Source organism: Myotis yumanensis, unplaced genomic scaffold (genome assembly GCF_028538775.1).
Source record: "Myotis yumanensis isolate MYYU_CA2020_CCGP unplaced genomic scaffold, mMyoYum1.0.hap1 SCAF_7, whole genome shotgun sequence".
In the NCBI taxonomy this organism is placed as follows: Eukaryota; Metazoa; Chordata; class Mammalia; order Chiroptera; family Vespertilionidae; genus Myotis; species Myotis yumanensis.
This window is the reverse complement of record NW_027223758.1, coordinates 21,936,668-22,080,846: the sequence shown is the minus strand read 5'-3', so window position 1 is coordinate 22,080,846 and position 144,179 is coordinate 21,936,668. Positions and strand designations below refer to the sequence as shown.

General features: G+C 40.1%; 3 protein-coding genes across 11 annotated transcripts in view; 1 reads left to right on the top strand and 2 right to left on the bottom strand.

Moving 5' to 3' along the window:
- Positions 1–6,292, bottom strand: part of ESF1 (ESF1 nucleolar pre-rRNA processing protein homolog) — a 69,387-nt gene extending 63,095 nt beyond the window's left edge. Inside the window, exons 1-2 of one of the 2 annotated variants that reach the window (XM_070419893.1) lie at positions 6,207–6,292; positions 3,974–4,649 (exon numbers count right to left, since the gene is read on the bottom strand). In XM_070419893.1, the coding sequence (XP_070275994.1) occupies positions 3,974–4,607 (634 nt within the window). In that variant the 5' untranslated portion in view covers positions 4,608–4,649; positions 6,207–6,292. Of the gene's footprint in view, positions 1–3,973; positions 4,650–6,206 lie in introns of those variants that run through there. The other variant, XM_070419894.1, reaches the window with a different exon arrangement.
- A 77-nt stretch (positions 6,293–6,369) lies between these two features.
- Positions 6,370–37,206, top strand: NDUFAF5 (NADH:ubiquinone oxidoreductase complex assembly factor 5). Of its 6 annotated transcripts, XM_070419890.1 has the most exons (11): positions 6,370–6,621; positions 9,328–9,368; positions 15,526–15,589; positions 18,296–18,343; positions 19,734–19,837; positions 22,295–22,334; positions 25,270–25,467; positions 30,404–30,464; positions 36,182–36,265; positions 36,841–36,923; positions 37,095–37,206. In XM_070419890.1, the coding sequence occupies exons 1-11, from the start codon at positions 6,382–6,384 to the stop codon at positions 37,185–37,187; spliced, it is 1,056 nt and encodes a 351-aa protein (XP_070275991.1). In that variant the 5' UTR covers positions 6,370–6,381; the 3' UTR covers positions 37,188–37,206. The 6 variants fall into 6 exon arrangements, 3 of the variants coding, with proteins under 3 accessions (XP_070275991.1, XP_070275992.1, XP_070275993.1); XR_011472105.1 differs by lacking the exons at positions 36,841–36,923; positions 37,095–37,206 and adding an exon at positions 33,677–33,772; XR_011472106.1 differs by lacking the exons at positions 36,841–36,923; positions 37,095–37,206 and adding an exon at positions 33,677–33,772 and having other exon boundaries at positions 36,171–36,258.
- Positions 37,207–48,585: 11,379 nt separating this feature from the next.
- Positions 48,586–113,740, bottom strand: SEL1L2 (SEL1L2 adaptor subunit of SYVN1 ubiquitin ligase). 3 transcript variants are annotated; one of them, XM_070421438.1, is made up of 17 exons: positions 113,676–113,740; positions 110,507–110,669; positions 90,517–90,570; positions 89,791–89,850; positions 89,619–89,700; positions 87,737–87,891; positions 87,037–87,093; positions 82,023–82,091; positions 81,096–81,173; positions 69,529–69,591; positions 68,879–68,966; positions 66,334–66,482; positions 65,034–65,199; positions 64,853–64,927; positions 57,615–57,787; positions 48,855–48,983; positions 48,586–48,705 (listed from the first exon to the last, which is right to left on the bottom strand). In XM_070421438.1, the coding sequence occupies exons 1-17, from the start codon at positions 113,723–113,725 to the stop codon at positions 48,586–48,588; spliced, it is 1,731 nt and encodes a 576-aa protein (XP_070277539.1). In that variant the 5' UTR covers positions 113,726–113,740. The 3 variants fall into 3 exon arrangements, with proteins under 3 accessions (XP_070277539.1, XP_070277540.1, XP_070277538.1); XM_070421439.1 differs by lacking the exons at positions 57,615–57,787; positions 65,034–65,199; XM_070421437.1 differs by lacking the exons at positions 57,615–57,787; positions 65,034–65,199; positions 87,037–87,093 and having other exon boundaries at positions 48,586–48,708; positions 113,676–113,725.
- Between the last annotated feature and the right edge of the window lie 30,439 nt (positions 113,741–144,179).

The following is a 144,179-nucleotide window of genomic DNA, read 5'->3' as shown; positions in this document are numbered from 1 at the left end:
ATATGATATTCAGGATGGTCTAAGGCGACCCCTGTGAAAGGGTTGTTTGACCACCAAAGGGGTCGCGACCCACAGGTTGAGAACCGCTGTTAAAGCATGTACTCATTTTTTGGGGACACCCTGTATATACCAGGTGATATAAGTAGATTCATAGATTCATTCAATATTTATGGAGTGCCTGCTATGTGGTAGGTGCTTCATATAGAATCATTGGCAAAAGAGAAGCAATCAAAGCCCTCAACGAACTTCCAGTTGAGTGAAGTAGATGGACAGATAAAATCAATCATATCAATACACATTTAGGCCCTGGCTGGGTAGCTCAATTGATTAGAGCGCTGTCCCAATACACTAAGGTTGCAAGTTCAAGCCCTGGTCAGGGCACCACACAAGAATCAACCAATAAGTGCATAACTAAGTGGAACAACAAATTGGTGTTTTTCTCTCTCTCAAATCAATCAATCAATGAAAATTTTAAACTACACATTAAAAAATATAATTACAACTAGGATAGGTACCAAGTAGGAATGTTATATAATGCTATGAGTTGCTACTTGAAGGATGAAGAGGGATTAAGTAAACAGCTTGACAAATAGATTAGGGATAGGTTCCACACAGCAAGAAAAGTATATGGAAAGATCCACTAATAGAAAAAAGCTGGAAAGCATGTCTAGATTGCAGATAGCTAGGAGCCAAGCAATAATTAAAGTGTTACACTATCCAAAAACCATGTAGAAGGTTTGACTTTGTTGTAAAGTAATGAGAAGCCACATGTTTTCAGAAGGAAAGACATCGTATTTGCATACTGAAAAGATTACCTTGACTGCGTTATAGAAAACTGACTGGAGGGAGTCCAGAGTAGATGTGAATAGAGAAGTGTAGTTCATACTCAAGGCAAGAAATGAAGACAGCACTAAGTTGGTGGAGGTAGAGATGTGGAGAAGAGAATGGAGTCACTTCTGACTTCAGAGTCAATTAGGAAGTAAAACTAATAGTGATCAGTGATGGGTTTAGTACGGGGCAAAGGAGTTTTGGAAGTGTGAAAGATGAGTCCTAGCTTTTTGGCTTGCAGACCTAGCTAGACAGATAAACAACCAATGTTGGAAAAGAACCAATTTGTTTGTTTGGTAGAAGCAGATTATGAGTTAACTCATAATGGATATGTTGAATTACAAGCACCTTTGAGTCATCTAAGAAGACATAGCAAGAAGACTGCTGGCTTGTAGCTGTAGACTAAATAAAATTTTTGACTTATTCATGTGCAGTGATAACAGGAATTGTGATGTGACTAACATCACCTCTGAAAAGAGGGAAATAATAATTTTAACTTTCCTGCTAAATCTTGAACTTTGTAACTAACTTAGTTACAAAGGGTGGTCCTATAGCAGTGATGGCGAACCTATGAAACGCATGTCAGAGGTGACACGCGAACTCATTTTTTTGGTTGATTTTTCTTTATTAAATGACATTAAATATATAAAATAAATATCAAAAATATAAATCTTTGTTTTACTATGGTTGCAAATATCAAAAAATTTCTATATGTGACACGGCACCAGAGTTAAGTTAGGGTTTTTCAAAATGCTGACACGCCGAGCTCAAAAGGTTTGCCATCACTGTTCTATAGTCTTAAAATAGTCATTCATTGACCAAATATTTATTAAGTATTTAAAAGCACTGAGCTAGGGAAAGGGAAAAGGGAGATGATTTGTAATGTGATCCCATGCTTTTGATGAGTTCATAACCAAAAAGAAATTGTTTGGTGATTTATGAAGCTATATTTTAAAGCACCACAGAGAGAGACACATCTAAATTTGCCTGCAGAGAGGTATTTATAATAAGGAAGGCTTCACAAAGATGCCATTTGATCTGAAACTAAATGGAAAGGATTTTTTAAAGAGAAAAAATAGGAAATAGGCTTTATTTTAGTACCAAAAAAGAATGGGAGTAATAAAAAATAACCAGGCAGTAGATATGAAAGAATAAAAAGAAGGCATTATTATAAGTTCTGTATATAGGATTAGAAAGACACCATCATAATGGTGAAATAATTTTACTGTAAGATAAGCATCAGAATTCTCTTTTAATCAACATGCTCAGAAATAACATCTTGGGGGCCTATGCCTAACAATTATAGCAATATTTATCAAGAATTAGTCATTTCATACCATTTTCATGGTTTTTGCATATCACCAATATTTTTCATTAAATTGAATTTTTTAAATTGAATTTTAAATATTAGCTTTGTTCTAAATAAAATCCCTGAAATGTGGTAGTTACATTTTTTCCTAAGATGCTGAAGTAAATACATAACTATTAACATAAAAAAAGTTTTGAATATCTCACATATGACATCTTTTCACATGATAGTAATACTACATATCACACTTTGGGTGTGATACATGGGAGATTTAAAGAGATGTAGTATTTTAATATTTTTGACAATATTAGATATATTTGGAGTATTCAATTTTTGCTCAGAGCCCACCACATACAAAGCCTTATGCTAGATAATGTGGGATTGCCTCTATTCTTAAATGGTACTGCTCTAGTAGAGATTGTAAACACTACTTATCCAGTTCCTTAAAAAACAGTTTTATCATTTTCCACCAAATTATAAAATTGTTCATTACAAAAAAATTAAGAAAATATAAAGAAAGAAAAGATGACTAGCAATTTTTCATTCAGAGATAATTGGATGGTTATTTTGGTACATAACTCCCTAAATTTGTTTTCTATGATATATCCACTAATTTATTTTTAAGTAGCTAATCATACCATTTATGCTATTTTGTAGCCTATTTTTAAAACTGCATATATCATAATCACACTTGGATGTACCATAACTTACTTATTAATCGATCCCCTTATGATTTGTTATCATTTAAAAAATATATATATTTTTATTGATTTCAGAGTTAAGGGAGGAGAGACAGAAATATCAATGAGATAGATACATCAATCGGCTGTCTCCTGTATGCCCCTACTGGGAATCGAACTCGCAATCTGGGCATGTGCCCTGCTCGGGAATGGAACCATGACCTCTTGGTTCCAGGTTGACACTCAACCACTGAGCCACATCAGCCTGGCTAAATTTTTTATATTGATTACACATTGAAATAATGTTTTATATACTGGGTTAAATATAATATATTAATATAATTAATTCCACCTGCTTTTTACTTTTTAACATATTTTATAGGAAATTCAAAATTAGATATTTCCATTGGACAGTGCTACTTTTAAAAAAATGTTTATTAAATTTATTGGGGTGACTGAAACGTACTGCTTTCAACCAGGGCTCCAGTTTAGAGAGCTGTCTTTTGCAATAGAGGATCTGCAAAAGGGCAAGATAAGCTGAAATCAAGGCAAACTCCACTCTCTAAGCAATGCACTGTGTAGAAAAGCTATGTCTACTCATGTTAAGAGAACCTGTTGCTTCACTTAAATATGCTGTCCCTCACCAAACTGTGAGTTCTGTGTGTTCAGAAGGGCATACCTTTTTCTAATTTTCACAGACATTATATAAGCTAACAGTAGCCCTGAGAGGGGAACCATGTCTTACTCATGGTTTATCTACTAAATGCTAATCACTTACAGTAGTTAAATGAAGAAATAAATGAGTACCCAATTCTATTATCTTCTTCAGGCACAACTCTTCTTATCATTTGATGAGAATATAACAATACTTTATCTGATTAGAGAATACAGCTCTTCCTAGTGCTCACCACAAATCCAATTTATTGTTTAACCCCAGGACTCAATTTTTTATATCTCTTCTAGCCATTATAGTACTAAATCAAATATTAATAATAATTATATGGTTTTTTCTTTCGTACCTTTATACTTTTAAATAAGCACTGGATACACCCCATTATACTGTAAAAATACGTATTGAATAGGCTTACATTTAAAAAAGATTAGAATAAATATAAATAATGTAATACCAAGGAATCCTTAATTTATTCCAACAAACCTGACTGCATTTCTCTTCTTGTCTTAGAATACTTGATCTTGGGAGATTTCACAATTTCAGAAGTGCCTGAGTCTACTGTCCTTAGACTTCCTTTGGGACACAAGTCTGTATTCTGTTGAACATTACTTTTTTCCCCTTTTGTACTTTTTGGCATAAATTCTTCACTATCTTTCTTGGGACTTATTTTTGAATCTACCTTCTTATATTTGCATGAGTTTTTCATTTTCTGAATTTTGTCAGAGTTATCCAAATCATTTTTATTTCCAGAATCCTTTTGGTTAATTTTCTTGGTTTCTTTCTTTTTCTCAACTAGATTTGATTCAATTTCATTTTTCTGGGGTTTTTTCTTCTTTATTTTCTTTTGGTTTAATGCTTTGTTATCTTCATCTGAGAGATCTGAATCAGAATCTGAAAGATCGTAAAAACGTTTCAAGTCCTCTGTGGTGCTGTGGGTGATGGGGCGTCCTCTTTTATCCACAGCATAATTCAACTTGAACTTTTTGTCATGAAACATTGCTCGAAATCTCTTGTCAATTTTGACTTTTCGATCCTTTTCTGGCATTTCCCAAAATCTTGGGTCCTTTGTAACCCGCTTAAACCGCGGGTCACTCATTATCTCTTGTTTGGATGACATTTTTCAATGTCTGACTGGACAAATGCTTGAAGAAACCAAATACTGAAAGATAAAACAAATGTTACAATAATGAATGCTTAGTAATATAATTAAATGAGATGTTTCAGGAAAAAAAATACTAATTCACAATATAATCTAAGTTAAATGCAAATAAAAGTAAAAAGTTTAATTTCATTTAGAAACTTAGTCTGAGTCACATGCAGAAAACCAAAAGCTATCAGAATATCCCTTTCAATCACAGAGTACTTGAAAAAATAAATTTAAGGCGAAAGCAAGCAGAATTCTGGGACAAATGCTTACTAACCAACTGTACTCACTTGGAATTTCTCTATTTCTGTTTGTATAACTGTATGCATTACAAGTTAAAAGCTAATGTAGTTAAGATTCCCAAGCTTCAACTGGTCTCATTTTTTTCTTCACATTCTGGTCCCACTCACTCTGTCAATCCTTGCCTCATGTTATGACAAACAGCCTTTAGTTCTACAAGGCTAATCTCCTAACAAAACAGACCAAAATCAAGTAGGGTTTAGCTCACAAAGCTCCCCTCTTTAGATCCGACCATCCTTCAAGAACCAGGCAGTCTCACTCTAGTTAATAAATATCATGTCTTTCTATGACTTCTTATTCTAGAAGTGACCAAGGCCCAAATGGGCTGATCCCGCTCCGCCCCCTAACATATTAGAATACGTGTGTATGTAATTAGCACTGTTTCCTGAAAATAGTCACTAATGGTTTAGTATCTCTCGATCTGAAATTTTGTAAAGAGTCCAAAGCCATTGGTTATTAAGAGCAAAAAGTAACTAACCAAACAGGATAGTGGTGCTTTGTTCCAAAAAAGCAAGGCTTGACGATACAGCTGTATTTTTACCCTAAAATTTTAAAACAATATTTATACGCCAAGAAAAATCATAGGTTTCAATAACCCTCGTGCACACTTAAAAGTAGTAAGAATGCCCTAACCGGTTTGGCTCAGCGGATAGAGCGTCGGCCTGAGGACTCAAGGGTCCCAGGTTCGATTCCCATCAAGGGCATGTACCTTGGTTGCTGGCACATCCCCAGTAGGGGGTGTGCAGGAGGCAGCTGATCGATGTTTCTCTCTCATCGATGTTTCTCTCTATCCCTCTCCCTTCCTCTCTATAAAAAATCAATAAGATATGTATATTTTTTAAAAAGTAGTATGACTAACAGCGTGCCAGGTGGTGGTCTGCGAGTTTTAGATGTGTTAAAGCATTGACCCCTTCCCTCTCATCCAAAGACCAGAGGTAATGCATGCACACGCTTAGAAGGAGAGCATTGGGCAAACTTCCGATATCCAGAGCGGGGAAGGCGGCCCGACCTCACCTCCGACGGACGCCCTCAGCTCTGTGTCCACCCTCTCCTGACACCCACCCTCTAACGCGGGGAACACCAGGGTGGCCCGGAACGAGGGTCTCCTTCCCAGCTCCCAAGCCTCAGGACGCTCCTACAGGACCTGCGAAGGACCAAGGGAGTCTGACAGATGAGGCCGGAAAGCAAGGAAGAAGGGAGCATCCCTCACGATTCCTGTCACAGACTGGTCCTGCCCCCTCCACAGTCGCGGTAGAACCCTATCCCACTCACCTCCTGGGAGCCTTCTCCAAGCCTCACGTGGGGCCGCACCCACAATCCTCTGCGTGACGCTCCGCCGTAATGGCAGGCGACCTGGGCCAAACTACCTCCGCTTTCCCTCCGCGAAGAGCTCTAGCGTAGTCGCCAAAGCTGCGGCGGCGCATGCGCGCGACAGGCGCGCCAGCGAATGGCACCATTCTGGGAGATGCTGCCGCTGACCCGGTTCTGGCTCCGGTGGCGGCGACCTTCGGTGGCGGGGGTCCCGGGGAAGAACCTTGGTGTCCGAAAGGTCGCCTCTGGCGTCTCTCCCCCGGGCAGCGCCTCGCCCAGAGCCCTAAATATCTTCGATCGGGATTTGAAGAGGAAACAGAAGAACTGGGCGGCCCGGCAGCCCGAGCCTATGAAGTTTGAGTACCTGAAGGAGGAGGTGAGTCCGCGGGGCGGGGGAGGGCGGCGTCGAGCCTGGGCTTTGGCCCGAAGTTCTGGCCGGGTCCCGACCGACCCCATCTCGCCGCGTGACCTTGAGCAGCGCCCTGCCTTTCTGGGCCTCTGCTCTAATCACGGAAGGGCTGGGCTCGGATATTTGCAAGATGCACATTCACTCATTCATTCATCCACTCATTCATATTGCTTGAATTATAGATATGTCCAGGGCAAAGTAGACCGCTGCCCTAAATAGATTTCATTCTTGTGGGAGGCGAGACAGTGAACAAAAAATTTATGTCAGCTAAGAAGGTGAGATAATAAAGTGAAGTGGTATAGTGGCTGCGATGGTCAGGGAAGGCCATCGACAGACGATCTGATGAGGCACTAGAATCCACCCTGAGCCTAGCTCGTTAGCTCAGTGGATGGAGCTTCGCTTTCGGACAGAAGGGTCCCAGGTTCCATTTCTGTCAAGAGCACATGCCTGTGTTGCGGGCTCGGTCCCCAGTAGGGGGCGTGCAGGAGGCAGCTGATCAATGATTCCCATCATTGATGTTTCTATCTATCCACTCTCCCTCTCTGAAATCAGTAAAAATATATTTTTTTTAAAAAAGAAAACCAATACTCTTAAAAATAATAATAATAATAATCCACCCTGAGATCTGGGGAGGAAGGCTTTGCAGGCAAAGGGAAAGACAAATGCAGAGCCCCTGAGGCCGAAAGGACCTCGTTGAGCCCCCTGGTGAGAGTGTGGGAGAGGAGGGCAGGGTGGGCCCAGGTTGTAAGAGCCAAAAGGGGTAAAGACTTCGGGTTTTCTTCTCTATCTCAGCTCCCCATTTAATATGGTAATCTCTGGCCACATGTGGCTACTGAACACTTCAGATATGGCTAGTCCATAAAGTGCACTAGATTTCAGTGACGTATGGAAAAGGATGTAAAATATTTCACTAATAACTTTTTATATTGATTCCATGTTGAAATTACATTGTTTATATATTGGGTTAAATAAATATGTTAATTTCTCCTGTTTCTTTTAATGTAAAGTGGCTACTAGGAAAATTTAAACTACACATGTGGCTCTTACGGTTTTCCATTGGCCAGCACTGCTGTAGAGGAATGTGAGGCGGTTGAATGGATTTTAGCAGTGGAGTGGTAGGATCTGATTTTTGTTTGGGGAAGATCAGATTAAGATACATTAAGATCTCTCGTTTGTCTGTGCTGGTTTGAGAGACCTCCTCTTCTCAGCCCAGGTAGACTAGAGACTGAGGGTTTTCTACTCTCTCAATAGACAGTACAAAGCTGAGGCCTATGTAGTTGGTTCTTTAGGGGTCGAGCAAAATAGAAGTCAAGTAACAAACACGGAGCTCCTACTTTGGTCAGAGCTCTGTGCAAGCCCTGGCCTGATCTGATCATTGATTATCTTCTCAGAGTTCATGATGACATGTATTTAGAAGATTGGCATTCCTAGCCAGTCTTCTCCACGAAAAGCTCCTGTATTACAATTAGACTGGGGCCTGGCCAATGTACAGGACTAGAATAAATGAAACAAAGTATATGAGAGTTCTTTTTATAATAAATACAAGGTATTCATTTTGGGCATAATGTCCAAAGTGGACTCTGGGAAAAGACTTCTGTTGTACCTCCTCCCTTCTCCACTCCTACCCCCCAAACAGATACACATATCTTCTAAACTTTCAGGTCCAACTAGAAACTCCGAGGTGTTTATGAGGGAATGAGTAGAATGTGGGGAATACTAGGCTCCTGCATTCATTTCTGCCAGGTGAAGCTATACCAGCAAAAGGAGGAACCTTTTGCCCTAACCGGTTTGGCTCAGTGGATAGAGCATCGGCCTGCAGACTGAAAGGTCCCAGGTTCGATTCCGGCCAAGGGCATGTACCTTGGTTGCGGGCACATCCCCAGTAGGAGGTGTGCAGGAGGAAGCTGATCGATGTTTCTCTCTCATCGATGTTTCTAACTCTCTATCCCTCTCCCTTCCTCTCTGTGAAAAATCAAAATATATTAAAAAAAAAAAAAAGGAGGCACCTTTTTTATGACCTCTTTTAAATTAGGGTGGGGTTGGGAAAGGCGTGGGAATTGCAGTTTCTTTCAGAATTGGCTGACTTTTTCTAATTGGAAAACATTGCACAGGGAAGTTGTTTATTCATTTAGGAGTACTACAGAATTTGTTAGTAGTCATCAAATGATAGAGTTTTTAATTGAGTGATTAAGTTTACATACTGATCTGTAATACACCCAGCTAATTTAATACTTTTTCACTTTTATATACAATATGCTATAATCTGTGGGTAATTAATGTTTCTATTATTTTCCTGTTGATTTTCATTCTTGTGCTCTTATACATATAGCCTTTATATAAAATATAAAATATAAAGGCTATATAGGTATATATGGCACACACACACACACAGAATATAGTATATGTAGAATATGTTTAGTCTTGATTTTCTTTAACTTGAATTCTGAAGTAATTTGCCTCAATTTGTTTCCTGGGATATTTTATTTCTTATGTTCCTATTTAGCATTTGAAAAGAAAGTTGCTATAGTCACATTGAAATGGGGATAAAGTACTTACAAACATGTTGAAATATAAATAACCTATGGATTGTTAAATACTAGAAAAAGAGTGTTACTTCTCTGTTAAACCTACTCATCTTAACTTGTGTACATCATTGTTTCTTCAATCCTTCAGGTTGGAAGTCGGATTGCGGACCGTGTATATGACATAGCCAGGTAGGTGATGATAAATACTTAACAAAATACAATCAACTTTGACTGGAGACTTGAGATATTAAATGATGAGAGTTTGATATCTGGAATGACAGAATCTGGACGAATTTATTAGAGGCCCGGTGCACAAAAATTTGTGCACTGGGGGGGGGGGGGGGGCGGTCCCTCAGCCCGGCCTGTGCCCCCTCACAGTCTGGGACCCCTCGGGGGATGACCATCTGCTGGCTGAGGCCTGCTCCCCAGCAGATTGGGCCTAAGCTGGCAATCAGAAATCCCTCTGGCAGCCCAGCAGCCCTTGGGGGATGTCCACTTGCCAGCGGGGAGCAGGCCTAAACTGCAGTTGGACATCCTTAGCGCTGCTGAGGAGGCAGGAGAGGCTCCCACCACCACGGCTGTACTGGCAGCCATCAGCCTGGCTTGTTGCTGAGCAGAGCTCCCCATGTGAGAGCACACTGACCACCAGAGGGCATCTCCTGCATTGAGCGTCTGCCCCCTGGTGGTCAGTGTGTGTCATAGTGACCAGTCATTCCCAGTCTTTCTGCTTTTAGGGTCAATTTGCATATTACCCTTTTACTATATAGGATAGAGGCCTGGTGCACAGGCGGGGCTGGCTGGTTTTTTCTGAAGGGTGTCCCGGATCAGGGTGGGGGTCCCGCTTGGGTGCCTGGCCAGCCTGGGTGAGGGGCTGATGGCTGTTTTCAGACTGCCCGCACTCCCTTCAGGGTGGGGGTCCCCACTGGGGTGACTGACCAGCCTGGATTAGGGGCTGATGGCTGTTTTCAGGCTGCCCGCACCCCCTTCAGGGTGGGGGTCCCCACTGGGGTGCCTAGCCAGCCTGGATGAGGGGCTGAGGGCTGTTTTCAGGCTGCCTGCACCCCCTTCAGGGTGGGGGGTCCCCACTGGGGTGGCTGGCCAGTCTGGATGAGGGGCTGAGGGCTGTTTTCAGACAGCCCAAGCCTGCAACTGAAGCTCCCAGTCTCTCCTTTTTTTCTTTTTCTTTTTTTTTTTTTTAATTCTGGGATTTATTTATCTTCTGTAATTGAAACTTTGTTGCGGCTCCAACTCAGAGGCCGGCTAGCTGAAAGCAGATATCTGGGGTTTGTTTAGCTTCTATAATTGCAACATTGTTGCATCCGGAGCTCAGAGCTGGGCTGTGGCAGGCGGGGAACGTTGGCTTCCTCCATCGTCAGGGCAACCAAGCCTCATGTTTGCTTCAGCTGCATGGCTGCCGGCCACCATCTTGGTTGGCAGTTAATTTGCATATCACCCTGATTAGCCAATGGGAAGCGTAGCGGAGGTATGGTTAATTACCATGTTTGTCTATTATTAGATAGGATTAGTGATTTTAATCCCTCTCTAAGTCTCTTCCTTTTCATGTGTAGATAGCAAGTGTTCTTCATTAAAGAAAGAATGAATGGGAAGCAAAAGGCTTAGCTTCCCTCTGAGCCTGAATGACTGATCCACTTGACTTAGCCAAAAGCCAGTAATGGAAAAATAGCTCCAAAAATGGAGATAAAGAATTGACTGCAGCCAGCTGGTGTGGCTCAGCAGTTGAGCCTCGACCTATGAACCAGGAGGTCGTGGTTCAATTCCCAATCAGGGCACATGCCTGGGTTTCGGGTTCAATATCCAGTAGGGGGTGGTACAGGAGGCAGCTGATCAGTGATTCTTATCATTGATGTTTCTATCTCTCTCCCTTCCTCTCTCTGAAATCAATAAAAAATATATTTTTTGAAAGAATTGATTGCATGTGAATTTTTAATATTTACTAAGCCTAGCTTTAAAAGTTTAACTAAAAATAGCAACAGAATCCTTTATCATCTAAGCAAAGGAGAGTCTACCTAGATTTGTTTCCCAATCAGGCTAGAAGAGAATTTGGCTATTTTATCTTAAGTATTCTTAATGGCAATAACTGTTCTATGATAATTATATAGAGGCAGATTTGAGAAAAGAACACTTTCTTTAAGTAATTATTAAAATCTCGGTGGATATTGCTCTATATTAGGCATAGTAAAAACTTTACAGATTCGAATTTATAACTACACTAGAGGCCCGGTGCATGAATTTGTGCACCATTAGGGTCCCTCAGCCTGGCCTGCAGGATTAGGCTGAAACCATCTCTACAACATCCCCCGAGGGGTCCCAGATTGTGAGAGGGCTCAGGCCAGGCCAGGGGATCCCACCGGTGCACAATCAGGGCTGGGGAGGGAGGCAGGAGGTTGGCCAGCGGGGGAGGGACCGCGGGAGGGCTCCAGGGCGTGTCTAGCCTGTTTCGCTCAGTCCGGATCGGTCGGACCCCAGCAGCAAGCTAACCTACCAGTTGGAGCATTTGCCCTCTGGTGGTCAGTGCGAGCAGTTGAGCGGCATGTCATTAGCATATTACTCTTTGATTAGTTAACAAATGACCGGACACTTAGCATATTAGGCTTTTATTGTTTAGGATGGTGGGAACCACATCTTTGCATAGAATTACTCTGTGATGTTAGTAAATCACTTTTTGTGCTTTTTTGTTTGTTTAAAAAACATCATTAAATCAGACCAATATGGGATGAATTTATTACATTTGTCTATAAAAAAGAGAATTTTGTAAAATCACAAACTCTTTTAGTCATATTTTAACTATATCCTTGCTACTTAATAGTGTGGGGATGATTTAATTTCGTAAGGTTAAAAAAAGCTTCATTGTTACAAATAATTGCCCCTATTTCATCTGTTTCATTAGTTCCATTATTTTAGAGATCTAAAAAATAGCTAATTCTCTATACTGTTGTCATTTTATTTACCTGAACTTTAGGCCATTTGTGATTTAATAAATTAAACAAATTTTCCAAATCTGTGAATTTAATAATTTTTTAAAGTCATACTATTGAAAAAAAGAAGTTTGTGTAAAGAACTATGATTATGGATAAAAGCATGTCTTAAACTAATAGTAACTCTTTGGAATTAAATTATCTATATATATAAAAAGCTAGTTGTCTGTCCATCTGACCAGTAGCTATGATGTGCACTGACCACCAGGGGGAAGACGCTCAACACAGGAGCTGCCATGACATGCACTGGCCATCCTATATAATAAAAGGCTAATATGCAAATTGTTCTTATGGCGGGAGTTCGACCGACCGGAAGTTAGACAGGCACTGACCACCAGGGGGTGGTGTGGAATGAAGGAAGGCCCTGGCTGGCAGCCGGCAGCTGGGGAAGGGAGGCCCCAGCCAGTAGTCGACAGCCAGCAGCCGCTAAGGGACCCTACCCATGCATGAATTTCATGCACTGGGCCTCTAGTTTAAAAATAAACTGCACCGCAGATCTGGCGCCGACAAACCAACACTCGGCTTTCCCCAAGTGGGACATGGCCCCGCCACCACACCAGAGCGACACCCCATCAAATCGCAGTCATTGCCGCCAAGACCCAATGACATAAAATGTGGCCCACAGCTCAGCCCAGCCTGGAAACAGTGGCTGTGGGTGCCAGGTAATGACATCACATAGCAACGCCCATCTTCCTCTCCCTAGCGACTAGCCTCCTTGGAGTTTAGTTCCTTTAGCCCAGGAACCCAACTTGCTTTATAGCCAGGTGCAAACATTTTACAGTTTAACCAAATGTTTGTGAAGCATTTTCCCATGCCTCATCTCTTTTGATCCTCACAGAAGTCCTGGAGTAGGTAGATAGGAGACTTGGTAGAATCCTATTTTCTTTTCATTAGCAAGACGCGAATAGCGATATTAAAGTATTTCTTCTAGTTAATTTCCTTTCAATGTGCATGAATACGTGCACCAGGACACTAGTTTAAAATACCAGTCTAAATGTCCTTATGCTAATGTTCTGGCATTAGAAAGAGTAGTTTATATTGTCAGCAATAATCTTGTGATGATTTTTAAAAACTAACCCACAGATTATTTTTTTAAATTTATCTTTATTGTTGAAAGTATTACAGATGTCCTCCTTTCATCACCTCCCGCCATTGACCCCCATCCTCTCCACTCCCTTCCCCTCCCCAGGTCTTCGCCCCACTACTGTCTGTGTCCACGAACCACACAGATTATTACTAGTAAAGGTCTTATTTGCATTATCTGAGGCTCACTTAATACTGTTTTAATTAGTGATAATCATAACTCATAACTAACTTCTGCTGAGCATTTGTACTGGCTTAAATACTTTATATGTACTGTTTACTAAAAATTTTACACCAACCCTGAGGGAGATAATAACTTTTCCATTTTATGCTTGGAGAAACTGAGATACAGCAAGATCAAATCACTTGTTTCTGGTCACAGAGCCAGTAAATTGCAGGCCCAGAATTGTAACTCATGTCTTTCTGGTTTCAAAGCCTGTGTACTTCTCAGTGCCACACTACCTGTGTTCATAATCAAGATAGAGGATATTAGGTAAATAAATGGTTCTCTTTCACCGGTGGTTCTCCTATTGTGTACTGGTGTTATATATTTTTGACATATGTTTCAACAGAACTTGAAAAGGGACTCTTTTGGTTCCAATAGGAAAAATGTTATTAGTGAGTAAAATTTTAAGTTTTCTTGTCACAAATTTTTCATAAGCCTATGGCCTACAATTAAATGTGTCCTGATTTAGTATGACATGGTATATTTTGAGAAGACAGCATAGTACAGGGGATAATGGTTCTGGTTAAGGATTCAAACTGACCAAATTCAAGTTTTGCTGCTTTTTAGTTGTATGACCTTGGGTTAACTTACTGAACTCTGAACAGTTAGCATACTTCTGAACCAGGTAAGACTGCAATAAAAGTGAGGTATTATTTAGTTGGTGTTTTTGTTTTTAGTTTAACATATGGTATTTCATGGTATTTCATATGATGATACCTAAGTCATGAGAAGTAGAAGTAATTAGTATGTTCCTGATAGGTATGTGTAATATTTTTGTGGGGTTTTAAAAATATATATATTTTTATTGATTTCAGAGAGAAAGGTAAAGGGAGAGATAGAAACATCCTATATAACAAAAGCCTAATATGCTAAGTGTGCAGTCGACCAGTCGGCCGTTCAACCAATCAAAGTGTAATATGCTAACGATATGCTAAGGCCACTCAACCGCTCCCTATGACGTGCAGTGACCACCAGGGGGCAAATGCTCCAACCAGTAGGTTAGCTTGCTGCTGGGGTCCAGCCAATCGGGACTGAGAGAGACGGGCTGGACACGCCCTAGAGCCCTCCCACAGTCCCTCCCTGGCTGGCCAACCTCCCGTGTCTCTCCCTGGCCCCGATTGTGCACCGGTGGGGTCCCTTGGCCTGGCCTGCACCCTCTCCCAATCTGGGACCCCTTGGGGGATGTTGGAGAGCCAGTTTCAGCCCAACCACGGAATGACCGGTCACTATGATGCTCACTGACCACCAGGGGGCAGACACTCAACGCAGGAGTTGCCCCCTGGTGGTCAGTGCGTTCCCACAGAGGGAGCACCGCTCAGCCAGAAGCTGGGCTCATGGCTGGTGAGTACAGTGGCAGTGGTGGGAGCCTCTCCTGCCTCCACAGCAATGCTAAGGAGTCCAACTGCTGGCTTAGGTCCGCACCCCGTGGGGAGCGGGCCTAAGCCATCAGTCGGACATCCCCTGAGGGCTTCTGAACTGTGAGAGCACGCAGGCTGGGCTGAGGATCCCCCCACCCCCCGCAAGTGCACGAAGTTCGTGCACCGGGCCTCTAGTCAATGATGAGAGAGAAGCATTGATTGGCTGCCTGCTGCATAGCCCATACTGGGGATTGAGCCCGCAACTTGGGAATTGAACCGTGACCTCCCATCCTGGTTCATATGTCGATGCTCAACCACTGAGCAACACCAGCTGGGCTCATGTTAATCTACATTAACTTCTTTTTACTCTTTATCTGCATATATTATCAAATTAAAACACACTCACTAAATCTGTTCTTTGAATCCATGTCATGGATTCCATATGGAAAACCAGTTGACTGTGAGATCCTGTGAATGGCTGGACCAGATAGACTTTCTCTGTCTGGTATGTTTTCTGGTACTTATAACTTGCAAGGCAGAAAAGAGAGATGATAATACTTTTTGAAAGTTGCATTCACTTACAAATTAGTTCTTAGTGAATTATAAGCAAAATTAGATCTTAATAATTATTTTATGGACTATATTATTACAGACAAAACATAACTTCTGTGTCTGTTTTTTAGAGATTTTCCCCTTGCTTTGGATGTTGGTTGTGGAAGAGGTTACATAGCACAAAATTTAAATAAGGTATATTTATTATTTAATTTACTTTGAGAAATAAAATTGGCTGATTTTAAGGAAAGAATTTCTTAATCAGTTATATGTGGATTATATCAGAATTGCTAATTTTTTTAAGTGGTTTAACTAATGGTTGTTTTGTGTCCCCTCTTAAGTATTTTTCCTTAAAGTTGTTTTTCTTTACTTTGAATCTATTTTATACAGTGCTCCCAATGACAGCTTTTTAAATGTATATAAGATATGTTGCTCTTTATTTCTACTTTGTGCATATGTTTTTAATAATTCTCAATAAAATCCAATTGACATTCATTTAAAGAATGTGATTAAGCTAATATTTTAGCTAGGAAAAATATTAATTTCATTGTGATAAGTATCCTTTATTAATGTTTATACCATTTTATTTTGCACTTTCTAATTCAACCATAAATACATTTATTTATTGGTTTAATCCCTATATATAAGCCACTGTTGGATACAGATTAAAGTGGGATTTTTATATAAAATCTACTTACAGTAGAAAAAAACATACACTTGAGTCAGGACACAGGTAGGGATATGTGTGAGGCTCCCCTGTTGTTGATAGTAGTAAATGCCACAGAAATGGTAGAATTATTACACTGCAACAGGAGTTAAGGGAAAGAAAATATCAGTAAGGGTTCATGTGGTCAAAGACTTCTAAAAGGGTACAGAATCTGATTTGGGATTTAAAAGAAACTGAACTGGTGTTTTATAGGCATTGGAAGTAAAGGCATGGCAGGAGGAAACGCACAGAGGTAGAATACTGTAGGGTGCGTTATAGGGATGTTTAAGGAAGGTTAATTTTAGGATGGTATGCAAGAAGGATTGAAGAAGGAAGATAATAAGAAATAGACCAGTTAGAGGGCTGTGTTAAAGGCAATGCAGACAGGAGAGTTAAAGACCTGCCACCTGTATGGAGGCTGCAAGATATAAAGGAAGGGTTGTATGAAAGAGACCTAGTAGAATCCACAAAACTTGATGACCGATTAGATATGGTGGGAATGTCAAATCAATTCTTCTAGTTGCTCAGACTAAAAGACTTATTCATTGATTCCTCTTTTTAAAATATCTTTAAAAAATCTTTATTGTTGAAAGTATTACTTATGCCTCCCATTCCCCCACATTGACCTCTTCTATCCCTGGTGTTCATCAGTGCATGTGGCCCTGATATGAGTAACCTACACCCAGTGGTGTACTGGAGTTAGCTCACACTTGCTCATGAGGGCTGATTGTTAGCATCTCTTCCCAACTCCGTGTTCAGTGACATCGTATTGATAGTTTGAAATCAGCCATTGTGGGAGTATTTGCACCATGTAAGTTGGCAAATGCTACTAAGCAGTCCCCAACCAACTGCCAGTTATTAAATATTTACCAGCACTCCATTGCTTCCACCCCAAGTCTACATGCTATTCCAACTCTGGGGACTTCTACGATGACTTCAATCTCTTAGTTTACATTTTTGAGTGAAAGGCAGGGATAGATAGTCTGGTTGGCCTAATTTTCACCCCTGGCATTAGTGTACTGGAGCTGGCTTGTGAAAGCCTATTGTGTAACATCTCTTCCCAATTCCACATTTAGCTCCATCATGTTGGAGGCATGAAATCCTCTATTGGAGTAGTTACACCATGGAAATTGGCAAACACTACAACTCAGGGCCCCCTTTTTTGGAGAGCTTGTAGTTAAACATTCACCTGCATACCAGTTGTCCTCAGGTGGCCAGGTAACTGTAGGCTGACCTTTCCAAGTTGTGGGAAGGGAAGTTCTTTATTTTTTTATTTTTTTCAGGGAAGTTCTTTAAGAAGGGGATGTGGGTGAAGTGGAAAGGATCAACATATCTAGCAGAGGAGGGGAACAAGAGTAGAAAGCAGTGATGTTTCTAGGAGACCATTAACAGGTAAAGTGAAGTAGGACTGAGAACAGACAGTTGGTGCTTAGGTTGTTAGTGAAATCGTCTTCATAGAGCAGTGAAAGTGGAAATTGAGGAGAAAGACATTAGTAAGAAGTGGGATTATGGATTACAAACAAAACAACTTTAAGGTGGTTAGAGGAGATTTTTTAAGATTGGGAGGCATCTGCTATTTCAAGAAGATAGAAATTGAAGATGGGTAGAGATAGTAATGGAGGGAGCTGGATCCTAGAGAAAAGAGAACATGGAGGTGTTAATTGGAAAGAAATATGGTATCCTTTCCTCTTTGAAGGAAGGGAAGATAAGTGAAACAGAGAAAAGAAAGGCACTTATTCTCTTCCCTCTCCCCCCTCAATATAAATCTTTCTTTACTCTGTAAGCTCCGAATGAACAACTAAAAGTCTGGAAAACCAATGCAAGCCTTTTGTGGCATAAGAAGAGTGGGGACTAGCTCAGGGCATATTATGCTTTGGAAAAGTTAATACATATGCCTAACCCAGTGGAGTAAATTAAGGATGTTGATTAGTTACACCTGTGTCCTTTATTTAATTAAATATAAATATATTAAGTTTAAGGTTGGGTGCATATATTTAAATCTTTGTAACTTAATATGTGTTATTTAGGTATTTGCACCATAATACTTTTATGCAGAAAAATATCCTTACACAGCTAAAAATAAATCTGTAACTATCACATTCTCCTTTAGAAATTTCAACATTTGTTTTATTGTTACTGGATTTTTGTTTGTTTGTTTTTGTAACATTGGATCAGCTTTAATTGTTTTATTGCAGGAAACAGTTGGAAAGTTTTTCCAAGCGGACATAGCAGAAAATGCTTTGGTAGGTAGCTTTTTAACACATTATTGGTTTTTGGTCTCCTGGTTTGATTTTTAGTTCTTTGTTTCTTTATTTTTATTTCCTTTGAGATGAAAATAACTCTTTTTTTCTGATTATAAATAATAACACAAAAAAGAACTAAATAATACAGGAACTATAAAGGAAAAAAGGAAAAAAATCACCCTAGATCCATCACTCAGAGGCATCTACTGGTGACATTTTGGTCTCCGTCTTTGTAGATGTTTAACTGTCCCCAGTACAGTTTTATACAAACGATATTATGCTAACATACTATGTTTTCACAGACTATCATTCTTTTATATCAGTGAATGACATACACATACTGTCTTTTAAATTGGCTATATAGTATTCCAATATATGAATATTCCATGGTTTATTTAGCTAAATTTGTATTGTAGTACAGTTATATTTCTAGTTTCTTAATAACCAACACTGTGATGAACGTAATCATATAAAGCAACTTGTGTGTTTTATTTATTTTCTCCCTGGCAATAAATTCCTAGTAATAGAATTTATGGATTCCAGATAGACCTTAGGAAGATTGAATAACCATTTAAGAGTACTTTATTTATTTATTTTTTTCATTTAAGAGTACTTTAAATGAAAGTACTCTTTTCTCCTCTTTGGCAACATTGGTCCAGTTGTTTTGTCTTTGTCAATCTGATAGACAGAAAGTAGAATCTTGTTATTTTTATTTGCGTTTCTTTGATGACTAGTACAACCAAATCACTGTTGATGTCTTTTGGCTACTGATATTTGGCTATTAGTATTTCTTAATTTGTAAATTTTATAATTTTGTGATGTGTCTGTACCTGTCCTTTATCTGCTTTACTCTTGACATGTTTTTATCCTAAGTGGTTTTTATTCTAGCTTATTTTTTAGGGATATTAATCGTTCATTATATATGTCATAAATATTTCCCCAAGTGTGTTGTTTACATTTTTTATTGCTTTTTAGAAGTTTTTGATTCATTTATCATCAAATATATCAGTCTTTTCCTTTTTAGTGTCTACCTTTTGAGTCATGTTTACTTATGCATTTTCATCAAAGAGTATAAAATGTTCACCAATATTTTCATGTAGTACTTCTGTGGCTTCAGTTATTCCACTTAAACTTTTAGCTTTCTGAGATTTGTTTTGGTGTGAGATAAGTGTCCTATTTATGTTTTGCCAACCAGCTAACCATTTTTTTGACTGGTCTTAAGTGTAATTTAAGAAATATTTTTTGAGTGCCTTCTTTGTAGCTCCCTTATTTCCCCCAGAAGGGATAGAAACTGACAAGAAATATAAAATGACTTAGGTTTAACAAACAGTGATTATATTAATTGAGATTTTATAAATGTGTTTTTGAATTTCTATTTTTTAACCATTAGAAAAATACCTTAGAAACGGAAATTCCTACTGTCACTGTTTTAGCTGATGAAGAATTCCTTCCTTTCAGAGAAAATACATTTGACCTGGTGGTTAGCAGTTTAAGGTTGGTAATCCATTTGTACTTTTAAAAAATAGATATTATAAGTAAAATAGATACGAGAGTAAATTCTTAATGCCTTTTATTTTTAAAGTCACAAACCTGGTTTTCTTTGTTTATAAACTGTATGATTTCTCTGGTAAAGGATTGTGGATATCGGCTCCCTAGTGGAGATAATATGATATAGTACCTCAACTTTCATAAACTCACTAGAGGCCCAGTGCATGGGTTCATGCACAGGTGGGGTCCCTTGGCCTGGCCTGTGGGGATTGGGTGATGCACCCCGGAATTGGACTCCCTCCTCTCTGGTTCTGGGTTCATCACCCGAGAACCACAGCTGCCAAGTCACCGCAGCTCAACAGCTCCTGCTGTGAGCGTCTGCCCCCTGGATCCTTGCGTGTCATAACTATTGGTTGGACAGTTGCTTAGCCTTTTATATATATAGATTCTGGTAAATAAGGAAAAGCTAGCATTTCCTTCTATTTTAATTCTTTTTCTACATAAAAATATAGTCCTCAGGATTACTTTTCCCCTTTGTTCTTTCTACCATGACTTTCCACACTTACTATACAAACATATATTATAAATATTTATTGAATCCTATATAATAAAGCGGAAATATGCGAATTGACCCTCACACCATCACAAAGATGGCGGCGCCCACAGCCAGTAAGGAGGGAATATGCTAATTGACTGCAACGCCCTCAAAGATGGCCCACAGCCACAGGATGGCGGCACCCATTCCCCTCAGCCCCCCAACCACCCAGGGCTGGCCTGAGGTGCAGGCAAGCCCTGGATGGTGGCTGCCCAGCTGCCCAGGGCCACCTGAGGCTCAGGTAACCAGGGCCAGCCGAGGCTTGTGCTGCCAGCAGTGGCAGCAGCAGAGGTGTGATGGGGGCGTTGCCTTCCCCTGAGGTTGTCTCCCGCCCCTGAGGGCTCCCGGACTATGAGAGGGGGCAGGCCGGACTGAGGGACCCCCCCTCCAGTGCATGAATTTTCATGCACCGGGCCTCTAGTAGATTATAATATGCAAGGCAGTGAGCTAGATGCTTTTGGGGGAATACCAAACTGAATTCAGACAGGGATCCTGTCCTTAGTGTCTAATAGAGAAAGTAAAATATTCTATGCGGTTCCTTATTTCTCCTGACTTATTATAGTCAGATTTTCTTTCAAAGATTCAACATGCTCAATACAACCCTTTTGATAGTTTTTTTTAAAATGGGTGGACAGTCATCACAGTTTGCTCATTCTTTGCCAGTGTTAGCACTAGAAAGCCTGTGTCTCTGAACACTCCTCAGTCCTAGGCAAACTGGGAGAGTTGTTTACCTTTGCTGTTTCCTTTCCTTTCCTTCCTTCCTTCCTTCCTTCCTTCCTTCCTTCCTTCCTTCCTTCCTTTCTCTTCTTTTCTTTTCTTTTCTTTTCTTTTCTTTTCTTTTCTTTCATTTTAAATATATGTTTATTGATTTCAGAGAGGAAAGGAGAGAGAGATAGAAACATCAATGATGAGAGAGAATCATTGATCTGCCACCTCCTGCATGCCCCCTACTGGGGATCAAGCCCACAACCTGGGCTTGATCATAAGTCCACACTCAAGTACTCCTTGTTCATAAGTCCACACTCAAGTACTGAGCCATACTGGCTGGGCACCTCTGCTGTTTTTTTCAGTCAGTTTGTAACTTCTTCCCTGTTTATTGAGGTGTGCTGAGCAAACTTAGAAAAGTATTCAGAATCTGTCATGAAATGAAAAACATTACAGAGGCTTGGTCTAAGGCAGGGGTGGGGAACCTTTTTTCTGCAAGACACTTATGTTGTTTCCACGTCTTGACTGTTGTGAATAATGCTGCACTGAACATGGACGTGCAGGTATCTCTTTGAAATAAAAAGTGTTTTTATTTCCTTCAGATATATACCTAGAATTCCTTTGGGTTATATGGTAGTTCAATTTTTAATTTTTTTGAGGAACCTCTATACTATTTCATGGTGGCTGTACCAGTTTACATTCCTACCAATAGTGTACAAGAGTTCCCTTTACTGCACATTTTTGCCAGCATTTGTTGTCTCTTGTTTTTTTCATAATGGCTATGCTAATAGATATAAGGTGTTGATAACTCAAATGATTTGCATTTCCCTAATGATTAGTGATGTTGAGCATCTTTTCAAATACCTGTTGGCCATTTGTATGTCTTATTTGAAAAATTTACTTTTACTTTATTCAGCGAAGAATAATTGCACATATAATCATATTGACAAAGTGAAATACTATCACATTTTCTAGTGTGACAGAAAGAAAGTTTTCCCTGGGCATATTTTTAAAAACCTGTATAAGATCAATCAGTAAATTTTGATATGCAATTTTAAACTTAAAATTAACTCTTTTTTTGTGGTTTGTCATTATATTAGTGATACTTATACTAATTAATTATATGAATTAAGCTAGAACAAATACGTGTTTTCATGTTTTAGTTTGCACTGGGTGAATGACCTTCCTCGAGCACTTGAACAGGTAAGAAATTTAATGTTGATTCCAGTAGCATGTGTTATTCTATTTATTATTAGAAACTTATAGATGTTTCTGTTTTCACATGGAAACTTATAAATGTTTTCCATTTTATACATCTGACAATTGGAAATTGAAGCAAATCAATTAAGTATTTATTATATTCTGTGGGCTGGATATGCTTGGTGCCCTTTGACATATTAAATGCATTGGATGGCCCTAGCTGGTTTGGCTCACTGGATGGAGCGTCGGACTGCGGACTGAATGGTCCCGGGTTCGATTCCGGTCAAGGGCATGTACCTTGGTTGCAGGCACATCCCCAGTGGGGGGTGTGCAGGAGGCAGCTGATCGATGCTTCTCTCTCATCGATGTTTCTAACTCTCTATCCCTCTCCCTTCCTCTCTGTAAAAAATCAATAAAATATATATATAAAAAAAAATGCATTGGATGATTTCCCTTCACCCTGCCAATTCAAAAAATCTAGTATGGAGATATTTAAATATTTATGAAGACTCTAGTAACTTGTGCAAGGTAATATTGATATTGCAAGACTTTTTCTGATTGGGGTTTTTTCCTCCTTAATTGCCTATAAATTTTTTGTTAGTATGAACTTATTTATTTATATTTGTATCTTCCTCATGCCTATACTTAGAGAGTTCTCGGTAGATGTTGGTTGGTTGATATTTATCAGCGAATAGCTGAGTGGTAGGTAAAAAGCAGATCACTCTGGCTTGGATCTGCCAAGAAAGCTTCAAGAGGAAGGAATTACTTGAACAGGTCCTTAGAGGGTAGGTTAGGTTTGGAGTGGGAAGACATTCCAGAAAGGCAGAATCAGGATAGGTGCCAGGTACAAGAGCCCAGGAGCATGAAAGGACCAAGAGGAAGCCTCTTTGGAGGATTAGCATAGTGCTTGGAGGTGAGGTATACTGGGACCAGATTTGGGAGGACTTGGGTGACAGAATAAGGAATTTGGAGTTTATACTTTAGGCAGTTCAGAGTCACTGGAGAATTTTGAAGAGGAAGGTGACATGATTAAACAACTGGATGGCAGGATAATAACTACCATATGTGAAGCACATCCCATTTGCCAATCATTGTATTCTTTTATATGTGTTAAATAACTGCAAGATGTCTTCCTTTTGTTGATTAGAAAGCTGATGCCAGAAGTTGGTTCAATTGAAGTGAGATTGTTTCAGTGTTCCTGGCATGAGATAAGCTAAACCTAGGTGGGAATGATAGGAGTGAAAAGGAAGAGAGAGGTATTTAGGACTCTGCAAAGGAAGAATCCACAGTTTAGTGGCTGGTTAGATCTGAAGATCTAATAGAGAGAGGAGTTAAAGTTTTGAGTCTGGATACCTGGGAGAATAATTAGTAAAAGTAGAAGGAAAAATGATAGTGATCGGATAAAGGGAATAGAAAATAATGAACAGAAATGTGGCAATTGTAAAGGGGAGTTGGTTTAAGAACTAATATGTGTTGGATGTGCTGGGGAGTGAGTTTGCCAGGAGACAAATGTTCATGGCACAGTAAGTTGAAGATGAATTTAGAGTTCTAAGAAGATCTACAAGCTAAACATAAGGTTTGGAAAATAATCCTTGTGAAATCCATGGGAATTGATAAGCCCTCTGAGGTAGAGAGAAGCTGCAGAAGCTCAGGACTGAATATTAGATACTTGCTATGTTAGAGTCTGGTGACTAGAGAAGGAAGTAACTCTAAAGGGACAAAAGGGAAGAAACCAAGGATTTTGCAGTTTGCTTATATACTAGTAGTGTTTTGTAATTGCTTCATGTTTTATAATAATTTTTTTTATATTTTATAATATAAAATATATAATTAAATAATATATTTAATATAAATTCAAGATGGATACTCTGATTAGAAGAGCCTGCTGTGATTTGGGTCCTGGTTTACTTCAGAATCTATCCTTTCCTGTGATGTTCCTCATTGTAGAGAATAAAGCTAGTTACCGATTGTAGGTCTAAGAGGGTCATGAGTAAACATTGGTGATTCTGGAATTCCTTCTAGCCACTACTTTGCTTAAGATACCAATTAAAATGTTTTTGTTCTCAAGCTAGAAAGAAAGTTAGTTACTTCTCCTGAAGGAAAGCTAATGTGTTTCCAGGTTAATGTTGTGAATCATAATGGTTTCTTTATAAATTAGCTTTTTCTGCATATCAAGCCACCCCAGTTTAGTGATTTAAAACAACAATTTATGTGTCTTGTGATTTTTGTGGGTTGGGAATTTGGGCTGGACTTAGGAATCTCTTCTGGTTCTGATGTGGCTCACCCATGTGTCTGTGCTCCGCTACTAGATTGTCTTGGATCTTGGTGGTCAAGAATGGCCTGAGCTGGGATGCCTGGCTTACCGCTGCTCCTCAGGCTAGCTTGTTCACCACATGGTAGCCACACGGGGCTCCAAGAGAGCAGATAGAAGCATGTAAGGCCATTTGAGACCTCAGTTTGACACTGACACACTGTCACTTGCCCTTGCTTTGGCCAAAGCAAGTCACAGGCCAGCCCGATTCAAGGAGTGGGGAAGTAGACTCCATCTCTTGATGGGAGCTGTTACAGAATGGCATTTCAGAGGACACAGACACAGAGGGAATTGTGACTTTTGCAATCTGCTACACTATATACTTTTTTCTTTTGTTATTTTTCTGAATATAAAAATAAGTTTTCTATTAGTAAAAAATTTGAAAACATAACATTTTACAGATACTAATACTATTAATACATGTATTGTCTATCTTTAGAACAATGTTAAGTATAATGCCTTTCTGGTAGTTGTTGCCTTAGGTGTTATTTATTAAATCATCTGATCATTAATTTGACAGAATAAGAATGTAATCACAAGATATTGATTTAGACACCATATATTTATTCTTTTACCATTTTTATATATAACATTTTGAAAAGTTTTGTTGTCTTGTATTTATTACAGATTCATTATGTTTTAAAACCAGATGGAGTTTTTATTGGTGCGATGTTTGGGGGCGACACCCTCTATGAACTTCGGTGTTCATTACAGTTAGCAGAAACAGAAAGGGAAGGAGGATTTTCTCCACACATTTCTCCTTTCACTGCTGTCAATGACCTGGGACATCTGCTCGGGAGAGCTGGCTTTAATACACTGACTGTGGTAACTATCCGGAGTCTCGAGTAACCCAGTAATTACATAGTTCAGAAATAGCTTCTCATTTTAAAGGTAGACAACTATAGGTATTAATAGCATTATTGGAAGGTTTTGGCACTTTTTCTATTGCTCTCTTCTGTTTTTAAATCCTCATCCAAGGATATGTTTGTTTGTTTATCTTAAAATTGACTTTAGAGAGAGAGGAAGGGGGAGAGAGAGAAGCATCGATAGGTTTCCTCCCAAATGTGCCCCATCTGAGGATTGAACCAGCAACCTAGGTATGTGCTCTGAATGGGAATCAAACCCACAGTCTTTTGGTGTACAAGACGATGCTCCAATCAACTGAGCCACTCAGTCAAGGCTATCTCTCTCTTTTTAAGTTTAGTGTGTATAAATACATATTGATTGACACAAGATAGGAATGTAAAATGTTTAGTATTTGTTATCTGAATAGTAGCTCAAAAACTATGTACCTCAGTTAACAAGGAGGTTATTTTCTTTTTAAAAAAAATCTTTACTGTTGAAAGTATTACATAGGTCCTCCTTTTCCCCCCATTAACCTCTTCTAGCCTGCTGCCTCCCTCCCCCGCCCTGGCCCTTACCACCCATTATCTGTGTCCACAAGTTATGCATATATGCATACAAGTTCATTGGTTGATCTCTTCCCACCCACCCTCTTTTGCCTTCCCTCTGAGGTTTGACAGTTTGTACATGTTTCTATGTCTCTGGGTCTATTTTTGATCATCAGTTTATTTGGTTCATTAAGGAGGCTATTTTCTAAGACATACTGCTCTATAGAATCTTCAAATGCAGAGGTCGGTGTAATGTGAGTATTAGAGCATTCCCAATGATAGGTGCCAGGGCTGACCAGCGGACCCTGAGCGATGGATGAATGATTACTCTGACACATGATTGCTGTGAAAGAGAGGGCTAAGGGACTGCCTGACTATAGGAACCAGACAGCCTCAATCGCCTGCCTCTTCAGATAAACACTTTTGAGATAAAGTTTATCTTTTAGATACAATCAGTAGGGTAAGTAATCTTGGGAGGACATATGTGTCTGCAGTGTCCTTTAAGCAAGGACACCTAAAGATTAAACATAAAGATTCCGGTAAACACCAAGGGTCTGCTCCTGAACAGACTTGTTTAGAAAGATCAAGGAACAATTAGGAGTGGCCACCTTCAGCAAACTTCCCTATGTCAGAATTCCGAGAAACAAGGGCGGGCCGCCTTCAGCTTCTGCCTTCCTCTTTCCCCCTCATCCTCCCTTGGCACTTTCCAGGCTAAGGCTTCCAACAGGGGGTCATCTGTAGAGAAAACGATTACCCCCTTCCAACTCCTTTCAATAACAGAGTAATTCTGAAAGACGCCATTACTGTCTTTTATATGCAGTTTTACATATTTCTTTAATGTACGGCATAATAAAATCTAGATTCTCATGTTTGCTCTGCATTTACATCAATTGCAATATCATGTCATGTAACTTCTGAAAAATCCCATTGTATTCTTATGAGAGAATGGAAGATGAAAAAGTCAGATGGCATTTTAGTATAATTATGAAAATAGTTTGACTTCATTGAAGCCTCGAAAGGGCCTTCAAACCACATTTGAGATCTAGAAGTAGCTATCGTCATCAGTTTTGTGTGTAAAGTTCCAGATTTTTAAAAATAATAAATACTCTACCATACTATATATAGACATACATACAAATATATGTATATATTTCTGAAACTTATTTTTCATTCTTAATGGAGTATTTTAAATTGTTTCCCAAATCAATACGAATATATTTGCTCTAACTTCTGCGCATTATTCTCTAGTACCGTGGTTCTCAACATTCCTAATGCCGAGACCCGTTAATACAGTTCCTCATGTTGTGGTGACCCCCAATTACATTGTTACAAATTGAACATAATTAAAGCATAGTGATTAATCACAAAAACAATATGTAGTTATATATATGTTTTCTGATGGTCTTAGGCAACCCCTGTGAAAGGGTCGTGACCCACAGGTTGAGAACCGCTGCTCTAGTATGACTACCAAAGTTTTATTTAACTATTTCCTTAATAGTTAAATTTAGGTTTGTTCCAGTTTTTTTAAAAAATATATTTTATTGATTTTTTACAGAGAGGAAGGGAGAGGGATAGAGAGTTAGAAACATCAGTGACAGAGAAACATCGATCAGCTGATCAGCTGCCTCCTGCACACCCCCTACTGGGGATGTGCCAGCAACCAAGGTACATGCCCTTGATCGGAATTGAACCTGGGACCCTTCAGTCTGCAGGCCGACGCTCTATCCACTGAGCCAAACCGGCTAGGGCTTGTTCCAGTTTTTTGTTATTGTTGGTTCTTTGGCCTATAGAAACAATTCTGAAATGAATGTTCTTGTATTGTGTTTTTATTTATTTATTCAATCTTATGACAAACATTTATTGAGTACTTTCTCTGTGCCAGGCACTATTCCAGATACTTTGGATGTAGCAGTAAGAAAAACAGAAATCGCCAAAACCGGTTTGGCTCAGTGGATAGAGCGTTGGCCTGCGGACTGAAAGGTCCCGGGTTCGATTCTGGTCAAGGGCATGTACCTGGGTTGCGGGCACATCCCCTGTGGGAGATGTGCAGGAGGCAGCTGGTCGATATTTCTCTCCCATCGATGTTTCTAACTCTCTATCTCTCTCCCTTCCTCTCTGTAAAAAATCAATAAAATATATTTAAAAAAAAAAAAAAAAAAGAAAAACAGAAATCCCTGCTTGATTTTCTTGGATTTATAGGGGACCTGTCGGTAAACTAGAGGATCCACGTTGTAAAGAAACATGGTTTTGTTGTTGTTTGTATGTAATTTCATCAGATCTTGAGAGAGGACTGTGACTGAAATAAGTCAGAGTCCACTGGTTTAAAGATTATCTTTATAGTTCACCCTCTTAAGAATTGCTTCCCATATTGTGTTACAATTCGGTTAGTCCACGTGGTTTTCCATGGTTGTCAAGTGGATTGTGCATTTTAGAAAGATTTCTAAAAAGGCTTAACCTGATATCATAGCATTTAAAAGCCTACATTTTTCTTAATTAGGAAATCTATTAATTCAGAATAATTTTCATGTTCTTCTCCAAACATGAACTGAATAACTTAAACATTAATATAATACAAAAATATTGGTGTAGAATCTTCTTTATAGTTTACAAAATTAGAGAGTTGCTGATTTAATAATAAATCTATAAATTTGTTCCTTGAGACATGTACACTGTCTCTAAAGTGCTGTATTAACATTGCACTCTAATTCATTTTCTAAAAAAACCCATCCAAAAAAGCTTTTATATAATCAATTATACAGGTTTATGTTGCATACAACATTAGATATATTGCTTTTATACTGCTATGGTTTCCTATTTTTAAATGAAATCAAGTTAAATTAAAGCCAAATAGTTATATTTACATTTATATGACCCTCTTAGTGAATTATTTTCAGAGTCATTTGGCATTCTAAATGAAGCTCATTTCCTTTTAGGTAGGACTGAGTGCCAGACTAGTATATGAGGAGAAAATGCAGGTGGTCCATCTTAATTTGAATGAGGCCTTTGACAAAGCTATTGTGGTACTCTTTGAGATGAAGATAGTGCTTTTAGATTGTTTCATTGAAGAAGGTTTTCAAAGGATATTGCTTAATGGCTGCATATCAGCTTGGAAGAAATTTTGTTTTTAATCTTAGGATCTCTTTTTAAAAATAGTTTCTTAATACAGAAAAAGATGTAGAAGAAATGAATTACCCGGGGACTGTCTTGTTAAAAGGTTCACAAACTGATTCATGCATTTCTTTAAAAAAAAAAAAAAGTAAGCCCTGGCTGGGGCCTCAGTTAGTTGGAGCGTCATCCCATACACCAAAAGTTTGCAGGTTTATTCTTGGTCAGAACACTTACCTAGGTTGCTGGATTGATCCCCAGTTGGGAAGCGTGTGGGAGGCAACCGGTTGATGTTTTTTTCTCACATGGATGTTTCTTGCCCTCCCTCCCTCCCTTTCTCTCTCTCTAAAATCAGTAATAAAAAAAAAAAAAATCCTCGGGTGAGGATTAGAAAGAAAAACTGAAACAATCCCAATGTCCATTAATAGAGAACTGGTTAAATAAATTAAAGCATATCTTTTTAATGAAATAGTACACAGCTGTTAAAAAGGAATGCAGTAGATATATGTCTATAGGGGAAGATCTCTAAGATGTTATTTTCTAAAAGATTCAAGAGTGCAATATAGAAAAAGAGGAAAAGAGTATGTACTAGTATGTATGTACACATAGTACATATATAGTTGCATATGTAGGTTTTAAGTGATATAATTGTATTTGAGTCTATGAGGAAAAATTGTTCTGAAAGGATGTATGACAATTAACAAAGGTTATCTTTGGGGAGAGGAACAGAGTATCAGAAGTAAGGAGGAGGAAACTTCTTTTCACTTGTGACCTGCTCTGTATTTATCTCATTCTTTCTATCTATACATTTTTTATTTCTTTTTAGGCAGTTAAGGTTAAAAGCTTTTCTGAAGCCTTTTGATTTTAAAAAAGAATCAACCTAACATAATCCAAAGAAACATATTTTGGGGTGAAATCCTGCTCCCCTACAGTCACCTGGCAGAATTTTTAGATGTGGAGAAGAGGGTAATGGTTTGCAGAGAGCACAGAACAGACCGATTCTGTGTTGTTCCCAGAGAAAGAACTAGAACCAGTTGATAGAGTTTTAGGATGTGTTCTCTTAAAATGGAAAATATTTATTCTGCAATTTGAAATCATCATAAATCAAACATAAGCCAGATGACATCTGTGAAGAAAGTTGTAACTTAGAGTCCTGCTAACCATGAGAGATTGGTCTGGGTAATCTCTGTGGCCTTTTGAATCTGGATTTTTTTTCTTTTATTTTTTTGTGATAAATGTCAAATGAATATTTTCTTTTTAAATAGGACACTGATGAAATTCAAGTTAACTATCCTGGAATGTTTGAATTGATGGAAGATTTACAAGGTAAGGCACTTTAAAGCATTTTCACACTTTCTCCAACAACACCAGGCACAGAACAGATAGTTAAATTTGTTTGGGTTGGGACTTTGCTAGTTGAGAGTGACATAAAGACAAATGGGTGCAAAAGGCGAAGGGATTAAGAAGAACAGATTGGTAGTTACAAAATAGTCGTGGGGTGTAAAGTATAACTTAGGGAATATAGTGAATAATACTGTAATAACTATGTATGATGCCAGGTGGGTACTAGAGTTATCGGCGGGATCACTTCTTAAACTATATAAATGTCTAATACACTTGAAACTAATATAATCTAATATTGAATGTTCACTGTAATTGAAAAATTTAAAAATAATTCCAAGAGTGTAATTGAAATAATCTAAGCTGGAAGGAACGGTACTTTGAAAGAAAAAAAGAACAAGCTAATGGATTGGCAAAAAGTAGAGGAGACGTGCACAAGTGATCCCAAGGTGGTCAGAGAGTGATTGTGGTTGAAATACCAAGAACACTGGAGCACAGGAGATGGTCAGCATACGGGATATTTGAATTAATGATCTTGAAACATGTTGTAGATGTGATGGAGAAGTCCATTGGTGGTGAGGAGACTAAGAAATCTTAGAGGCCATGGTACTTGACGGTTATTAACAGTGAAATCACCTGTGCTGGTGGCAGGACTTGTGCACAGAGGGAAATTGAACCAGGTGAATGACAGGAGGGCCTGGGAGCCTGATATCTGACAGCAGCAGGAGTGGTGCGGGTCAGCAGGGTAAGGGTTTTAATAGGCAGAGAAGTAATGGCTTGGAAGAGGCTTGGAGCAGCTACGAGGACACAGACCCTGCCCTTGGCCATGAAAGAGGTGAGGTATGCAAAAACACAGCTACCACTGAGGGCTACTGGAAAAGTGACTTTCTCTCTGGAGAGCCTTAACTTACCCGCAACCCCGTGAGCATCTGTGAGGTTGGATTCTTTTGTTACACAAATGGCATAAACACCTGTTTGATGAATGGGGAAGCTGTATGGATTAAAGGCGTGTTGTGTGAAACCAGGGAGCCTTCATCTGGATCCTGAAAACTTAAAGTGATTTAAAGCAAGAGGATTATAAAAAGAAATACTTTGTTTACAAACTTAGTTTTTTTGTAAGCGTTATTGCACTCGCTTCCCTCAACCACCCTCTGGTAATTACTACATCTCTGCATTACAAGTGAGAAAAAGGAGGCCTAAAAGACAACACTTACCTCCTAGTAGAAGAATTAGGTGCTAAACTCTTCCCTTCTTGACTCTTGCGCTGGAATGCTCTTACTTGATTCTACTGCTTCTTGTAGCTACCCGTTTGTAACAGATCCATTTGAGCCATTGTCCAGCCTCCTTTGAGAACCACAAGGGGAAAGACGTGTAGCGGAAAACTTACTATTATAGTCATTCTTTATTTATTATACTTCAGTACAGGGCCTGGCAGCCTTAGCGTGCAGCCCAACATGACAGGGAAGCAGTAATAACTCACACACTCCCTCCTGAGCCCTGCTCCGAACACTTGGCTCCCCCTGATCACTGAGCCCCTTTACTGGAAAGCTTGAGAGATGTTGGTATGCTGGTAATTTATCATTCACTGTTATGATAAGGGTACTTTTCAAATATAGCATTTATTTTTGTTCTGCTGCACAAAAAATGCTATGCTCATGATTCATTTCAAGAAAGGAAAGAGAGACTAGAAATTAGACCTATCAATTGAAAGAGGTTGTGACCCTCTGATTTGAAACTAGAGTACTTACTCTGTGCCAGGTGCAGTTCTTTGAGATTTCCTAGTATCCTAATTTTACACATGCGCACATTGAGACATCGGGAAGTTAAGTATCTTGTCTGTGATCACAGTAAGTCTGGGGTTATGATTTGAATCCAGAGTCCTATACTGGGTATTTGATCTATGTGGGGTTTTTTTCATTGAAGTTAGATGGACGTTCAGTAAAATGCACTAATCTTAAGTGTACAGCGGCTTTTATTTTTAACTATCATCCAAATGAAGCTATACACTAGAAGGTTGACTCATACCCGCTCCCAGTTGATAACCTGGGTTTTAAATTGGTCATTATTTGGGGGAACTGTTGCCTTTTATTTACCTTCAAGAGGCTTTGCCAATGCCCTATTTTTACTGTATAGTCTTTTACACAAATCATGTGTTTTAGTCTTAGATATTTCCTGTTCTTAGGAGGTTTAAGGGGAATTATTTCAAGATAACTTGTAAAAATGATATCTAACAAAGTAGATACAAACATTAACTGATTGAGTTTATATTCATTCACTTACCATTTATTGAGCATCTACCATGTGCCAACCACTGAGCCAATGATAGGAATACACAGTTCCTGATGTCAGGGAGCTTATGCTCTATGGACAGACAGACATCTGTATTTAGCTGTAAAATGAGATCAATACAGAGAGAAACGAGTAAAAGCCCCTAAACCTTCTTAGGGAGTCAGGGATGCTTTGCAGAAGAGGCAGCACCTCAGCTAAATGGGCTTGCCAGGAGAATGAAGGAGTGGGTGCAGGCTTGGGGCAGGGCGGGCATTGCATCCCAAGCCAAGAAAGTGGGCTGTGTAAAGGTATAGATGTAAGAGGGTGCACACTTCCCTAGTGAAGGAACTGTATAGTAATGCAGTACTGCCTGAACATGTAGAATGTGGGGATGATGGAAAATGATGCAGGAGAGGCCATCAGAGGCTTCTGGATTTTCTCATGTGAGCCTGGTAGTGTCTTGGAAGAATTTTGCACAGAGGAAAGACAATCAGGTTAGTGTGTCAGAGGGCTCACCCTGCAGCTATGTTTATGAACATATTTATGAGGAAGGTGAGACTAGAGCTACCATAGTTAACCTCTCTTGTTCTGCCTGAGGAAATTGAGGCACAAAGAGAAGTCACTTGTTCATGGTGATGTATTTAGTAAGTGGTTGAGCCAGGGTTTAAACCCAGTGTAGCAGCCTGATTCAGATCCTGAAGTCTTTACTACCCTCCTGATGAGAGGTCAGAAGCAGCTGAGACTGTAAGAGGTGGTCAGGGGATGAATGGAGGAGGGGGAAGCTTGGGAGAATTCCAGGTGTGCGGCTTTGCAGACTGGAAGATGGTGCTACCTTCAAATTGTTTTTTGGTATTTTACATTGGCTTATACATTTTTTCTTGGTGGTTGTGGCATTTCTCATTCAAGCTGCCATTATTATTAATTCACAGAAAAAAGTCAAGAATGTTGACCTAACTTTACAAAACAAGTTGTATATCAGCGATGAATGCATGAAAAGTTTTGGAGGCTATCACAGTAGTTTTAAGGTAAGTTCAGTTATTATTATTATTTTTTTTTAGACAGTTCTCAGTATTTTTCCTAGTAAACTGGAATAAATCAGATTTTTTTTTTAAACAGTTGAACTTAACCTTAAAAACACTGTGAAAGTCTTAATCAGTTACCTCCTTCCAGATTTTTCTGTTATGCCAAAGTGCAGAGCTGCTCAGGAGTCCCCACATGTGTTTCCCAGGAGGTCTTCAGTAAAGGCCCATCAGGATGCGTTAGGAAGTGTTATCATTCCACTTTGAAGATCACAAAACTGAGTTTAATAGAGATTAAATGACTTTGCTTCCGGTCACGGAAGGGTCAGAACTGGGATTCTGATCCCTCAGTCTTTGCGCCCATCACAGTGCTTCTGCAAGGAGGGAAGTTCAGGGTGGCCATGCATGTCCCTGTGAGGGAGTGGGCTGCCCTGGCAGCAGAGTTGCTGGCCATGCTGTATAGTAGTGCTCTTGAATTTCTGTATCAGAAAGAGCATTACGCCTAGGTCAGACCTTCAGGAAGAGCATTGTGCCTAGTAATCTCAATTTGCAGATCCCAATAACAGTTATTTAGAAGGCATTTCTTAGAAATGCATTAAATATTTACATTTAAAAAATGAAACCTGCGTGTCACGGGTGCTGCCTGTTATCTAATCGTCAGTCTTGGAAACCACAACCATTATCAGCAATAGACTCTTCCAGCATGAGCCCAGTTTACCTATAGTTGATACTCACTATGCAGGAGAATGTTTTAAAATTAGATTATGTAATGGGTCCAAAATGTCAGCAATGGAAGCCTGGGAGATCCTCTAGTCCAGTGGTTCTCAACCTTGGCTGCACATTAGAATCACCTGGGAATCTTTTTTAAATCCTGATTTCTGGGCCTCATCCTCTGGAAATTCTGTTTCTTTGTTACTAATGTTGTGGCCTCACCCCATAACAAAGAAACAGAATTTCAGGAGGATGGGGCCCAGAAATCAGGATTTTAAAAAGATTCCCAGGTGATTCTAATGTGCAGCCAAGGTTGAGAACCACTGCTCTAGTCTGACCCAGAGCCATTGCTCTGAGATCATTTATCTGCTTCATGACCGCAAGACTGAGATCCACCTTTTTCTTCCTAGTGATTAATCCACCTTTTTCTTCCTGGGTTTGTCTGTTGTTCTTCATGAATTGGGCTGTTATACTCACAGGATGCGGGGCATTGCTTTCAGTATTAGAGATTCATTTTTGGGGGGGAATAATAGGAGCCTTTTAGGATTGGAGAGAAGAAAAAGGTTTACTTAGTACAGCAAATTTGTTGGTTGTTTTCAATAAAGGCATGAAAACTTGGAATATTATTTCTAAACTAATAAAGAACATTAATGTTGAAAAGTTTATTGGTTTCTTTTGTGAAAGTAGAAAAACAAAACCAAGAAACTGATTTCTAGTCATGTAGTAGATAGACAATAAATACAAAGTATTTTGCTTTTGAAATCCTTTTAATATTGAGGACTAGTTTAAAATGTAGCCTTACAAAGTAATTTTATTTAAGTATATGCATTAGGAAAAATCAAATGTAGCTTTTAGCTATCAACTTGAAAGAAAGAAATCTAAAAATGAATTTTAAAACATTAAGGAAAGTGCCCCTGAAAAGAATGTACCTAATTTTTTTCCTAATCTGGGACTAGGAAAGACCTGACAACACATTAGCTTTGGTATTATCTAACAAGTCTCAGAGCCCTTTTCCCGGTTTCGTGATCATATTACATTTATGGCTTAGAAGGGGTGAGGCATTGTAACAGTGTCCTGTCCTCCTTTGAACAGCAGCTAAAAGGGGCATAAAATATGGCATCCTTCGAAAGGCACTTGGCAGCTCCTGATGACTCAATGGGAGGGCCACTCACTTTCCTTTTTGCCCAACTGGCTCACTTTGTTTGTTTGTTTGTTTGTTTATTTATTTATTTATCTATCTAATCCTCACCCTAAGATATGTTCATTTATTTTAGAGAGAGGAGGGTTAAAAGAGAGAGAGAGAAAAACATCAATTGCTTGCCTCCCATACATGCCCGGACCAGGGATTGAACCCACAACCCAAAACCTTTTGGTGTAAGGAACGACACTCCGACTGAGCCCCCCGGCCGGGGCCCTCCTGGCTCACTTTAGACCATTTCTGGCAAGTAAAGTGTGCTATGGGGCTAGCCTCCTGAAATTTGACTTCTCCACTGTCTTGATATCCAGACACTCCAGATAGTTCTGCCTTAGAGTCACTAAGAAGCCTTGCTGCATTCTGAAAGCAAAATGAGATTATTTAGGATGTTTTGCATGACTATTAGAGCATGGTATACTATTTAGGAGATAAAAGTAAATCTGTGGTATTTATTGAGCTGCTCAGGGTTTTTGCTGTATTATCTCCAACTGCCTGTAGTATATTTTTAGGAATGGGTGAGAGTAACTGTGCCTGGAATAGAAAAGCTCTCCTGCACCGAGACACGATGCTGGCGGCTGCGGCGGTGTACCAAGGTAAGGGAGCTGGCCCTTCCGCCACCCAGGACTCACTGAGAAATGTGTCCTGTCATGTTTATCCCTTAATGTTGCCAATGCTTTTTCCCTTTCCTCTTTAAGGCATCATCAGGTTTTTTTTTCTTTTAATATATTTTTATTGATTTCAGAGAGGAAGGGAGAAGGAGAGAGAAACAGAAACATCCATGATGAGAGAGAATCATTGATTGGCTGCCTCTTGCACACCCTACACTGGGGAGCAAGCCCACAACTCAGGCATGTGACCTGACCAGGAATCAACCGTGACTTTCTGGTCCGTAGGTCAATCCTCAACCACTGAACCACCCAGCCGGGCACCATCAGATTTCTTGTCCTCCCTTCCAAACTCAGATCCCGTGTCTCCATATCCCTTTCCAAACAATCCTTACTCCTTCCCTACTGTCAGCTTCTCAGGTGTCGAGGGTTTTTCATGGGAGGCATTTTCAGAATCCCACAAGTTCCTAATATCCATTCTCTTTGGAGGATACGACTTTTGTTGAGCAGATTATTTTTCCTACTGGCATTTTTCAGACTTTAACCATTGTTTGTCTTTATAGAAATGTACAGAAATGAGGATGGTTCAGTGCCTGCCACATATCAGATCTATTATATGATAGGATGGAAATACCATGATTCACAGGTAACAGTAAGACCAATCAGTTTTCTTAGTGGGCTTATGTTTCCATTTGCTGTTTATTGTTTATTTACTTAGGGTGGGGGGTGTTTTTCAATGCAAGACAGCATGCAAGGGTTCATTAGGACTACATATTTATCTATTTCTGATGTCTTTAATCTTTCTCATTAATTTCAGGCAAGACCAGCTGAAAGAGGTTCTGCAACTGTGTCATTTGGAGAGCTCGGAAAAATAAACAATCTTATATCACAGGGGAAAAAGTCACAATAAATATTCTATTCAATGTTAATGTGGTCCAGAATTTTCATCTGAGATGGGTAACTTTCACATCCAAAATTATTACATTTTGAAGCAAGAAGCAATATACTAGCTATTTACTAACAGACTTTTCAAATAATTAGAATAACCTAACACTATCTTTAGTAACCTTTTCAGTTTCACATGGTTTCTCTTTTCTAGTGATTTGAGTGCCTTATTTGCAGATTCAGCCTGAAAGCAAGAAGATATTTCTCCAAAAAAATACACAAATATGTTCACATAAAGATCGCTGACGATGAAAAAATATTACACATGCTGACATTTTGTACCTTTCTCCTGACCTGTTGTTTCTATAAGAGGACCATAGCAATGGAAATGAGGGAAGGACAAGTTGGTAATTTCTCTGGTGTTCTGGCTCATTTAGAATAAAAACAGACTTTTTATAATGACTATTGTAAGATACTTAAGCCAAAATTGTCACACCGTCGCTTTGTCATGAAGAGAACAGAGATTGATGTGTTCTCCAGAGCTATTAGGTAGTTTTTCACTTCAGAAGAGCGTGTTCTTTTATTGGATCCTTCCTCACTTGTTTAAAGCATCAGAACTCTAATCTTATTTCTTTTTTACCTCCAGGATCTGGGCAGGACCCCCATCACCCCCTTAGAATAATTAAGGAGTCAAAATCACACGTAAAAGTGTCTGCACAGTGATAAATAAGTGCTGTTTGTGATTGAACTTTCCTTTGTAGTTTCAGCCCTTAGGCACTGTTATTCTAATCCAAGTCCACTAGGAGCAATCACAATCATTTGGAAGCATTTAAGCTCAGACAGCATAGTGTGGGGGAAGAAGGTGGCCATAGCAGGAAGCAGGGAGGAAGCTGGGAAGCACACAGCAGTGCGAGTATGTTTCTACCAGTCAGTGGTGAGCACTTTGCTGTCCTTTTCACTTAACCGGGCCGGGTCCCAGCCTCTTCTTCAGCTTTTAGTAACTCATTTTACAGTATTTGCTCCTCTCCCGTCCACCTCCCTCCCTCCAACATACAAGCACTAAGCTCTTCCTGGTTAGGGGCTGGCTCTCACCCTGTACTCCTAGATATTCCATTACATTTGAATTAAATTATGCAGAAAACACATCCTTTGGAAGACTAAGTTAAAAAGCCAAAGTTTTGTAAGAGAAAAGAAATTATTGTTCTTGCTCTCTTCAGTTAGGAAACTCATCAATATTAGAAGCTGGGATACGCTTGGTAGCTTTTTTGTTTTGTTTTTGTTTTTAACAAAAAGGAAAAGAATACCGAGGAAGTAGAATTTGGGAAAGGCGGGTTTTTTTTAGCTTAATTTTCAGAATTTAAAGGGGGACGACAAAAACAAACAAATAAAAACACCCACAAAAACCCTGTGTATTAAAGTGCAAACTGGTGACTGAGGAACAGATAAATTCCACGTGTCTGTGTTCCCTAAAGGACATGTTTATAGGCATTCATGTTTGTTTTTGAAGAATGCTGACATGTGGTTCCTGCTGAGGAAAGGGACTGTCATCAGGTTTGAATGTCTGTCAGGGGTGCATTTGGTAGGCAGAAACCAGGAGGGAGACTTGTACTTTTTATCTTTATAAATCATAAAGTTTTTACTGAGGATATTACTTTTGTTTATTTCATGCCAATTGAACATGTGGATGGTGAGGTAGGGCTGGAGAGGAATCTACATTGACCTATTTCAAAAATAAACTCCATTGTTTTTTAAAAAATAAAGGAAAGCCCTGGCCAGATAGCTCAGTTGCTTAGAGTGTTGTCCCAGTTCACTAAAGTTGCAGGTTTGATCCCCAGTCAGGGCATGTATAAGAATCAACCAATGAATGCATAAATACATGGAACATCAAATTGATGTCTCTCTCTTTCTCTCTCTCTCTCTCTCTCTCTCTCTCTAAAATAAGTAAATACAATTAAATAAAGGAATGAAAAATAAACACAATTAATTGAGGACACATTATTTAACACTAGAGGCCCGGTGCATGAATTCGTGCACCAGTGGGGTCCCTCGGCCTGGCCTGCGGGATTAGGCTGAAACCAGCTCTCTGACATCCTCTGAGGGGTCCCAGATTGCGAGAGGGTGCAGGCCAGGCCAAGGGATCCCACTGGGTCAGAGAGGGAATGCGGGAGGTTGGCCAGCTGGGGAGGGACCGCAGGAGCGCTCCAGGGTATGTCCAGCCCATCTCTGTCCCAATCGGCTGGACCCCAGCAGCAAGCTAACCTATTGGTCAGAGTGTCTGCCCCCTGGTGGTCAGTGCACGTCATGGAGAGCACTTGAGCAGCCCTAGCATATCAGCATATTATGCTTTGACTAGAGGCCTGGTGCACAAAAATTTGTGCACTGGGCGGGGGGGGGGGGGGGGGTCCCTCAGTCCGGCCTGTGCCCTCTCACAATCTGGGACCCCTCGGGGGATATCCACCTGCTGGCTTAGGCCCGCTCCCCGGGGTGATCAGGCCTAAGCTGGCAGTCAGAAATCCCTCTGGCAGCCTGGGAGCCCTCTGGGGATGTCCACTTGCCAGTGGGGAGCAGGCCTAAGCTGCAGTCGGACATCCTTAGTGCTGCTGAGGAGGCCGGAGAGGCTCCTGCCACCACCGCTGTGCTGGTAGCCGTCAGCCTGGCTTGTGGCTGAGCAGAGTTCCCACTGTGGGCGCGCACTGACCACTAGGGGGCATCTCCTGCATTGAGCGTCTGCCCCCTGGTGGTCAGTGTGTGTCATAGTGACCAGTCATTCCCAGTCGTTCTACTGTTCGGGTCAATTTGCATATTACCCTTTTATTATATAGGATAGAGACCTGGTGCTCGGGTCGGGGCTGGCTGGTTTTTTCTGAAGGGTGTCCCGGATCCGGGTGGGAGTCCCGCTGGGGAGCCTGGCCAGCCTGGGTGAAGGGCTGATGGCTGTTTGCAGGCTGGTCAAGCCCCGCAGTGGGGACCCTCACACCATGGGGGTGTGGCCAGCCTGGGTGAGGGGCTGAGGGCTGTTTTCAGGCTACCCACAGCCCCTTCAGAGTGGGGGGGGGGGGGTCCCGCTGGGGTGCCTGGCCAGTCTGGGTGAGGGGCTGATGGTTGTTTTCAGGCTGGCCATTCCCCCCCCCCCCCCCCCCCCCCCCGCAACCCAAGCTCCCAGCCTCTCTTTTTTTTTTTTTTCAGCACCTCTTTGAGTGGAGGCCAGGGCAGGATGGAAGCAGGTATCTGGGATTTATTTATCTTCTATAATTGAAACTTTGTAGCCTTGAACGGAGCCCAGGGTGGGCCAGGGCAGGTGGGAAGCTTAGCTTCCTCCATTGCCGGGGGCAACCCAAGCCTCCTGCTCGCTCCAGCTCCGTGGCTGCCTCCATCTTAGTTGGGTTAATTTGCATACTCGCTCCTGATTGGCTGGTGGGCATGGCTTGTGGGTGTAGCAGAGTGGTGGAGTGATGGTTAATTAGCATCTTTCTCTTTTATTAGTGTAGATTGGTTGAATGGCCGACCGGTCAACTGGACACTTAGTGTATTAGGCTTTTATTATATAGGATGGGTGACAGTAGTAAAATTAAGTTAATGTCTGCTTGAAATATTAAGCTTTAATTGGAACCTTCAGGAAATTAATTTTTCTGAGCTTGTCTTTAAAAAAAATTTTTTTTTGGTATTGATTTCAGAGAGGAAGGGAGAGAGCAAGAGAGAAACATCAATGATGAGAGAGAATCATTAATCTGCTGCTTTCTGCATGCCCCCTACTGGGGATCGAGCCCACACTGGCTGACTTTAGCACCATTTTTATCCACTAGGTGGAATTGGTATGGCCTGTATTGTACAGTTTTTATATTCAGTATGTATCCCTTAAGTAAGGAGGGATAAAAGTATTTTACCATGGATTGGCTTCTGTATAAGGAATCTAATTGGAAAGAAATGAATATTAATTGATAACTGGGGAAAAGAAGGATACTTGGTGTAGTGTTTATTATTTCTTCACTAGAGGCTCGGTACATGGATTCCTGCACTGGTGGGGGGCGTGGCCTGTGGGGGATCAGCCTGCTGTGGGAGCGCTGATCATCCTGGTCAGCCAAGCGGCACTCCCACTATAGGAGCACACTGACCACCAAGGGGCAGCTCCTGCATTGAGTGTCTGCTCCCTTGTGGTCAGTGCATGTCATAGCGACTGGTAGACCAGTGGTTCTGGTTGTTCCGCTGTTCGGTCACTGGGCTTTTATATATGGATAAATTATTTTAGCCTCTCTTGCCAAAGAAGAGATGTTACGAACTTTTGGGAGGTGGGGGTGTTTTATTATTGTTTCATTAATAATATGAGGTTTACCTTCAGAAAACTTACAATAAGTGGATCTGCCCTTCCAGAAAATGATATACTTGAAATCTCTGTCTGGCTTCCTGACAGATTTTTATCTTATTGATTTAAAATATTAATTTGAAAATAATGGAAGGTATATTGAGCCCTGATAAGTTGTTAACAGATAAGGAAAGAATGTTTCTGGTGTCTATGGTGGTTTTAAAATCTATTCACAAATTTTTTGACATGGTTCTCTCTAAAAGGTGGAGCCCCAATAAATTCAATAAAAAGGAAAAAAGCAAATAAACTATTTCAAGCATAAAAATAAATTAATTAAAAGGTGGAGCTTCCATGCCCTCCTTTTGAGTATGGGTTGAATTTAGTGACACCCTTCCAACAAATAGAATATGGAAGTGGAAGTGTGTCACTTCTGTGAATAAGAGGCATTGCTGCCTCCTTGCTCTGTCTGGGGTTGCTTATTGGGAAAGCCAGCTGCCATTCTGAGAGGGCACTTGGGCAGCACAGTGGGGCGTACCTAGGGGTGAGGGCTGCCATGCTGTGGAATGAGCCATCTTGGACGCAGACCTTCCAACCCCGGTCTGTCAGGTGACTGATCCCTGCTGACACCTTAATGGCAACCTCAGGAGAGACCCTGAGCCAGAACCCCCAGATAAGCCTCCCAAATTTCTGATTCACAGAAACTGAGATAAGAAATGTTTGTATTTAAGCTGCTATGTTTGGAGTAATTTGTTATCACAGCAATAGATAACTAATTTGCTCTCTTTGGGAACAATTGGGTGCCTAGCATATATGAAGTTGGTATTTCAAGTATAGAACATAGCTTGCTTATTTGAAATTATGTAAAGCCCACATAACTACTATATTACATTTGTTTGCAGGGAATACTGGCCCTGAGATTCTCTTACCTTGAGGTTTGAGTCCATGGTATCTCAAAATAGAACCTCCCAAGGTATATTTAGTAAGCCTCAAATTTCACTTCCTAGGAATATTAGCATCAATTTTCTGGAAGCCTGATGGGACTTATCCAAAATGAAACCAGAGAATTTGAAAACATTCTGACCTTGAAAATTCAATAAGCTAAGCAACTGCATGGTTTCCTCAGTCACTTCCCTCTGCCTTAGCTTTGGGTGGCTGACCGCTGGTTATCAGGATGGACCATTGACATTGCACTTGTTACCAGACTCTCAGGTGTGCATGATGCTGTGGAAATGGGCTTTTGGCCTGGCTGGCATGGCTCAGTGGTTGAGTGTCAACCTATGAACCAGGAGGTCATGATTCTCAGTCAGGGCACATGTTTGGGTTATAGGCTCAATCCCCAGTGTGGGGCGTGCAGAAGGCAGTCGATCAATGATTCTTATTGATGTTTCCATTTCTCTCTCTCTCTCCCTCTCCCTTTCTCTCTGAAGTAAAAAAAAAAAATTGTTTTTAAAGAGGGGCTTTTTAAAAGCCAGAGTTGATCCTGTCTTGCTAGCCATGGATGACACAAGACAAAGGTAAACAGCCTTCACTTCCAAAGTGCAAATGTAGTCTGTTCAATCTCCAGACACCTCATACAAGAATCTCCCAGGACGTGGTTCCTGGTGTTTCAGAGCCAGCCCTGCAAACAAATAATCGGGAATAGCTCCAATCTAAACTGTGCCTATGCTTAGACTGAGAGTAGGAGATTGGAGAGGAAGTTTCCACAGGATCTGCCAGCACTTGCCAAAATAAACACTGGAGATAGAGGGCAGCACAGGGACTGGGAGTCAGGTGGTCTGGGTTTAGTCCTGGCCCTGCTGGTGCCCAAGGCTGAGTCCGGCTCCATCCTTCTGGCCTCAGGGTTTTCATCTAAAATTACAGGTTTGGTGCTCAGTCTCAAAGGAGACTACAGGCCTGCTTTCCAAGTCCCTAAGGGGCTTTTTCAAACAAAACGTTCCCACCTTCCTGCCGGAAGCCGGTCCATCCTTGCTGCTTGACACAGTCGCTGCAGGAAAGAAACATCTGCACAGCATATGTTTCAATGGACCTGGCATATATAGCATACTGTTCTTAATATGTTTGCTCCCTTTAGCGCCATGTGTTTTAACCAAGGTCACCTCTCCGAGAAAGGTTGTTTCCCCAGGTGGGGATCTTTCCCTGAGGTTAGGGAGGGGATACAACCCCTTAATTAAGTGCCAGGCGGGTAGTTAAGCTACATAATCTTTACTCCCTGGAATGGAGATAAGAAACGCCCTAACCTTTGTAATAGAAATTGACAGGATTAAAATCGGCTGGTATAAATACGGATGTAACAAGACAATAAACATCAGCTCCTCATCAGATCCTCATCAGATCCTCATCAGATCCTCATCAGATCCTCGTCAGATCCTAACCAGAACCTAGCCAGAGAACATGGCAAAAGATCATGGACAGAACCTGGCGACAGAACTTCACTGGAGAACCTAGACAGAACATGGCAAAAGAACCTGGATAGAACCTGGCTAAAGAACCTGGTGACTGAACCTGGCTGGAGAACCTGGAGAACCTAGCGAGAGAACATGGCACCAGAACTTGGTTGGAGATCCTGACCAGAACTTGGTTGGAGATCCTGACCAGAACTTCGCTGGAGATCCTGGAGGGAGAACCTCGCTATGCTGATGAACTGAAACCAGTTTCCATGTCATTCATTCTTCGCCGACTCCGTCCACACCTTTGGGGACCCCTGGACCTGCTGGGGTTGGACCCCAGCACCTTCCCATTTTGGTTAATAATCATGGCCTTTGGGAGGGAGTCCCTGTCACTGAGGGAAGCATGGGACACCCCTCTATCACGTTATGGTGTGAGCCGTTGGGCCGGATGATCTTGGCAGCGTTCAGTCTGATCCGAGGACTTGGGTCCTGGAACGGAAGGGACAGGGTTCCTTTCCCATCTTTACGTTTTTTCAGACTCCATATTGATGTTTTGGGGACTACTTTCCCCTTCAGAGTTCACTTGAATTTAATCTGAGGAGAAGGTTTGAGGTGAACACTGATGAGCCTTTGGTTCCCTAGTCCACAAACGTGGCACAGAATGCATTACTGCTGTAGGAATATGGGCCTTAGTGAAGGGCTCTAGAACCTAAAATATGCAGCGTGAACTGCCTTCTACATTTTCCATGGAAGATGACATTTTCTCCTAGGAACCAAGCATTTAGCATTTGGTACGCGTCCCTGAATTTTGCTGAAAGTTCCCAGTTATTCTGGGTGATGAGAGTCTGACTTTAAGTCCCACCTGAAAAGGAAATGTTCAGGCTTCAGGTGGCTGGAGGACCAAGTGGAGAAACAGGAAAGTCCTTTGGGATCTCTAAACAAGTTGTCTGCATAATTTCTCGAGAAGCCAGCTGTGCACTCATTGTTCTCAGAGGCAGCTTGCTTAACCTCTCCTAAGGTGTCACGAGTTGGTAAAGCCCTTCTTTGAAAGCTCATCGTGTTCTACACCCTTGCCAGGCAGTGTGCCAAGCCTTTGATATGCATTTTTGTCACATCCTCACAGCTCCCTCTAAGGTGGCTAACAGTACCATAATCCCCATTTTTCATGAGGAAACAGGCCTAGAGAGGTAAGTTCTCCAAGGTCACATAAATAAATGGCAGCCAGCAAGTGACTTCAGTCCTGTATGTGACAAAGCCAGTGCAATGAACAAATTTATTACAGTGCCTTCTTCTAGAGGCCAAAGCCTTCTATGAAGTACCAGTCTTTCCCTCTGTGTTCTCCCTCCTGCCACAACCTTTGTGTGTGGGAGCCAGACAGGTGACTCCATCCATGGTTTCTCACACACACTCAGCCCTGTGCTTGAATGTGTCCTTGTGCAGCTGCTCACCCTCCCAAGTCTTTGTCTCTTTTGCGCTAAGCTCAGGCATTCTCAAAGTCCAGCTCAAGTTCACCTGCTTTCTTGTCCCAGACCATCTTGAACTTTTTAGTTCCCCCTCCTTTAGCATTTTTTTACGTTTCCTGTCCATGAGTTCTTCCTCTTCAGCTAAATGATTGGCACTCATGTTGTGAACCTGCCAGAGGAGCCTATATTTTATGGCATCTTCCAGACCTAATGACCAGCAAGCTATCAGGAAGCACCTTGCAAGATCTTGAATCAGTCCTGGGAATCATTAGCTCTACACAATGCTAGGCATTGCAGAGATATTGAATAATTTGAACAGTTTCAGGAAAACCTACATCCAGTTAGAGGATCCACACACCTGCAAAGTTGTTTATGAACTTTGTCAAGGCAGTTCAGTGCAGTGGTCAACAAAACGGACTACGAACCAGTTATCTTGGCTGTGTGGTCTTGGGAAAGTTACTTGACCCAGTTTCAACATCTTCTGTAAAAGAGGGATGATGCTGCAGTATCTTCCCAGGAAGGCAGTTGTAAAGAACAAATGAGTTAATACATTTGGTTAGAACAGTGCCTGGCACATAATAAGCATGATATGTTAGCTGTTATTATTCCGAGAGAATGAATCTTAAAGAGGCTTTCAAGAATTAGGTACTGCTGTTGTGATGCTAGCTTATCATTTGTCCTATGTAAAAGTTGCTCTTTCTCACATGAGAAGATTGATTAGTAAACAGATACTGCTTTTAAAAGGAATAAATCACAAGACCTCAGATAGCTGTTTTACCTCTATGCCAAAATCCAAATAGCTCTCAAATGTAAGAGATTTGTTCTAATGCTCTTAGGTGAAGATTGAATGCTCCTTTTGTAAAAGGCACTTTATCTTTACCTAGACTTTATTTTTTGATGAATGAAATACAACTTAAGATAACTCATCCTATGCAAATTGACCAAACGGTGGAACGACTGGTGGCTATGACGTGCACTGACCACCAGGGGGCAGCCAGAAGCCGGGCTTACAGCTGGCAAGTGCAGTGGTGGGAGCCTCTCCTGCCTTCGCAGCAGTGCTAAGGAGCAGTGAGCCAAGTAGTAAGGAGCAGTGAGCAGGTGGCTGTAAGGAGCGAGTGGTCCCGGACTGCGAGAGGGATGTCCGACTGCTGGCTTAGGCCTGCCAGGGATAGGGCCTAAGCCGGCAGGTGGACATCCCCCGAGGGGTCCTGGATTGCAAGAGGGAGCAGGCTGGGCTGAGGGACCTCCCCCAGTGCACGAATTTTGTGCTCCGGGCCTCTAGTGATGTTATAAATATCCAAATGGCCGTTGGCAGAAGTAAGGTTCCTCACCCCTGACTTAATTGCTGCCCTGACAGAGCTCACAGCTGGGATCACTAGAGACCACAGTGAAGCTGACATTGGGTATTTTCTTAGAACAAAAGTACTTTGAGACTCCTAGTGAAGGTACTGTGCCAAATAGGGTACTATGATCCTCAGGTAAATAGGGCAGGGACCCTGCCTTCATTTCAATGGTGTTGGGTAACAGGCACTCAAATGTAGTTCAAGGTAGAACATGAGATACGCCAGAAAGGAGGTCTGACTGAAGGGCCTTGTGGGTTCAGAGGAGAGAGGTGACATGCAGTCTACGAGGTGGGGTGGGGCGCCCTTGGGAAAGGCTTCTTTCCTTTTTGCAATCATTCCACCAATTCACTGGGCACTACGAGGTCCCAGCCATGGTGCTAGGTGCTGGGGTGCTAGGGTTTAAGGGTGAAAGAGCCTCAGCCATTCAGGGGCTTCCTGTTAAATGGAGCGAACAAATAATAATACAGGAGTTCTTCAAATCTAAGTGCTATTCACTTTGAGTGTATCCTAATTTTGGAAATGTTAAAATTTGTAAAGAAATTTTAGAATTAATGAATTAAGGTAGTGTAGAGTACCCAGAGTGCTTCCTGTGGACCTGAAACTGTCCTAAGTGCTTACACATAGCAATTCTTACTCAATAAAAAGCAAATTATATACAGTGACAAGTGGCTTGTACCGAGTAGGCTCTTGGGAAACATGGTGAATAAGTAAGTGAATAAATGAATGAATGAATACTAGGAGGATAAACCTTCTGCCCTTCACCCTTAGACCTTCTGGTGGAAAGAGTTCCTTATCTAAGAATTTAGATCTTTACAAATAAATGGTAATTTCAAAACTTTAGTGTTACAAGGAAACAGCCACTAAGAAGTCTCAGCAATGCTCTAAACCACTCCTATTTTCAAAGGCCTTGCTCATATTTACTTGGAACAATGAGCTGAGACAGGAAACTTGAGTCACGTTGCCCTTGCTCCTATATTTTAGCCAGAGCTGAGATTCAAGCCTGACCTTTGACTTGAGTCATGGGCCTTTTGCACTCTTCTTGCCCACCTTGCCTCCAGCCCTGGGCTCCTGCTTTGCCTGTCAGGGGAGATAGACATCTGGATCCTTTAGCTTCTATCCCAGGAGGCTGGTCCCATCCAAAGGGAATTCCACCCAATTCCTGGGTGAGGAGTGTGAGTTGGCCCCTGGCACAGATGCCACAGGAGCTTTAGCTCGTTAGGTTTTTTTAAAAAAATATATATTTTATTGATTTTTTACAGAGAGGAAAGGAGAGGGATAGAGAGTCAGAAACATCGATGAGAGAGAAACATCAATCAGCTGCCTCCTGCACACCCCGTACTGGGGATGTGCCCGCAACCAAGGTACATGCCCTTGACCGGAATCGAACCCGGGACCCTTCAGTCCACAGGCTGACGCTCTATCCATTGAGCCAAACCGGTTATGGCTTGTTAGGTTTTTGATGTGGTTCACAGGATCAACCCCACAAGAGGAAGGTTCTATGTGTAATTTTCCTATTTATCAGATCTGAGGGATCTGTGTTCCTGCCCTCCCAGGACTTGGCCTTCTCCCTACCTCAGTGTCTGCAGGAGCCAAGGCACCCGTTTGTTCTTTTGAAAGGTTGTTAGAATAGCATGAGAATTGGCTTGGCATTGGAGTCTTTATCCCTGACTCAGAACTAGATCACTAAGATGACAAGTCTGTAAAGAAGCCGTAGGTAACTAGTCCCCAGTACCCCTCAAGTGGTCACCTCAACTAAGCAGGAAGTGAAATGATTTCTCAGAGGACAGGCCCCAAGCTTTGTCCATTTTCCATCACAGGCATTTGGGAAATCCGCGGCAGACTCTCGAGTTTGACAAGAAAATTCTTTATTTCGTGAGGACACCCTGGAGTGAACTGGCTCCCATGAGCAGGTTTTCCTAGAATCCAGATCCTACCCGTAGCGATTTCTAAGCAGGTAGATCAGCATAGCAACAATGAGGCCAATCGCAAATAAATCCCAGTATTGTCCAAGGGTATCATCCAATTTTATCCATCTCCATCTCATTGTAAACTGCTGGGAAAAGAAAGACATTTTGTTAGAAAGAAAAAAAATCCAAGCCTCCCACTCTATTCAGGGGAATAGGTCCCTCCATTCCACCACCCAAGAGTTGCTCACTGGATTTTTTTCAGATATTTGGGACCTATTCGAGACAAACTCACATTAAAAAACAGGATATCTCGGAGCAAATGCATAGTCTCCAGTTTCACGAGAGCAAAGAAGACAGGCATATGAGCGTCGGGACTTGTTTGAGCAGCCATGTCATATAACCTCCTGGCCAAGTGAATGTCCTAGAAATAGAACAGCCCATACTCAGTAGTAAACAGCAGCCATTGTGTAAAATATTGTAATTTATCTTGGGTATGCAGCATGGCTCCCCCAAAGATGTTATGTCCTATTCCTTGGAACCTGTGAATATGTTACAGACCTTAAGATAGAGAGATCATGGTCTATCCAGATAGACTCAATATTATTACCTGAGCTCTGAAGCACAGAGTTTTCTCAGGGCTGAGGGCAGGAGAGAAAGTCGGAGAGCTTAGCAGGAGAAGTCAGAAATTCTACACTTGCGAAGGACTCACATGGAGGGCCCCAGGGAAGGAATATGAAGGAATGCAAACAGCCAGCAAGGAGATGGGTACTTAGTCCTATAAGCACAGGAAACTGAATCTGGCCAACAACCTGAATGAACCAGGAGGTGGATGCTTCCCCAGAGCCCCAGTAAGGAGTACAGCCTACACAGAGGACCCCGTCAGCTCACCCACATTCCCGACCCACAGAGACTGTGTGTTGTAGTAAATGTGTGTTGCTTTCAGCTACTAAATTTGTGGTAATTTGTTACAGCAGCCATAGAAAACTAACACAATCTCCAAACACTTTCTTGGATACCCCTGGACCCGATATTAGGTATGATTCCTTTTAAAGGGGTAGGAGAACACTAGACACAGTACAATTCCCTAAAACAAATAACAATACAGATAATAAGCATTTAAAATTCCTAGTTTTCTTCATGTGCTTCTCAGAGCTGACGTTAATAGAATTTAACTGAATAAACCAGTTGCCTGTCTCTTTGTCCTGAAGACAAGGCCTTGGACTCCTGCTTACCTTTGAATTCCCAGTGCTGTATGACATGCTGAGTACATAGTAAAACTCTGGTAATGCCAGTAGAATGAATGAATAAATTATTTTGGTTCTCAGGCTAGAATTGGATTCCTCAAAAGACATACTATATTTTCAGGGACTTTTTTTTTCTTTTTTTTACCATTAACTTCTGTGATGGCACATAAACATTAAAAAAAAAAAGTTTTCACCTGCTGTGGCTTATTTTGGTTCGCTTTATTTTTGCTTTGTTTTCTAAAGCAATGTAGTGAAAAGGCTAAGCAGAGTTGCTTTTAAAGATTGAAGTTCTCTGGGACAGTCCCAGAGTTGTACTTTGCTGGGTGCCTGTGGATTGTTTTCAAAGGAAGGGGAAGAAGAGAGATTTTTCACAAATTGTGGCCGTTCAGTATCTCTTTGTTGTTCTTCTCCATCTCTCAGTACTTCATTACACAGTTCAATAGTTATAAATTCTTGTGACCTGTGCTAAACCATTTCTAGGGCATGTCCTCTCTCAGCTATGTTCTGCTGGTCATTTCTTACATTTTCTCAAAGCTTTGTGGTCCAGTAAATTGATTTGTTGGAGAAAAAAAGAATACTCTTGCTTAAAATACTTGAAATTCGGAAGACTGTTCTGATCAAATCTTCCTGGCAATAGAGAAAATGGATGTCATAAAAAAACAACAACTTTAATTTGTGTCTCTAATCCCAACAAATCCAGTGGGTATTCATTTGAAAGCGCCCTGCAGATTAGAATGGCATGTCACCTGCCCCACAGATGAAAGGCATATTGATTTGAATCATTCAGGGGAAGGCAGCCTTTGCCAGTATCTCAGGCACTCATTCTTATTTGAGGCAGGCAGTAGTTATTAATTTGTTTCTTGAGGCACAATCATCACAATTCAGTCGCTAGGTTTATACTAAAAATAGTGAGAAGTACCTTTAATGCCCAGGCAGCCTCACAATTTATAATGGGGTTGGAGTAGGATAGAAAAGTCTTTAAAATTCCCAAAGAAAGAAATTTTTGAATGCTTGTGGCTAACCAGGGTAACCCATATAAAAGAAATTTTATTACTAGACTCTAGAAAAGACTCCCTATTCTTTAGTCTATTTAATAAAAAATCCAAATAGCTCAACTAAAAAATTTCTTCTGAATAGTGTTTTGATGATGACTAGAGTTCATTAAATAAGTCCATTGCTCTCCTATCCCACTCACACTTAAACTTTCTGTGGTACGTTTGAGTTTATTTCGCTTTAACAGATTCTGTAAAGCAATCACAGATTCTTTTTGAATCAACTTTTTCTAACTAAAATGTCAGGGGTGCCAATGTTCACATGTTCAAATAGCTTCTTATAATTCAAAGACACAGAATTCTTCAGCAATAAAGGATCCGGTTTATGAAAAGTATTCAATTACATAATGAAGGCGCCCCAAAGTGCAACAGCATGGGTGGACCTGGAGATTATTATGCTAGTGAAATAAGCCAGTTAGAGAAAGACAAATATCACATGATCTCATTCATATGTAGAATCTAATGAATGAAATAAACTGATAAACAAAATGGGTCCAGAGGCATGGATGCATGGAGCAGAATGACAGATCTCAGTGAGGAGGAGGGTGGCGAGCACAGGAAGGGATTAACCAAAGAACATATATGCATGTATGCATTACCCATGGATACAGATAACAGTGTAGGGAAGGCCTGAGGTGGGGGCTGGATGGAGGGGGAAAATGGAGAAACATCTGTAATATTGTCAACAATAAAAAATTTTTTTTTATATTGGAACAGGTAATTTTTGAATAATTTATTCTTTTCCTATAAATATAATATATGCTAATTGAAAGAAACTTTGACAATATAGAAGTGAGCAAGTTTTAAAAATCACCTACAATTTCACTGTACAGAGGTAAGTTCTGATAATATTTTATATATATCCCTCCAACATTCCAGCATTTATATCTATACTAGAGGCCCAGCGCATGAATTTGTGCACAGGTGGGGTCCAGCCAGCCCGGCCCCAGTTGGGGAAGATTGGGGCTGGGCTTGTTGGGAGGAGGATATGGTTGGAAGTTGGCCGGCCGCCTGCCACACACACACACCTGTTGTTTTAAAATTTAGGACAGAGTTCCTAGTCATTATCTTAAAATATATACATGATTTATTTCTTTTAAAAAGACTGTCATTGTTTCTTATGCTCCATGTTACAAAAACATTTTAGAACTGGGCCTGACAGTACTGATTCCTCCACCTGAATCAATTTTTCCACCTTTAACATGTTTAAGGCACTTGACTTGTGTGAGCATGCACTGGTGCCATTTTAGGCTTTCACTATAGCTAGGCACATGTTTCTTCCATAGATTGGGATTTTTTTGAAGGCTCTCTTGTTCCTCTCGTACCCTCAGAACCAAATACAGTGCTTCCTGATATAAAACAATTACTGGATAAATATCTGAGGAATAAATAAAGAAAAAAAAGCAAGGCACAGTGCTATAGCAGTATGGAAGGTAGGTATCTTTTAAATCCGAGGTTTCATTGAAGGGCTCATGAAGGGATGATATTGGAACTATTCTTTGAAAAACTTAATGGTCTTCAATGGGAAAACTTAATGTGAGAGATCATTCCAGTAAATGGAGTGATGTGACCAAAGGTCAGGAGAGTTCAAGGTCTTTTGTGGGGGAAGGAAAAGTAGTCTAGAAGGTATATAGAGAAATAGTGGCATATCAAGCCATTATGATCAAGGTAGGGTAGGTCAGGGTAAGAAGTCTGGACTTCATTAGGCAATAGAAAGTCAATAAGATTTATTTTTCTGTTAGCTTGCTTATATTTTTCGTGTGTGTGTGTGTGTGTGTATGTATGTGCATGTTTGGGGGGGGGGGGGGCGGAGAAAGGTGGAGAAATAATGCTACCAAAGTTATTTTTTTATCAAGAATAACCTGATAGTATTTTGTTATATGAGTTATGTATGGATTAACTTAAGTAATGCTTATATCTATAACAAATAACCCCCCAAATAGCAGCGGCTTAACATATTTAGCATTCCAAGTGGGTGCTCCTGTTCGGTGGGGAATTTCCTTCTTGTGATCATTGAGGAACCCAAGCTCCTCCTGCCGTGTTGTTCTGCCTGTCCCTAAAGCCTCTGGGTCTCTCTGTTCAGCCAGTGGAAGGGGAAGGAGACTAGGGAGAAGCTCCATCTACTTCTCAGCCACCTTAGACCAGAAGTGACACCTTCACCTTCACTCCCATTCCTTTGGATGTGACCGGAGCCTGGAGATGCAGCCTCTGACTAGGACACACACAGCAGCAGCGAGACCTCCCTGTGGATGGGCATTACAGGGAACTGGTGGACAGACCTATCTCTGCCACAGACTCAAAGGAAAATACTAGAATGGGAGACTCCTGAGGAGCCTTTACAGAAGCCTATGTGAGTAGAAATTCCAGCCTGAACCAGGATATGGGCAGGAATGGATGGGCATCAGGTTTTGTCCTAGGTTAAATTTCTGAAGTAATTCTGAATCAAGTATAAATTGAGTAAGAGTTTCATAACAACTTGTGAGATGAATATAGAATTATATATAGAATGTAGAATTTCTAAATTTAGAATTGGGAGGTCATCTCCCAACTTCTCCCAGGTAGTTATTTTTTGTTCTCAGAATAATGGTGCAGTCAGCTCTGGGCCACAGTTTAAGTAAAAAACTTATTGAGCTTAATCAGAAGTAGAGAAATTGAGGAGTGAGATGCTTCTCGGTGAGGCTATTAGGATAACTCTCCTACATCACCCTAATCCCAATATTCTTTCCTAAAAATAGATGAGAACCATGACCCATATTTTTCCACTGACTTACTTAGAGTTGATTTATATTTCACCTTCTTCTCCCAGTGGGCTTAAATACAGAGTTTACGAAACCTGATTCCATACTACACCCTTTTTGATTCTCAGAGAAAGCCTAGTAATAATATTATACTCACCTTTCCCACGGGTTTGCACAAGGATTAACTAATAAAGAGGATTTCGAAGTGCCTTGCTGAACAAATGTGTAATCACTGGATGATTTAAGTGCTGTGAAAGCCTGTTCTAATTGTTGTTTTGCTTTCATTAACCATCCCTGGAGCAAGCTCTGGGCTTTTAATTATCAGCATACTCATTTTGAGGATTAGAAAAGGTGGGATCTCCTTGTTAACCTGACTGTGAGATAACAAGATTAATAAACCTGGCACCTGAATACAGTACTTGGTTATTATTTTCTAATTGCTAAACAGAAGGAATTAATAAAGACAAGGAGCAACGGCCCTCATTAACTAAATCTAAAATTTCCATATCCAGGCCTGAGGTTGAGCACACCTGTGCATGTGTACGCCTGTGTGTGTGTGTGTGTGTGTGTGTGTGTGTTTACGTGTAGAGACTTTCTGTAGAAAAATGTCTGTGAATGAGACTGATCAAAGTGCCCTGTGATAAAACAGAAACCCTGACAGAAAAAGAACAGAAACTCAGAGAGAAACTTTAGAGTTTTTTCTAAATGTATGAAATGTATGTTTCGACAATTGTTATTTAACATTGTGAAGCGAGTGCCTAGGGGAGCCATCAGCAGTGACTCCAAGGAGGAAAATCCTCTGACACAGCTCGAGGTGGGGTGGGGGTAGGAGAGTTAATTTGAATTTAATCTATGGGGTGGGGGTCACTTTTATCTTTTATACAAACTACATTCCTCTCACCATGATGGTTGTTTTCCATGGGGAATGATGAAGTAAAGCTTTAATCTTTCTGTAGCTGCTTGGGGCAGGACAGGTATCACTATTCTGTTTTGCAGATGTGGTGACAGAGGGGAACTGGGAGTGGCTCAATAACAGCCAAAGAATCATCTAATACAGCTATACAACCCAATCCCAATACCTCTCACTTCCCATAAACCAGTGGTCGGCAAACTCATTAGTCAACAGAGCCAAATATCAACAGTACAACGATTGAAATTTCTTTTGAGAGCCAAAGTTTTTAAACTTAAACTATATAGGTAGGTACATTGTTATTAACTTAATTAGGGTACTCCTAAGCTGGCCTTTGCTAAAAATGTCCTCAATCTGATTGAGGTACGTTCGCTGAGGTCGACCACTTCCAATTCTCCCATCCACACTCGTCTTGTATACCTGTTTCGTCCATCTCCTTTCGTTCATCCTCTCTATAAGTCCAAACCATCTCAACATACCTTTCTTAATCCTCGACACTACATCTTCTTTCACTCCACAACGTTCCCTAAAATTAACTTAATAAACTTTAAAGTTTTAAGTCTTAGTTAAACTATAGGTACGTTGAATAAAACTTGATATCATACTTAATAACGATATTATTTATTGATAAAATTAAATTCCTTACAATTTACCTTATAATTTCCATAAAATTAAATCATGACAATGACTGACAAACACTAATGTGAACAATGGCCTTGCATCTCCTTGGAAAGTTTGGGTAAGTCAGGTTTGTATGTTGTTTTTAATTTTAGGCACGATTTGCGGACTCGACTAGCACTAACCACTGCACAATGAGACTGCTGACTGACTGGCTCACTCAACTCATACATGAATCGTGCGCACCTCCCCTGCGCTGCGTATCCCTCGGCCCGCCTGCACCGTGTCTCCCATGGCCCGACCGACCGACACTCCCCACTTCTTCTAACGCCACTTCTTCAAAATAGACTTGCCCAGGCCGAAAACCGACTTCTGAGCATGGGCCACGAAGTTTCAATCGCACTGTATGTGCGCACCCGCACGTGGTATTTTGTGGAAGAGCCACACTCAAGGGGCCAAAGAGCCACATGTGGCTCGAGCCACGGTTTGCCGACCACTGCCATAAACACAGGAAGCTTGCAGCTTCTAGAAATGGGGAAAACAGACTGGATTTGGGGTTAATATTCTTTCTACTGCTTAGGGTGCAAGGGCTGATGAAAAGTGATCAGCCAACATGGCCAGTGTTCTCAGTGGTTAAAGCACTGGCCCGTGCACTGAAGGGTGGCTGGTTTGATTTCCTGTCAAGGGCATGTACCTGAGTTGCAGGTTCAATACACGGCCACCGTTGGGGCACATGCGAGAAGCAACCTATTAATATGTCTCTCTCACATCGATGTTTCTCTCTCCCCCACCCACTCTTTCCTCTGTCTCTCTCCCCCACCCTCCCTTCCACTCTTTCTGCAAAGCAGTGGAAAAAATATCCTCGGGTGAGGATGAACAACAACAAGAAAAAGTGATCTGCCCAGAGGCCACAGGGCAGCACAGAAAGGCAGGGATCTCACTGCTGGATTGTTAGGACCTGACCAAGGTACTTTGGTTGCAGTGTAGACCATTAGCCGATGTCACACAGGAAATTCCCTACCTTTAATTCTCAATTACTGGCACAACTGGAAGAAAAAAGAGAGCATTAAAAACAAACAAAAAAAGCACAGAAAAGCTGATAACCTTTCATTATTTGGCTCTGGAAATGCAGCCCAGAATATAAACACTGAAGTGAAATATATCCTTGAGCGTTAAGGATGACACAATGCAAGGCACAGTCTTTCCACAAAACACAAGGAGTCAGGCAGTCCTGGGTTCAAATTCTGACACTACTACTAATCTCTCTGTACTTCAGTTTTTTTATTTTTTTAATATATTTTTATTGATTTCGGAGAGCAAGGGAGAGGGAGAGGGAAAAGGAGAGAGAGATAGAAACATCAATGATGAGAGAGAACCATTGATCAGCTGCCTCCTGCACGCCCCACACTGGGGATCAAGCCCACAATTGGGGCATATGGCCTGACTGGGAATCGAACTGTGACTTCCTGGTTCATAGGTCGATGCTCAACCACTGAGCCACACCGGCCTGGCCTGTACTTTGGTTCCTTGATGTCTACATTGAGGACAATTATAGGGCTTATTTCATTGAGTGGTTCTGTGATTTAAATAACAAACCAATACCTGGCTATTATCATTATTGATATTTAATACCTTTTTCACCCTGTCAAATACTAAAGCCCTTTTCTGCCTTAATTACACTTACTGTCTAAGGCAGTGGTCGGCAAACTCATTAGTCAACAGAGCCAAATATCAACAGTACAACGATTGAAATTTCTTTTGAGAGCCAAATTTTTTAAACTTAAAACTATATAGGTAGGTACATTGTTATTAACTTAATTAGGGTACTCCTAAGGCTTAGGAAGAGCCCCACTCAAGGGGCCAAAGAGCCGCATATGGCTCTCGAGCCTCAGTTTGCCGACCACGGGCCTAAGGGATTTACCCAATATTTCCTTGTTTTGTTAGCTCTTTTTCTTAATGAATATGCCTCACCTCATCGAGTCACATGTAATCTTTGAAGGATGGAGATCTATTATCTTGGGCCTCTCTACAGTGCTGACCACTGTGTCATATACACAGAGGGTGTTTCAGAAGACATTTCTGGATTAATGTCACTTCAGTGTCCACCTCTAACCTAATGTCCACTTTCTCCTTGTTACTAAGAGCTTAAGAGTCAATGGAAAAGGTCACTAGATAGAAGGGAGTCGGGGCAAGGTCCACCAGTATTTCTTGAAAGAAGCATGAATTTATAAATCAAATTGGCCAAGTCTAGATTTATTCTACTCCTTACTATTGTATTTGGGCATAAATGTAGGAAATAACTTCTACCTCAGAGGATTCTTAATAGGGTAAGTAATATGTGTTGGCACATGGGATGAACTTAGCAAATGTTAAGTCTTTTCCTTCCTTTCTCTACATTTTGATGACATCCATGAAATGCAAAACATTTATAAATTTCCCCGTCCTATAGAGCTGCCATTACCAGGTTTGGATTATTACCAATGCAATTACCTTTGTGGTACCTAAACCATGTTCATACATGTAGGCCAGATTGAACATGGCTTGTGCGCTCTGGTATTTATGGGCTGCAATGCTGTAATGTGTGGCTGCTGTTTGATAGTCCTTCTTAGTCCCATAGCCATAGTAATGGTAATCTCCAATTTTCACTCTGGCGAATGCATTGCCTGGTAGAAATATTAGAAAAAAAATATAAATGATTCATGTTCAGTTCCCAGCAACTCAACCTATCCTATCTAATAATAGAGAAACATGGTAATTAGCCGTACCTCCGCTACCTTTCCCATTGGCTAATCAGGGCGATATGCAAATTAACTGTCAACCAAGATGGCGGCTGGCAGCCAGGCAGCTTGAAGTGAACAGGAGGCTTGCTTGCTTCAGTGACGGAGGAAGCCAACGTTCCCCGCCTGCCTTGCCGGCCTCTGAGCTTGCAGTTTAAGAAACATTGTTACAAATATAGAAGCTAAACAAAACCCCAGAAACCTGCTTTCAGCCAGCCGGGCTTCAGCCAGCAGGACCGCAACATTGTTTCAATTATAGAACAAACGCAGATCCCTGCTTTTAGCCAGCCGGGATCTCAGAGCTGGAGTTAGCAAGACCGCAAAAGTGTTACAATTATAGAACCCAAACAAACCAGATACCTGCTTTCAGCAGCCGAGGCCTCAGAGCTGGAACCAAGCCTCAGAGCTAAAGCTGGCCCAGAATTAAAAAAAAAGAAAAAAAGGACAGGTTGGGAGCTTCAGTCACCCGCCAGCCTGAAAACGGCCCTCAGCCCCTCACCCAGACTGGCCAGGCACCCCAGTGGGGACCCCCACACTGAAGGGGGTGTGACCAGCTGCAAACAGCCATCATCCTCTCATCCAGGCTGGCCAGGCACCCCAGTGGGGACCCCCACCCTGATCCAGGACACCCTTCAGGGCAAACCAGCCGGCCCCAACCCATGCACCAGGCCTCTATCCTATATAGTAAAAGGGTAATATGCCTCCTAGCACCGGAATCAGCAGAGCAGCGAGGCCTCCCGGCACCAGGATCAGCGTGACAGGGGGCAGCAACCAAACCCCCCGATTGCCCTGCGGCTGTGTGAAAGGGCGCGGGGCCACAACCTCCCTATCCGCCCTGCTCTGTTCGTGACAGGGGAAGGCGCCCCAACCCCCTGATCAGCCCTGCTCTGTGCCTGATAGGGGGGAGCTCCCCAACCCCCTGATTGCCCTGCGGCTCTGTGTGTGACAGGGTGCAGCGCCCCAACCCCTCCCCGCCCCCCCGCCCACGGGCCCTGCTCTGTGTGTGACGGGGTAGAGCCATAACCTTCCCATCGGCCCTGCCCTGAGTGTGACAGTGACGGCGCCCCAACCCCCTGATCGGCCCTGCTCTGTGGGTGATAGAGGGCAGCGCCCCAACCCCCTGATCCACCCTGCTCTGTGTGTGACAGGGGGCGGTGCCCCAACTCCCCTATCGGCCCTACTCTGTGAGTGACAGGGGGGAGCTCCCCAACCTGCTGATGCGCCCTGCTCTGTGCGTGACAGGGGGGAGCACCTCAACCCCCTGATCGGCCCTGCTCTGTGCGTGACAGGGGGCAGCGCCCCAACCCCCTGATTGGCCCTGCTCTTTGCGTGACAGGGGGTGGCACCGCAACCTCCCGATCTGCCCTGCTCTGTGCATGACAGGGGGCGGCGCCCCAACTCCCCAATCGGCCCTGCTCTGAGCCCAACCAGGGGCTGCACCTAGGGATTGGGCCTGCCCTCTGCCACCCGGGAGCAGGCCTAAGCCAGCAGGTCATTATCTCTCGAGGGGTCCCAGAATGGGAGAGGGCACAGGCCGGGCTGAGGGACCCCCTCTCCCCCCCGAGTGCACAACATCAGGCAACCCAGGAGGCAAATTTTTGTGCACTGGGCCTCTAGTCCTATCTAGTAATAGACAAACATGGTAATTAACCGTAACTTCGCTACCCTTCCCATTGGCTAATCAGGGCGATATGCAAATTAACTGCCAACAAAGATGGCGGTTAACGGTCAACAAAGATGGCAGTTAATTTGCATACATAGGCGCAATGATGGGAGGCCATAGGGGAAGGACGGTGATTGGAAACACAGGCGGCAGGAAAGAGCTGGGAGGCACTGCCCCTGGCCCTGGATTGGAGAACCGGCCGCCTTTGCCCGCCCCCCTGCCGGTGACCGGAGAAGCCGGAGGGGGGCAGGGAAGAGGCAGGTGCCCGCCTCTTCCCTGGCCGCCCCTGCCAAGGATGAGCAACCGGAGATCCCACAGCAGGAAAGGGCGGCCTGCAGCCAGCCCCCCTGTGCACCTGCCTGCCCATGGGATCGCCGATGCAATCCCACAGCAGGAAAGGGGGGCCTGCAGCCAGCCTCCATGTGCGCCTGCCCGTGGGATCGCAGCGGCGATCACAGAGCAGGAAAGGGCGGCCTCTAGCCCGCCTCCGTGTGCGACTGCCTGCCCATGGGATCGCCGATGCAATCCCACAGCAGAATAGGGAGGCCTGCAGCCAGCCTCCATGTGCGCCTGCCTGTGGGATCGCCCGGAGATCATGGAGCAGGAAAGGGTGGCCTCTAGTCAGCCCCTGTGTGCGCCTGCCCCTGGGTCGCCCTGGCGATCCCACAGCAGGAAAGGGCACCCCACCCTGGCCACAGCTCAAGGGAGAGTACAACATGCAGTGGAGGCCAAGAGCCTGAGAGATCAACAGAGAGGGGGACCTGCTCCAAGCCTCCAGGGTGTGGCCGGGGGCAGGCCCCCAGCAGACACACACACACACACACACACAAACACACACACACGGGACACCTGCACCGAGCCTCTGCTGCCAGACTGTGGCCATCAGTAGGACATCCACTGAGGTCTCCCGGACTGAGGGGCAGGCTTGGCTGAGGGAACCCCATCCCCAGTGCACGAATTTCGTGCACTGGGCCTCTAGTCCTATATAATAAAAGAGAAACATGCAAATTAGCCATCCCTCTGCTATGCTCAAGCCACACCCACAAGCCATACCTACAAGCCACACCCACCAGTCAATCAGAGTGTCTATGCAAATTAACCCAACAAGGCAACCCAGGAGGCAACCCAGGAGGCAACAGTGGCTTCGGCCGCGGGCTCTCAGGACCTTCGCAGGCCTGGGAGATGAGGCCGTAGCCACGCCCACGTGCTCCCAAGACCTTTGCCAGTCCAGGAGATGAGGCTGCCCGCACCTAGCCATGCCTGCGGGCTACTGGGACCTTCGCAGGCCAGGGAAGCAAGGCCATAGCCACACTGGCGGGCTCCTAGGACCTTCGCTGGCCCTGGGAGGAGAGGCTGTAGCCACACCCGTGGGCTCCTGGGACCTTGCCGGCGGAGAGCGGGAGGTTTGGCGGACTTGGCAGAGCAGGAGACCGCTGGACATAGAGCAGAGTGAGAGAGAGGGCAATCTGGAAAATGTATATCATTTGGACAGACTTTCCCTTTGCTACAACATCAAGTAAATTCCCCATCAGATGGTTTTTCATCAGAGAAATTTAGTGATAGGCAAAATTCACATCAAACAGTCATTCCACCACAACTATGTTCGAGAATTGCATCCTCATGTACTCCATTTTCGCTGAGAAGGCAGTTCTTACCGGTATTGGTAGTACTTGTTGATGACTGTTCTCTAGACATATTCTGTCGTCACCACCACCTTCTTTCAACTTCAAAGGCACATTGGTCTTTAGACATTTTCTGTCGATAACACCGGTGTTTTTTGGCATCAGAGCAACGTTTTTCCAGTAGCTGGTGGTCAGATACATCCTGTCGCAGGCGCCACCTTCTTTCAAGATCAGACGCACGCTGCTCTGCAGACATTTTCTGTCGATAACGCTGGCATCTTTATGCTGCAGAGCTACGTTGTATCAACAGTTGTTCTTTAGACATAGTCCCACCTCTCTACTGTCAAGGTCTAAGATGCAGGTGAATGAGAGTCCTGGCTGTCAGGCAACTGAGAGCAGTCTGACCAATGGCTGATTCTGGCTGATTCTGTGGGGGTGGGACTTCCTCTTCCCTGTTGTCAGTTTCCACAGCTGTGATGAGGAAGCTGGTGTGACAGAGGGAGCTGTGCCCTCTAAGCTGCCCTCTCTCTCGCTCTGCTCTATGTCCAGCGGTCTTCTGCTCTGTCAAGTCCTCCAAACCTCCCGCTCTCTGCTGGCAAGGTCCCAGGAGCCCGCAGGCGTGGCTAGGCACGGGCAGCCTTGACTCCCAGGCCTGAGAAGGTCCTGGGAGCCCATGGCTGCGGCCGCTGTCGCCTCCTGGGGCGCCTGACACCTGCATATGCAAAGTAACCACCATCTTTGTTGGGTTAATTTGCATAGTCACTCTGATTGGCTTGTGGGAGTGGCTTGTGGGTGTGGCTTGGGCATAGGAGAGGGACAGCTAATTTGCATGTTTCTCTTTTATTATATAGGATTCTTTTCCCTGACTTCCATTATCAAATCCATCCCCAAGTTGGTTCTACCTCTAAAACATACCTATTTCTTTTTTTAAAAAAATATATATTTTATTGATTTTTTACAGAGAGGAAGGGAGAGGGATAGAGAGTTAGAAACATCCCTGAGAGAGAAACATCCATCAGCTGCCTCCTGCACACGCCCCACTGGGTATGTGCCCGCAACCAAGGTACGTGCCCTTGACAGGAATCGAACCTGGGACCCTTTCATCTGCAGGCCAACGCCCTATCCACTGAGCCAAACTGGTTAGGGCCATACCTATTTCTTATATTCTCCTCCGCCATCTAGTCCAAGCCTGGAGTACTACAATAGCTTCCAAAGTGTCCTTCTATTAATCTCTTCTCCATACAACAGCCAAGATGATCTTTAAAAATGTAAAATTAAATAATGTTATTCCCCTGTGCTAAATCCCCCCAGTGCTTCAGTTTGCACTTGGAATGATTTCCAGATGTCTTACCTGACCTACAAGTCATACTTTCTCTGCCTCCCTGACTAGCTAGCCTTCTCACATGTCACTTTCTTGATATCCTCTAGCCTTCCTAATATTCCTTAAACACACTTGAGTTCATTTGTATGATCTGACGTATATCACTAAGGGCTACAGGACTCCTTCCAAATTCCATTTGGCCTAGTTCAATGCCTAAAATCCTTTGGAATTGATTATTTTGGGTACTGAAGTTAATTTTTCAGAATCCTCTATTAAAATGTAACACCACGAGCCATCTTTAGCCCTTTCTGAGTAGAGGTAACGTCATAAAATCCTTAAGCTTCCAAGACATTAGTTATCAGGGTTTGCTTCCCAGGTACTTCAAAATGTACAGGTAGCTGGCAGCAAGACCGTACAGAAGCAATGCCCCAAAGACCGGTCTGCAGGGACCTAGAGAGGTAAGAGGCCCCAGGAGCCCTGTGAGAAACCCACTCAATCTCTAATTTTGCCCAAAGCTGCCTTCCTTTGACTCCAAGATTCCTTCTGGGCCATAAACACAAAAGGACAGGACTTCTGTGTACTTCTGAGCTGTACAAGCAGTAAGCAGGACCCCTGGAATCTCTAAGAATAGAAGGCAGTAAACAGCAGGGTCTCCAGAGGACTCAGCTGCACCCTAATTAGGGAGATAACTGGGGGCATGTGGGGATCCCGACAGGCTCCCAGGGGTCACTTGACAAGGGTAGGGATTTCCCCTTCAATTTCATAGTCACAGGACGGTGGTGATTGAGTCCTGATGGCTCACCACCCTCCTCACACACAATAACTGCAGAAAGAAGTACCACCAGTGACTGAGTAGAAACTTTCATTATCAGATTTCCTAACTGATTAGAAACTTTCATTATCAGATTTCCTAACCTCAAGGGAGCCACATCTTTGCGGATACTCATGCCTGACCTCTCTTGTGACAGGTAATTATTTTTAGCGGCCTAACATTCTTATGTTGGTGAATTCTGTTTAATATTAATGTCCCCTCATTTTCTTTTGTGTATGTGTATCTGTCATTTTTCCTTTTTATTGAATTTATTGGGGTGACACTGGTTAACAAAATGATACAGGTTTCAGGTGCACAATTCCACAATACATCATCTGTACACTGTATTGTGTGTTCACCACCCCGAGTCAAGTTTCCGTCCATCACCATTTACTCCCTCTCCCCTCATTTTCAATGGCTCTTTTCCTTGGTGCAATTTTCACACCATTTCCTGGCTTTGAATAAACAAGTATTTGTTGAAATTGGGCTAATTTGCCATAGCTGAGAGGTTGCTGGTGTTGTTTCCCCACTCCAAACAAGGTCTTTATTACATTTAGAAAATATAGACTTCTTTTTTAGGGAATTTCTCACTAAAATTGGCTGGATGGCTTGCTGCTGTGTTACCAGCTCAGCTGGGTGTGAGGAGGCACCACTGTGACTTTTTCTTCTGCCTCATATTAACATCAGCTGAGAATCATTTTTTATCCCATTCCCTTCTTGTAGAAAAGGGTGATTTGGACTCAGCATGAGATGATTTTAAGAAACTTAATTGGAAGCAAAATTGCTCTCTTACTGCAAGAGAGTTCCTCACATATCCAAATGCCAACAGTGACAGCTTTGCAGTATCTCTCCACTCTCAGTAATATAATTGTAGGGAAAGAATGGAATGAGACATACTGATGCAAATGCTACTTGTCAAAGCTTCCCCACCAATGCTATCTTAACATTCCTTCTGGCATGTGAGCATGTGATCCCTATAAGCGGGGCTCCAGGAAGGGAAGATGATCTGGCCAATTAACTCTGTTGTTTTTTGTTTGTTTTCTGATGCTAACATGCTAATGGTTATAATAAAGATCTGAAGTTTGTGGCAATCATCAATGTGATATTTTAAAAGAGAAATCAAGCAAGTCTTAGATCCGTAAGTAATTTTACCTATAAACTAATTGAGACATAACATAGACCACACTTTTGATTAAATTCAGAAAAAACTCAGCAAATGAGTGACTGAAGCCAGACCAAGAAAACTGGATTCTTGAGTAAAACTGTCATGTGTCAAACAACTTTTCTGGTGCCACCGAGACAGAGCCACAGAAGAATTCATATGGTTTGCTAAACTGAGACTTGGAGAATAACAAAGAAAAGAAAATGTTGGAAATGACCTGTAACCAAAGGCTGATCCTAACATCAGTACAATCTGAAATAGCACCTACTTGTGCACCTTTTTGCCTATTGCCCAAGAACTCAGCTGGAGCAAATAAGATGAATAATGGTGGACAGGGAACAGGTAGGTGCTCATTTTTATCTGGTTCTATACCTTGAATGGCAGCTCGATTCCACAGGAGAAGTGCCATTGGATACATCTTCTCTTTTTCAATAATTTTAGCCTTTTCTAAAAAAAAAAAAAAAAGGAGACATTCCATTAGGAAGACTTAAAATACCCCTGAAATAAAATCATATATGAATATGTATGATTAGGGAATTTTAACTTATCTTACTAGATTCCAAAATGAATGCTGAATTGCTTTGAGCTACTTCATACCCCATTTCTGCAAGTAGTGCATACTGAACAAGAGAAGAATCTATATCACCATCCTTATAGGCAAAGTATGCTGTCAGGAATTTCTCAGCCCAGTGGCCTAGTTCACAGACACCTTTATAAAGCTGTATGTGGGAAAAGAAATCAAGCAGACTAGTTAGACAATATACTTCATTCCAGGTAAAAGATAAATGACATCAGTCTTCAGCTCCTGCTGGCTGGTCAGGCAAGCATTTCCAGTCTAAAGGATGGCTTTTGCAAATTATTTAGGGTTAAGAGTTAATTCCTTTTATAGACTCAAAGATTACAAGTGCATTTTTTTTTTTTTTTTGGTCTTGAGCTGAAACTTCCTGAGGCTTATTTTATGTTTTGTAATGAACTTTCCTGACTTACAGGTGATCTGGCAGGACAAGACTACATTGACTTCTGTTTTTTTAAAAGGGCCTTTCTGGGCACTGCTGCTCTGCAAGGGCGAGTTATAAGGTCACAGCTGATAGGGAAAGGAGAGAATGAAGGGAAGAAAGTGCCTGGGGCTGTAGGTGACATAATCACAAGGGAGCTGTGAGAGTTCTATGGGGACAAATGTCAACTTAGCTGAATAGCCCTTATGTAACCAAAAGAGGTTAGCCATACATAATTCATTAGGAAGTTGGCAAAGGAGCAAATCTAAAGATAGATTATTAGCTGGCAGCTTTTGAACTGAGTTTCAGAGGGGCCAGATTGCAACATGGATATATTTATATTTGTGCAGCTGAAGTATTTAATAAATCAATAAAGGGCATTAAGATCCTAAAAGCATTCTTTTGAAAAGTACATCACTGGCTCAGGCTGAAATAATTCACTTTGTCATCCAAATCATCAAATACCTAAAGACCCTGCTTTTTGGGAGGAAGTGAACTACATTTTCCAGGCTCGATCAAGCCTTTTGATTCCCAAATTGCATTGCCTAATCCCACTGGAAGTGCCAAATTGTCCTGGTGATTTGATTGAAAGCTGAAACAGAGCTCCTTAACTGCATTTGAGGGAGCTCTGAACTTGATGAAAAGCCAAATGCAAGAGGAGAGGGATCATTTCTTTTTCTCCATTTCCAACTTGAGTTACATCAGTGCATTTCCTCCCTAACCAATGTCAGTGCTCACATTGCCAACTGGGAGCAAAGAGGTGATATCTATAAAATCAAAGGCACCAACAATTTAAGGGCAGTATAGCCTCTTCTGTATGATAAATGAAAAGTGCTTTCAAAACATCTCATTATTTACCTCCACAGCAGTTCTGCATGACCTTAACACTCCTGCTCCGGTCGCGTACATCTCAGCCAGGTAATAGATGGCGAGGGGCTGCCCACTCTGAGATGCCAAATAAAAATATTTGAAGGCAAGTTTATAATCCTTCCATACTCCAGAGCCAGCTGAAAAGTAAAATGATTTTGAGCCATCTCTTATTTATTTTTTACATTATAATCGATGGATATATGGTCATAGTGATGCCTGCTATATCAAATAGGATGGGAAAATCCAACCCAAAGTTAAGCTGTTCTAGTGCCACTGTTTTTTGTTTTTTTTTTGGGAAGGTGGTGGTGGTGGTGGTGGTGATTTTGATTATAAGAGTATAGAAATCCTTGTTCTTGACCCATTCAGAAAACTGAAGGACTGTTTAGTTTCATGAAAATATCTTCTCAATATGAAAAGGAGACCAAATGCTGGTCTCTGAGGACCAGAGCCCCACCATGATGTATCTCTGCATCCTTGTCATCTTTATACCAGGAGACCAGTATAGTTCCTCCCAGCCATAACTATGGAGTTTGCAGCAGGCAAATCCCAGCTCCAGGGGGCTCTGCTGGGACTCAACTCATGGTTGAGCAAGGGGCAGAGAATCAATATACTCCCAGCAGCTGGGATTTTTGTCTTGGCTCTCTCTTTTGTGAGTTGGGCACCTCTAGGCACTCCATTTGCAAAAGGAGGAGCTATCCTTAGTTGGTCCTTAAATTCCTCTCCTGCATTAACATTTAATAGCCTTCAGAAGTATGTCATGTAAAGGCTACTAGCAAAGGCTCTAGACTCCAGGCAGATTGCTTGGTTTTGAATCCCAGTTCACTGAGATCTTGGCCAAGATTTTTAACCACAATATAGCTCAGTTTTCTCATCTATAAATGGTGGAATACCCACTAGAGAACTAAATGCGTTAATACATATAAAGACTAATAAACTTTAGCTGTTACTAGTACTGTTATTCTAGAAGCTTAAGGAGTCTGATGGATCCTGAGCCTGTGACTTGGAAAGAACTAGAAGAATAAGGGCATGTTAGGCAAGCCCCCAAGACAGTGCAGAACAGGCCCTGCCCCAGCTTCTGTGGAAAATGCCAGCCAACTTTTTGGCCAGATCTGACCTCCTTGATGATGTGGTCTGCAGCTTCGCCACCCCCAACTCTGACGGGAAGGACTTAATGGGAAGACTCACATTGTTCAGATTGCCTGGTACTTGTCTTGGCCACCCTCGGTCCTCTCTTAGTCCCCACGGAGATGATGACAGAACTTCATGGTTTTCTGAGACCTCCTACCCCAATCACTCTATCTTTTTTCTCAGATCACAACTTTGTACCTCCTAACTCACTGAAGAAACCCTCGCTTTGTCTTTCCTCTTGCCTCTTTCCTGTGATCCCCAGATTTACATATGCATCATTCTGCCTTCCTGCCTTCATCTTTGAGGATGAGAAGTCCCTCCTCTCTGTGAAGTATACAGATCCTAATGCCACTCCACTTTTTCCAGAACCCCTTTTCATCAATTATCTCATTTCTCCCATGATTCATTAACCATCTCTATTGGCTGGCTTTATTTCCTCTGTCAAAAATTATACTCATAACTCTCACCATCTTAAAAACAACTCCCTCTTAGTTTTCAGTCCCCTTCATGCCACCATCACAACTCTCTCCTTACATTTAAAGGTGCAGTACTTCCAAGAATATTTTTATTTCACTGTCCCCTCACAGTTCAACCCATTGTATCTGGCTTCTACACCAACCTGTCCAATAATCTCACTAACATCCTCAATATTGACAAGTCCCATGGATACTCAACTCCTCTTTTTTAAAATTGAGAACCAGGCTTCTTGCTGCATTCAGAAGGATGCTCACTCATTTACTCTTTCTTGAAAGTTCCATCCTTTGGCTTCCTTAAGATAACCCCCCTCTCCCTACCTCTGACCAAGCCTTTCCAGTCTTCTCTGTTCATCATTTTAATGGCACTGAGGATCACCATATTTCCAACCATGGTCCACTGCTTCTCCCTCTCACACTTTCATTTGCAACCTCAGTTATTCTTAACAAACACCTGCAAGCTGATGTTTGTCATGTCCCAAATGTTTTTCTCTAAGTTTGACCTTTCTTGTGAATTTCTTTTTAAAAAAATATATTTTTATTGATTTCAGAGAGGAAGGGAGAGGGAGAGAGAGAAACATCAATGATAAGAGAGAATCAGTGATTGGCTGCCTCCTGCACACCCCCTACTGGGAATCAAGCCTACAACCCTGGCATGTGCTCTTCACTGGAATCGAACCCTGGACCCTTTAGTCCACAGGCTGATGCTCTATCCATTGAGCCAAACCAGCTGAGTTTCATACTTGCTTCTGGGTATATGTAGTATTGGATATCACAAGGCAACTCAACCTTTTCAAAGGGGTGTTTCCTGACTCTGCACCTCTTTGCCTACTCAAATTGCTGCCTGAATGTTCTATCTAAACCACACATACCAGTCCTTTGATTTTTGTTTAAAAAGGAGCAAAGTTAATAATCATATTCATAGCACTTACAGTAGTACATGAAGCCTAATTGAAACTGTGCGTTGGGCCATCCTTTCTCTGCAGCTTTCTGAAAGTATTTAAGTGCTTCACCATAATTCTGCAAGATAATTACACTCTATTATTCAGAGGTAGAGATATAACTCCATGGTAACAATTGCCTTCTACTTAAAAAAAAAAGAGTATAGATAATGCCCTTTGTGATTTAGGCTAATTAAAATAGTATCAGAAGTATTATACATTTTGTTTCATTATTAAATTATGTTAGGAAATAATTATCTCATTTTCAATGTAAATTATGACTTTTCCTACATTGATAGTAAGTTTTGTTAGACATTGGGGAAGGTCACTCAAAGACAGAGGTTATCAAAATTTGTCTATCAAAAAAATCCTCAGGAGTTAGATGATTTCTAAGGTTACTATTACATTTGGCTATCATTCCTTAGGTAATGATTAGGGTTTGTAATTCTTGTCACAAGGCTATTCTATGTTTCTTTGGCAAACATTTCACTAGATTATTTTATTCTCTATTATCAGATGTGATAGTTTGGCAAACCAGGTAATAGACACTAATTTTTTTTTTAAATTAATCAATGACCATGAATTTTACTTTATAAGTTGCTAGAAACATGTTGAAAAGATAATGAAATTATTTAACTTACCACAGGAACGCCTTTTCCATAAAAATAAAGAAGACCAAGCCCATGAAGACCAATTGCATTACCCTAAAACAGTTTTAAAAATCCAAGTTAAGTTTCAGAAGAATTCATGGTAAATAAAATTACTGAAAAATCATTCAAAATATTTGAAATTCACCCATAGTGATTAATCAAGGCAGTTTAATCATGCAGTTGGCAAGTTATTCTGACCCTCTCTAGTTTCTCCTTTCAGACCTTCATAACTCCCTCTGACTGAAAAAAAGAAGAGGGTAATGAAAGTCAAATCTTTCCTCCATTCTTTCATTCAGATTTCATTTATTGCTCTCCTTGTATGTGACTCCTTAAGAGGCATGGGGCAGAGGAGGGAGGTGAAAGGTAGAAGATGAATAAATCATGATCCTTGTCTTAGAAAGTTCATAGTTAGTGGGCTCTAACTCACTAGGTAGCTCTTATTACCTTAAAGTGCTCATGTCAAATGTGGTAAGTCCTATAATAGAATGTGGTGGGTTCCTAGAAGAGGGATACTCAACTGCCTGGATCAGCTTAGGGTCTGAGGGACTTGAGTTGTCAGACTTAGCTACATTTGAGCTTCGTCTCGGACTATATATAGGAGTTTTCAGGAAGGGAGAAGTCTATCCAGACACTTGTTATCTGCTTTGGTCAAAGGAGGTTACCACAAATGGCCAAATAACATTTTAGTGTGTGAATTTCAATCAAGTCATTATGAATGGTCAAGCATTGTTGGTATATGTTACCGTATGCAAATATACCTTATGGAAGGAGTACTTAGCATTTTAGCATTTAGCACATATTCAAATATACACTGAGTGGCCAGATTATTATGACCACCTGACGTTTGTAGGCAAATTAGCTATAATTTCACGCTGAAGTTGCTAGAGGGCCAGACCATTATAAATAGGGAAGCAGGTTGTTTACCATGACAGTAGAAGTGATTTTTTTCTGAAGATATGAATAAACAATGCGATTTAACAGCCTTTGAACATGGGATATATATTATTATGAGTGGCCAGATTATTATGACCACCTGACGTTTGTAGGCAAATTAGCCTTACACTGCATCGTATGGGATATGGAAGCCCAAGGCCTGTTTGAACACCTTTGCTATCTGCAGTTACCAAGATAAAACATCTCCAATTTGCACAGGAACACAAGGATTGGACAGTCGAACATTGGAAAAAAGTCATGTGGTCCGATGCATCACGTTTCCAGTTGCATCATGCAGATGGCAGAGTGAGAATTTGGTGGAAACAGCATGAAAGCATGCACCCCACATGCATGAGTACAACCCTTCAAGCTGGTGGGGCAGTGTTATGGTTTGGGGCATATTTTCCTGGCATGATTTGGACCCTTTAATTCGTGTGGAACAACCTCTGAATAGCACAACATACCTAAGTATCGTTACTGAACAAGTTCATCCTATCATGTTGATGGCATATCCCAATGGAGATGGCTTCTTCCAACAAGACAATGCGCCATGCCATTGCTCGAATTGTGCAGGAGTGGTTTCAAGAACATGAGGGAGACTTTACCTTGCTTAGGTGACTCCCACCCCACCTAAGATCTCAATCCAATTGAGCATTTGTGGGACCAAGTTAAAAGAGCCATCAGGCAGCTGGTTCCACAACCATCAAATCTCACAGAATTGGTCAGTGCTTTTCATCAGGCATGGTGTCAGATTCCTCGAATCACCTTTCAACATCTTGTGGAGTCAATGCCAAGAAGAATCACCGCAGTATTGAAGGCAAAAGGTGGCCCAACAAAGTACTGACGGGGTGGTCATAATAATCTGGCCACTCATAATAATATATATTCCACGTTCAAAGGCTGTTAAATTGCATTGTTTACCCATATCTTCGGATAAAAATCATTTCTACTGTCGTGGTAAACAACCTGCTTCCCTATTTATAATGGTCTGGCCCTCTAGCAACTTCAGCATGAAATTATAACTAATTTGCCTACAAACGTCAGGTGGTCATAATAATCTGGCCACTCAGTGTATTTATGTTTAGCATATTAATCATTGATGAAAGTAACTTCCCTACCAGAAAACTCAACTTTTTCTTTCTATCTGCCATCATGCATTTCATCCTGTAGTAACTGAGTAAGGAGCCACACTTGGCCACTTGGCTTTCATTCAGCAGATCTGGAGGATTGTTTTATTGGTTTATGGTATTTCCTCAGGAACTTTCCTCAGGAACTAGTTCTAATAGAAAACTCTCCAGAATTCTTATCACCTAAATGTAATTATTGTGGGTAAAGCCAGAGTACTCCTCAGTGATACAGGAATAGCACATAACTACAGAAGGCATAGTTAAAAGACTACTTTAAGATTCCAAAGTTTGGGCCTATGAATATGAAAGGGCCAGCTATTGTAAGAGTTCTTAAGAGTTGTGCACCTGTATTTAAAGCAGGTGGTATATGTCTGCTTTTTTAAAAAAAAAATATTTTCATTGATTTCAGAGAGGAAGGGAGAGGGAGAAAGAGAGAAACATCAATGATGAGAGAAAATCATTGATCAGCTGCCTCCTGCATGCCCCCTAATGGGGACCAAGCCTGCAACCCTGGGCATGTCCCCTTGACCGGAATCAAACCTGGGACTCTTCAGTCCACTGAGCCAAACTGACTAGGGCTATGTCTGCTTTCTTGTCTCTTCTCCCTGACAACATCTACTTGTGGTCTTAGGAGTACTGTAATAGTCTGGTCTGGGGATAGTAATGCCTGGTGTGATGGATGTGAATTATTGTTTTGGGTTTCTTAGATATATATATATCCAGAAATGGAATTGCTGGATCATAAGGTAGTTCCATTTTAATTTGAGGAACCTCCATACTGTTTTTCATAGAGGCTGTACCAATTTGCATTCCCATCAGCAGTGCAAAGGGTTCACTTTTCTCCACATCCTCATCCACACATTTATTTATTGCTGATAGCCATTCTGATAGGTGTGAGGTGATATCTCATTGTGGTTTTAATTTGCATTTCTCTGATGATTAGTGATGTCGACCATCTTTTCATATGTCTACTGGCCATCTGTGCGTCCTCTTTGGAGAAGTATCTATTCAGGTCCTCTGATCATTTTTTAATTGGATTGTTTGTTTTAGGTTGAGTTATATGAGTTCTTTATACATTCTGGGTATTAACCCTTTGAGTTATCATTAGTGAATATTTTCTCCTATTTAATAGGTTGTCCTTTTGTTTTGTTGATGGTATCCTTTGCTGTGCAAAACTTTTTTAGTTTGAGGTAACCCATTTGTTTACATTTTCTTTTGTTTCCTTTGTCTGAGGAGAAAAAATATTGCTAAGAGAAATATCAGAGAATTCACTGCTTATGTTTTCTTATAGGAATTTTATAGTTTTGAGTCTTCCATTTAAGTCTTTAATCCATTTTGAGTTCATTCTTGTATATGGTCTAGTATCATTTTTTGCATGTATCTGACCAATTTTCCCAACATTATTTATTGATATAAACTGTCTTTACCCCATTGTATATTCTTTTTTTTTAAAAATATATTTTATTGATTTTTTACAGAGAGGAAGGGAGAGAGATAGAGAGTTAGAAACATCGATGAGAGAGAAACATCGATCAGCTGCCTCCTGCACATCTCCTACTGGAGATGTGCCCGCAACCCAGGTACATGCCCTTGACCGGAATCGAACCTGGGACCCTTCAGTCCACAAGCCGACGCTCTATCCACTGAGCCAAACCGGTTTCGGCCCATTGTATATTCTTGACAACTTTGTCAAACATTAATTGACCAAATAGGTGTGGGTTTATTTCTGAGCTCTCTATTCCATTCCATTGATTTATACGCCTGTTTTATGGAAGTACCATGCTGTTTTGATTACTATAGCCTTGTAATGTAGTTTGATATCAGGTAGCATGATATCTCCTACTTTGTTCTTTTTTCTCAAGATTGCTGTGGCTATTTGGAGTCTTTTGTGGTCCCATATAAATTTTGGGGTTACTCAAGTTTCATGAAAAATGCCATTGATATTTTGCTAGGAATTGGGTTGAATCTATTTATTGCTTTGGGTAATATAGACATTTTAACAATGTTAATTCTTCCTATCCATGAGCATAGTATATGCTTCCATTTATTTGTATCTTCTTCCATTTCTTTCTTTAGTGTCTTATAATTTTTTAAGTATAGGCCTTTTGCCTCCTTTGTTAAATTTATTTCTTAAGTACAGTATTTTATTTTTTGATGCAATTGTAAATGGGATTGTTTTCTTAGTTTCACTTACCAATAGTTCATTACTTAGTATAAAAATGTAACCAATTTCTGAATATTTATTTTGTATCTTGCTACTTTACTGAATTCACTTATCAATTCTAGTCATTTTTTCCCCCCATGGAATCTTTATAGTAATTGATATACATTGTCATGTCATTGCAAATAATGAGTTTTACTTCTTCTGCTCTAATTTGTAGTCAGTTTGTTCAGATTTTCTGTATCTACTTGATTCAGTTTTGAAAGATTGTATGTTTCTAGGAATTTATCCATTTCTTCCATATTATCCAATTTGTTGCCATGTTGTTTGTAATATTTTTTTATAATCCTTTGAATTTCTATGGTGTGATGTCAGTTACTTCCTTCTTTCATTTTTTATTTTATTTATGTGGGTCCTCTCTTTTTCTTGATGAGTCATTTATCTTTACAAAGAAACAGATTTTGGTTTCACTGATCTTTTGCATATTTTTAGACACTATTTCATTTATTGCCACTCTAATCTTCATTATTTCCTTTCTTCTACTCACTTTGGACTTTGTTCACTGCTCTTCCATTAGTTCTTTTAGGTGTAAGATTAGATTATTTATTTGAGATTTTTCTTGTTTCTTGAGATAGGCCTGTAATGCTATAAATTTCCCTCTTAGTACTGCTTTCACTGTGTCTCATAGCTTTTGAGTTTTCATGTTTCCATTTTCATTTGTCTCCGGCATCATTTGATTTCTTCCTTGATTTCCTTATTAACCCATTCATTATTTAGTAACATATTATTTAGCCTCCATGTGTTTGTGTGTTTTTCAATTTATGTCTTATAATTGATTTCTAGTTTCATAGCATTATGATCAGAGGAGATATCTGATATAGTTTCAATCTTCTTAAATTTATTACAACTTGTTTTGTGTCACAGCATGTGGTCTTTTCTAGAGAATGTTCTGTACTTTTAACAAAATGTATATTCTGCTGCTTTGGGATAAAATGCTCTGGACATATCAATTAAATCCATCTAATCTAGTGTGTCATTTAAGGCTTCTTTTTCCTTGTTGATTTTCTATTTGGAAAATCTATCCATTGGTATCAATGAGGTATTAAAATCCCCTAGTATGACTATTATGGTGGACCTCTTTTTCCTTTATATCCACCAAGATTTACTTTATGTGTTTAAGTGCTCCTATGTCAGATGTATATTTAAAAGGGTTATGTCCTCTTGTTGAATCATTCCCTTTCTCATTATGCTGTATCCTTCTTTGTCTCTTATTATATAGACTTTGTTTTAAAGTATATTTATTCTTACCGAAGTATTGCTACCCCAGCTTTTTAAATTTCCATCTGCATAAAATATCTTTTTCCATCCCTTTATTTCAGTCTGTGTGTGTCTTTCATTCTGACGTGGGTCTCTTGCAGATAGCATATATATATTGGTCTTGCTTTCTTATCCATTCAGTTACTCTATATCTTTTGATTGGAGTACTTAAACCATTTACATTTATAGTGACTGTTGATAGGTACATACTCATTGCTACTTTATTCTTTATAACTATGTTCCTTTATTTCCTCTTTCTTCTTCTTATAGAAGTCCTTTTAACATTGCTTGTTATACTGGGCCGGTGGTATTAAACTTCTTTAGCTTTTCTTGTCTGGGAAGCTCTTTGTTTTTTTTAAAATATATTTTATTGATTTTTTAGAGAGAGGAAGGGAGAGGGATAGAGAGAAACATCGATGAGAGAGAAATATCGATCAGCTGCCTCCTGCACACTCCCCACTGGGGATGTGCCTGCAACCAAGGTACATGCCCTTGACTGGAATCGAACCTGGGACCCTTGAGTCCGCAGGCTGACGCTCTATCCACTGAGCCAAACCGGCCAGGGCTGTTTGTTTTTTTTGGAAGTTTATTTTTTTTGTCTCAATATTTTTTAAAATTTTGTTTTATTGCTTAAGGTATTACAAAGAGTATTAAATATGTCTGTTTTTTTTCTCCCTTGACCTTCCCCCTCCGCCCCCCCACCTCCATTACCCCCCAGTGTCTTGTGTCCATTGGTTATGCTTATATGCATGTATACAAGTCCTTCAGTTGATGTCTTAACCCGCCTCCCCCCACCTCTCCCCCCGGGGCCCCAGCCCTCCCTGGCCTTCCTGCTGGAAGCTCTTTCTCATACATTTTAAAATGATAGCCTTGATGGGTAGTCTTGGTTGCAGGTCTTTGCTTTTCATAACTTTGCATATTGTATGCATATCCCTTCTGGCCTGAAATGTTGCTGTTGAGAAATCAGCTCTTAGGGGAACTTTCTTGTTGGCAACTAACTTTATTTCTCTTGCTGCTTTTAAGATTCTCTCTAACCTTTGCCCTTTTCATTATGATGTATTTTTGTGTGGGCCTCTTTGGGTATAACTTGTTTGGGGCTCTCTGCATTTCTGGATTTGTATGTCTTTTCCTTCATTTGATTAGGGAAATTTTCAGTTATTCTTTCTTCAAATAGGTTCTCAATCCCTTGATTATTCTCTTCTCCCTCTGGTACCCCTATGGTACAGATGTTGTTACACTTCATGTTATCCTTAAGGTCCCTTAAACTATCCTCATTTTTTAAAACTCTTTTTTTGTTTTTGCTGTTCTGATTGGGTGTTTTCTGCTACTTTGTCTTCCAACTCATGGATTCAATCCTCTGCTGCATCTAACCTATTGCTGATTCCTTCTAATGTTTTTTCCATTTCAGATACACTGTATTATATTTTTTATTTCTGACTGGTAGTTCTTTTTTATGGTTTATGTATTCTTTTTTTAAGCTGTTGAAATTCTTCCTAATTTCTTTGAGCATTTTTATAACCATTGTTTTGCATTCTATATCTGGTAGATTGCTTGCCTCCATTTCCTTTAGTTCTTGTTCTGGAGATTTCTTCTGTTCTTTCATTTGGGGCATGCTATTTTGTCTCTCCATTTTGGTTGCCTCTCTGTGATTGTTTCTGTGCCTTAGGTCGGTCTGCTATGTTTTCCTGTTTTGGCAGGGTGGCCTTATGTAGTAGGTGTTCTGTGGGGCCCAGTGGAGTAGTCTCCCTGATCACCTGAGCTGAATACTCCAGGAATGTCCCTGTGTACGTTATGTAAGCCTTCCTGTTGTAGATGAATTTTGACTGCTGTTTGCCCCTCTTTGCAAGAGGTGGTCCCTCTGGCTGGCTGACTGCGAGGACTGAATCCAACCATAATTTGTGAGCTGTTATGCAGGCACTGTCCACTAGCCTCAACAGGGTTTGGAGTCTGCAGAGTCTCACTTTGGATGCGACTCTTGTGGAGTTAATTGGGTTCTGCTCTGATATTGTCTATATTCCGCCATAGGATGTGCTGATTCTGGGACCTCTTGGGAGGGACTCTGGTGCAGGTCAATGTCAGATGCTGCCTATGACTGTCCCTAAGCAACCTGTTTGGAGCTACAGAAGTGATCCACAGTTTGTTGCTGTCCTTACAGGGCCTGGGTGTGTGTTGAAAGTGCCAAGCTCTGCACGAAGGCCAGCTGCCTCCTGCATCAAACTGGGGAACAGGTCAGCATAAGGCCCAATGCATCGTGATATCTGCCTCTGCCTACCTTCACCTGCTGGCTACCTGTTAGGTTCAGTCACTGAAAGAGCCTCTTCTGGTACTCAAGTTACATGAGGTAGGTTCTCAGTGAGTCATTAGGTAGGGGTGAGTGGTGTTTACCTGACTGATACAGATTCAAACTCTGTGCCAGTGCTGGGCCTGACTCAACTCAACAAAAGTCTCAAAGTATGCCAACTACTACCCATCAGGCCCCTGCAGACCTTTGTGGTGGGCCAGGGTCATCAGCGTGAGGCCTGCAAAGCTTATCGGATCCCAACAGAGCAGTTTGGCCATGGGAAGGGAGGACTCTGCACAGGAATATTGTGAGGAAAAATGGCCTCCACCCTGGAGACACCCTGAATTCTGGGGACACTTCTTCAAGAGCCTGAGCTCAGCAGTGTGGGGTGGCAAGGAGTTGGGGGTGGGGAGGGTTGGGCTAGTGGATCTCTTGTGGGGTGGCCGTGCCAGCCAGACTCTCAGGAAGGGGAGAAATGGCCTAGAATCAGTCTCTGATACAACTCCAGTCCACCCAGACCTCCACTACATGTGGAGGCAGTCGAATCCTCTGCAGTGAGCTCAGCAAGATGGGGTGACAGGGAGTCAGGAGGGTGGGGCTATTGCATTTCCCCAGGCTGATGCCCTATGGAGGGGAGTGCTCTGCCCAAGAAAGATGGCCTCTGTGGGCAGTGGGGGAAAGTGACACAGCACAGGGACCCTGGCAGTTGTCCCTTTGGCTCCCTCCTCCCACTCTCCCCGCAGAGCCACTCAACTCAGTCTCTCCTCACACCACTCTAGTCTGCTCAGAACTGCCCTCCCTCCGCTGGAGCCAGGGTAAGTGGTTGTGAACATGATTTTTTGTGTTGGCCCTTTAAGAGAGTGCCTGGGTTTCTAGCAGACTCTCATCTCTCCCTGGCAGACAGAATCCCTGCTGATTCTCATAGCCAGATGTGGGCTCCTCTCCTAGCTCTGGTGCTCCGGGTTGGGGAGCTAGGTTTAGGGCTGAGATCTCATGCTCCTCAGGGAGGGCTTTTGCAGATGAGATATCCCTCTGGAATTTCAGCTGCCACCTGTGGGAGCCAGGCCAGGCCTTTGCCCATCCTATCAGTCTCAATGTGGCTTCTGTAAATCCTTCTGTTCAGTTAGTCTTCAGTTGGTTATTCAGGTTGATTATTCTAAATGTTAGTTGTAATTCCAGTTTGTTCCTCCTCTGCTGCCATCTTGGATCCTCTCCAAGTAATTGTTATTATATGGAATTGAGGTCTTATAGGTCTGCTCTTCCCATTTTCCAAGAAAATATGGATATTGAGATTTTGATATGAAATTCTCTAATTTTAAAAACACTTTCTGGGCCAAATATAACATGTGTGGGCAACTGCATCATATATAACTTCCACTTTAGGGCTCTTGCTTAGGTTAACTGACATAAACTCAGTGAAAAAATAATCATTTATCTGGCAAATATTGTACTAAGACTGTAGCCCTTTTCTAATTAAGGAGACATGACTTCAGACACAAGGTAGAAGCAGTGAAGTTCCAGCAGTAGGTAGCACGAATGCAGGGCAATTTCAGAAGAAGAAAAAGATTATGTGAGCCAAGGAGGGTAAGGGTGGCTTTGTGCAGGAAGAGAGGATTAAACTCTCATCTGGGGGATGGGTAGGATTCAGAATGGGAGAGTCTGAGAAGGGAGAAGGAAGGACAAAAGTATGGAGATGGGGATGGACCTGATGTGTTCAGAGGTATGAGAGAGAAAACCTGAAGAATATGGGCCCATTATCACACAGGATAAATGTTCATGATTCTAAGTAAAAGAATATGGGCCCAATATAACATAGGATAAATGTTCATGATTCTAAGTAAAAGAATATGGGCCCAATATAACATAGGATAAATGTTCATGATTCTAAGTAAAAGAATATGGGCCCAATATAACATAGGATAAATGTTCATGATTCTAAGTAAAAGAATATGGGCCCAATATAACATAGGATAAATGTTCATGATTCTAAGTAAAAGAATATGGGCCCAATATAGCATAGGATAAATGTTCATGATTCTAAGTAAACAAAAGTCCAAAGAGGTTATAACGTTTGTATCTTTGCATCCTGGTACTGATATGACCTAAAAACAAATTGAAAAAAGCAATGTTTTTTAAAAAAATTATTAGTGAAAGAAGAGTATGGATGTGCAAAGAGTGGAAGACAGAAACTTTTTACTTTAGTAGTGACCCAAAGTAAGAAATCTAATTGTGCACGTGGTGATAAAGGAATATCGGTGATGTCTACTTGATGCCATTCAGAACAACCACTTTAAGTACATGTCAGATTTCCTCTGTAAATGAAGGTAGCTCAGATTTAGAACTCAAGTAGCTCAGATCACTGCTGGTTATACAACCCTGGATAGTTTGGGAGCTGGGTTAATTTACACACTCAGCTTCCTGGCATTCTTCCTTTGGACTGACAAATCAGCATTATTTGCCAGATTATAAGAGATCTTCCCATTACCTCTTTTTCAGTTGGCTTTCCCTTGTCATCCTAATCTAATGGTACTCCAGATAACTGTCTTGCTGCACCACAGTTTCATATAAATTACAAGGAAGAGGAGCCTCCTACCAGCCTTCTCAGTAATTTACACCACAATAGCAGCAGCACCAAAGTGCTAGTCATTTATAAATAGGCTCCTAAAGCAGCATGTGGGTTTTTAAAAAAGAACAGTTAAAAATATTCCCCAATTTGAGCACATCGTTACTGCTAGTGTTATAGTATGACATAGACAACAAAATGTTTCCTATTGTGTAGGGATAGAAAGTTTATTAAGGCCACTCACCAACAATAGGTTGATGGGTGTTGAGATTAGGAGCTCTTTATGTACTAAAGAGATTCAGAGTAGTCTACTAAGTATTATCTGACAGATATCAGCCTCACTGAACCTAGGAACCAAGGCAAAAACTTCAATGGCAGGATCCAAATACACCATTTATATATTCCCTCACATATTCAATCCATTTTGTCTTAGATATGCTTTGAAGCTCACTCTATCTAACTGGTCCCAGGCTGCAAAATATAATAGCAGACACATGCCACTTACAATGTGCCAGGCAATGCTTTATCTACTTTATATTAGGAGGCACAGACATGTCAACTTAATAAATCCTGACAACAACAATATGAGCCAAATTTTCTCATACTCCCATTTTATAGATCGGGAAACTGAGGCCCAGAAGGGTTAAGTATTTACTCATAGTTACATCGCTAGTAAGTAGCAGGGCTGGCATTCAAACCAAATGTCTCCAGAGCCTTGCTCTCAATCATCTTGTCCTGGCTGCCTCTCTGACAACCTTCTTCTTGGGCCAGGGGAATTTCTGGCTTTTGGGTAAGATCGAATGGGAGAAAACTGGGCATTTCTCGGTTGTTTTTGTCCTGAACGGATTGCTTTATTGATTGAGTTTTCCCTTCCTCTGTCTTTTATTTATCTTTTTTATTTCTTGTTTTATGAACTAGATAGCCTCGTCTGCAGCATGGGAGAAGGGAAAGCTGAACTTCTGTCTGTCTAGGACAGCACAAGTCATTGGCATTTCTCATTTATCAAGAAGACATACCTCCTACCCAACCAAGCCCCATGTTTTATTGTTAACAATATTCTTCCTCTCCTGGACACCAAACTCCTCCCAGGTCTAGTAGCCAGGCATGAGGCTTAGGAGTCCATGTAATACAAGCCAAGTGCTTTTATGCATTTGCAGAAATGGGCTGAGTACATACCTTATTGGCTGCCATGGAAAAGTATTTGAAAGCAGTAGCATTATTTTGTGGTGCTGCATCATTCCCTTCTAAATACATCTAGAAAAAAAATTAAAGAGAGTGTAAAAACTAAGGAATTTGAGGTGATGGTTACACAAAACTGTGAATATAGTAAATGCCATTGAAATGCATATCTTTCAATGGTTAATTTATGTTCCATGAATTTCACTTCAACTTTTTAAAAAGGAAAAACTAAAGAAACAATCTACCTCATACATTCTGGAGGGACCTTGCACAAGGACCAAAACATGAGCCCTATTTGTGTTTTTTTTTCATGTTTCCTGTATCTACATTTACTGTAGATTGCACTTCTGGAAGCAGGGCACTTGTCCCCATGGTTACTAATAAATGCAAACTGGCTGCAGGGAGCCAAAGGCAGCACCTGGCAGAGCGAGTGGTCTTTGAAGAAGACAGAACATACCCTTCTAGAGGCACCTTCTACAAAGGCTGCTCAGGAGCCGGAGAGGACTCCCATCAGAGGCGGCCAAAGGCTGCACTTTGGCCAGCCTGGATCTGGGACTCATTCTTGGAGTTAAGGAAGGAGGCACCCATTGGATTGAGGACTGTACCAGTCTTCGATGCACAACCATCCCGGGTCTCCTGTTACATGCCAGGGGAAGGGGTCATGGGAGGGATTCTGAGCTATATTCAGTCAAGGAGCCCTAACACAGGTGCACTTTCAAGGTTGCATTTGGTGTCCCAGATAAAAGCTACTGTTTTGTGGGGCTCCTTCCCAAACTATCACCTCAGGAATACTACCCTCAGTGTGTAGCCACATGCCTCTCTCAGCTGCTTCCGTGAGAGGCATGCATCATTGTACCTACGCTGGGTTCAATCAGCTGATACCATTTAAGAAATGAAAATTATTCATCAAGATGAAGCATGTACCTTTCCTATGAATGCCATGGCATTTGCACTCCCGGCCTTTGCTGCCTTTAAGAAGTAGTATAATGCTTTCTGGAGAGAGAACGAACAGTATTATTGGTAGTCATGAACAAATTCTACAAAATGGTTTTTTAAAGCAAACAATTTCATTCAACATGCATTCAAAAATATCTATGAAACGTCCACTTTCTTCAAGGTACTATTCCAAATGCTATTTGAACCATAAACCTGAAGAGCTGGAGATTATATATCTATCTCATATACATATTTAGAATGTGAGGACTTCTCACATTGGGAAAAGATCGATGGGCATGTGGCTTAGTGGAGGACAAATGAGTCCCAGCTGCAGACCTAACAGTCTAGTATTTTGAAAAAGTAAGCATTTATGCTGATACTATGTACTTACAAGACAGTTTATACAACTGGCAGGATTTATCCTAATGTTTATAAGGCAGAGTGAATAGGACCAGACACACATGGCTGCCTGCTGAGACCAGATCTTCCTGCAGAGGTGAACTTCAAGCCAATTCTTTCTAAGTCAAATTGAGGGAGGCCAGCAAAGCCTCTGATTCTCTCTAGGTCATGACATTAAATGAATGGCTCAGTCTAGAACACATAAGGTTTGCCCTGTACCCTAGCCTCATCCTGAACTTCCAGAAGTTTTCCTCAGAGACCACATGGAGTAATGAAAGAAATCAGCCCTAGGAATGAGAAGTGCAGAACTCTCCAAAGTGTCTTATTAGGACACAATTCTACTGCTCTTTAAACAGCCTTGATTCAGTTGATGTGCAAGGCTCTGCTCCTTCACAAGAGGAGAGAATGTTTAAGGAAAACATGAGGGTAGTATTTTTGTATATAAACTAGAGGCCCGGTGCACAAAATTTGTGCACTCTGGGGGGTGAGGGTCCCTCAGCCTGGCCTGTGCCTTCTCACATGCAGTCCAGGAGCCCTTAGGAGATGTCTGACTGCCGGCTTAGACCCGCTCCCTACAGGGAGCGGGTCTAAGCCGGCAGTCAGACATTCTTAGTGCTGCCGTGGAGGTGAGAGAGGCTCCCGCCACAGCCACTGTGCTTGCCAGCCATGAGCCCAGCTCAGGACTTCTGGCTGAGCGGCACTCCCCCGTGGGAGCACACTGACCACCAGGGGGCAGTTCCTGTATAGAGCGTCTGCCCCCTGGTGGTCAGTGTGCATCATAACGACCGGTTGTTCTGCTGTTTGGTTGATTTGCATATTAGCCTTTTATTATATAGGATTTGCTCTAGAAATATTTCCAACTTATTTGACAACCACACTTTTTTTTATTGCTTAAAGTATTACAAAGGGTATTATATATGTGTCCTTTTTTCCCCTCCCCGCCTTTGACAATCCCCTGGCCTCCCCTACCCCCCAGTGTCTTATGTCCATTGGACAACCACACTCTTGTTAGTAAAGTCAGTCTGTCTGGTGCTGGACCTCATCACATCATGCACCCATCATCCATCCACCTCTTCTGTTCTTCATCTATCCTTTCAAACACTTGATTCCTTACTACCATATATATGATAGTATGAAAGATATTCTAAGTGATTTATAGATGAACAAAAAACACTTTGTCGACATCTGCTCCCTAGCAATACTGATGAGAAGAAAGGAATATATGTAAATAGCAGTAAGATAATAGGTGATAGGTGGGATAAAAGGAACACCAAAAATAATCAGAAGGGTATGAAATAATACAAACCAGTTATGTGATAAGTATTTTACAGTTTTTTCTTATATAATCTTCACAATGACACTATAAGGATGGTATTATTGATATCTGAGTCTATTTAGTGACACTCAAGAGTCATGCAGTTGGTACTGGAGTCCCAAAAGCCTGAATCCAATTTCCATGTACTTGGCCCAGAGGTCAACTGGAACCTGCCCTTCCATGCTAGACACTCATGCTTGGATTGTCGGTCAGGCCTAGGGAATGCACTGGTGCACGAATTTCATGCACCGGGCCTCTAGTACATTTATACAAGGGGGCTGGATTTTAATCTTTATGGCCCATTCCAGCTCTAGTATTATGATTCTGTGTAACTTTTTTCAAAGTACCAGGTACAATCTGAGTACAGGATACATAGTAGTAAGCAAGACAGATAAAAATTTATATTCCATTTCGGGGAGATAATAAATATGTCAAAATCAATATAGTTCAGGGAGTGATACAGGCTAGAGGAAAATAAACACAGAATGATATGATAAGTGATGGAAGAGTAGAGTTGATCAATAAAATTTTTTCTGAGGAGGTAAGACTTAAAGGATGAGAAGTTAGCCATGGGAAGATCTGTAGTAAGTCTTTCAGAATTTGGGTTTATACTTTTATCTTCTCTCTCCCTTTTGCATTTCCCATGCCATTCCAAGTTGATTCTGGTGCAACTAAGCTTGTTGAAAAAATGACCATCACAATACTCTGCAGTTCTGCCTATTAGTGGGAGATGCCTTTTCCCCTACCTCTTCAATGCTGCTGGCCTTGTGACTTGCTTTGTCTAAATAAATGTGGCAGAAGTGATTTGTGAGTTCTGACCATATGCCTCAAAAAGACTTTCTGCTCTGTGTTCTTAGAACCTTAGAACAAAAGCAATTTGACTGCTATGTGAAAGCTTGAGCCAACTGGCTGGAGAATGAGAGCATATGGAGAGATCCAGTCATCCTGTCACAGATGAGGCCATCATAAGCCAACCAGTTCTGGGCAATAATACTCTAGCTAACTATAGATGCATGAGAAACCCCAGCCAACATTAGTTGAGTCTGGCCCAGACCAGAATTACTCTGCTGAGCTCAATCAAAATCATGAATTAAATAAGTGGTTGTTGTTATAAGCTTCCTAAATTTGGGAGTGGTTTCTGATGCAGCCTAAACTAACTGATAAGCCAACTAATCTTGAGCTCCTAGACCTTGACTGGAGTCTCCATGGAAATTCCAGTGTATTAGGTTGAGGAAAGCAGCAAGGACCAGCCTGTGCATGCGCCAGAATTAACCCCCCTCCCCTCCCAATTCTCACCCAAGAATATGTTGTGTGGCTTTTAAAAAATTGATTTTAGAGTGAGAGAAGGGGGCGGGGGGAGTGGAGGAAGGGAGGGAGGGAGAGAGAGAGAGAGAGTGAGAAACCTCAATTGGTTGCTTCTCATATGTGCCCCTACCAGGGATCAAACCTGCACATGGGTATATGTCTTGACCAGGGATCAAACCCATGACCCTTCAGCACTCTGGATGATGCTCCAACCAACTGAGCCACACCAGTCAGGGCTAAACCAGATATTTTGAGATGAATGGATGGGAAGAATGGGGCCTAACCCACCATCAGAAAGTTAGATCTGAAGCAACCTGAGAGATTATGTCATTCCTTCTTTTTGCTTTATAAGAGAGGAAACTAGATTTTAGATTCCTATTTCCCTTTCCTCCCCCCAGGTCAAAGGAAATAAGGTTTAATGGAAAGAGCACAGGTTTTAAATGCTGAAGCCCTATGTTCAAATTTAGCTTCATAATAACCTTACTACCTAGTTGTGAGACTTGAAGAAATTTACTTCATTTTCTAGCCTCAGTTCCACATCTGTATAATAGAGATGTAAAACCCCTGTGACTGAGCTCATGGGAGGGCTAGGCTGAGCTCCTGAGTGATGCCGACTGCTTGGCTGTTGCCACTACATAAGCAGAATCCTTCAATGCCAGCCTTGGATAGCACTTCATCCTCACCTGGAGGCAGCTACCTCTCATCTGGTGTTCACAAAGCTAGGTGGCTGGAATTGACCAGAAGTACCTAGCTTTGTGGGGTTTTATGCACTCTACAAAGATTGGTGGATTTTCTCTGTAGCTGAAACGTTCATGCCTTAATGATCAAGCTTCATGCTTGTGGAAAATGGAGAATTCTTCTTAGTTATGCATCCCATGGTTGCATGAGAAATTCATTGCAGGCTGAAATCTGACATTGGAGTAATATTGTGAATCCAGAAATTCCCATCTAAAGAGCTAAAACCTTGGCTAATGATTAAGATAATTTAATCTGAAGACCTTCATAAGCATATGCTTATTTCAATTGCTACCTATTTTTATCACATTTTATGAACTTTGCATTTACATAATATATACTATATCTCATATAAAACAAACTATATTACCAATGACATACTCATATCATAACAATATGAAATGAGATGGGAGGTAATAACAGATCACTCTAAGTAACTGCCTTAGAAAGTAATTTCTATTGCTTAGCCTTTGGGACCATGTTAAAACAGGGTATGTACTCCTTTGAGCACGTGGCTCCTATAAAATAACAAGGGCTGAAAAATCATCTTATAAAAAGAATCCTAGTTACTTCCCCAGGCCTATGGGGATCTAGGGCCTTGAAATCATGGTCAGGATCTAGACAAGACCTCATCCCAGAGCTCTGGTATCTAATTGAGGAGGATCCTGTATAGGATTTGCTCTTTCTTCACTAAATTTGAACTGTTAATTAATCTTCTAACCTCACTGGGATAGAGTAAGGTTAAGCAAGGTGATTGAAAGAAGCTTTGGAAATTCAAAAATATGATGAATAATTCTTCTAATTACATTGAAAACTGTCTGTCCTCTGATCTAGCTAAATGGGATTGGGGCTGGTACTCAGGCTCCTTAGCAGGAGACTTCCAGGTGGATTTGGGGAATGGGCAAGTCCAAGGCCAGCAGGTGGGATATCCTCCTTATCTTACCCCAGTCCAAAAGTCTGTTTGGATAGAAAGAGGCTAGGTTCAGAGCATGGGAACTCCCCTGCCCCAAGTGTTCCTTCAGAAGCCCCTACCCCTTTGTCCTTGGAGGCAGGTAGGAAGGGTGCTCCCTCTGATGAACTTGTTCTTCCTCAAAAGCTGGAAAACTGATCTGACCAAGGAAGCAGTAGCGGGCTTCTCTTCTACACCCCCAGCAACTCTTCTACACCCCCTCCCGTTTCACTGGCTCACCATCCTCCCTCACTACTATGCTCCCCTCCTCACGTGATGAAATCTTGAGGTTAACTTACATAGTAATCCTGATCTAGACCTTTCCTCCCAATTAGATGTAATTGTCCAAGAGAAACCTAGAAAATATGATTTTTGAAAATTATTTTAGCAGTTGTATTAATTTAAGTAAAGAAAAGAAAAATTTCACTTGGTGATTTTACTATAGTATGTTGATCCACTTGGATGCAGTTGGCATGTCTTAAAAAAAAGCAGGGAAACATTCCAGACTGTATCTTTCATTGGGTAATTGGTTGATGCTGAGCATATGGCTTCTTTAATGAGTGGCCTGCTAGTGTACAGCAACACGTGGGCACATAAACCTAGAGGCCTTAACTCTTGGCTCTGAAAGGCTCACAAAGGCCATCCCTTTCTCACTCCCATAGACAGAATATTTCTGGGTTCTGGTAAGAAGGAGTTCATTCATATTAAAATCAACACTGGATGGTGCTTTTTTCTATAATTAAAATCTATGTTTTTTAAAAATGATTTTTTAGGAGTAAATGTAAAAAAAAATTGTCATTACTATGGCAACTGGCTCTTCCATAGTCCATAGAAACTGCAAGTAGCAGGGGGCAAAAAAAGAGCAGGACAAAGAGGAGGGGGTGTCTCTTCCCTTTCTCATTTAGGATGGGGCACTGTTAACCCCTCTAAGACTCAGAGCAAATCAAGGCCCTTGTAATTTACATGTTCTTAAAATTCAAGTTTGTCTGTATACTTTACTTGTATCTGAACATCTCCTCTTTCGGCCAAAAATTTATAGTATTGGTATATGTCCCAATCCAGAATCTCACTGTTAGAACTCAGATTTTCAGGTCTCTCAGTTAGTCTCACTTTTTCCACTGGAATACCTTCACTCTTTTCCAATTTGTCAGCAACTGTGAATAGAAACAAGCCAGAGAATAGCTAAAATACACAAGTTTGCAAGAGATAATAGTCAACTTAGAGAGAACACTGTTAGGTCTACTCTCTTTAAGTTGTGCAGAGATCTGGTCTATTAACAAAGGAAATATCCTAAGGCAGCAGTTCTCAACCTGTGGGTCGCGACTCCTTTGGCAGTCGAACGACCCTTTCACAGGGGTTGCCTAAGACCATCCTGCATATCAGATATTTACATTACGATTCATAATAGTAGCAACATTACAGTTATGAAATAGCAACGAAAATAATTTTACGGTTGGGTCACAACATGAGGAACTGTATTTAAAGGTCCAGAAGGTTGAGAACCACTGTGACCTAAGGTGATATAAATTTGCTGGATTTATTTGGTTCTGAGAAAAGTGCAAGCAAGCTTTGCAACCCATACAAATCTTGTATTAACATATATCAAACCCTACTGAAGATCTTGGCCAAGTAGGTTTAAGAAAAAAAGACAGCTGTCCAGCTGGTGTGGCTTAATTGGTTGAGCGTAGTCCCATGCACCAGGAGGTCACTGGTTTGATTCCAGTTAGGACACATGCCTGGGTTGTGAGCTCGATCCCCAGTAGAGGGCATGCAGGAGGCAGCCAATTGATGATCTCTTTCTCTCTCCCCCTCTCTTCCTCTCTCTGAAGTCAATAAAAATCATATTATAAACAACAACAAAAACCTGTCTCACCTTAAACAAAAGAGAGTTATTGTATGACTAATAACGTAACCACTCTGGTAGACAGAGTGAAACGTAAAACAAAAAAAGAAAAGAAAAAAAGACAGCTTTTTTTGGATTTGAGGAACAAGCAACTGATCCCTTCCACCACTATCTTTTTCAGAGACTGAAACTATAATATAAGAGCGATAACTGCTCCTTACTTCCTATGGATAATCTGAAAATAAATATAAAGATAACTATGCTTGAATAAACCCAACAAAGCATGCAGTTTGAACTATATATATAGTGATTCTAGTTTCATTAAACATATGAAATGATCTTGTTTTATATAGCATCTTAAATTCAAAATCAGTTGTTTTCCTTTTTTTTCTTAGATCCCAATAATGCCAAAAATGTGTATTTAGATGTTGTTGTGATTATAGAAATTAGTCAAATGGACTTTACCTTATTCACTTCTTGGCAGACTTTTATTTAAAATTCTATTATGTAGTCTGATTCAATAATGTTGCATGATGAAATGTGACATATAGCTTTGAAAATTATTCTAGGAACATAAATTAATCTCATGCTCTATTTTTTTTTGTAGACAAAAGGTATGGTAATAGAATAATGATTACTTGAATTGTTCTCAAGTGCAGTAATAGAGATCGCCAATGTGTGAACCTTACATCCATTTATCCTGGAATTTTAAACAAGTCATGCCATATTATAAATCTTAATATTTATTGATGCTACATTCAAATTTTCAATAGAAGGAAAGATCACAAGAACAAGTAAAACAGAATTGTTTGGGGTCATGCACTAACAAAAATGAAAGATGAGCACAATAATTTAAAACTTGGAAAGTAACTATTAAGAAATCAGAAAACTCTACATTGCCTTAAAAGAATTGTATTATAACAGATGTTAAAAGCACAGTCTTTTGATACTTTCACAAATATGTCAATTGGCATTGATTTATTTTTTAAATGCTTGGCAAGTCTGTTTATCTTAAAATAAACTATGTGGATTACTCACTATAATCTGCCACTTTCTTGTAATGATATAGGGCAACTTCACAATTCTGTAGAACATTGATTCCTGACAAATATCTGTATCCCTAAAACACAGGCATATATATTTTTAGTATTCTGACAATGCTGTATTTATAACATAACTATCTGGGTCCAAGAATATTTAATTTACAAACCATTATCATCTGGGACATCATGCTTCCTCCAGCACTCCCAAAAGTGTAATATATCAGTGCCTAGTTAAAAATAAATGAGCATATATATATAATCTAAATTTTGAAACTCAAACTAATCATTGCTTTTCTTATTCTTAGCACAGAAATGAACCCGAAATAAATTCCAAATTTCATTCTCTTCCTCTGTAAAGACAGTTGGTACTTTTTTTTTTTGAGGGAGGGAGGGAGTATTAGTGATCTCTGCAGTCTGTGAAAAGGGCATTGTACATGAGATTGTATTTACTCATCACAAATCCCTATGAAGTAGATATTATCTATCTTTAATGAAGAAACTGAAATACGGAACATTAAAAAAGTTATGGCATTTTAATCCTAAACTTCTCTGACTATTGAGCTGGTGCTTTTAATCACTGTACTAGAGTGAGCCCTTTTATCTAAAGCAGGGGTGGGGAACCTTTTTTCTGCCAAGGGCCATTGGGATGTTTATAACATTGTTTGCACACCATACAAAAATATCAACTTAAAAATCAGCCTGCTATCTTTGGTCAATCCTTTAATTAACTCACCCTAATGCATTGGCAGGGCCAGGTTAAATGATTTTGCCAGCCTTCTACAGCTTGCGGGCCAGATGTTCCCACCCCTGACTAAAGAATAGACTCTATTCAATGTTAATGTCCCTTTAAAAAAAAATCAGTTTTGTTTCAGAAAAAAATAGAATGATCTTACCTTGGCTTGATTATATTCCATTCCTATTCCATAAGAAGACAAAAACCCCAATGCCTAAAGCTCAAAAGAAAAAGTCAATAAATACATTTATTTCACAATTATTCTTATCTATATTGGTAAGGGATATTTTAAGTATCTACTTCATAGTAATTAGTATTGTTAACTTACTTCTTATACCATAACAAAGTGTGTGTGTGTGTGTGTGTGTGTGTGTATATATATATATATATATCCAATAAGCACATAAAAAGATACTGAACATCACTAACCATTAGGGAAATACAAATAAAAAATATAATCAGATATCATCATATCCATTAGAATGGCTACTATCAAGACAAACAAACAAGCAAAACTAGGAAATAGGAAGTGTTAACAAGGATATGAAGAGACAAGAACCCTTGTGTACCATTCGTGGGAATGTAACTGTGCAGCCACTGGGGAAAACAACATGATGATTCCTCAAAAAGTTAAACAGAATTACAATATGATTCTGCAATTCCATTTTTGGGTATATATCCAAAAGAATTGAAAACAGGATCTCAAAGAAATATTTGTATACCCATGTTTATAGCAGCATTATTCACAATAGCTAAAGTTGTAAGCAACCCAAATGTCCATAATCAGAGGATGAATGGATAAACAAAATATGGTTTGCAATTATGTTGATTAATGCAGCTTAAAGTATGTCTTGATACTTCATGGAGCAAGTCTCCCCTCATTATTATACTCCCAATTTGTTTACTATTCTTAAACATTGTGGATACATTTTAGTGTATGTATTCCAAGTGTCACCAAACTTTCATAAAATAAATATATATTTTTAATTTTTTATACATTTTGGAGATTTCCTCCTGCCAATACTTACAGGTAGACATGCTATAACTTCATAACATAGCCATTTCTCTACTGTTAGCCATTTAGGGTATTTAAAATTTTCAGCTCTTACAAAAAACATTGCAATTCTTGTACTTTCATATATATATATATATATATATATATATATATATATATAATATATTTTTTATTGATTTCAGAGAGGAAGGGATGGGGGGGAGGGGGAGAGAGAGAGAGAGAGAGAGAGAGAGAGAGAGAGAATCAATGATCGGCTGCCTCCTGCAGACCCCACACTGGGGATTGAGCCCACAACCTGGACATGTGCCCTGACTGGGAATTGAACCGTGACATCCTGGTTGGTCCATAGGTTGACACTCAACCACTGAGCAACACTGGCCGGGCTAGGTATATATTTGTTAGAACAAATAACTGGAAATGGAATTGCTGAGTCAAAGTGCTTCTGCAGTGAAAATGTTAATAGGTACTGCCAAATTGCCTACCAAAGTGTTATACAAATTTACTCTCTTACCAAAAGTATGTGAATTACCCATTCCTTCATAATCTCACCAACACTGGATATCAATGATCTTCAATTTTTCAGTTTTGCCAATCTAATGTATAAAAAAAATCTTATTTAAATTAGGGTTTCCCAAATTTCTGATAAGATTGAGTATCTTTTCTTATTTACTAGCCATTTAATTTCTTCTGTCATTTGCATGTTCATATCCTTTGACTGTTACTACTAGGTTTATGTATCTCTTCTTATTGTTGTGTAGGAACTTCATATAAACTATATTTATTAGTCATTTGTCTGTTATATATTTTGGTGAATATTACATCTTAGTTTACTGCTTGCCTTTCAATAATGATTACACCACTATATAGAAGTTTTAAAGTTTTAAAAATAAGATTTCTCAAGTTTTTCTTACAGAACAAAACAAATGTCAATAATAAATCCTCAGAGTGACTTTTCTGGAATCTACACATGCCATTTGTTCTGTATTTCACATCAGTAAAACTGAATGTAACATGTCTTCATGTTACCTTCTCAGATTGTGTATTTACTAACCCACTGTTGTGTATTGGGATGAAAATAATGCTTACTTGCACAGTAGGTGCTAAGATCAGCATTTTAGCTTGATTAGTCATTGGAGGGAGACAATGGAATGAGAAGTGGACAAAAATGCTTTTTAAAAAATGAAATGAAATTAAATGACCCAAATCCAAAGCACTGATAACATTAAATGTTAGTGAGGATGTGGAGTAACAGGAACTCTCATTCATTACTGGTAAGAATGTAAAAAGTATAGTCACTTTGGAAGACAGTTTGGAAGTTTCTTACAAAACTAAACATAAGCAATAATAAAACTAAACATATTCTTACCATATGATCCATTAATCACACTCCTTAGAATTTACCCACATGAGAAAAAAACTTATGTTCACACAAAAACTTGCACACAGATGTTCATGGCAGCTTTATTCACAATTGCCAAAACTTGGAATCAATCAAGCTATCCTTCAGTAGCTGAATATGTAAACTGATATATCTCTATAATAGAATATTATTCAGTGTTAACAAGAAATGAGCTATTGAGCCATGAAAAGATATGGAGGAAACATAAATGAATATTACTAAGTGAAAGAAGACAATCTGAAAACACTACATTCTCCATGATTCTAAACTATATGACATTCTGGAAAAGGCAAACTGCAGACAGTAGGAAGACCAGTGGTTTACGGAGGGTGGAAAGGGAGGAATGAATAGGCGAAGTACAGAGGATTTTGAAGGGTAGTGAATACATGACACCATAAATGTGGACAAAAAAATATATATATTTGTCCAAACCCATAGAATGCACTACACCAAGAGTAAACTCTTAAAAATAAAATTAAATAAATTCCTCTTACTGAAAAAACTGTGGCAGGGGTTGTTGGTTGTACCTGAGGATTCCCCCTCCTTCTAGAGCAGCGGTTCTCAACCTGTGGGTCGAGACCCCTTTGGGGGTCAAATGACCCTTTCACAGGCATCGCCTAAGACCATTGGAAAACACATATATAATTACATATTGTTTTTGTGATAAATCACTATGCTTTAATTATGTTCAATTTGTAATAATGAAAATACATCCTGCATATGAGATATTTACATTACGATTCATAACAGTAGCAAAATTACAGTTATGAAGTAGCAATGAAAATAATTTTATGGTTGGGTGTCACCACAACATGAAGAACTGTATTAAAGGGTCGCGGCATTAGGAAGGTTGAGAACCACTGTTCTACAGTAAAAGAACTCTTGATTTACAGCTGAGGATGTGGCAATCAAAACACTAAGGTTGAACCATAAGAATTTGATGGTGTCGTAGGTCAAATAAATAGCAATGCCATGATTTAACTTTTTTTTTTTAATTTTTATTTTTTGCTAAAAGTATTACAAAGGGTATTACATATGTGTCCTTCTTTTTTCCCCCGCCCTTGACAATCCCCTGCCCTCCCTTACCCCCCAGTGTCTTATGTCCATTAGTTATGCTTATATGCATGCATACAAGTCCTTCGGGTGATCTCTTACCCCCCTTCCTCCTGCCCCCCAACCTTCCCACTGCAGTTTGACAATCAGTTTGAGGCAGCTCTGCCTCTGTATCTATTATTGTTCAAAAGTTTGTAATGGTCTTTATTATCCATGAATGAGTGAGATCATGTGGTATTTTTCCTTCATTGACTGGCTTGTTTCACTTAGCATAATGCTCTCCAGTTCCATCCATGCTGTTGCAAATGGTAAGAGTTCCTTCTTTTTTACAGCAGCATAGTATTCCATCGTGTAGATGTACCACAGTTTTCTAATCCATTCATCTACTGATGGGCACTTAGGCTGTTTCCAGATCTTAGCTATGGTGAATTGTGCTATGAACATATGGGTGCACATATCCTTTCTGATTGGTGTTTCTGGTTTCTTGGGATATATTCCTAGAAGTGGGATCACTGGGTCAAATGGGAGTTCCATTTCCAATTTTTTGAGGAACCTCCATACTGCCTTCCATAGTGGCTGCACCAGTCTGCATTCCCACCAGCAGTGCACAAGTGTTCCTTTTTCTCCACATCCTCTCCAGCACTTGTCGTTTGTTGATTTGTTGATGATAGCCATTCTGACAGGTGTGAGATGGTACCTCATTGTTGTATTGATTTGCATTTCTCGGATGATTGAGCATGTTTTCATATGTCTCTTAGCTTTCTGAATGTCCTCTTTTGAAAGGTGTCTATTTAGATCCTTTGCCCATTTTTTGATTGGATTGTTTATCTTCTTTTTGTTAAGTTGTATGAGTTCCCTATAAATTTTGGAGATTAGGCCCTTATCAGATATGACGTTGGCAAATATGTTTTCCCATGCAGTGGGTTTTCTTGTTGTTTTGTTGATGGTTTCTTTTGCTGTGCAGAAGCTTTTTATTTTGATGTAGTCCCATTTGTTCATTTTCTCTTTAGTTTCAACTGCCCTAGGAGCTGTATCAGTGAAGAAATTGCTTTGGCATATGTCTGAGATTTTGTTGCCTTTGTATTCTTCTAGAATTTTTATGGTTTCCTGTCGTACATTTAAGTCCTTTATCCATTTTGAGTTTATTCTTGTGTATGGTGTAAGTTGGTGGTCTAGTTTCATTTTCTTGCATATATCTGTCCAATTTTCCCAACACCATTTATTGAAGAGACTATCTTGGCTCCATTATATGTTCATGCCTCCTTTGTCAAATATTAATTGAGCATATTGGTTCGGGCTAATTTCTGGACTCTCGATTCTATTCCACTGATCTATATGTCTGTTCTTGTGCCAGTACCAGGCAGTTTTGAGAACAGTGGCTTTGTAATACAGCTTGATATCTGGCATTGAGATCCCACCTACTTTGTTCTTTCTCAGGATCACTGCAGCTATTCGGGGTCTTTTTTTATTCCAGATGAATTTTTGGAGAGTTCATTCTAGATCTTTGAAGTAGAATGCCATGATTTAACTTATCGTGTTCCTTAGGCTCCGTAGTTAGCAGTCAGATGTGCCCATGTGGTTATTACCAATAGACACGAGTGACACTGATGTAAACAACTTCCACATCATGTTTGTAAAGGTGTGCCTTCCCTTTCTCCTCTTCCTCTTCCTATTAGCTAGAATGCTGACATGATGGTGAGCCAACTTGGACAGTGCAAAAAAGAGCCTATCCTAAAGATGGCAAAGTCACCAAATAGGAGTCTGAGTTCCTGATGACTTTACTACTGAGCAGAGCCACCTTCTCCACTCAAATTGAACTGCAGGGAAAATACAATTATGTTTTGTGTTAGTCATTTTATTTTGGGTCTCAGTTATACTCAACTAAACCTATATCCTAACTCTGTAGTTATCAAAGTATAGTTTGTAATGACTTGGAACATCAAGTCCTTTCAGCAGGTCTTCAAGGTCAAAACTATTTTTATACTTCAAAGATAGTATTTGTGTTTCTCCTCATGGTGACATTAGCACTAATGTTGAAGAGCAATGGTAAGTAAAACTGGTAGCATGTTAGCATGAATCAAGGAAGTGCCCCAAATCTCCATTTATATTATTATTTTTCATACATTACACTCACAGGAAAATATGCTAGTTTCATTTTAGAATGTTTGTGATAAGGCAGTAAGAGTATTATTTTTATTATCTCAACTCTGAAATACATGTCTTTTTAATATTCTACATGAGCAGATATGAAGTAGGCATAAAGCACTTCTGATAGTAAAATATGCTGAGTATTTAAAAGAAATTCTTGAAATGCTTGTTTGAGTTGCAAACTGAACTAGCCACTTTTTTCATGGAACACCATCTTTACTTGAAGGAACAATGAACTGATTATGTTCATTTAGATTGGCAGACATTTTCCTAGAAATGAATGAAGCAAGCTGGTCACTTCAACAAAACAAGCTTGTGCCGAAACCGGTTTGGCTCAGTGGATAGAGCGTCGGCCTGTGGACTGAAAGGTCCCAGGTTCGATTCCGGTCAAGGGCATGTACCTGGGTTGTGGGCACATCCCCAGTAGGAGATGTGCAGGAGGCAGCTGGTCGATGTTCCTCTCTCATCGATGTTTCTAACTCTCTATCTCTCTCCCTTCCTCTCTGTAAAAAATCAATAAAATATATTAAAAAAAAACACACAAAAAAACCAAAAAAAAACAAAAAAAAAAACCACAAAAAAACAAAACAAGCTTGTAAGAAAAAAAACTGAAATTTGGAAAACTTGTATCTGATACTATGAGCTTGATACTCCATTAAAGACTTTTGATGATATCAATGGCAATATTAGCATACATGATTTTTTGATACCATATAATGAAATTTGTCAAATTGAAAGATTTGCATAACTTAGAGAACCAATATTTTTTAAATGATCACTGTATGATGTTATGAAATCATATATGAGTAAAAAATTTCCATTCAAAATGCAAGATAGACCAGTCAATTTAAATGTAAGAAGTAGGAAAAGTTCATTGATAGGATTTCAGATTCCACATTGCAGCTGATCTTTAAAAAGTTATCAATCAATGTTGAGATTTGGTGAGGAACTAAAGAAGAATATATACAATTACCTGAAAAAGTTATTAAAATACTGTTTTCCTTTGTACTGTTATTTTGCTGTTTTTTCTTTTAGCTTTTTGAGATATAAGCTTGTGTTTCTTGTTTATTAAAACATTTAAAGCTGTATATTTTTCTCTGCATATGGTTTTAGCTCAGTGGTCGGCAAACTGTGGCTCCTTGAGTGTGGCTCTTCCACAAAATACCACGTGCGGGCGCGCACGTACAGTGCGATTGAAACTTCGTGGCCACACTCAAGGGGCCAAAGAGCTGCATGTGGCTCGCGAGCCACAGTTTGCTGACCACTGCTTTAGCTTGTATTCCATAACTTTTATATGTAGTGTTATTATCATTGTTGAGTTTTAATATGTCATTTCAGTTTCTCTTTTATCTCTATTTGCTTAAAACTAGGAGACTTAGAATGTATAAGAAGCTAAATTTTAAACTATCTTTTTGTCATTAATTTTTAGTTTTATTGCTTCTAGTTAAAGAATGTAGTATCGTTTATATTTTAAAAAATAAATTAACATCTGGCTGGCATGGCTCAGTGGTTGGGCTTTGACCTGTGAACCAGAAGGTCAAGGTTTGATTCCTGGTCAGGGCACATGCCTGGGTTGCAGGCTTGATCCCCATTGTGGGGCATGCAAGAGGCAGCCAATCAATGATTCTCTCTCTCACCACTGATGTTTCTATCTCTCTCTCTTTTCCTCTCCCTTCCTCTCTGAAATCAATAAAAATCTTATATAATAAAAGGCTAATATGCAAATTGTCCCCATGAGCAGGAGTTCGACAGATCGGGAGTTAGACATGCACTGTGAGCGGGGGTCCTGATTGTCCCACCGGTTGCCCCACAGATTGGCCCTGATTGCTGGCCAGGCCTAGAGACCCTACCTGTGTACAAATTTCATGCACTGGGCCTCTAGAGTGTGTGTGTGTGTGTGTGTGTGTGTGTGTGTGTGTGTATAAACATTTTTCCTTGTGTGATTATTTTTTGAAAATACTTTTTCAATTTTAACTTTTTAATTTTGTTTGTATTTTACATGTAGATGTAGTCAGTGTATACTTTCTTGTCTTCCTGGATTCTCTTTGTGAAACCAGCTTCAATTCTCTGTTCATTTGGTTCAATGAACTAATGGGCTTCTCACTCTTTTCTGAATCCAGGGGAGGTCACCTGATATTGGATCAACCAATCAAATATACTTTTTTCAATATATTTTTATTTTTTCAATTACAGTTTTGCTTTACTTTCAGTATACAGCATAGTAGTTAGACATGATATCATACATAGTTATTTCAGAATTATTGACTATATTTCCTATGCTGTACTTTACATCCTGAGGACTACTTTTTAACTACCAATCTGTACTTATCAATCCCTTCAACTTTTCACCCAGTCTCCCAACTCCCTCCACTCCCTTCCAGCAATCACCAGTCTGTTCTCTATCTATGAGTTTGTTTCTGTTTCATTTGTTCTTTAGATTCCACATATAAGTGAAATTATATGGTATTCATCTTTCTTTGACTGACTCATTTTAGTTAGCATACTACCCTCTAGGTCCCTGGATGCAATGATTGACTCAGGGTTGGCTTGTGATCTAACCCAGTGCTTTTGATGAAATAATTGGGAAAGAAGCTGGCTTCTCTCACAGAGACTTTCAGATATAAGGGAGAAGGATATATACAGCTGTTGTTGGCCATCTTTGCTTCCACATGGGGTGAGCTGGCTCAAAATAAAGCCATAATAGAAAAAAAGAAAGCAAAGAGCTCAAGAAAGTATGTCCTCATATCTTCATTCTTTCCTCTTGATCCAGGTTATAAAGGCAGCTACAACTTGGACTTCACAATTACATGAGCCAATAAATCCCACTTTTGCTTAAGCCAGTTAGGTTGTATTCTCTGTACTTGCAACTCAGAAAATCCCAACTGATACAAGTGGACATCTCTGTTGGTGGGAAGCTCATTAAGTTAATAGATACTTAAGCAAAATTAATCTCTATATAGTAGTTGTTGCCTTAATACTTAGTTGCCTTAAACTGTATAGTAATTTGGTGATCTACAAATCACTTCCTTTTTTGCAACACTCTCTGCCTTTTAGACACTTGAGGGCAGCTGTCTGGTACCTCAATTGTTCTCTTCTACAAAGATTCCCCATTCTGCCTTCCTCATGTAATATATTTTGGGTTATAATCACCATCTTGTGTGTTCTCTGAATCTGGACTACATTGTGGATGCCATATTTCTGTCATGCCTTGTCAAAACAAAGTAGTTACAAGTTCCTAAAAAAGGGAAGATATCCCAAAGTGGATGAAACTGTGTTACTTTCTATTACTAATTTATGTCCAAAATGAATGGCTGCAAGCCAAGCCTTGAAACTCAAGGCAGGAGAAATTGACAAATCCCAAGGAATAGATGGAAACTCTTAATGAGAATCTGTGGTGACCAATTTGTTTAACATGATATATAATGATTAGGGTGTTCAACATTGAACATTGTCAGATACTTCTTGCTGACTTGGAACTGAACTTCCAGCAACATGTGATTCAACTGAAGAAAAAATAAGTATGTTTAGTCAAATTGGAGTCAGCATTAACAGGTGCAGAATGAGTCAGTAGTTTGGAAGAAATTCTGGAGGTAATCGAGGAACATGCCCTAAAGATATTCTTTTCTTAAAAACTTTTAAAATAGCCCTAGCCGGTTTGGCTCAGTGGATAGAGCGTCGGCCTGCGGACTGAAGGGTCCCAGGTTCGATTCTGGACAAGGGCACATGCCTGAGTTGCAGGCTCGATCCCCAGTAGGGGGCGTGCAGGAGGCAGCCAATCAATGATTCTTATCATTGATGTTTCTATCTCTTTCTCCCTCTTCCTTCCTCTCTGAAATCAATAAAGAAATATATTTAAAAAAAACTTAAAATATATGTATTTTATTTATTTCATAGATGAAGGGAGAGAGAGATAGAAACATCAATGATGAGAGAAAATCATTGATCAGCTCCCTCCTGCATGCCTCCTGCTGGGGATTGAGACCACAACCTGGACATGTGCCTTGACCGGGAATCCGAACTGTGCCTCCTGGTTCATAGGTCAATGCTCAACCACTAAGCCACACTGGGTGGGCTCTAATGATATTCTTAATGGTACAGAGAATGATATCGTGTTGGACAAAGCTAGTTACCAACTGAGTTTTCTAAGTTTAAACTGATTCAATTAGATTCTCAATGAGAAGAATTTTGGAACACCTTAATTTATTTAACTTATATTTACCTTTTTTATATAACCAAATACTGGTCTATGATAAAAATCCATGTCTAAAATGTCTAAAACAAAACTTTTAATAGAAATAAAACAACCAAAGGACTTGTATGCATGCATATAAGCATAAGTGATGGATGTGGACAACAGGGGGTGAGGGTGAGGGCAGGATTGGGGGGATGAAGGGACATTGGGGGGGATAAGGACACATTTGTAATATCTTATTCAATAAAGGAAAAAAATAAATAAAACATAAATTCTAATAAGAAAACACTGATTTATGCTTTAATTGACAACTTTTATATGATACAAGTATATAAATGACATTTAAAAAGTATATAACTTATAGTGAATGGTGTCTTATAATGGATAAAATATGGAATTATCATCTCTACTGCAAGTTTCCCCTTTCTCAATTTAGCAACCTGTAAAACAGCTTGCTTAATACAAATTGTTCTTTTTAAAAATATATATATTTTATTGATTCTTTACAGAGAGGAAGGGAGACGGATAGAGAGTTAGAAACATCGATCAGCTGCCTCCTGCACACCCCCTACTGGGGATGTGCCCGCAACCAAGGTACATACCCTTGACCAGAATCGAACTCAGGACCCTTCAGTCTGCAGGCCAACACTCTATCCACTGAGCCAAACCGGTCAGGGCAATACAAATTGTTCTTAATGAACCCATGCTGCTTGACAAATAGTACAGCTTCATTTTATGGGATTTTCATAAACAAACATCAGGAAAATATGATGGGGAGTCTTTTTTTTTTTAATTAAATCTTTATTGTTCAGATTACATTTGTTCCTCTTTTTTTTCCCCCCATAACTCCCCTCCTCCCAGTTCCTGCCCCACCCTCCACCCTCACTCCCCACCCACTGTCCTCATCCATAGGTGCACGATTTTTGTCCAGTCTCTTCCCACATCTCCCACTCCCCTTTCCCCGCCAAGAATAGTCAGTCCATTCCCTTTCTATGTCCCTGATTCATTATAATCACCAGTTCATTCTGTACATCAGATTATTTATTCACTTGATTCTTAGATTCACTTGTTGATAGATGCATGTTTGTTGTTCATAATTTGTATCTTTACCTTTTTCTTCTTCTTCCTCTTCTTAAAGTTTTTTTTTTTTTTTAAATATATTTTATTGATTTTCCACAGAGAGGAAGGGAGAGAGACAGAGAGTCAGAAACATTGATGAGAGAAAAACATCGATCAGCCGCCTCCTGCACATTCCCCACCGGGGATATGCCCGCAACTCAGATACATGCCCTTTACCGGAATCGAACCCGGGACCTCTCAGTCCGCAGGCCGACGCTCCATCCACTGAGCCAAACCGGTTTTGGCATTCTTCCTCTTCTTAAAGGATACCTTTCAGTATTTCGTATAATACTGGTTTAGTGGTGATGAACTCCTTTAGCTTTTCCTTACCTGTGAAGCTCTTTATCTGACCTTCAATTCTGAATGATAGTTTTGCTGGATAAAGTAATCTTGGTTGTAGGTTCTTGGTATTCATCACTTTGAATATTTCTTGCCATTCCCTTCTGGCCTGCAAAGTTTCTGTTGAGAAATCAGCTGACAGTCGTATGGGTATTCCCTTGTAGGTAATTGAGTCTCTTTCTCTTGCTGCTTTTAAGATTCTCTCTTTGTCTTTTGCTCTTGGTATTTTAATTATGATGTGTCTTGGTGTGGTCCTCTTTGGATTCCTTTCGTTTGGGGTTCTCTGCGCTTCTTGGACCTGTAAGTCCATTTCTTTCACCAGGTGGGGGAAGTTTTCTGTCATTATTTCTTCAAATAGGTTTTCATTATCTTGCTGTCTCTCATCTTCTGGTACCCCTATAATTCTGATGTTGGTGTGTTTGAAACTGTCCCAAAGGCTCCTTACACTATCTTCGTATTTTCGGATTCTTTTTTCATTTTGCTTTTCTGGTTGGGTGTTTTTTGCTTCTTTGCATTTCAAATCTTTGGCTTGATTCTTGCACTCCTCTGGTCTGCTGTTGGGTGTCTGTATAATACTCTTTATTTCAGTCAGTGTATGCTTAATTTCTAGTTGGTTCTTTATCACAACATCGAGGGTCTCATTAGATTTCTTGAGGCTCTCATCAAGTTTATCGGCAGTTTCTAGCAAATTATTGAAAGCCCTCAAAAGTGCGTTTTTTAGCTCTATATCCTCCATTTCTGTCATGTTTTTTTGTCTCCGAATTTTTTATGCTTTCTTGGTGCACCCCCTTGTGGTCTTTGTGCGCAGTCTTGTTCTAGTTAAGCCTTGATTGTTGTAGTTAATACTAGAGGGATTTGACCTCCAGGCCGACTGGCTGTGAGAATCAGCTGTGTCTGCAGTGGGAAAACTTCTGTCCTCTAGGGAGGTGCTAATCTAGCCTTTGCCTGAGGCGATCCGGCAAATGGCTCTGCGCAGGGCTTGGGCGGGTCGGGTTGCAGGGGATCAACAGGGCGGGTGGAGGGAGCAGTTATGGCTGCTCTCAGTCCCGTTCCCAGAGGCTCTGCTTCTCAGAACCCCAGCAACCACTGCAAACCTCGGAGAGAAAGCTGCCCTCACGTTCCGACTGATGCCAGACAATCTTGCTTCTCCCGTTTGAGTCTGAGTCCCTAGAGACTTGCCCGGATCTGGAGCTCAGAGTCTGAGACTCCTTCCTGATTGAAAACGACAACCGCGCCCTCAGCCACCAGCTGGCTCCACGCGCACCTCCGTATCTTTGTATTTTCCACACTGCGCCTCCTCTGAGCCTCGGTATGCTGTTCTCTTTCCTTCTAGTTGAAGAATCTCTCCTCAGCCAGCCTTCCTGTGGTTCTGGGTGATGTCCGTTCCGTCTTTTAGTTGTTTTTTCGAAGTGGTTGTTTGCGGCAGCAATCTCCGGTGTTTACCTATGCCGCCATCTTGATTTCTCCCCAGATGGGGAGTCTTTTATTAAACTCACCAACACTATGTGTGATTTGGACGAATTTGGCAACCAGCCTCCAGGGTTTGTGGCTTTTTTCCTGCCCTTGTTAGTCTTTGACAAGTTGGTAGTGACATTTACAAATTCTTTCAGTATCCAGGGATGAAACTGAATTGGGTCAAGAGATTTGAACTCACCTCAAAAAGATGTTCATTGAACTTTGCTTTAGGTGCTTCTGAGAAAAGTACATTCTAAGCTATTATTTCTTAATAGAAGTATCCTTATTTTATTTTAAACACAATTTCTATTGAGGGTAGAGTTAATATATAAATTTAACATTTTATATAACTTCATCAAACTAATGGATGCATACGTATATAAAAAATTAAAATTCTAATACTTCTGAAGGCTTATAATATAAACATCAATACCATACTCCTTTCTAAGTCACTCCTTATTCTATTCATAAACAACAATTTTTAATTATTTTAGCATTCTTCTGATAATTGCCACTGCTGTGACACCTGATAAGCTGCTACTTCTTGCTGTTAATTTATATATTTCACACATTGTCTATCTGATAGATATTTATTCAGGTCATCTATTATCACTTTCTCATTTTTTCTCCTCCCTCCTCTTCTTAATAGAGTCATAACACTATATTTTGTCAGAATATAATTATAAAATCTGTTTTGGTGTTTCTAATCTTTTCAAGGTTCTACTCATTTGGAGCTTTATCATTCCTGTCAGCATTTTTACAAGCTCATTCCACATTCTTATGCATATCGTCGGTAATATGCCTTTCTTTCCATGCTTTATATTAAAAACAGTCTGGTATTAGCCATCCAACTCAATTGTTGATGAAATATTTGAAGAGCACAGGGTCATAGGTAGAATTCTGTGGCAGACTGCCAGAGACTTGCTTTTACATTGGCATCGATCCATTAGTCTACACTCTATCTACCTTCATCAAAGCCCACATTTTTATTTTTTCATCTAGTTCATGAGAACATCATGCAAGAACAAAGAACTATGCTACTTTTTAAACTAGGGAATTGACTACAGAGTTCAGTTCCCCCAAAGCTTATAGCTCTAACATGTGGTTTATAAGTATAATTTGTATGATCTACTTAATCCATAAACTGAAAAAAAAATTCTATGATTCAGCCAATTCCTTTTTAGTCTCCAAGGCTCCGTTGTTAGGATAGTTAACCACAAAGGCTGTTATTAGTAATGGAAGGTATCTGGAATCCTGGCACTCCTGTAACCCTTCTAAGTTTATATTTAAAATGATTTAATTGGCTCATTTTAAGGAGTCAATATTAGATTCTTATTTTTCTTGAAATGCTTGCAATTTTTGATTCTGCTTAATTTAGAATCTGGTTTACTTACGTAGAAACTTCCATGGTAAACAAATATTTCATCAACTATTAAGTTGAATGGCTAATGCCAGATTGTTTTTATCAGAAAATTAAGATACTGTGTTACTCAGTTGAGCTTGTATTTTTAAATATGCTTCACCAACAGTGTATTATTTTGTGCAAAGCCTACCATACTTTTTGGCCTGATCTTTCTGAGAAATTTGTGAGGTCATGAAATTGTGAAGTGAGTTGTGTAGGAGTTAAATTTCCATCCTCTGACTATGGAGAAGAGCTCACTTCTGTATAAAGCTCACTCTTGAAAGAAAGGACTAAAACCATCATTTTACCGGCTGCAAAGAACCATTCCAGAGACACACTCCCTCTCTCTTCAGCAGAAAAGTAACAACGGGTATTTTGAATTAATTTTCGAGGGTTCAACTTTCTTTCTTTCTTTCCTTTTCTTTTCTTTTTTTACATTCCTTAAAGCATGGTAGGCAATAGAGGAAGACAAAAGATGTTATGGGCTCTTATGTAGTAGATATGCTGATTATAGTCAGTTTTACCCTATTCCTTTACACCTGGGCATTGTCTCCTAACAATTTACAATAATCAGGTTTTGGTACTTGATCTTTTTCTGAGATAAGGGCTGAGATGAATGAGATGGATTATAGACTGATAAAATCCTAATCCAGAAAAAAATGCTTCGAGTTGAAAGAGAAGCTACATAATAGTGATGACATCAATGACACTTTCAGTGGCTTTTAAAGGTCGAACTCTGCAAATTAGATTTGTTTATAAGACTGGATTCTGAACTCAACCATTGTGCAGTGCTTTTTAAGGAGCTGTTATAGCACCTGGGATTTGAATGGAAGGAGTTAAGCATAGAGAATATTTTATTATATTTCAAAACAAATTACTCAGGTTCCATAATAAGAATTTAAAAATTAAATATTCCTTCTTTTACTTGTTACATAAGACATTATCATTAAAAGAGAAAAATATTAAGCAAGTTTCCATTAATTGTGGTACAAGGCTGGAAAGCATCTGAAATCATTACTTTTAGCTCTAATTGCTACCAAACAAAAGTGTGAATCAACCTTAATAAGCAACTTAGATCTGGTCTATACTCTTACTACAAAAAGAGCATTCACATCAAGATGAAATGCTTTATACAGCAAAACTAGAATTATCAAAGTGATTATTAGATTGATACTAAAATATTTTTTCAGTAGTAGCACAGTGCTAATAACTATAGTCCCTCTATGAAACACATCTATAATTCAAATCTGAAATAAATAAAGACTTTGTGGAATCTACCATTGTTATAGAATTATTATAGCTTTTTCTTGTCTGGGAAGCTCTTTATCTGTCCTTTGATTCTTAATGATAGCTTTGCTGGGTGGGGAAATCTTGGTTGTAGGTCCTTACTTTTCATCACTGAATATTTCTTGCTAATCTCTTCTGGCCTTCAAAATTTTTGTTGAAAATAATGTGACAATCTTATGGGAACTCCCTTGTAGATAACTAACTGCTTTTCTCTTGCTGCTTTTAAGATTCTCTTTGTCTTTAACCTTTGACATTTAAATTATGACATGTCTTGAGGTGGGCCATTTTGGGTTTATCTTGTTTGGGAATCTCTGAGCTTCCTGAACATGTATGGCTATTTCCTTCACTAGGTTAGGGAAGTTTTCCATCATTACTTTTTACATAGGTTTTCAATTTCTTGTTCTCTCTCTTCTCTTTCTGGAACCCTCATGATTTGAATGTTGGTATGCTTAAAATTGTCTCAGAAGCCCCTAATACTATTCTCATTTTTAAAAATTCTTGCTTATTTTTGTTGTTCTGAGGGTGTTTTCTGCTTCTGTATCTTCCAAATCTCTACTTTGATTTTTTGCTTCATCTTCTCCACTACTGATTCCCTCTAATGTATTCTTCATCTCAGCTGGTACATTCTTCATTTCTGACTGGTTCCTTTCATGTTTTCTATCTCTGTTTTTATATCTCTTTAACTTCTAAGTTCAACTACTAATTCTTTAAATTTATTAAGCATCCTTATAACCAGTGTTTTAAACTCTCTCCATTTAGTTTAGTTCTTTTTCTGGAGTTTTGTTCTGTTCTTTCATTTGGGACATGTTTCTTTGTTTCCTTATTTTGGCTACCTCTCTGTGTTTGTTTCTGTGTGTTAGAGCTGCTACATCTCCTGGGTTTGGTAGAATGGCCTTGTGTACCAGGTGTCCTGTAGGTCCTGGTTTGCCCCCTGCATGGGATATGTACACTCTCCTGTTGTAGTTGAGCCTTGATTGCTGTTGGTACATCAATGGGAGGGGTTTACCCCCAGGCTGATAAGTTACAAGGGCTGGCTATGATCACTGAGGAGGATCAGCTGTGTAGCGACTGACTCCACTGAGCAGGACCCACTTCAGTGGGGCTCTACTCAGTCTGTCCAAGTGGTGTGTCCCTGTGGAGGAGGTAGGGTGGTGCTTTGACATGATCTGAAGCTGTCTGCTAAGTGTGCTTGCTCTGGGGCCTCCCAGAAGGTGCAGGCCAAGGTTAGCTACCACACGAGTCCTGCCCTGGGGCCACCTGGCATGAACTACAAAATGATCTGGAGATGGGGCCAGGAGAGGCCAAGTTGTTAATGAAGGCCAGCTACCACTAGTGCTGTGCCTAGGGCCACTTAGCAAGAGGTACACAGTATGCTGAGGCCAGATGCCACTTGTTTGAAATATTTTAGGAATGCTGTCTGTAGCATGAGCCATGATAGGTTGTTTGTATGGAAAAGCCACTGAATTGCTTGGGTTGGGCCTGCAAGTTGGGTAGGGTGGGTTCTTAGGGAATCACCTACGTGGGGCAAACTGTGTTAGCCAGGTTGACGGAAACTCAGATATGGTGCCTGCCTGCTGGCTCTGTGAGGGGAGAGCCCAGACAAGAAACAATGGCCTATGCTCCCATTTCTGTCTGGGAGAAAGCTCCCCCGCCTCCCACCAACTCTTGCCCCAAAGCTAGACAACTTCCTCCTTTCCTGTATGTCCCTGGTGCGCAGTGCTAAACTGAGTGAGTGACTTGGAATAAGTCTGTGTGTCAGCCCTTTAATAGGAACTTCCTGGGACTTCTGTAGCCCTCTGTCTCATTCAGCCACAAAGTTCGCTGGCTTTACCAGCCAGAAGTTATCAGGACTTCTCTTCCCAGCACTTGAACCCTGAGCTGGGGCCCTGGTCGGGGGCTAAGACCCCTTGATTCTCAGGGGGCACCACTGCATTTGAGATAGCCCTCCTAATTTTTATCCAACACACATGGGTGTGGGACTAGCCCATTCTGCATCTCACCCTTCCTACCAGTCTCAATATGGCTTCTTCTTTATATCCTTGTTATAGCACTTCTGTTCAGCTAGATTTTAGGAGACTCTGAATGGTGGTCGTTCTATAGTTTAATTTAATTCTGATGTAGTTGTGGGAGGATTTGAGTACTGCATTTACCTAAGCTACCATCTTGACTGGAAAGGCTAGGCGGTTATCATTTTAGTGGTGGACATGATGATAAAATTTGATCTGTCTTGAAACTTTATATTTTTGATTATCCAAATATGGAGAAAGAAGGTTTGATAACTCTCATATTTCATTATAACATTTATAAATCTGTTTACTGTTTTGTAAATATAATTATTTTATATTTAACTACAAAACATTACCTAGGGTAAAAATAGTATTCAACAACTCACATTAATTAAAATTATATGGCTATTTAAAATGATGATATTAATCTGTATATATTTATATGGGAAGATGTCTATGATATATTGTTAAGTGAATAAAGAGCAGATTAGGAAACAGCAATTAAAGTAAGATCTCATTTTCAAAAATAAATTCTACATAGTTATAGGTAAAATTCTAGAAGAATAATAGTGGGAATGATATTTATATTCTTTTTTTTATAATGAATGATTACAAAGTTCAGGCATGGAATTAAGTACCTTCACATATTATTTTAATCCTACAATAACTCCATTGATTAATTCATCATTAATTGTTATATAACTAATTACATATACATATATAATTATATCAGTATATAATTATTTATTTAAGTATATAATTATATAAGTTTATAATTAATTATTTATATTTTTTTGTCCCAGGTACTATGCTAAATGCTAGTGATACAGCAGTGAATCAGACAGACACAGTACCCAGTATGAAGTTTTTTTTAAAATTATAATTTACACTCATTATTATTTTGTATTAGTTTTAGGTGTATAGCTATAGTGGTTAGACAACCATATACTTTACAAATGTTCCCCCTGATATTTATAGTATCCACCTGGAATCATATGTAGTTATTACAATATTATTGACTATATTTCCTATACTATACTTTACATCCTCATGACTAGTTTGTAAAGCTTTACATTTATATAATGGAATATGACTCATCCACACACAAAATGAAATCTTACCATTTGCAACAGCATGGATTGACCTAAAGGATTTTATGGAAGTGAAATGTCAATCAGACAAAGACAAATATATGATTTCACTTACATGTGGAATCTAATGGACAAACAAAAGAGAAACAGACTCATAGTCACAGAGAGCAGACTGATAGTTCCCAGTGTTTTATCATTATCCCAGCTACAGTTAAAAATTAGAGAGGTTGCCCCACAGTCTTCTGGTCCAATTTATGGTTCAACTAAACATAAAGACTCATAAGACTCCAATAGGCTACATTTACCAACAGTCTATTCAGTTGGGTATCACACAGGAACCACAGTTTCAGAAGGCAGCACCAGGCCCTCTTGTCTGTGGAAATCTCCCCTGCAGTTTGCACAATATTCCAGTAGCCATCTTTGGTCCCTTAGATGATGGCTCAGATCCAGGGGCTTATATTAACACTGGGTGGGTGTGGGAGCCACCCTGACATAAAAATGTCACGCCCCATGTAACAACTCCATAGATATAGTGTCCAGGGTAAGAATCACTATGACCATCAGGTATTTATAGTTCATTATGGTTCCTCCCAGTCCAAAGGAAGCTTTCCAATCAGAGATCATTTCAATCATAAGCAATGCTCCCTAGAAACACAGTTAACATTTTACTCCTATCAAATTACCAGGGAAACAGAGCTAGAGTGAACGGAAGGTCAAATTCTAATGCAGAAGAAGGAAAAAAGGTTTTCTTACATAGCTACACAATAAGCAAGTAGCAGTATAGATTCAAACTTAAGTTTTTCTGATTCCAAAGCATAGTTTCTGAAATTTACTGGATGGTCAAAAAACAAAACACACACACACACACACACAAATATCTTGGAGGAAAGTTTTTAGACTTTCTTCTTCATACTTTCTGTATTCTCAGATTTCTTTTTGTAATGAGCATGAATCTCTTTTGTAATTAGGAAGAAATATTTTCACTAAAAAGACTAGAAACATGAAAATATGATTTTGCTATAGCATTAAGTAGCCAGAAACAAAATGATATATGCACTTGTATTGTGATTAGAATGGTGTAAAAAGGAAGATGCAGAGAGGAAGAAACCAAGGGAAAATGCAATAGTTGAGTCAGGGTAGTTGGTTTATGAAGGTCTTTTTTGAATTTTTTTCAAATTTTCTATGAAATACCTGTTATTCTTGGAATAAAATGGAATGCTTTTTTTAAGTAGAAAAGGAAATATATATAGCTTATAAAGCATTTCAAACGTGAAAACCAGGAAAATATCATCCCATGGTAATAGATTTAGTTCTATATTTCTTTGTATAGGTGAATATACTTTACATATAAAATGTATGTTAGGGATTCAGAGTTCTCAAATTTTCTCAGAACACACATGGATATTGAAAGTGGAGTAGAGAGCAGTTCTGTTCCATTCCTGAAAGTCACTAATGTAACTGTAAGGATTTGCTCATGGCTGCTGCTGGTTCTCTGCCCTGACACTACACTATTCTGTGCATTGCAGAAACTTCCCTAGGTCTGGATTCACGAAGTAGTGTGGGAATACTATTGCCCAATTCCTCTTACATGTTATAGTTATTTCAGGATGTAGTTATTTGAGATTTATTTTTTCCAAAACTCACATTTTGGGCTTTATATGATCCTTCTTTGGCCAACAGCTCATATAATTGGATAGCTGCTGTTATGTTTTGCATGCCAAAATTTCCAAATAGGAAAGCATCAGCCATTTTCTCCATAGCTTTCAAGTTTCCCAGGTCAGCTGCTTTGGCAAAGAATATGTAGGCTCTGTTTCAAGAATATCAGGTTAGAAGTTTGATAATAAAAATGAAATTTTCTGTTCCCTCTTTCATAGTACTTCTCTCTAGGACCCAGTTGTCATTGCTCTTAACAATATGGTTTAGCTAAAGTCCATTACACCTCTAGACTAGTAGATTCTTTTATCCTTAGATTAGTCTAAGATTATAATTTCAATATATTTGACAAGTAGAGAAGCTGATAAAAAGGAGAAATATATAAAATACATTATATATACCAAGCTTATATACCAAGTGAAGTGAAAAATTGAGGCACTTGTCCTAAAATAGTGAACTCCAAGTTCACTATGAATATTTGTTTTATAAAGTAAATTCTGAAATATATAACAATATAATAAAAATAAATTGAAAATAATCAAAACTGATTGTCACTTCCAGGAAGTTACTATCATGAGAACAACAGTCCCTTAATATTCTGAAATAATTTTTTTATAACAACATATTCTTATCAGATCAAAGTCAGGGCTGTATGGAAAAACAATAACCAAACAAAACCTAATGATTATAAGGGCTCTAGAGTCTGACTGTCTCAGTTCAAATCCTGGCTCTACCACTTATTAGTTCAGAGCTTTGGGCAAGTTATTTAACTTCCCTGTGTCTCTCTTGCCTATGGAATAGGGATAATAATAACACCTATTTCATAGGGCTGCTGGGAAGATTCAATGAAATAATCCATAGGAAGTAATTGGTATAGCACCTGGTATAGAGTAAGTAGTCAATAAATTTAGCTATCATCATCATCATCATCATCATCATCATCATCACCACCACCACTTTTGCATAGGTTCTAAAGTTTTATGGCACTGTAATTTTCTCCTGTAATTAGTGGGTAAATGGTGTGAGAGCTTAGTGATTGAAAATATAGATGCCATAGGATTGCCTCACATTGCATTTTCTGAGGGGTCAGAAGCCACCTTCTGTACAGCAGTAATGGATCTGTGTAACGGATCTGTATGACAGCAGTGATGGAGAGACTTGCAAGGTCAAAACTTGTGTCAGAGACAGAGAGTACTTTTGGGATTGATTTTTACTATTATAACTTCCTTTCTGGTAGTGGTAAGACATGAAAGCATTAACCTTTACCTGTGACATTGACTCAAATGCTGGAACAAACACACATATCTGCCATTGCTACCAGTTTAGAAGGATCAGGAGACTCAGCTTTATGTACCACCTTTCCAGGCTGATGCTAACATAGCCTGCTCTTGGTAAAGGCTGGGACAGAATGAATAGACAAAAAAGGATGGGATAGTGACATCCAGGTAGGCATTAGAGTCCCGGATGGCAAAACAGAGAGTAGACTTCAGTGAAAAAATAAAAAAGAAGCCAGGAGGTTAAGCAAGAAATTGTCAGAGCAAGCTGAGAACCTGGGTAACAGAACACAAGTAAGATGGAAGGTCTCAAAGGTCAATGAATGCACATGTCTGGCATCCAGGGATAGATTTGACATCAGGATACAGACTCCCTAAAGCTCTCTGTCACATGGCTTGCTGCTGCAACTGCATAGCCTGGTGGGATGCTCAGACTAGAAGGGCACTGACATGGATCAGAGCAGAGAAACCTCGGACTGCAGGATCCAGCAGTATATCCATTCACTGGTCCTGGGTGCAGCAATGGGTTGCAAAACCAATCTTTCTATGTGTCTTTGATTTTGAGGGAGAGGTAGGTATCTAGGTCCCCCTGTCAGGAAGGTCCAAGGTGATATAAGGAATACTAGAAGCAGGACCCAGGGCTGGAGAAAGTTGTTGGTAAATTAAATAGGATTAAGATCTGGGCTGCAATTCCCAAAAGGAGAAACTGGGCAGCAAGGGCAAAAGGAAAGTTCAATTAGGTATCTGGTATTAAGGTGGGTGCAGGGAGAGGGGGATTCTAAATGCATCTCTAGAGTACATCAGAAACTTGGTGTGGGGCAGCAGCATAGTTCCCAACCTTCTTTGTTGATGTGGAGTGATTCTTAATGACAGCTAACACTGGCTGTCACAGAGGCTTCTTGACTCCTTCAGACAAATTTGTATTTCCCTGACATGCTTGCTTAACATCTGTAAATTCTAATAGCACTGACTTGTTTAACAATTTGCCTCTCATACATACAAAGAAGCTGAATGACTGAATGAGAGGATCAATTCCCTTACTTCTTAACTCATAAGTCTGGTGATAAAATGGGATCACATACACGAAAGTGCTTTAAAACCAGAAAGTACTGAACAAATACATAGGAGAATAAAGCATTCTAAAACAACTACACTAATTAAATAACAAATTTAATTTTATTTGGAATTCTATATAATAACAGCCTAATATGCCAAGTGTCCAGTTTTCTGGTCGGCCATTCAACCAATCAAAGCGTAATATGCTAATGATATACTAAGACAGCTCAACTGCTGCACTGACACGCACTGACCACCAGGGGGCAGACGTCCTGACCGCTAGGTTAGCTTGCTGCTGGGGTCCTGCTGATCGGGACTGAGCGAGAAGGGCCAGACACACCCCAGAGCCTTCCTGCAGTCCCTCCCAGGCTGGCCAACATCCCGCATCCCTCCCTGGCCCTGATCGTGCACTGGTGGGATCCCTTGGCCTGGCCTGTGCCATCTTGCAATCTGGGACCCCTCAGGGGATGGTGGAGAGCCTGTTTCAGCCCAATCCTGTAGGCCAGGCTGAGAGACCCCACTGGTGCACAAATTCGTGCACTGGGCCTGTAGTATCTAATAAAAAGTCAAAAGGGAATATTTTTACCTCAATGTTCAGATAAGTGCCTTAATTCTGCATTTCACTTAATGTGAAGGAACCACAATTTCACATATGGTTCTATTTATTTATGCTGATAATATGTAGGATTCCTTAAAAATAAAAACTTATGAACAAATATGTTTATTTGTTATATCAATAACATGTTAATGACATTGAAACTAGTTTTTGAATTCTTCTTTTTCTTAACCTGGAAATTTAACTTGGCTTATGTAACTGGATCAAGACTTACTGTGCTTTTTGTCTTTGCCCTTTAGACTGCTGGAGAATCTTGATGCCCATCTTAAATAGCTGGTCACCTTCAGCTGTGAAATTTTTCTTTGCTCGCTTTTTTACTATATATGAAAAAAACAAGGAAAAGTAACATTATTTTTGTGTTTTATATTTTAAAAATAATGTGCTGGCATATTAGCTTGACTTTTGTTCTTATTTTTTAATCTCTGCATTTCAAGAAAATCACCTTACTTTTGGTCAGAAGGTAGAAACTGCTTACAAAAGTATACTTGTCCTGCCTTTTGTGAAGGGGTCTGGATGATGGAGGAGACAGCGAGATGCTTTTGATGGTAAAAGGGAAAGAGATGTTCCAAGTCTGGAAAGGGGATACAAAGTCCCAAAGCAGAAGGCAGGAAGGAAGGCCTCCAAGAGAAGGGTTTGCCTGGTATACCTAGAGGCCGGCTCTTAGACACAGGCTCTCAGCACCCAGACTCCCTTAATTAAGCATGGACCATAAGCCTCAGAGCCATAACATTCCAAGAGCACATAGGGAAGGACATAGGCAATGGGCATCTCCAAGATGACAGGTGTACACCTAAGATTGGAGGTAAAAATTTAGCTTTGCCCAAGGCTCCCCGCTCCTCTCCTAGAATCTTTCTGAGATATTTCTAGACTATCTGAGAACTGTTGGAGATGAGCATCAGGAATAAAAGAGGGCTGAGTAAGTGTGCCACCTTTAGGACCTTAGGAAAGACACACAGGAAGAGTATCAATAATAACTTGCCTTGTGGAATGGGAACTCAGAGTAACTTTAATAAGATTTAATGAAAATAAAAAAACAGAATTTAACCTGCTGCAATCATGATATTTCTCAAATGTATATAACACCTTACAATTTTCAAAACATTTTCACTAGTTTACAGATAGGAAAAGCTGGCTAGCTTTAGAGTCCTTCACCCCACCGCAACACACACACACACACACACACACACACACACACACACACCCTTCCACAAATTCACAGTGCCTCTTGAAGTCCATTACAGCACTCAGTGAAACCTCTGATTAAATGAACCCCTTCTGAAGCCATTTTAAAGGAAGGCATTCTGGGATTTGATGCTTCCTTAACCAGACCACAAAGACTTAAGTGCCTCTTGTTTTTCTTCTCCTTGATAAGCTATCAGAATTGTTCACTTTCTTTTTAAAATGTAAACACTTTAAACTAATGTCTAAATTTAAAGCTAATTCATAATTATTTTGAATGTTTCAAGTTATCCAATCAATTTACTGATACCAGACATTTTAGCATCTAATTTCTGCCTTGAGTTATATGTTATCCATACTCATAATTAAGGAGGAAAGATAATGGGGGGAAACCTACTAATCTGCGTTTGGAATAGCAATGTCCTATTAACATGCTTTCCAAAGAGAGAGAATAACTTGAAACATTAACTCTGCCATGCATATACAAAAGAGAAATGATTTACTACTACAGCTTTCCATCCATGGCTTTTACTTTTTCATTAGTAACTCTTTTTTTTTGTGCTTTCCAAATATATTGAAATACAACTTTTATTTACTATAAGAGAGCTCAATTATCAGAGAAAGTTATCTTCATGATACTTTAATTTCTTTTTTATGGTTTAATGATATACAAATTTGGGAAAATGACTTGAGAACATCCTGAACTTATGTAAAGGATTTTCATGAGTCTGAAGTCCTCTGAGATGGCCATCTTTAAGCCAAGGGGAGAAGCAATAGAATGAAACCAACCTTGCTGATCATAGACTTTTGCATCCAGAATTGTGATAAAACAAATTTCTGCTATTTAAACCACCTTGCCTCTGGTATTTTGTTATGGCAAACTAATACAGATACCAACTTCATATCACATGAAAAACAAGCTGCCCCTTTTCCCCATGGGAAAGAATGCACCCAAAATCAACTTTCTGTCAGACCAGTAGCTACATTCTAAATGAATGTAGGAGGGATTGCAATTTCCCCTGGGCCCTTAAGGTCTCCAGGTGCTAGACATCTGACTTTCCCAGGCAGCTAGATGCCCAAATAGCTCACCTCTGAGAAGGCTACTTTTTTCCCCATGATTTTACTCTAAGCAGGCAGTGTAGCAGATAGACTTTCCATGTGTGCAGAAATCCCTGCACCCATCTCACCTCTCTGAGGGATGAGGGAGAACGGGGAACCTATGCCTTCTCATGTTGACCCTTCAACTATAAATTTCCCTAATAAAGTCTATTCCTTAATCCCCATCACTTGTCCTTGTGGAATTAATACAGATTCTTCTTGTTTATAATGAGTATAAGCAAATCTTTGGAACAAAAAGTGCTCACTTGCTTGTTCCAGATACTGAGAAAAAGGAGAGCTGGAGACAACTTGTTCTCTGTCGTTCATACTTTTACATATTTATTCAATCAATATGAACTGAATACTTACCATGTGTTAGACACAGTGATCGATATTGTGTTTACATATATGATCAAGACACTGCCCCGTCCTGGCAGGGGAGACAGACATGTTTACCAAAAGTTACAATAGTCATGTGGTAGGCACTATGCAATAAGGCACTATGGGAGCACAGGAGCTTTCTTGTTTGTAACTAATACAAACACATGAAACATTCTAAAAAATAGACCACATATTATGGCACAAAACAAGTCTATATAAATTCAAGAAGACTGATATAATACCAAGCATCTTCTCGGATCACAATGGCATGAAGTTAGAAATCAACTATAATAAAAAACCTCAAAAATACTCAAATACATGGAGGCCAAATAGCAGGTTATTAAACAATGAATGGGTTACCAATGAGATCAAGCAAGAAATTAAAAACTTCCTGGAAACAAATGAAAATGAGCACACAACCACACAAAACTTACAGGACATGGCAAAAGCAGTCCTGACAGGAAAGTTCATAGCATTACAGACCTATCTCAAGAAACAAGAAAAAGCACTAATAAACTATCTAACCCTACAGCTAAATAAATTAGAAAGAGAACAACAAGAAAATCCTAGCGGAAGTAGAAGGAAGGAAACAATAAAGATCAGAGAGGAAATAAATGACATAGAGACAAAAAATACAGTATAAAATATCAATAAATCCAAGGGCTGGTTATTTAAAAAGATAAATAAGATTGATGAACCTCTAGTCAGACTCATCAAGAAACAGAGACGACACAAATAAATAGAATATATCCTACCCCCCCCCCAATACCAATAAAAAGAATATATATATGCACCCTATGTTCCTAGCAGCATTACTTACCATACCTAAGATTTGGAAACAGCCCAAGTGCCCATTAGTAGGTGAATGGATAAAAAAGCCATGGGACATTTATAAAATGGAATACTATGCAGCTGTGAAAAAGAGGGATCTCCCTTTGGTACAGCATGAATGGACCTGGAGAATATTATGCTAAGTGAAATAAGCCAATCTGAGAAAGACAAGTATCACATGATCTCCTTTATCTGTGGAATCTAACGAACAAAATGAATTGACCAACAAAATAAGACCCAAAGCATGGAGGCATGGGACAGACTGACATACCTCAATGTGGGGATGGGGGGACGAGAAGAGATAAACCAAGAAATATATACTTATATGCATAGCCCATGGACACAAGTAATAGGGTGGTGAAGACCTGAGGGAGTGATTAGGGGCTGGGAGGAGGGGGGATAAAGGGTGAAAAAGTGGGGGACATCTGTAATACTATCAACAACAAAAATATATTTTAAAAAAGAGAAAAATCCAAGACTCATCCATTACAAGTTCTTCTTCTTTTTTTTTTAATCCTCCAACCGAGCCACACTGACCAGGACCCATTACCAGTTCTGATCATAGCTTGCCAAAACATCAATGCCCATGCTTATTTTTCATCATTTCTAGTACCCGAGGAAATAAATAATAGAGCCCAGCTCTGCATTAAAAATAAAATTATAAAAGTTTTGGCATGCTTTAGGTATCCATTTTTTTTTCAAGCTTGTATTTTATTTATTTATTTTTATTGCTTAAAGTATTACAAAGGGTATTACATATGTGTCCTTAGGTACCCTTTTTCAGATATTTGTAGCAGCAGAATTTCCACATTGTACTAGCCCACCATTTTGCTAGAATGGGATATCTTCAGTAATTTTCTTTTAAAAACAACTCATTTACATACAACTTCTGTTGATTTAAAGAAAAACTTTTAGTAATAGGAAATGGCATGCAGATTGGGTTTCCTGATAAGCAGACTTTAAGAGTTCATAGTGTTATAAAGACGTGCCCTTGGGAACCACAATTGGGGAAGAAGATGGATTGGGCAGAAGTAGAAGCTATGATGCAGGCCCATTAAACCCTTCTCTGACCCCACAGGGTGCTCTGGAGCTTAAATGGCTTTTCTAACTCATCCCAAGGTAGGCTGATATGGTCCAGTCTTTATGCTCCTGAATTGACTAGTCATAGGAAGTGGGCTGCCCCAGGGAGGAGGCATAACCTTGGCTATGCAGTATTCTGTACCTGAGACAGTCCCTGAAGGGACTGGCTGCTTGAAGGCTGTCTGCATACAGCACTGCCAGCAACTGGGGCAACAAGTCCCTCATTGAAGAGAGGATCTGAACGGCACTTCACAATATCCTCCATGTACATTCCAAAAGTCCATAAAGTGGAAAACAAGTGATAAATTTAGCCTACCTGGTCACAGACCACAGAAACAAGAAAAAGAATGCCAAGACTGGCTTAACACAAGATTCCAAAGCAGTTCCTCCCCAAATCAAGAACACTGATCTTATTTCCGAAATTAATAATGATTAAATCCAAGAAATGCCAGGACCTTGTCAGGAGAAATGCATTGAAAAGAATATAGAAGGCAGTGTTCCAGTGGCCTGCAGGAACAGGCTCCATTGTTCCCTCTGCATGATTAATTATTGATTTTTCTTGCTAACAATGTAATAAAGATAATTACTCTATTAGACTCAATTCTGATTCAGAAAGAATAATTAGCTGAGTGAAATGAACATGCTATTTTAAAAAATGTAATGGATGTGAAAGCATTGTGTTCAACTGTAAAACTATTCAAATGTACTCTAAAAATGTAAGGCTTTGTTATTTTTATATAGCACCTATATTGTTGTATGTTATTGAGAATGGTAGACTTGGAGTAAGAAGACCTGAGTTTATATCCTACCTCTATAAAGAAAGAATTTAACTCAGTTTAATTCAGCAAATATTTTTCGTATTAACTATGTGACAGATACTAAGCCAGGCACAGATCTTGCCTTGAGGTAATGGAGTAAAATGCTATTGGTTATATTTGAGAAATTCTAGGTAAAGCTACAAATGGTAGAGAATGGAAAATAGATAAGTAGTTCCTCTATTTTCAAGATAGGGAGAAATATATTAATATTCCAGAAATGGCTTGATGTTAATCTCTTTATTTTTTTTAAATCCTCACCTTTTCTTTTTTAAATCCTCACCCAAGGATATTTTTATTGATTCGAGAGAGAGAGAGAGAGAGAGACAGAGACAGAGAGACAGAAACATTGATCAGTTGCCTTCTATAAGCGCCCTGATGGGGGATGGAACTCACATCCTTTCAGTGTATGCCCTGATCAGGAATCAAACCCCCAAACTTTAGGTGTATGAGATGATGCTCCAACCCACTGAGCCATATAGGCCAGGGAAATCTCTTGAATTTTCAGCACAGATTATTATACATGGTTTGTGAGCCTTCAATTAAGGTGATGTGATCACTAAGAATTAGAAATGTTTTTTTGAGAATGTTAGATTAAATCTCATTTCTTACTTCTGAAGGACTAGCAAGTCTGAGAATAGCATTTATACAGAACACTCATATCCCACCTTTTATGATATGCTTTGTACAAAATGTTGGATGAGAATAGAATTTAGCAGTTTTAGTCAGTCTGACACCCATGTGTAGCCCATATTCCTGTTTCACTCCACAACCTGAGAAGTTCAAACCCTCCCTTTAGAAGGTTACTTCTCCATAGCTTCCTTTACTTTCTTGATTCCATAGGTACATTTCCTAGGTTGTCCCATATTCCTAGGTAACTCAACATCACTTCTAGTTGTTCCCCCAAAATATTCACTCTTACAACGCATTTATGAGGAAGGTTGATTTTTGCCAAAGATTTTATAAAGCAAAATGAGATCATTAATTTCACTAACAAAAACAATTCTAAGGGTTATCAATGAGTTAAAAACCTCAGTTGGGTTCTCCAACTTTGATGTTTTATTGGTTTCTTAAATTGGCATAATAACCATCTTTCTGACCCCTTAATTTCTCCATATTTTTCTTCTATTCTCTTTTATTATTACTCTTCAAAAATAAAATGACAAGATTTCTCTTTCTGGCTCTACAGTGCAATTTCTTCCCACTCTTGAATACTTGGAAACAGCTGACACTAGGCTTCTGTGTGGATTAGAGGTGGGGCATCAGAAAAAGGTGTTTGCCTACCTTCTATCCACAAACGCATATTAAGCCAACTTCCAAAACAAGGACAGTGATCACTTTACAAGGTATTCTGGTTAATAAAATTTTATTTTTTCAACCTCATTACATGTAAATTTGTATCTGGTTGATCAGTGGGTAAATATAATTCTAGAAATTTATGGTGGATTAGTGAAGGTGGATTATTAAGGCTCTAAGGTTGACTCTGTCTTGCTAACTTCTTGAGCAAAAGATTGGAAAGCATGCTTATCAACATTCTGAATGACAGAAAATAGAAGAGAATAGCTGATGAGTTAGCTGATGTAATCAATAGGTTAGAATAATAGTATAAAACAGCCGTGGGCAAACTACGGCCCGCGGGCAGGATCCGGCCCGTTTGAAATGAATAAAACTAAAAAAAAAAAAAAAAGACCGTACCCTTTTATGTAATTATGTTTACTTTGAATTTATATTGGTTCACACAAACACTCCATCCATGCTTTTGTTCCGGCCCTCTGGTCCAGTTTAAGAACCCATTGTGGCCCTCGAGTCAAAAAGTTTGCCCACCCCTGGTATAAAATAAACAGAATAAAATTTAATATACATAAATCTAAAATCTTAGGCTTAGATTCAAATATTTAGATGAACATATAAGAATTGGAAGATACCTGGTTGTAATGATTAATTTTATGTGTCTGCTCACCTAGGCTACAGTCCCCAGTTATTAAATAAAACAGTAGTTATTGCTGGGAGGGTATTTTATAGATGTTATTAAAACCCATAAGCAGGTGACTTTAAGTATGGGAGATTATCCAGATAATCTGGGCTGGGCAGAATTAATCAGATGAAAGGCTTAATCAGTTGAATGGAGCTGGGGTTTCCCTGAGAAGGAAAAATTTAACCTGTAAACAGTGGCTTCAGCTGCTGGACTAGGAGTTCCAGCTTGCCCTTGTTGACAGGCAGCCCCCCACAATCATGCACACCAATGCCTTGCGATAAATCCTTTAACACATATCTCCTATTGGTTCTTTTTTTCTGGTTGAGCCCTGACTGATACACTGGTTTAGTACTTTAGGTGAGCAAATATTTCAATTTGCTGTAAGTTCATTATATGTCATCACTGATAATGGTACCAAGAACAACTAGCAGGATCTTAGAAACAATATGTATGAGCCACAGTATTCAGGGAGGTAGGGTAACAGCTCCACTGTACTCTGCATGGAGCAATCAATAACAGGATGATTATATCTGGCTCCAAATGGCATAGTTTAATATCAACATAGACTACTACTTAAGATCACTGTTGGCAAGTGATTTTGGTTTAATCTACATTAAGAACATAAGAGATGTATTAAATAATGTCATAAGCTGCTTTATATGATGTAGTGAGCTTAGTCACAAGTATTTAAGTAGAAGCTGGTTGTCATCTGCCAGAAATACCTGATGAAAGATGACATTAGATTAGATGACTTCTTAAGTTTCATAATTCTAATATCCTGAAATTTTACCTTTAATAGCTATGCTACTATTCCATATCACTAAAAGTCCATCCTTTTAGTTCATGCCATCTAATTTCTTTGTCTGGAAAACCTGGTGTGTTGGATGTCTTCTGATTGCCTGTCTAGATCAACTCCTCTCTATTCTGTTCCCTGGCACACAAACCCACATGGACTGGATCAATGAACTCTCTTCTCCTCCAGCTTCTGGTTAGGTTGGGCTGAAAAGCACCAGCAGGAGGGATGGAGGGTAGAAAGAGCATGAGGTAGGAGTATTTTATTCCCTGGCTTCTCATTCTGGGTTGTGGCAGGCTGACTTTGTCCTTTGACCTGAGGTCGTAGTTATGTCGGACAGCCCTCTCCACTTTGCTTCCCTTCTCAGCATTCCAGTAGCCACTATTGCCCTGTGACCACTCAGGTCTAGGGGTGGTAATTACTGTTCCAACCTGGAAAATACTTTGTGCTTTCCCACTACATTGTCTGCGCCTTTAGAAATAGTCCCTTTATTAAATTTTTCTCAAATGACTCAGTTTAAACATGCCATTTGTTTCCTGTCAAAACCCTACATGATACTTTGAGTAACACACACATCAACATTTTTATGTATATCTAGAGCCAACTCTTCAATTGAGCAGCAAGCCAGTCTTTTGGGGTAAATATGGAGAAGAGTGCTCTTAAAATATTAAGATTTAAACATTAAAAAAATCACTGTTAAATCAAGACTCTCATAAAAAAACAAGCAGTAATAACTCTTCTATATTTACTTCTGGCAGGATACATTTTCTAAGTTATGTAAAGCTTGGTGAATGGATATTATGACTTGTAAGACAAGGCTTTTCAAATGTCCTTAGAGCATTTAGATAGGCAGCAATGAATGAATGCATGTACACTCCCTAGAAGACTGGAGGACAGGAAGACAATTTTTAAAGTCTTAGGTTTGATAATTCAAAATGTGAAATGTCTTGAATACATTATAGCTATTACATAGTTGTAAAATAAAAGTTTTTAATTATTTACCATTATTTATTTTCCCTTAAAAACTTCAAGTAAATTTAGTACTCAGGAAATTGCAGTATCTTTATTGTGTAACTTCAATATTTCCGCTAAACTTTTTTGAGACACATGGGATTAAAATTTCATGATATTGTCAGCTTTCTTTTGTGACAGGCATATGGCATAATGGCTAAGAGCTGGAGGACTTTGGCACCAGGCCATCTAAGTTCAAATCTCAATTTCCCTACTAAACATTGTTTTTGTGATGCTAAACAAATTATTTTATTTTGCTGTACTGCAGGTTTCACATCTTATAGATCAGATTGGAGACCATAGTAAACTACCTTAAATTGAATAAAGCACTGAAAAAATATAGAAAATGCTCAATTAGAGTTAGCTTATTACTTATTACTAGAGGCCCAGTGCATGAAATTCGTGCACTGGTAGGGTCCCTAGGGGCTGCCGGCTGCCAGCCGGACCTCCCTCCCTTCCCCTGGCCAGTCTGCCCCCTGGTTGAACTCCCGGAAGAACTCCGGTCGAGGGGACAATTTGCATACTACTCTTTTATTATATAGGATTATTAGACATACTATAACCACTTGCATATAAGGGAAAGAAACTTCATTTGAAGGGTGACATTATTTGCTCTTTTAAACAGGAAAGGCTTTTTTAAACAACCACTACCTACCTTACTTGCCAAATTAACCAATTCTTTTCATTTATTCTACCAAATTACTGAAGTCCACAGCATATAGAATTCTTGCAGCACGTGGGATTGTGCATGTGTGAACTTCTGTTTCCATCCCTTGCTTACCAAAAATAAGGAATGCTTGTTCTTAAACCTGTTTGTACCAGTTGTACTTTTATCATAATTATAGAATTTAATAAAACAATATATAAACTGATTAAATATACGTGCAGAAATTGTGTTTCTGTGTAACTTAAATACTATGAAAAAACTTGATAAAGGATGGCCACTAAAAATTACCCGATTTAATTGTAGGTGAAGCATCTAGAACAGCAGTTCTCAACCTGTAGGTTGCGACCTCTTTGGGGGTCGAACGACTTTTTCACAGGGATCACCTAAGACTATCGGAAAACACATATATAATTACATATTGTTTTTGTGATTAATCACTATGTTTTAATTATGTTCAATTTGCAACAGTGAAATTGGGGGTCACCACAACATGAGGAACTGTATTAAAGGGTCGCGGCATTAGGAAGGTTGAGAACCACTGATCTAGAATGAGTAGGGGAGAAGTCTGCAAATATATGTCAGGATTCTACCCACAGATTGCTCCATAAATGTCTTTAGTGTTTCACTTTATTAAATACTTGAGATGGGAAATCATAAATGTTTCAGTTTGAGTGAGGTTTATACTACAAATGCTAATCAGTGTACCTATGCTGAATAAAAGGCAGGCCATGTTTTGATGTAAAAAAAAATGGTCAGGTGAAATGTTTCAATGTATATCACTTAGATTTAAAATAGGTTAAAGAGATGTTTATATAATTTTTTATAATGCCATTAAAAACTGATCTTAATTTTTTTCTGTCAGAACTCTTAAATATAAATTCATATATATGTTAGAAAAGAGAAAGCTTTCATGCATCAGACTTAAATAAAATGTTGAAATTGACTCTTAAATTTTATGATTGAGCACTGGTTAACTCTTATATAGACAGAATCTATGCAGACCTTGTTTATATTGTTTAGACTCTAGAGCAGACCATTCTTGCATCCAGAGAAATTGATGCATTAATCAGGCATGTCTTTACCAGGGGAGTTTCAGATAGACTAGAGAAAATAAGAGTATTACATTAATTTTGATTTTGTTCAAAGTATAAGGGTTTTAATTAGCAGAATAGCTAATAAATGTTTTATCTGTATAATTTTTTGATATCCCTCCCACCCCCCCGCCAGGAGTTCTATTTATTAACCTTGCTTGTTTTCATCACTACAAATTCTAAATCTAAAATGAGGGTCAGAAACTGCCAAATTTAAGGCTTTTGTATATATAAATATTTATTACTATATCCTAAGACTTTTAAAACAGTAGCTCTAAAATTCAATTTTAGATTACATACAGTTATTTTACATTTACATGTGAAAGGCAATTCAACTTACAATAATTTTTATTTCTTTTCGAGATATCTTTATTTCGAATTTCTTTTATTCTTAATTTATGTTGATTCTTCTTTTTTTCCAAGAGATTTTCTCTTTTATTGATTACTTTGACCAATTTTCTTCGTTCCAATATGTATGATAAAAATTGTTTGATTTTGTTCACTGATATCTACAAAGAAAAAGATTTTTGCTCATGTTTTGTGTAACTTAAAAAATAAAACAGGAATGTAAAAAATTCATCTATTCATGGGAAAAATAGTAGTTTAATGCAATCACTCTAATGACTGCTCAGTTCACTTTAAAAATTCATATCATTTTCTTAATCCTCACCCAAGGATATTTTTAAAATTGATTTTAAAGAGAGAGCAAGGGCAAGTGAGAGAAAGAAAGAGAGAGAGAAACATCAATGTGAGAGAAAAACATTGATTGCCTCCAATATGCGCCCTGACTAGGGATTGAAACAGCAACCTAGGTATGTGCCCTGACTAGGAATTAAACCTGCAGCCTTTTGGTGTACAGGATGACACTCTAACCAAGTCAACCGGCTAGGAAAAGAATTCATATCTTTTATAAATAAAAACTTTAAAATCTATTGTATTGTCATCTGAACTGCAGAGCCAAGCATTAAAACCTAAATTTTATAAATAAAATAGTCAGAGAATTTTACTTTTCTACTGGTAAGTTGTCATGGTAATATCAATTGTGTACACTTAAAAAAAAGACAAAGATGTTGATACTGCCTTCACATTACAACAAATTTATGATAGACAGAAAGTAAGAAAATCCTGTGACTAGCTAAAATAAAAATGTAAAAAAAAATGTTTTCCAAAGTTCTTTCCACAATTTAACTCCCTCACTGCTTAACACCTTCCCATGTTGTAGCAAAGACATCAGAGCAATGACCCAGAGGCTAGAACATACAGGGACATGAAGCTATGCAGTAAGGACTTTTATTTTTAAACAGCTTTATTGTGATATAATTCCCATTTTATAATTATAAATGTACTAGAGTCCCTGACCTGTGGGATCGTGCCGAAACCGGCTCTCTGACATCCCCTGAGGGGTCCCGGATTGCAAAAGGGTGCAGCCCAGGCCGAGGGACCCCGCCAGTGCACAATCGGGGCCGGGGAGGGATGCAGGAGGTTGGCCAGCCGAGGAGGGACCATAGGAGGACTCCAGGGCATGTCCGGCCCATCTTGTTCAGTCCCAATAGGCTGGATCCCAGCAGCAAAGTAACCTACCTGTTGGAGTGTCTGCCCCTGGTGGTCAGTGCATGTCATAGCAACTGGTTGACTGGCTGACTGTCTACCCCTTGGTGGTCAGTACATATCATAGTGAGTGGTTGAGCAGCCTTAGCATATCATTAGCATATTACGCTTTGATTGGTTGAACAGACGACCAGACTACCAGACACTTAGCATATTAGGCTTTTATTATATGGGATAATTATATGTTTAAGTGAATAATTCAATGGTTTTTAGAATATTCACAGATATGTGTAACCATCATCACAGTCATTTTTAGAACATTTTTATCACCTCAAGAAGAAACCATGAATCCTTTAGCTATTACCCTCCCTATTTTCCCAAGTCCCCTACTCTCAGTCCCAAGCAACAACTAATCAATGTTCCATCTCTATAGATTCCCCTATTCTGGAATTACTATACTATGTGGGTTTTGGTAACTGACTTCTTTCACTTAGCATAATGCTTTCAAGGTTGATCCATGTTGTTTTATGCATCAGCATTTCCTTATTTTTTTATGGCCAAATAACATTCCTTATATGGATATACTATATTTTGTTCATCTGCTGATGGACATTTGAGATGTTTCCACATTTTGGCTGTTATGAATAATGCTGCTGCAAACATTCATGTACAAGTTTCTGTGTAAGGGCTTTGAGTGCGGGGTTGCCAGACTCAGCAAATAAAAATACAAGATGCGTAGTTAAATTTGAATTGCATATAAGCAATGAATTTTTAATAAGTATAAATATGTGCCATTTATAGATCTTGTATCATAGAAATGCATACTTGAAACCTATATGATCCTATTAACCAATGTCACTCCAATACATTTATTAAAATCTATAATATAAAAGCATAATATGCTAATTAGACCAGACGTCCTTCTGGACAATCTTTCAGACAAAGCCAGGGCTGCGAGGGAAGCTTGGGTCCTGGGTGCCAGAGGGAAGCTGCTTGCTGTTACTCGGGGATTCAGGCAAATAGAGGGTGTGCTGACTTCAACATGGGAATCCCAAGGTTCTCCTAAGCATTGATATCTAGCAGGCAAAAGGGAAAGAGCATGGAAGACCATGTGCAGAAGGGTTTTTGTTTGATTTTGTTTTGTTTTGTTTTCTTTAATAGGCCAGACCTAGAAGTGGCACAGTGCTGTAAGCCACTTTACACTGGGTAAAACCATAAAATAGCTCTACCCAAGTCCCCAGACAGCTGGGAACATAATATATGGGTATCATAAAGAAGAGAACATGGACGATGATGAGCCTCCAGCATTCTCTGGTACAGTGGGATTATCATATGCTTTTGTCATTAAAAGAAACAAAATTTTGATTCAAAACTAGCCAACAGCTAAGTTAAGAAGGTAATGCAAACTTGTCAAATGCCTCTGATTGTCTAGTGTTTCTATCTTCTCCTTCTACAGTGGCCATTGTTTCTTTTTTTTTTTTTTTAAGTTTTATTTTTTATTTTTTAATTTTTTCTTTTTTTAAAAAATCTTTATTGTTCAGATTACATTTGTTCCTCTTTTTTCCCCCCCATAACTCCCCTCCTCCCAGTTCCTGCACCACCCTCCGCCCTCACTCCCCACCCACTGTCCTCATCCATAGGTGCACGATTTTTGTCCAGTCTCTTCCCGAATCTCCCATTCCCCTTTCCCCCCCAAGAATAGTCTGTCCATTCCCTTTCTATGTCCCTGATTCATTATAATCACCAGTTCATTCTGTACATCAGATTATTTATTCACTTGATTCTTAGATTCACTTGTTGATAGATGCATGTTTGTTGTTCATTATTTGTATCTTTACCTTTTTCTTCTTCCTCTTCTTAAAGGATACCTTTCAGCATTTCGTATAATACTGGTTTAGAGGTGATGAACTCCTTTAGCTTTTCCTTATCTGTGAAGCTCTTTATCTGACCTTCAATTCTGAATGATAGCTTTGCTGGATAAAGTAATCTTGGTTGTAGGTTCTTGCTATTCATCACTTTGAATATTTCTTGCCACTCCCTTCTGGCCTGCAAAGTTTCTGTTGAGAAATCAGCTGACAGTCGTATGGGTATTCCCTTGTAGGTAACTGAGTTTCTTTCTCTTGCTGCTTTTAAGATTCTCTCTTTGTCTTTTGCTCTTGGCATTTTAATGATGATGTGTCTTGGTGTGGTCCTCTTTGGATTCCTTTTGTTTGGGGTTCTCTGCGCTTCCTGGACCTGTAAGTCTATTTCTTTCACCAGGTGGGGGAAGTTTTCTGTCATTATTTCTTCAAATAGGTTTTCAATATCTTGCTGTCTTTCATCTTCTGGTACCCCTATAATTCTGATGTTGGTACGTTTGAAGCTGTCCGAGAGGCTCCTTACACTATCTTCGTATTTTTGGGTTCTTTTTTCATTTTGCTTTTCCAGTTGGGTGTTTGTCGCTTCTTCGCATTTCAAATCTTTGACTTGATTCTTGCCCTCCTCTGGTCTGCTGTTGGGAGTCTGTATAATATTCTTTATTTCAGTCAGTGTATGCTTACTTTCTAGATGGTCCTTTATCACACCATCGAGGGTCTCATTAGATTTCCTGTACATCTCATCAAGTTTATCGACAGACTCTAGAAGCCTCTTGAGAGACCTCAAAAGTGTGGTTCTGAACTCAATATCCTCCCTTGATAGTTTTGTCCTGTTTCTTTGTCTCCGCATTTTTTATGCTTTCTTGGTACACCCCCTAGTAATCTTTGTGCGCAGTCTTGTTGTAGTTAAGCCCTGATTGTTGTAGTTAATACTAGAGGGATTTGACCACCAGGCTGACCGGCTGTGAGAATCAGCTGTGTGGAAAACTTCTGTCCTCTGGGGAGGTGCTAATCTAGCCTTTGCCTGAGGCGATCCAGCAAATGGCTCTGCGCAGGGCTTGGGCAGGGTGGGATCAACAGGGCGGGTGGAGGGAGCAGTTATGGCTGCTCTCAGTCCTGGTCCTAGAGGCTCTGCTTCTCAGAACCCGGCCGCCACTGCAAACCTTGGAGAGAAGGCTGCTCTCAGATTCCAACTGATGCCGGACAATCCCGCTTCTCCCGTCTGAGTCTGAGTCCCTAGAGACTCGCCTGGATCTGGAGCCCAGAGTCTGAGACTCCCTCCTGATTGAAAACGACAACCGCGCCCTCAGCCACCAGCCCGCTTTGCGCGCGCGAGCACCTCGGTACCTTTATATTTTCCACACTGCGCCTCTTCTGAGCTTTGGTATGCTGTTCTCTTTCCTTCTAGTTGAAGAGTCTCTCCTCAGCCAGCTTTCCTGTGGTTCTGGGTGATGTCTGTTCCGTCTTTTAGTTGTATTTTTGAAGTGGTTGTTTGCGGCAGCAGTCTCCGGTGTTTACCTATGCCGCCATCTTGGTTATTTGCCATTGTTTCTTGATTTTGATTCCTTTTTTACTCAATGGGAGTGGGCAGTATAACAGCCAACTGGAGCAAGTACTAGTATAATGGAGCTCAGGCAGATAGAGAGCCTTTCGCTAATTCTCAAAAGCATCTAAAGATTATAAAATTCAATAAAAGACACAAGTATTTACTGAGTGTCTATCTCAGGCCCTGTGTTAAGATAGACATTTGTAAGGGAGACAGCCATGCACAGTAAAAAGACTTTGCCCTCATGAAAACGATGTTCTGGTGGAAAAGATAATAGTCAACTGATAAAAGGTTTTAAAAAAAGACTAAGGGGATGAAATTGATAAAACTTGGCGTTACTTGATATAGGATGGTTAGGGACAAGTCCTCTGATAATTTTTGAGTAGACCCTTCTGTGAGGAAGAAGGGAGTTAGTAATAAAAGTACCTCAGGAAAGAGAATTGTAGCAGAGGAAATATCAAATGCAAAGGCCCTGAAGCAAGGGCACCTAATGATGCAATTAAGAGAGTGTAGTTGCCACAGAATGCTTGGTGATATTAGATAGGACAAGGTTCTCAAGGTCTGGGGGGGTTCTTACTAAATGCTATTTTTGTTAAATGTTAAAATGTAGCATAGTATTTTGTAGAGGAATAGGTAAACAGGAAGAGCTTGACAGGAACATGAATAGGCATAACCAAATGCAAGGAGGAAATCAATGTGTAATCTATATATAAGAAAAGCCAGTAACCAGAACGCCGTAATGCTGGAACAACCGGTCCCTATGATGCCCACTGCAGCCAGTGAACCAGCACGATCAGGGGGTGGGGCCGGCCGGCCAACCTCCCGCAGCCTTTCCCCCTGGCCGGCCCCACCCCTGATTGCCCTCCCCCCCCTCCCCCGCTACCCCAATAGGGGGCGGGGTCCGCTGGCCAACTTCCTGCAGCCCCTTTCTCCAGCCAGCCCACCTCATGATGGGCCCCCACCATCCCGATCAGGGGCAGGGCCAGCCAGCCCATCGCCCTCAGCCCCTCCCCATGGCTGGACCTACCCCTGATCAGCCTCCCCCACCCCATCGGCCCATGACCCCTCCCCCCAGCCAGCTCCGCCCCCGATCAGCTCCCCGCACACCAATCGGGGGTGGGGCTTGCTGGCCACCCTCCCATGGCCCCTCCCCTGGCCACTGACCCCCGATCGGCCTCCCCCACCCCATTCGGGGGTGGGCCAGCTGGCCCACTGCCCAAAGTCCCTCCCCACGGCCAGCCCCACCCCCAATCAGTCTCCTTACCCCAATCGGGGGCGGGGCCCACTGGCCAATCACCTGCAGCCCCTCCCCCCAGTCGGCCTGGCCCTGATTGGGCCCCAATCAGTCCCTCCATCTTCTCCTCCCCACAGGCCCGGCCCCGATCTGCTGATTGGGGCTGGGCTGGCCAGACCCCACCAATACATGAATTCTTGCACTGGGCCTCTAGTTAACCTATAATCATGGAGCTTAATTTCCAGTGTGGGAATCAAAGATGAACAATTACATAGATATATAACTGCACATGGTGATAAAACATGAAATCCCAATCTGGGTAAGGAATATGTTCATAGCAACATTATTTATAATAGCCAAGATCTGGAAACAGTCCAACTGCCCATTAGTAGATGAGTGGATAAAAAGCTGTTGTGCATTAACACAATGGCACACTACTTGGCTGTAAAAAAGAAACAACTCTTACTTTTTGCAGTATGGATGGACCTGGAGATTATTATGCTCAGCAAAAGAAGCCAGTCAGAGAAAGACAAGTACCATGTAATCTCACTTATATGTGGAATCTAATGAATAAAGTAGAACCAGAGGCATGGATACATGGAACAGACTGACAGAGGTCAGAGCAAGAGGGCGGTGGGGGGACTGGATAAAAGAAGGTGAAGAGAGTAGCCAAGTAACATATATACATAGCCCATGGACACAGGCAACAGTGTGGTGAAGGTTATGGAGGAGATGGATAAAGTGGGGGAAATGGGAGACTTCTGCAATAGTGTCAATAATAAATAAATAAAATTTATTTATTTAATTGAAACATCTATTTTCACATGTCTTGCTTATTTTATATTTTAAAAGAAGACTGTATCATCTAAGTGTTTTGTGTAATGATTATATCAAGTATAGGAGTTTTATGTCATGTTATTAAAATTAGTTAAGCAATAAAAAAAAGTCTCGTTTTTTGAAAAAAAATTTGAAGAGAAACATATGAATAGATACCTGGTGTATTGAGGACAAAGAGCCATGTGATTATTTGGCAGATCATCCTAGGCAGAGAAAAACAGTAGGCACTGAAGTAGAGGTATTCTTGGGTATTCCAAGCTAGCATGAAAGCTGAGATGGCTGGAATGGAGTAATGGGGAGAGCGGACAAAGTTCAGATAAACAGCAAAGACCAGATCATGTAGGACCCTGTGGAACACAAAAAGAGTATATGTCTTTGTGTAATGGGACATATACTTTGAAGTGAATAGACTTCAGTGGGGCAAGAATGTAGGCAGGAGACCAAGGAGTTGACTAACATAGAGTCTACATGGGTGAAGCTGGTGGCTGGTGGTGGAGTATTTAAGTGACTGGATTCAGGATATATTTTGAAGACCCATGCTAGGTGTTGTATTGGGCATGAGAGAAAGAAGTTAAATTTTTATCCCAAGCATCTGGAGGATGAAGGAGCCATTTACTGGTACAATTAGACACTAGGGAAGGAACAGGTTTGGGGTTGAGGAAAATCAACATCCCAGTTGTCAACACATCAAGTGTCATGCCTTTTAGACATCCCAGTAGAGATGTGTCTTAGTTTGTGACTAAAGTTGAGGCACTGTACATGGTTATAGATGCTGGTAGACTGATAGAGTGGTTGGTGTAGGAGGATGTAGATTTGCTGTTCAGACTGTCTACTTTTTTCAATGAGAAAACAAACCCAGAAAAGTAATCAGCTGAGAGTGTTGAATTTTGAGAAGAATATATGAAACAGTAGCATTAGAGAGGGAGAAAGAATTGATTAGGGAAATGTTCAGGTTTGCAGAGACACACTGAAGGCCTACTTGAGGCTTGTGGTCATAAAACTGAAATGAGATTGGTTGCCTGATTGTACTCATTTCCAGCCACATTCAGGTACTCAGGTGCAGGAACTGATATGTGGAGAACTGCATTCAATCAGGGTTGATGTTTTACCAATAAAGTGGATGGAGCACAAGAGGAGTAACTAAATGGAAGTTCTGTAACAAGGGAGAGATTTCACAGGACCCCCAAACTCTTATCTGAAATTCCAAAATCCAAAAATATCTGAAAACTGAAAGCTTTTCAACATTCAGATGGTGAAAAAATCTGCCTGCACCTGATGTAAAGTTATGTTCTTTATTTATCTGATTTAATGTGAATATTTATGTTTTACTACAAAAATGTTAATGTGTTTGAAAACAACTTATTTTCCCAGACTCTGCTGGAGGTATTCTATAAATATAATGTATAATGTCTCTCTCTCTGTGTGTATGGTATTACACTTCTACCTCTAAAAAAACCTGGATTTTATCTCATACTCTTCCAAAATATTAAATTGGAGAGAACACTTATACACTCATTCTATGAAGCCAGTATTACCCAAAACCAAAGCCAGACAAGGACACTATAAGAAAATTACAGACCAATAATCCTGATGAATATTGATGCAAAAATCTTCAACAAAATACTAGCAAATAGATTCAACAGTACATCAAAAGGATTATACCATGACCAAGTGGGATTTATTTCTGGAATGCAAAGATGTTTTAACCTACAAAAATCAAGCAATGTAATATACCACATTAACATAATCATTTCAACTGATGCAGAAAGAGCATTTGACAAAATTTAACAACCTCTCATAATCAAAACACTCAACAAACTAGGAATAGAAGGAAACACCTCATCTACACTAATAAAAGAGAAACATGATAATTGGTGTACGACCGCTACCCTTTTCATTGGCTAATCAGTGAGTATATGCAAATTAACTGTCAGCCAAGATGGCGGCCGGCAACCAGGCAGCTGGAAGCGAACATGAGGCTTGCTTGCTGCGGGCTCCAACGTTCCCCGCCTGCCTTGCCGGCCTCTGAGCTGGCAGTTTGAAACATTCTAACAAATATAGGCCGGGATCTCAGAGCTGAAGTTATACATTGTTTCGATTATAGAACGCAAACCAGCGGAAGCCTCAGAGCTAGAGCCAGAGCTAAAGCTGGCCCAGAATAAAAAAAAAAAGAAAAAAAGGAGCGGTTGGGAGCTTCAGTTAATCACCAGCCTTAAGGCAGCCCTCAGCCCCTCACCCAGACTGGCCAGGCACCCCAGTGGGGACCCCCACCCTGAAGGGTGTGTGACCAGCTGCAAACAGCCATCATCCCCTCATCCAGGCTGGCCAGGCACCCCAGTGGGGACCCCCACCCTGATCCAGGACACCCTTCAGGGCAAACCAGCTGGCCCCCAGGCCTCTATCCTATATAGTAAAAGGGTAATATGCCTCCCAGCACCAGGATCAGCGGAGCAGCGAGGCCTCCTGGCACAGGATCAGCGTGACAGAGGGCAGCGCCCAATCCCCCTGATCGCCCTGCGGCTCCGTGTGTGACAGGGGGTGGGGCCACAACCTCCCTATCTGCCCTGCTCTGTGCCTGATAGGGGGGAGCTCCCCAACCCCCTGATCGCCCTGCGGCTCTGTGTGTGACAGGGTGCGGCACACCAACCCTCTGATCGGCCCTGCTCTGTGTGTGACAGGGTGCGGTGCCCCAACCCCCCACTCCCCACGGGCCCTGCTCTGTGTGTGACAGGGTAGAGCCATAACCTCCCCATTGGCCCTGCCCTGAGTGTGACAGGGTGCAGCACCCCAACCCCCTGATCTGCCCTGCTCTGTGTGTGACAGGGGGCGGTGCTTCAGCTCCCCTATTGGCCCTACTCTGTGAGTGACAGGGGAGAGCTCCCCAACCCTCTTATCGACCCTGCTCTGTGTGTGACAGGGTATGGAGCCCCAACCCCCCTGATGGGCCCTGCTCTGTGAGTGACAGGGGGCAGCGCCCCAACCCCCTGATTGGCCCTGCTCTGTGCGTGACAGGGGGTGGCGCTGCAACCTCCCCATCAACCCTGCCTTGAGTGTGACAGGGGGCGGTGCCCCAACCCCCCAATTGGCCCTACCCTGAGCGTGACTGAGGGTGGCATCGCAACCTCCCGATCCACCCTGCTCTGTGCATGATGGGGTGGCGCCCCAACTCCCCAATCGGCCCTGCTCTGAGCCTGACCAGGGGCTGCACCTAGGGATTGGGCCTGCCCTCTGCCACCCGGGAGCAGGCCTAAGCCAGCAGGTCGTTATCTTCCAAGGGGTCCCAGACTGCACGAGGGCACAGGCCGGGCTGGGGGACCCGACCCCCCAGTGCACAAATTTTTGTGCACCGGGCCTCTAGTATATAATAAAAGCCATATAGAAAAACCCATACCTAACATCATACTCAATCTTTCACTTTTGTGAAAGACTGAAAGACTTTCCTTTAAGATTAAAAACTACACAAAGATATCTACTTTCACAACTTCTATTCAACATGGCTGAAAGTCCTAGTCTGAGCAACTAGGCAAGAAAAAAATAAAAGGCATCTAAACTGGCAAGAAGTAAAATTATCTCTGTTTACTGATGACATGATCTTTTAAAAAATATTTTTATTGATTTCAGAGAGGAAGGGAGAGGGAGAGAGAGATAGAAACATCAATGATGAGAGAGAATCATTGATCAGCTGCCTCCTGCATGCCTCACAATGGGAAATGAGCCCGCAACCTGGGCATATGCCCTGACTGGGAGTTGAACCGTGACCTCCTGGTTCATAGGTTGGTGCTCAACCACTGAGCCATGCCGGTCAGGTAGATGATGACATGATCTTACATGTAGAAAACCTTAAAGATTTCACAAAAAGCTGTTAGAATAAATAACTTTAGCACAGTTACAAGATATAAAATCAACACATAAAAATCAGTTGCACTTCTACACACTACCAATGAACAATCATAAAAAGAAATTAAGAAAACACTTCCACTTACAATAGCATCAAAAAGAATAAAGTATGTAGAAATAAACTTAGCCAAGGAAGTGAAAGGTATCTCCATATTGAAAACTATATAACATTGCTGAAAGAAATTAAAGAAGACAAAAATAAATAGGCATCAATTGGTCACGAAGTAGAAGATTTAATATTGCTAAAATGTCAATAGTACTCAAACTGATTACAGATTTAATGCAGTCCCTATCAAAATTCCAATGGCATTATTTTTTTTCAGAAATAGAAACATTGAACCTAAAATTTATATGGAGCTTGAAGGGACCCTGAATAGCCAAAACAATCTTGAGAAATAAGTTGTATGTCTCACACTTGCTGATATCAAAACTTTTTACAAAGCTACAGTAATCAAAATAGTACAGCAGTGGCATAAAGACAGACATGGAGTAGCATAGAGAGTTAAGAAATAAACCCTCTGAAATATGGTCAAATGATCTTCAATAAGAATGTCAAGACCATTCAATGGGGGAAAGAACAGCTTTTACAACAAATTGTGCTTGGAAAATTGGATATCTACCTATAAAATAATGAAGTTTGTCTCTTACTTTAAATTATACATAAAAGTTAATTCAAAATGGATTAAAGACCTAAATGTAAGACCTGAAACCATAAAACTCCTAGAAGAAAACCTAGGGAAGAGCTTTATGACACTGCATTTGACATCAAAAGCACAGGCCAAACAAAGAAACACTATGTAAATTGGATTACATCAAAATGAAAACCTCTGTGCAACAAAAGACACTATCGACAGAGTGAAAAAGCAATTGATGGAATGGGAGTAAATACTTACAAATCATATACCGGTATATGATAAATGGTTAATATCCAGAGTACATAAAGAATTCTTACATCTCAACAACAACAAAAAGCTCAAACAACCCTATTAAAAAATGGGCAAAGAATTTGAATAGCTATTTCCTTAAAGAAGACACACAAATGACCAACAAGCACATGAACAGCTCCTCAACTATTAGGGAAATGCAAACCAAAACCACAATGATATACCATTAGTTTGGTTACTATAAAAAAAATCAAGCAAATGGAAAATAAGTTTTAGCACAGATATGAAGAAATTGGAGTAGTTGCTGTGGAAAGCAATATGATGGTTCCTCAATAAATTAAAATTAGAATTACTGTATGGTCCAGCAATTCCACTTTAAGGTATACACCTAAAAGAATTGGAAGCAGGATATCAAACATATATTCATTTGTACACCTAAGTTCATAGCAGCATTATTCACAACAGCCAAAATTTATAAAATTTGTAAAAAACCCGTGTCCATCAACAGATGAATGGGTAAACAAAATGTGGTATACGTATACATATAATAGAAAACTATTCAGACTTCTAAAAGGAGAAAAATTCTGACACATACTATAATATGGATGAACTTTGAGGACATTATGCTAGTGAAATAAGCCAGTCACAAAAAAAGACATCTATAATAATCTATAATAATAAAACCAACATATGATAATTAGACTGGACATCCTTCTGGATGTCCTTCTGGGGCTGCTGCTGTGAGGGCCTGGGTGGCGGCCAGGGCTGCTGCTGCGAGGGCTGGAGTGGCAGCCGGGACTGCTGCCTTGGCCCTTGGAGCCCCTTGCACGGATTTCGTGCATTGGGCCTCTAGTATACTATATGATTCCACTTATTGGTATATGAGGTACTTAGAGTAATCAAATTCATAGAGCTAGAAACTATAATGGTGGTTGCCAGGGGCTGGGAGGAGGCAAGAATTTGAGAGTTTTTGTTTTATAGATATAGAGTTTCAGTTTTGCAAGATGAAAAGAATTCTGGAGATTGATTGTACAATCATGTACATGTACTTAACACTAATGTACTATACACTTAAAAATGGTTACGAGGGGTAACTTTTATGTTATATATATTTTAACCACAGTATTTTTAAAAATAAAACCTGAATTTTGAAACATAATTGTTCTCAAGGGGTTTTGGAAAAGGGACTGTGGTCCTGTAGTAATGCACCATCAACTCTAAGCCAAGTAAAAGAAGTAAATGAATTTAGGATCCAGTGATGGAGTATCCTAGACAGCACCAAGTGGTCAGCAGAGACTTGGAAATGTGAAGCTTTAATTTAGAAAAGACATAGTTTAGGTTATGGAAGTAGAGAGGAGGGTATAGTTATCAGAGCAAAAATATCTAAACAATGAAAATGAGGGGCTAGGTCCTAGCCAGGTAGCTCAGTTGGTTAGACCATTGTCCTAATATGCCAAGGTTGTGGGTTCAACACCCAGTCAGGATACATAAGAAAATCAACGAATAAATGCATAAATAAGTGGAACAATAAATCAATGTCTTTCTCTCTCTCCCTACCTCCCTCTCTCTAAAACCAATCAATAAAAATAATTAAAATAAAAAGAAAATGAGTGGTTAGGATTCATGGATACTGAAATTTCCAGAGCAGAGAGAAACAGATAACATAGTTGGGGAGAAAGACCATAAGTAACTTCTGTACTTATCTTCTATTACTCTCCCAATGAGAATGTGGCAATAAGAAGGGAGAAGGATAACCACCCAACCAGGACCAACATAATTGGGTTGTGGGAGAAAATGTTTGAGAGGGCTACAGGGGAAGTTTTCATGAGACAACTAGATTTACTAGATTCAGTTAAAATGAAAGCTAAGGTAACACTTAGAGAAGTATGATACCAGGATGGATGATTATAAAAAAAGAAGAAGAGTCCAGGGGATGGAGACTCTACCCATCTTATAACCACATCTTGAGTAAATGATAGCATATTTAATTAAATCAGTAAACCTATTTTACCTTTCAGATGTTATTGGGCAGGCATTGCATATGACAAGATATCAAGAGCCCACAAGGGAAAGCAAGGTGACCTGATAAAGCTGATGTCCCTGCAGTCTCCACCTGCCTTAGGACAAACTGAGCTTTATGCCACGATCAAATTTATTTCTGTACATAATAATCCCACTGTTAATTATGGGATGTGATGGTTATGATAACTGAAGATGAGCTAAATTTGGAGCGATTTAGAAAATGTTGCAATGTAGAAAGGAGTTTTTGATTTACATAAACCTTTTTTTCAAAGTTTAGTCCTTTAATCTTGATTTGATATTTATTCATTAATTGAATAAACATTTGTTGACTGCCTCCTATGTGCCTAGCACTATTCTAGTTGCTAGAATAACCACAGTGAACAACACAGACAAAAACCCCTGCTCTTATGAGTTTATATTCTAATGGAAGGAAAGTGATAACAAACATAACAAAATATGGTATGTACAGTCCTGGCTGGTTTGGCTCAGTGCATAGAGCGCCGGCCTGCGGACTGAATAGTCCCGGGTTCGGTTCTGGTCAAGGACACATGCCCAGGTGCAGGCTCAATCCCCAGTAGGGAGTGTGCAGGAGGCAGCCAATCAATGATTCTCTCATCATTGATGTTTCTATCTCTCTCTCCCTCTCCCTTCCTCTCTGAAATCAATAAAAATATATTTTAAAAATATGGTATGTACACAGTGGTAATTCTGAGAGAAAAAATACAGAAGGGAAGGGAGATAGAATGTGTCATGATAGGGTTTTCAATTTTAGAAGAGTGATTGCAAATTTACAGTGTGTTAAGGGACAGACTCTCCAAAAAGATAACATTTGAGCAAAGACCTAAAGAGGTGAGGGAAGGGAGCCACATGATATCTGGATTCAAGGGCATTTCAAGCAGAAAGAACGGTGAGTGCATGCCTGAGGTTTCTGAGGAACAGCATAGAGAGTGTGTCTAAAATGGTATGAGTAAGGGAGACAGTAGTAAAAGGATGTTAGAGATAAAACTGGTGCAGATTGAGTCTAATAAGCAAGACACTGGTTTGACTGAGTGAGATGCGAAGACACTAAAAGGAATGATTTCAAATGACTTACAGTTACAGAATTATGGTGGGTGCTGAGTTGAGAATAGACTGACAGTGTTGAATTCCTTACTTCCAAAATGCCAGAAAACATTATGAAGTTAATAAAGTTTAAAAAGCATCTGTGACTCTATTAGCCAGACTGGCCTCTGTCCTTTTTGTTTTAAGATTTAGGCCCTTAGACAAGTCATGGCTTATGAGAATGCTTGTTTTATCTTTTCACAGTAGAATGATTAAATATTTGTTTAATGGATAAATACAAAATACTGATTGAGAATGAAAAAAATAAGAACAGAAACAATAGTCAATAATTACTTGTGTATGAATTCTGAGCAGGCCAAATTAATACTAATAGTGCCTATTGCCCAAATTTTGTATTAGAAAATATAATGATTTAGCAAAATATTTACCTGTGTGGTGACATTTCTTTGTTTTTGCTTTTTATTATGTCTTTCTGCTTCAATATCTACAATATAGAAAACATTTCTATAAAATTTGAAAACATCAAAAAATTTCACTAAATACAATTTCTTGTTAAAAAACGTTCTAATTTTTAGAACTCTAAGAATAATAGTTGAAAATAATGTGCAACTTAAATAATGTGTTTAATTCCTTCACTGATAATTTTTAAATATTTTTCTCCTTTTCTTTTTCTTTTTTTCCCTTAAATATACCAGAGATGATATTCAATCAAGCATTTTGAAAGAGTTCTACAAATAATAGAATTAATCACAGTAATAGAAAGCTTTCTGAATTAGAACTTAATTTAAATGTATCTATGTAAATAAATGCCATCTATTAATAGAGAATATTAAAATGAAGAAGAAATGCAATCTTTTATATTTTCATAGATTTATATGTCAGAGAGATGCTAAAATTAATATAGTTGAATGATATAAATATCTGAGAAATTTAGACTAGAATAATTACATCAGGCTTCAAAATTTGAGAAAACAATTTTCAGAAGCAATTTTAATGAATCTTTTTATAAAGAATAGAATATATACCATATATTCTATGTAGAATATATGACATCCTTAGTATATTTCATTTCTGCATAGTACTTAAAAGCTCTTAACTTACATATTTAGAAAAATAAGTCTCTGAAAACCTGGTATAACAAGGTGATACATCATAGCATGCCAACTTAATCACTTTATTAGGATTGATCATTTTTAATTACTGAAAAATCATTTGATTCTCAGTATAAATAACCCTATATATTTCCTGAAGTAAAACATGCATGAATATCATACACTCACATTTTACAAACTGAAGCATTTAACTCAAGATGAATATATGGGGTAGTCAAAATTTTATATTTCCCAAAATCATGAGTTTGTACTTTAAGAGCAGGTTATAAATTTTCAAATGTTACCTTTGCATTGTATTTATTAATTTGTTATGTTTTATTTTTTCTCTCACTGGTGAGCTTTAATACTTGGCCTCATAATTCTGTCTGTTCTATTTACTTTGTAAGCCAGACCTTATAGAAACTGTCCCAAAATATTTGATATTTAGTCCTTTGTCAAACTGAAGTAATTGGCAAATTCTAAATAAAAATTCAATAACTGCATGTTGACAAATGCTTTAATATCAAGCATATGAAAAATTTAAAAAGATTATGCATATTTCACACTATTAAGTACATTAAAAATGCTCTTTAGGTTCAGGATATAAAATAAATTACACCAGAATAAGAATTTTATTACAAATGAAACTTTGTCCCAAGATTGATAAGTGATCATTTTGGGCCATGGATTCTCATTGTCAGAAGTAACATAGCATCATGGTTCACCATGTGGCCTATGAGTCAAATAGGCCTCTGTTCTAGTCCTGATGTTGTACCTATTTCATTAACTTATGGTATCAAATGAGATAATCTATGTAAAATATATAGAACAATACTTAACACATGTTCAGTGTTTAATAAATGTTATACATATTATTATGATTATTTTATGAGTCCACTTTGTTAAAGGATTTTAAGATGCCTTCAAGATAATAATGTATGTAAATTAGTATTTTAAAAGGGACTGTGGCAAATAAAGCATTATTAGAGACTTCATACGTTAGAAGTTATTAATGCTTTGCCTATAATAAGACTTCTTTCTCAAAGTATTTTCTTCAAAACAAATTACTTAGCCTAATTATATGTGTATTAGAGGGCTGGTGCATGAAATTCATGCACTGGGGGGTGGGGGGTTCTTCAGCCTGGCCTGTGCCTTCTCGCAGTCTGGGACTCCTCAGGGGATGTCTGACTGCCAGCTTAGGCCCCACGGGATCAGGCCTAAGCCAGCAGATGGACATCCCTCTCGCAGTCCAGGACCCCTTGCTCCTTACCGCCCGCCTGTTCACTTCTTACTGCTTGGCTCGCTGCTCCTTGGCACTGCCGCGGAGGTGGGAGAGGCTCCTGCCACTGCTGCTGTGCTCACCAGCCATAAGCCCAGCTTCTGGCTGAGCGGTGCTCCCCCTGTGGGAGCACACTGACCACGAAAGGGCAGCTCCTGTGTTGAGTGTCTGCCCCTGGTGGTTATTGCACATCATAGTGACCAGTTGTTCTGGTCATTCCGCCATAACAGTCACTTAGGCTTTTAATATATAGATGGAACTACCTGATAGTCAATGTGCCCCCCTCCCCCCCAGGAGTCCCAGATTGTGAGAGGGCGCAGGCCAGGCTGAAGGACCCCACCGGTGCATGATCGGGGTCGGGTAGGGACATGGGAGGTTGGCCAGTGGGGGAGGAACTGTGGGAGGGCTCCAGGGCGTGTCTGGCCCATCTCAGTCCTGATTGACCAGACCCCAGTAGCAAGCTAACCTACCAGTTGGAGCATCTACCCACTGGTGGTCAGTGTACGTCATAGAGACTGGTCAACCGGTCGACTGTTTTCTCTCTGGTGGTCAGTGCATGGCATAGCAAGTGACTGAATGGCCTTAGCATATCATTATCATATTACGCTTTGATTGGTTGAACGGATGACCGGATAACTGGACACTTAGCATATTAGGCTTTTATTATATAGGATTAGAAATTAGACAGTGTGTAATATTATAGCCACAGTAAATGTTTAGTAATTTTTAAACTCCATTATCACAACTACAAAAAATAAACTGGAAAAGGCAATGTGATTTGATATATCCCCATTATTATATAGTCTCTAAAGTATATAGCAAAATTAAAGTTAGTATGAACAGTATGTATAGACATAGAAAAGAAAGTATAATGCTCAGCCAGCATGGCTCAGTGGTTGAGTGTCAACCTATGAACCAGGAGATCACAGTTCAATTCCTGGTCAGGGCACATGCCTGGTTTGTAGGCTGGATCCCCAGTGTGAGGCATGCAGGAGGCAGCCAATCAGTGATTCTCTCTCATCATTGATATTTCTGTCTCTCTCTTCCTCTCCCTTCCTTACCTGTTTGGCTCAGTGGATAGAGCATTGGCTTTCGGACTGAAAGGTCCCAGGTTCGATTCCTGTCAAGGGCACATTCCCCAGTTGCAGACTCGATCCCCAGTAGGGGGCCTACAGGAGGCAGCCAATCAATGATTCTCAATTCTCATAATTGATGTTTCTATCTCTCTCTTTCCCTTCCTCTTTGAAATCAATAAAAATATTTCAAAAACAAAATAAAAATATAGTTTTTTAAAAAAGGAAGTATACAGTATCATTTGTATTATAGCAACAGGAGAAAATTATGGCTATCAAATGGAATAAAGTTTGTATTATACACTGGACCAGAAAATCAAACTGTCATTTGTTAAATATTAACATGAAAATTACAAGGCTAACAGCAATCATCAAAGGTGGGATATGTTTAGATAGAATTAGTAAAATGGGAGGAGGTATAAAAATCTAACTGAAGAAATAAACTCTTTCATAGCTTAAAACATAAAAAGAAGACAAAAGAGCCCTGGCCAGGTGGTAAAGTGCTTAGAGTGTCAGCCCATACACCGAAGGCTCACAGGTTTGGTTCCTGGTCAAGGGAAAACATTAAAAAAGTGTTTCATTTCTAAATTTCAGGCTTTTAAGTTTTTTATTGGCTACTGGAAAAAAAATTTCTGCTGCAAACAGTATCTTGAAGAACGCTTTCTCTATCAGTTGAGAAACACTGGTGATTGCTGGAGACCTGTCCAACTGTTTCATTACCTCCCTCTATATGAATACTGATATTTCCATAAATTTCATCACTCTCTATGAAAAACACAAGTCACTGGGTGCAGGAAGAAAATATTCATCTACTTATGTGAAGTTTTAAAAAATCTTCTTTTTAATTTCTACTTTAGGATATGTTTTATAAGATCTGTAATATATCATCATAATAAATAAATAAATATAATACAGCATATCATCAGAAAGGATTGATATACAGTTACCCTTGGAAGGGTTTCATTCAGCTCTAGAATTGTAGCTCTAGCTATAATTATATATCAGTTGCTTTACATAGTTTATATCTAGCCTCCATAACAACCACCAAGACATCAAGCACAGAATATTTGTATTCCTATTTTTACTGGTGAGGAAACTGACACCAAATGAGAATAAATAACTTGTTCAAGATCATATAGCATTCAAATGCAGATCTGACTCTAGAGCTGTTCCTTTTTCTACTTCACTGTCTCTCTAAACTTTACCAAAGGATTCACAATAGATTGATTTTCAATGGCAAGCTTCTACAATGACATAAACTCCATTGTCTTTACAAAAACTGACTTATGTAGTAAATTTTATGAAACATTTATTGCATAATGTGAAACATCATTTTATATACACTAGATTTTTAAATTACTAAAACTCCATTGAGATGGATTAAGGACGAAGCTACCACTACAGCCCACTGCCTCCAAAAGAATTATTCTTATGGTTTAAGGTTCATGGAGTGAAGCCATCTGATTCA

Excerpts from the sequence above, each read along its gene's own strand:
- NDUFAF5 (XM_070419890.1), top strand. The coding sequence starts at position 6,382 with ATGGCACCATTCTGGGAGATGCTGCCGCTGACCCGGTTCTGGCTCCGG. Across the intron at positions 22,335-25,269 it reads TTCCTCGAGCACTTGAACAG|ATTCATTATGTTTTAAAACC; the intron begins GTAAGAAATTTA and ends TATTTATTACAG. Across the intron at positions 36,266-36,840 it reads GGCTGCGGCGGTGTACCAAG|AAATGTACAGAAATGAGGAT; the intron begins GTAAGGGAGCTG and ends TTGTCTTTATAG.
- SEL1L2 (XM_070421438.1), bottom strand. The coding sequence starts at position 113,725 with ATGGGCATCAAGATTCTCCAGCAGTCTAAAGGGCAAAGACAAAAAGCA. Across the intron at positions 110,670-113,675 it reads GGGCAAAGACAAAAAGCACA|AGCCTACATATTCTTTGCCA; the intron begins GTAAGTCTTGAT and ends TTCTTGAAACAG. Across the intron at positions 48,984-57,614 it reads ATGGTTTAGGTACCACAAAG|GACATTCACTTGGCCAGGAG; the intron begins GTAATTGCATTG and ends TTCTATTTCTAG.